At 40.2% G+C, this 144,179-nt stretch overlaps 2 protein-coding genes and 1 non-coding gene across 3 annotated transcripts; 1 reads left to right on the top strand and 2 right to left on the bottom strand.

Moving 5' to 3' along the window:
- Positions 1-12,978: 12,978 nt before the first annotated feature.
- SMIM28 (small integral membrane protein 28) lies at positions 12,979-21,324 on the bottom strand. The gene is made up of 2 exons (XM_069850979.1): positions 20,987-21,324; positions 12,979-14,450 (listed from the first exon to the last, which is right to left on the bottom strand). The coding sequence occupies exons 1-2, from the start codon at positions 21,095-21,097 to the stop codon at positions 14,052-14,054; spliced, it is 510 nt and encodes a 169-aa protein (XP_069707080.1). The 5' UTR covers positions 21,098-21,324; the 3' UTR covers positions 12,979-14,051.
- Positions 21,325-33,800: 12,476 nt separating this feature from the next.
- On the bottom strand, positions 33,801-125,761 carry ARFGEF3 (ARFGEF family member 3). Its single transcript, XM_069852001.1, has 36 exons — positions 125,639-125,761; positions 124,531-124,582; positions 109,263-109,344; positions 107,207-107,338; positions 93,150-93,218; positions 91,443-91,574; positions 88,980-89,102; positions 87,361-87,403; positions 86,266-86,344; positions 82,806-82,910; positions 79,997-80,321; positions 75,993-76,105; positions 74,293-75,203; positions 70,727-70,810; positions 69,354-69,520; positions 67,970-68,135; positions 66,447-66,554; positions 65,981-66,196; positions 65,617-65,727; positions 64,060-64,210; positions 63,202-63,516; positions 60,502-60,635; positions 58,809-58,954; positions 57,633-57,812; positions 57,111-57,255; positions 55,859-55,981; positions 53,649-53,752; positions 51,978-52,122; positions 50,656-50,784; positions 49,998-50,174; positions 49,310-49,424; positions 48,538-48,640; positions 47,771-47,902; positions 46,105-46,235; positions 41,099-42,329; positions 33,801-40,353 (listed from the first exon to the last, which is right to left on the bottom strand). The coding sequence occupies exons 1-36, from the start codon at positions 125,721-125,723 to the stop codon at positions 40,162-40,164; spliced, it is 6,756 nt and encodes a 2,251-aa protein (XP_069708102.1). The 5' UTR covers positions 125,724-125,761; the 3' UTR covers positions 33,801-40,161.
- Positions 124,819-124,923, top strand: LOC138718441 (U6 spliceosomal RNA). Its single transcript, XR_011337080.1, has one exon. It is a non-coding gene; the product is annotated as a U6 spliceosomal RNA (small nuclear RNA).
- Positions 125,762-144,179: the final 18,418 nt, after the last annotated feature.

Raw genomic sequence — 144,179 nt, 5'->3', positions numbered from 1 at the left:
TCTCCCTTTCAAAGCAGTGTGTAAATGCTAACTAGCCCTTATGTCACCATCCTGACAAAAATGCTTGGGCTTTTTTTTATTGTTTACTTATTGGAAAATCACCAAAGATTGCATCTAATTACAATATTGTAGAAAGTTATAGTTCTGGTGTCTGCAACTTCTGTAGTACTTTGCAGCATTTGGCAGAAACTGCCCGTAGGAGGGAGCTTAGCCAGCTTTCAGTCTTTTTTATAGGCTGTACTGGGAGCTCTTTGGAATGTCAGGGCTTACATGCAAACTATTTGTCAGTGCAGGTAAGCCAGATTAAACTCAAAAGTAGCATGGACTGAATTTCTTCTCTGGCCACAGGTAGCTGTGATAGACATCTAAAACCTGCATGTGGTGTAAAGTGAATTTGAATTGAGGCTCGGGTTTTGGCTAGTGTGTAGAAGGCAGTGTTTTGGTAGCCCTGACATTGCAGACCACCAAATCTGTCAGGCACGAACTGTCCTTAGTGAAGCCATGCTGGCTGTCACCCGTCACCACCTTATATTCCATGTGCCTCAACAGAGTTTCGAGGAGGATCTGCTCTGTGGTTTTGCAAGGCATAGGGGTGAGACTGAGCTTCATGCTCCCTGCCAACACTTCCTTGTTGATGAGAACAAGGTCCAGCATAGCACTTCTCCTTGTTGGGTCCTCTATCACTTGGAGAAGGAAGTTAGTTACATTAACAACATTAAATTGCATTCAGTTATTACTTTAATACATTCCTAAGGATCTGTGGCAGGTACAAGCTTTCAAATGTTTATCTACTTGGAAAGAGGAGAATTTATTATTTAAATGAAGGATGGTTTGCAAGGAGCAATGGCTTGGTGAGAGAAGGTTTGGAAGGTTACTGGAAATCGGTTAAAAGAATTAGGAAAGAAGGGGATTTGATGAAGACAGGGTTTCGAAGGAACCAAGGCTGGGTGCCAATTTATGCATAAAGCTTGGCCTGAAAGAAGGCACAGAATAATGGCAGAAAAGGTGAAGCGAGGAGGTCACTGAGAAAAAAAGTACAGTGAATGCACAGAACGACAGTGAGGTATGAGGCGAGTAGGCTAATGCAGATTCTTGAAGATAAAGAAGCTTCAGCAAGTACAGGAGAGAGAAAAAGGCAAAAGAAGAAAGGTGGAAAATATTTTAGTCTATGTATTTCTTCACAGTTCAAAGTGGGGTATAGAAGGCCGGAGTCAGTCAAACAAGGAAAAAAAACATTTCAGAAAAGGAAAAAGAGAAAAATGCTGTAAGCTTACAGAAGCAATAATAGGCTGAAGTGAAGAATGCTCTAGGACACGTCAGGGAACACTGGGCAAGTGGCTACAGGCTAGAGCACAACTCTTGAAGGATTCTGTACAGAAAACCTGCACCTGAAATGTGGAAAGAAAACCAGAAATTAAGTAAAGATTAAAGCTCAGGTTGATCCTGCCTAGTTTCTGTCAACATCCCTGTGTCCAGTGATTCCTACTGACTAACTTACAGTTCTCCAGCGGCACCTGCATGCTGGAAACTTGCAAAACCTTCAGTCATATCATGGAGTGAGAGAGGCCACTTGTGTGTGCAGCACAGGGATAATGTCTTCATCATATGGGAAGCAAATATACCTTGTCACATATTGTTTAGCTGCCACAAATTTCTGGAAAAGCCATTTATACCAGCAGTTACTGCCCCAACAAAGCCATCTCTATACTGCATTTATTTAAGTAGTTCAAAACACTGTATTTTTTTGCTTCTATGAGAGAAGATCAAAAGGATGGACTTCAGCAATAAAACGAAGTGTTAAAAAAATTGCAGTGATGATGAGGAATTGTTTGATGTATGTTATTTAAAAGAACTTCAGTACTCACAAAAAAGCACACAAAGTTACAGATTGTATTATATTAGCTATATAACATTTAAGGTACAATATCTTAACTTTCTGAGTTTTTCCCATTAAATTTTAGTTTCTGAATAACTTCCAGAAGTTATTTCTTTCATGGTTAAGACTAGAGAAGTCTTCTAACATAAAATGGATAGTTTTCTTGGTAGAAAGAGGTGTTATCAACTTTGAATCAGAGTAAAATGCAGAGATGTCTGGTAAAGAAGTGCCATGTCAAACATTGTTCTGAAAAACTGGGTAGTAGCCATGATAGTGCTTGCTCAGCAGAATGAGTACATTTTGTGTTTTAAATCTAGCTCTTTGCAGTTAGTTCTTTCATTTAATGTACAACCAGCCTTTTAAGAGCCAAATAGTTCTTCCAACAATGCTAGTGCAAAGTGTCATTGATTTTTAGTAGGAAATGTCTGTTTATAGGGGTCCAAATGTGTCTGTGTGTGCATGTGTTGGGGTATGGACAGCACAGGGAGAATGGCCAATCTCAATCTATGTTAGTTGATTCTGTTTGTAGTATGCACCAGCTTTCAGCATAAAAGCAGAAATTCTAGGTACTGAAGGAACAAAAAAGGTAAAAATATGTCAGGATGTGTAGGTTGCAGAAGTGTATCCACTACCTCTTGAAAAAGTAAAAATTTAAGTTCTGTGTTTAGATGGTAAAAACTAATTTGTGGGGAAAAAATACATAGATACAGATATGTAAATTACAAAAACAATTAGCTAAAATCTGGCAACAAACAAGAAATACAGGAAACAAAATGTCCTATCTGCCATCTGAAGAAGAATGCATCCACAGTGGAGTGTTTGAGAATTAATTCTCATGTTCTTTATGTACATCGTGGCAGTAAGATAATGCCTTCATTAGAAGTCGGTCAAATATATGTACTTTGTAACATCCTAAAGGCAGGAATGTCTGTGCCCATTTTTCTGCAGCCTGGTGTGAAAAGAGGATTAGTTAGTGTAGCTAGTGATTTAATTTGGAAAGAGTACGCTGATTTCTAGGTCAGTTTAAAACTGGTGAAAGAGCATTACAGTGACATTCGGTGCCCAGCACAGCATTACCAGTTGAGAAGCTGTTCTAGTGGAGTCTGAAAGATGGTCCAATCCTTCTCTCCTTAATCAGGAAGTTGTAATGGGCTGCCTGAAAAATGGTGATTCTTGTAAATTGCTGTGCCAACTGGGAGTTGCAGTGTAGTCAAGAGGATTAAAAAAACAGCAATTCCCAGATTTATATAATCAGTACAGCAATCACAAGCTAGGGAGTGATAATGATTTTAATATATTTACCTTTTTTATAGAGTCCTAATACAAAGCAAAAGTACATTTCAGCAAGTAGATCTTAAGACAACAAAAATGTGTGCACCAGGGAGCATTGTGGCTGGGAGCAGAGGTCATGCTGTTGCACGTAAGATAAAGTGGGGGTCTGAGGTAGCTTGTGTCTACCTGCAAGCCACAGGTAGACATGTAGTACCAAACCACCAGCAGTTCCAGATAAGGTGCATATTCCCATACACAGTGCACTTGATCTTCTAGAGCTACAGTCTGTTAGCCAGAATCAACCAAACTTAAATTCTAGAGAAGGGTCTCTGTGATGCGATAGACAGGAAAAAAGTGTACCTCGATGTAATAGCCAAGAGGGTAGCCCTTTATTTATTCCAACATGAAACAGTGATAAGACTATTTTTCACCATTTACTGATGCAGCTTTTTGCAGAATTCGTGGCACGTAGGGACATGAAAAGCAGTTTATATTCTCCGAGTTTAAAAAATTACCAGCACTACTTTGTTTCTAGACTGTTAAGCAACAACCCCAGGCAAACAAACTTGAGTGAAAATCAAAGCTTTTTCCTGAAGTGCATATCTGAAGCCCAGGACTGACTATGCAACACGTTGGTCATCTAATTCATGGAACGAGTTTCTTACATGATGTGACTTCTGTAGACCTGGGTTAGATTTTGGGAACAAAGAATATAAAAAATTATTTTTGTGCCACAAACCTGCTCTGTCTCAAGGGACCGCAAATGCCTGGGAAACTGTAGAGTCCTCTTAGAAGAGAAACTGTTAGTCCATGTTAGAAGTTATCTAAAATACTTGCTGAGAAAAGAGGAAAGAAAGTATCTTGACAATAAACTGAAGTTGTCTTTCTCAAAAGTAATTTTGGTTTTTGCTCCTTTTTGTTGAACTTTTCTTTCTTTGTGTGAGCCACATCTCATGTAATCTATTACTTTATGTGGATCGCCTTAGCTGTATTCCTTCAACAGGCATGTCCTCATCCTCCTTCAAACATTTTGCTGACATCAAGACTTATTTGTGATACTGGTATACCTTCTGAAAGGCCTGCCAAGAATGATAAAGATGAAAGGAGTCTAAGCTTGATTGTCCAATATGCATTAGCCTGTAGACCATGGACGTCCCAGGCAAAATGCCATCAGTGGCAGCAACTCCTGCTTCTGTCCCAGTCCACATACACGGGAGCCTCCAGCCTTGTTGGCTCTTCAGTTATTATAGACAGCCAAAACGTCTCAGTTTGCTAATCTGAGGATTCAGAGGAGCAGTTCTTGCAGATATGTTTCTCTCTCCTTTTTTAATACGATCTGCCAATACTCCCGACTCCACTACCTTTCCCCTCTCGTAGCATGTCTTCTTTCCTTAATCACAATCCCAGATACCTTCTTTTCATTCTTCTCCAGCAGAACTCGAGGGACTGACCCTGGCCTCCAACCTCTTGCTCATCATCCTGTTTCACACCCTTCTCCCACAAACTGGAAGCTCAGCCCTGTATCCTTAGCCACTCCACCTTGTCCTTGGACCCATAAAAGAACTGCAAACAGCTACAGATAGTGGTGACACTGCTTTAGCAATAACAGTATGGACAGGCGCACACAGTGTGCACGTCTATGTACAGAGAGAACTGCTTCTGCTGCCAGTGCCCAGCACCTAGTTGTAGTTTATGCTCACAGTGTGGGATCCTCTCCTATAGCCTGTTAGCCTGCACCTTGCAAGACTGTTGCCTACAGTCTATTTTACTGTGATGTCTTCACCTGCAAATGTTTGGATTTCTTAAACAATTGTGAAGAGAGGTGGTCCTGGGACAAAAGATATCTTTTTAATTAACAACCTGGTAAGATAAATGGCTGCACATCTTGACTTGCTCTTTATAGAATAATAGTTTGGGTTGGAAGGGACCTTAAAGATCATCTAGTTCCAAACACCCTGCCATGGGCAGGAACCCCCCTGCCATGGGAGGTTTTCCCAAGAACCTGATGCCCTGAGGGATGCTACCTGGAAAAGTAGCATCAAATAGAGCCTAATTGGGAACACAGAAAAAACCCAGAAAATCTCTATGTTTTTCCTGGTAGTCTTCAGTTGCACTTTTCAGCAGTCTGTAACTGAGACAATACAGGAATCTGGAATTCAGTTTTTTTCCTTCAAGTTTACAAAGCATGCAAGTTTTTTCCTCTCCTCCCTAGCTCCTGTTGGCACAATGTTTTTATTGTGATATATGAAGAACCAGCTTGGGACAATACGGAAGGTTGGCAAGGAGGATTTTAAACAAGCTCAAGTGATCTGCAGCTGGGGCGTAGAAAAATACATATATCACACTGAACCCTGTTTATCCTTGTGTGTTTGACAAGTAGAACATCCACGTTTAGATAACACAGGCCTATAATAAAAATAGGGGCACCTTATCAGACATGCTTGAAATTCCTGCCCTGCTACAGAGAAGATCCAAGCACATCAGTAAACTACGGCTGCGCAAATCCCTGATAAAAAGGCAAAACCAGCAGAGTCAGTAGCATGGGCTGAGCTCTGTGGTGCCTGTGTTCCTGCCTGTGTGCCTCTGTTTGTGTGCTCCTTCAAGGAACCCCCAGTTGGCGAGGTATCAAAAAAGAATTTACTCTCTGCATTTCATCCACAGTTTTGTTGTTGTTCCTGCATCCTGCCTGTGCAGCTCACACATTTTGAAGTAGTTAGCAGGTTCCAGCAACATAGCTGAGAATCAGACAGCATAAAGGATGACATTCAAGGTCCCCAGGACATCAAATGAAACAATCTACTGGTTGTACCTGGCTAACCGAGTGGTTGAATTCCCTGACAGGATGTGTGGGACACCTGATTCAAAGCATTATTGTAGGAATATGTTTATTCCTTCTTTTGTATATGTTTATTACATATACACCCTGCCCTACACCCTGCAAGCCCAAATAGACCCCTCCAGCTTTGTCACCCAGGGGAAATGGTCTCTTGAGAATGGAGTGGAATGTGGGATAATAATGGAAGACTGGCAAGGACGATTTTAAACATGCTTAAGTGACCTGGGGTCAGTAAACTGGGATTTAGAAAAATACATATATCATGCTAACTGTACGGCAAAACCAGCAAGTGATCCTCTAGCATGAACTGAGCTCTGTGGCACCGGCTTGTGCTTCTGCTGGCGTGCTACTGTTTGTCCTGATTGGTAAAGTAATGAAAATAAATTTAGTCTTTGCATTTCATCCATGGTTTTGTGGTTGTTTCTGCATCCTGCCTGCGCTGACTCACACCACCTAGTAGGAAAAAAGTGTGCTTATTGAACATAATACGTAATCTGATGTGATCTAATCTACATAAATTGTGGCCTTTGTAAGAAAAAAAAAAAGTTTTGTCAGGATTTCACATAAGAATCACCCAGTGAATGTGTGTTAAGAGGCTAATACTTTTGCTGTACTACAGGTTTATTCAGGTTTTGGCTACAGGTAATGCATAGTTTTGTTGGTGAAAATGAAAACTAAGTTCTCTAATGCAGGAAAGTAGGTACTAGTTTATTAGCTTTATTACTCTGGAGATTCCCTTTGGATTACAGGGACACAAACCATTTGGCAGTACTGCACAAATAAATCCACAGCTGGTGGATACAGTAATTTCTGCTCTTTCTTCAGCAAAGATATTCAACTCCAACAGATTAATTCCATCTCTCTGGTGCTTGAGTGGCATTAATGGGAGGCTGCAAAGCTGGACGCAGAATGGATGTTGCACTTGGCTCCCAGGGAACCATCTATACTGTCATCCCTTCAGAAAACCAGGTAAATCAAACCAGCTAAATGGCACATAGAAACTCCAGCATATCAGCAAAGAGCATGGAGTTCAAGAAGTATCTGTCTCAATGGCTTGTTCAAAGGCTGAATTTGCTTTTTAAATTCTGTACAGAGGCAGTAATATTGCAAATAAGTCTTATAAAACAACATTGTTCTGCCATAATCCTGTGGGCAACAAGGTTTTGAATGTCTGTTTTTCTATATCTTTATGTCTTATTAGATTCTCTGTGCATAGCACAATGCACACTGCAATAATAAGATCACCATATTTATGGAGTCTTGCTTCTATGTGGATTTTCTTAGTGTCGTACAAGAGATGACCTATATACTACAGTCTTTCCTGTAGTGAGGTCACTATTATGGTCACTTTCCTTGAAACCTGAGTTTCCATGAAGCTGAAAGAAACTATGTTTTTTTAATTATATAGTTTCATACAGATTTCACAGAAAGGCCATAACAGGGTGGAAAAGCCAGTAGGGGGAGAAGGAAGGACGCCAAGATAACCGGCTACCCAAAGAGGCTGTGGAGTTTCCTTCTCTGGAGATGTTCAAAACCTGCCTGAACACATTCCCATGCAACTTGTCATAGCTGAACTTGCTTCAGCAGTGGGGCTGAACTAGGTGAAATCCAGAGGTCCCTTCTAACGCCTAATGTTCTGTGATTCTGTGATATGCAACATAATCATATTACATTAGACTAGTTTCCTGAGGAAAACTTGATACCCAACACACCCTTTCTTCTCAGCTACATAGTAGGCTTCTAGCACTATGACCAACAGAGTAAGTCTGCAGGATCACTACTGGTCCTGAAAAGTGTTTTGTACTAAGCCTGTTAAGAATGGGGGCAGCTCTCCATGGAACTTTACAAACCTGACAAAAAGAGTGTCCCTGTGTCTAGAAGTAGGTAATTTGGCTCAGTTGTTATCTCCTCTCTAAAGACTGAAAAGAGTTAAATTAACTCACAGATGGGCACCAGAAAAACCACAGCTGCCTATGAGATTGAAAAGGCTAGGCTAGAGTGGCAGCAGTTAAGTAGTTCTCAGGGAAGTTAAGAGAATCACTAGCATCTAATTGAAACTAGCCAGACTAACTAAGAAAATAAAATTTTGGCTGCATAGTGATTTCTTAAGGGTTCCTTTAAATCCTGGGAAATCCTTGATTGCTATGCAGAAAACAAGGCACAGGTGAAACCTCATGAAGAATTGAAGTTAGTTTTGCTATTGGGCTTTGAAAATCTCAGTGAAGGTGAAAGTTGTATCTGACAATATCTGTAATGTTGGATTGGAGCTGAACTTTTCTTTCCTGTGGCTTGTCAGGCCTTACAAGTCTGTTACAATTATTTTGGTAAGTGCAGGGTGTTTAATTGCATTACAATGTTTGTTCCTGTTTTATTGACTGTGGCTCAGAACAGAAGTAATTCTTCTGTTGGAAGGAACCTTGTCTTCATAATACTGTGTCAGGAAAAGTTTGTTGTTCAGGGAGCTATATCTAAACTGAAATATAACCTTGTATATAGTATAGAAAATAGTCATGGAAATCCTCTCATAGGTTGTAATGAAGTAGGTTTAGGTCAAAAGTTCAGATTGTTCTAAATACTATAGGAATTGTCCTACTGTTTGTCACTACAACCTGTATTTAATTATCTTCTGAGTGGTGCAAGCAGTGTAGCAAGAGGATGCAATACTTAAAGAAAGGCTTTCAACAGTGAGAAGTTGGAAAGCAAATTCAGAGGGAGCAATGTGTTAAACACTTCCTCTAGTGAACAGGCCGTTGCTTTTAAGAAAAGCCTTCTCTTTTAGTTCTTGTCCTTGTGCTGTCTGCTGAAAGGACTGCTGCTGCTGCCTTACTAGCTTTTGTGCCCTTGATTCAACCAACAGCTAGATTCAGCGTGCCCTAATTGCCAGAGGTATGAGGCTGTGGATTAAAATTGGACAGCTGTAGGTGTTATCCTTGCTAATCACTGCAGTCTGTAAGTCTGATTGCCTGCCCTCTCCAAAGCCAGACCAGTGAATCTGCTTCTGTATTGCTGCAGTATTGTATTTAGTGAATTAGGATAATGAAAATCAGTGCTGGGAAATCCTTGTGGCTGTGAAGCAAACTTCATGATTCAGCAGGTATTTGGTGACTCTTTCTAAGAAGCTGTTGGGGTGTCCAAGCTCTCCCCTCGGTGCTGGGGAAAGCTCTCCTCTCCTCCTGCCTATGCTTTACTCCCCGTATGCTGTCTGTAATGCCTTATACCTCCTTGTGCTTTTTCCTCCTTAGAGCACTTGCTGACCGAGGGCATCCCTGCGGGTGGGGAAAGGGTAGGGGACACAGGAGCGTGATGGGGCTTGGAGGCCACCTGTCCCCCCTGTGTGGGAGTGTTTAGCAAGGGGAACTGAGGCAAAAGTTAGTTAAGTGCTAGCCTACTCAGAGCAAAATACCTGGTATTAAATATTTAAACCTATGCTGATTTACCAGGTACTTACTTAATATTTCAATACAGTGTTATTGAACTGTTACTTGGGTTTTGGGATGCAGATCTTGCTTGGTCCAGAAACCCTTGCTCCTGGGGGTCCCGGAGCTGTGGGATGGCTTTGGCAGTTTGTGTGGACTTGAAGTCTACAGGAAGACATGTCCGGACAACCTCAGTCAGTAGCCACTTTTGGAGGTGGGAGGTCTTGTACAGTCAAGGGCAGCTGATCGCCTGTCAGCCCACCATGCAGTCATCGTTTAGTAGGGGATGAGAAAGTTGACTAATTGTGGTGGGGGACTTGAAGACGGCAGCTGCAAGCCACCTGCAATGCCTCCTCCCACCCCTCTGTATTTGATCCTCTGTTCTGGCAGTGCCCATGGCTCGGTGGGATGGGGAGGAGCAGTGGCAGCACGGGTCCCTTGGCACCCCTGGTGCTGTGGGCACCGCTGCTCTCACTCCCCTTGGTGTGAGTCTGCTCAGGGAGTGCAGGGATAGGATGAGGGGTAACAATTTTAACCTGAGGGAGGGAAGGTTTAGATTAGTCATCAGGAAGATTTATTTTACTGTGAGGGTGGTGAGGCACTGGAAGAGGTTGCCTAGAGAAGTTATGGGTGCTCCATCCCTGGAAGTGCTCAAGGCCAGATTGGATGGGGCTTTGAGCAGCCTGATCCAGTGGGAGGTGTCCCTGCCCATGGCACGGGGGTTGGAACTGGAAGGGACCCTAAAGGTCCTCCAATCCAAACCATTCTATGATAACTCCTGTTCCTTGACAAAGGCGTATTTAAACCCTGGACACAGGCAGTGCTGCTTCGGCTTGCTCCCTAGCTTCTAAAAACTTATTGTTCAAACCCATGTTAACTGGAAATACACCAGTTGGAGTAGTTTGTATTGTTGGGTCCTGTATATGAAAATTGCTAACATCACAAAGGACTGGTATAGCATCGGGGACACAAGAGTGGGCAAGATATGTGAACTATTGTGAATTTCCTAAAGCTCAACAGCAACGTAATCCAGCCTCTGCTTCAGAGAGGCTGTTAGGTGTGGTGACGTCCCATTTCTCCAAACGAGCTGAGTCTTCAGGAAAGTGGGAATTTAATCTCAGTGGCTGCACTGTTAGACATGGTGGCAAGTTCTCTAGTAGAGAGAAGGCCTTTCTGTGCTCTCCTTTTCTGGAAACTGGGAAATGTGCACAGATTAATTTGTGCCAGGGAAGCAGATGGTTATTATAATGAAAGAGTGTTTCCAGCTTTTTGAAAATGGGTATAGTTGCTCTAAATAGAAGCCATTCTGGAAACAGTCTTTATCTTCTAACAAAGATAGAAAATTATATTTATTGGAAATCAATATACTCTGTGTAAATACTTTACAACAGTCCTAGGTAACACTGGAAATTGGGTAATAAATAAAACTGGACGAACCAAAATAATGAATGCCTCCGACAACTGTGTGGTTAGCTAGTTGGAGAGTGGAGGGAGGCCTTGGAAGGAGTCCAGATAGCTGCCAAAATATTTGTATTAACTTCATAGGTCTAAAAGGTGATGATAAGTTTCTGAGGTGATATTGGCTAAAAAGAGTGAGCTGTTCATGTGGAACTCTTGGATACAGCATCCAGGCAGACTTTGTGCTTGTAATATAGCTTGCTTGTCATCTGTAAAATCTTTATTATATATTATATTTAAAATAAGGTATGCATAAGCTAGGTAAAGAATAATAGATTAGAAAACAAGCCTTCTGACTTATAGGCTGACCTGCAATATCAAGCAGCAGTTCTTTCCTTGTAAGCTAATCTGTATCAGGTCATATTTTTAGGAAAAGAAAGTAGAATTTATTTAGTGCCTGGCTTACAAAGAGTCTACAATAACATCTAGAACTGTGTGTGAGTGGTTACAAGTGTGTTAACTTGCTAGTTTTGTAATAAAAATATGCTCTAAGCATCTAAAATAGGATTATTTTATTTTGTTTCCAATACAGTTCTTATGATACCACAGGCTGAGACTACTTGGCCTTTTGTTCTTATGGGTGGGAGTGGCAGGATCAGGGTTGCTGAAAAGGAGCACAGAAGCATGGGAGATGTGCAGGACCTCATGGTGGCACTAAGGCCTATTGATATGGACACCTAAGGACTATCTCAACAGTCTTGGGCTAGAGACACCATACTAGCTACTTATGTAGCACTGTGCTCCATCTCCAGTTGATGATTTCTGGTAATACTTTGGAAAAGAGCGATGGTGAAGGTCTCAGAGTTGTGCTAGACAGGAGTGTACATACCTTACTTCAACTGTCTCCATACTAATGTCCTCTGTTTGTTTTCATATTCCTGCTACAGCCAAACATTTTAAGCATTGCCATTGAAGGCAGGCAAAAAAGTTGTTGAGTATCTCCTTGTCTGTTGGTAAGAGGTCACCATTTTCATTCATCAGGGGGATATGCTTTCTTTAACTTTCCTTTTCTTGTTGACATACCTCTAGAAGCCCTTCTTGTTATTCTTTGCTTCCCTTGCCAAGTTCAGCCTCAGCTACGCCTTGGCCTTCCTGACCTCATCCCTACATAACCAGGCAGCATCCTGATACTTTTCCCAGGTTACCTGTCCCTGTTTGCACTGCCTGTGTAACTGTTTCAATGTCTGAAAAAATGCCAATTTTTCAGGCCCTACCCTGATAAGGATAAACAAGAAACTGTGCTGAAGAACAGTGTAACTCATTTTAGAACGCAGCATATCTTTTAAAGCAAACTGTACTCACTTCAATACAACGATGGCTGAATTTTCAAGCATACTTGTAAATTTTGGCAGAGGTGATTTATTTTTGAGTCTCAGACTTTTGCACATTGCTGATTAGGTAGTATATGTTGTCTGGGACTTCTGTATTTTTCCACCTTTCCTTGTAGCTGGCAATGACTGTATATACCAAATATTAAGGAGGTAAACAACATGCAAGGACACAGTCAAACATGGTACGTTCAAATGCATCGACAAATACCAGGAACTCATCCCAGACGTGGTCTGAAAACAGAAATGGTTGGTTGCATTGGGTTCTTCTGAAACATCTGCTGCTGTTAGTCTTACGCTTTGGTGAACAAAAGGGAATATTAGCAAAGGTGATGATCTCATAAGTGTAGTTCAAGAAAACAATCCCATTTCCAAATTACAAACGGCAGACTTTTTTTGGTTTTAGGGAACAATCTGAGTGGGATCACAGGTTTTGACTTGGACCACTTGGTTACTGTGGTAATGTCATTTGTGCCGCTGTTGACATAATATGAAACCTTATTAACTGCAGCTCAAAAGGGGCCTGTTTTTCATCTGCTGTACAGTGATGATCTACTCCTCCATTTTTAATAACTTTTTTTTAAAGACTGTGATATATTCATGAGGCAGGACTGGCTGATATTTATAACTCATGACAGTTGCTGGAATCACAAGGCACAAGCCAAGACAGCGTTTAGAAATTACATGGAGACTGCACACAGAAACATGTAGTAGTTGTTCCACAGGCAAGACACAGACAAATGTAATATCATGGATGAGCTAACACCTGCAAAGAAGCCGTCAGAATTTTTGAGGCTGTCAGAATCTGTAATAGCCACCCTCTTTAACAAGAGCATCTATCAACATAGTGAAAATTCTACCCTGTAAGAAAGAATTAAAAGATAACGTCTTATAAAAGTATTTATGTACAAGGCCTCCTGAGAGGCTGAACCGCCATCGCCAATGCGCCTGAATAGGATTTACTTTGCTGCAGTGATGAAGGGGAAGGGATTATAATGCAGTTTTGAAATACAGACCAGATTTTCGTGTGTGTGTGTGTGTATTTGTTTTTATTAAATTTCCCCTGATTCTTTTCCATGCTGCACCAAATTGGTAACAGGGTTTATTATTGTAGACTTGTAAATTGGAAAACAAGTCAAGCCAGTAGTCTGGAACAGTGGTACGCTGCAGAACTTGGCAAATAACCTACGTCAACAGTGCAAGTGTGCTCGTGTTGTGGTGCTGGAGTCTTCCTCACCCAAGATGATCAGGTCTTCTCTGGTTGTCCTTGTTTTTCATTGGTGAGAAAAGACAGCCTTTGTCCACAGCACGTGCCTGAACCTTTGGGGCAGCTGCTGGAAGTTCTGTAGAGGTTACATATTTATTTGTTTTCCTGAGAGCTGCTGGAATCATTTCAGAGCACTGAAGAGTGATGTGATGTTAACATACACAGGCTGAATAAATCAGCTTGTTACAAACTCAATTAAAAATAAACACATAAAAAAGAAAAAGTCAAACCACAATAGGTATGTACTAAAAGCCCTTTTTGTGACTGGTGAATCTATAGCATAATTCATGTTTCCTTATAGCTGGGGGACTGCAGAGGGACAGATTTCCACCTGCCCTTAAGTTTAATCCTTCATGACATGCTTTGTTAACTGGAATACCCACGTTACTGATCTGGGACTGATTTGGTGTCCGTGTCTGTATGCTTGCGGTAAATGGAAGAGGGGAAATCAAAGGATGAGGTGAAGGTGCTCATTCCCTGTTACTCCATGTTTCTTCTTTCATTAATTAATTTGGAATGTTGTTGCTAATTTTCAAGGCCATAGCAGTTCCACGTTTGTGCCTTGAGGGACTGCATGCTTCAGCTAAGGTGCTTCTGTTTATTTGGTGCTGCTGGACTGCAACATACTCTCTTCGTATGAAGGCACTGGGTCTGTAGAGAGCTCAATGTGAGCCTCATCTGAGGAAGTCTTCATGGTGGCCTCCTCGTAGGATGGAGGCAAACACACAGTGAGGAATGTAGCATCAGGGAGCAGAGTGGAGTAGTGGAAATTCTGTTCACTGCTCCAGGGGAGCACGGAAAGGAAATTGGACATGTCATGCTCGGGTAGGGCCTCAGGTAAATCGATGCTGAAGATCTGTCCCTGCGGAGTGGGGCGCTGGCAACGGCGGTACAGGAAGAGCAGCAGGAATGCCAGGAAGAGCATCATGGTGGCAGGCAATATGATGCACAGAAATGGTTCTATGTCATCTTTGGTTGAACTCGTCTGTTGTTTGCTCTGTAATTAAAGCAAATATGTAGTGCATCAGATTTCTGGAGATTGTTTAATTGGAGAGAAAATGCACATTATCGACCTCTCTCTGTTAACACCTAGCTGTTGCTTTTCCAAGTTATCTTCCATTTGCATTAGTGGCATTGGAGCAACGTGTTTTGCAGAGTCATGAATAGTCAAACTCTATTTGATGGTCCGTTAAAAAAAATATTTTGACAACTAGAGAGAAAAGAAATGGGGAAGTTGTGAAGAAGGTGATTTTCTTCAAAACCCTGCCTCTATGATCAGGGAAAACTCTAATAACCTAGAACTGTATAAGTTTTGGAATGAGATTTTATTACACTGGGATTATGCTGGTACCAGTCCTCTTTGTGAGGGATTTGTTAAGCTTTTAAACCTGAGAGAACACTGAATTGCAGAGGGCTGCTGATCCACCATCGTATTTCTATTTGGAAAACTCTACTGTTTACTTTACAGAACAAATATTACAGCAACTATCCCTTTTCTCAGGACCCGCTACCTACAATACCAGGCTGCCCTGACCTTACAGGCCATCCCCAAATAAAACACGATGTGTCAGGACAGCTTGGACTGGGGCTCTTCCTTGAGCTTGTTCTGCCAGCTACCCAAGAATCATTTTTCTCCATTTAAAAGTGTGGAAAAAGAACTTCTGGTGTGAGAGTAATTGCAGCCGTGACTGTTTGGTCAGGTTAATCTCTTGGAAAATGTGGCACAAAATGCCTCTTCCCTGCAGCTTTTTAATTGTGCTGCCCTGTTAACTGGAGTTACAAGCAATTTTGTTTTTCTTTAATAACATTTGTGCTCTTCTATTGTATTAACTTTCCTTTTAAAATTTAGATCATATTTCTAGTCTGACTTTAGCTCTAGCTTCTAATAATTGGTTCTCATTTAGAGTCTAATCTAGAATGGGGGGGAACCCAGCCCCTGAAATACTGTTTACTATCAAATCATTCTCTCTCTAAGTACTTGAAGGCTGTTTTTTCACGTCTCTATGGTGAGGCTAACCAGATAAATGGATCAAATTTCCTTTGTATTGAATAAAGACAGCTTTGAAAGCTAGGAGAACTCAAGTGGTTCTTTCCTCAAAACATCTGGAAGCAAGGATGTAAGCAGGCTATTTGCAGTAATGGCTTTGTGAAAAGGGCCAGTAGCTGCAATGCCCCTTGTTAGTCTACATAAACTTTCTCGGTATATTCTTCCAAGAATCACAGTCATTCTTCAGCTGCAAAATCACACTGTAACCTACAACCAGCTGATTATTATTTACCAGGCATTTTTTACCTCTCCAATTCTTCATCATATTATGAAATTCTTAGTATGTGGTCATGCCTAAAAAACAAAAAAATGAAGTAAATGGGTTTTGAATTCTAAGGAACAGAGGAATAGTTCAGGAGAGACTTATCCTTTTTGGTTTTGGTTTTGTGTTTTTTCTTTTTTCCATGATGTAATGTGGGTCTGAGGCCAAGGCCATTAAAATAGTTTTAAAATACATCAGAACTATCGTGGAGCAGCTATTAAGCTTTTGTTCTACAGCAGTCTTTAACCACAAAAATGCACACTAAAGAAATGTCTCATACTTCCTGATCATTTCTTATTAAAGTGTTTCTGGCAGTACAAGCTGTTGTCTTACCTGACCATTAAATGAGCTACAGGAAACAGCAGAGTTGAAAGAAACTGTTCAGCTATTATTCTAATGCAGGCACTAAATATCTTTAAAAAATGAGGGGAGTTTCTTAAAAATATTTTTAATGCTTTATTATTGTGTCTTATGATGGGCATATAACACTTCGCAGGAAAAATGAGAAAAAGCATTCTATATTATGTTTGTGCACTAGGTATATTGAGTCTCGCTGATACAATTACATTACCAATACTTTTATAATAGATATTTAGAAGAGCTGAGCTTGCATTTGACAGTATTATTCATGATCAGTGAAGAGTGCATTTTTGAGATCTAAGTGTAAGTTTTGCATTTAATTTGTAGGGAGTGGGCTTTCGGTCAGGTTGAAGTGATTTTCTTCAGATCTGTGAGTTGTACACTGCTATGGTTGTTCATGAGGATAGAAGGCGAGATCACCAGTGATTCCTGCAAGAGACTATTAAAAAATATAGAAAGCCCTAATTCTCTTACCTTTCAACTCATTGCAACTTCCTTTTGAATTTCACTGAAAGGGAGTTTATGTTTTAAATAATGGCCAAGGATGGTGTATCATTCATATGCTTCTGGAAGCGCAGACTAGTCTTATGGTTGGCTGATACATCCTGTTATAAGACATGGTCTCATACAACAACTGAATTTCTGAGAACTCACGGAATGCAAGGAAACAGAAGAGGGGTTGATGGGTTGGATACGGATTTTGAAGCACAAAATAAGAACGAGTTTTCCTGAAGTGAAGAGCTGTGAACTCATCAGGGGAGGGAAAAGCAGAGAAGAGTGTGCATCAGAATTGCACACCAGTGTGGATGGAGAGCCTTGGTTGGTGAGGAGGATGCACAAAATGCAAAGCTGTGGGGAGGAAAACCAAAAGGGAATGGAGAGTGAACATGGTAGGAGTGGATAGGACTGAGAAGAAAAATCTGAGGAGCAAACTTTGGGGCTCCTCTCTCACTGCACCAGACTCATTCTCTTGGCAAAAGAAGAAAAATGAAAGGGCTAGTGATGAACTGGGAAGCAGGGGAAGAACAGATTAAGCACGATAGAAGGAATTAACGAATGTTTTTGGGTATTGGGGCAATACTTTGCCCAAAAGCCTTGACTGGAACTCAGCAATCTTTGGTCCTGCAAAGAAATATTTGTCAATGGAAATACATAAAATGTGTTATAGTGGAGAGGCCAATTTGCATCTAATGTTAGGAAAATGGAAGAAGAGGAACTATTTATTTTAAGAAGTCTTCTAAGAGTAACATATAGCATTGCTTCTAAAGTTGCAAAATGAAGCTCTCAAAGCTGAATAAATGGCAGCATTTTGGAAATCTGTGAATCTTTAATCTGAACAACAATGCACATAATCCTTTAATTCTGTTATTGTGTACGAAGTGCCTGCTTTAGGGTTGTGATAGATAGATTAGGGAAGAAGACCACAGTAGGTCAGGGTAATGTGTTGCAGGCTGTGTAGTAACTGAGTTGGGAGACTAGAGGAAGAGAGAAGACTATGTGATAGTTAGGGATAGTGAATGCTCTTCTGGTGAGCTGTATTCCGGACTCTGTTACTGTATCTTTGGAGGGTGGGCAAGACAATTCAGCTGAGGTTCTTGTTGTTGGTTATTTGTTAGTTATACCTCACTTGTAGTGCCTAGGTTGGGATCCCTGGGTTTGGTTTACTGAAACTGTGCATCTGCGTTGCTGTCTCTGAAGGTGAAACAGCAGTGTGAATACTTTATGATACTAAGGGATCTGGGCAAAAATTACATGGGTAATTATGAAATGGTTTGTATCATCTTGCACCCCCTGAATTGGTCAGGTAGTTGGCCTAGATGATCATTGCAGGCCCCTTCCAACTGTTCTGTCCTGTTCTGTCCAAAATAACTACACAAGTGCCCAGTGACATTCAGTAATGTGTATAAAACAAGACAGAGGAAATTCGTTGTTTGAAGAAGATGCAATAAATAAAACCCTGGGCTGTATGCTCAGAAAGGTGGGGAGAATAGCACGTTGAATGGTTAGTAGTGAAGTGACTATAATGTGCTGTGCAGTTGTGAAAGAACAGTATGTCTTACTATGATCTGCAAAATAGTAACTTGTGAAGCAGGTAGGATTAAGGATTGGGTAATATGTTTTCCTGTGTGCTGACAGGTGACGTTTAGGACCTTTTTTCCTCAGTCTGTGTTTCAAAGCATACATAGCTTTTTAATCACTACTAATGTTAAACCTTAGCTATACTGTTTGGATTAAATAATCTGTAGGCTACTTTAGTGTATTATTTGGATTTAAACTGTTTTTAAAAAGTGAACTGTCTCACAGGTGCCCAGAACCTGAAGCATAAGTAACATGTTACATGATCATTTTGATACTGCCTCCAACCAAACATTTTACATGGTGTCACTTTATACTGAGATGAAGATAAAAAAGCTGATTAACTTCCTATAGGAGTATCCAGGAATGTATAAAAAGTATTGGGAGACAATTGAGCAAGATTAAACTCTGTTTTTCAGTTGTTGTTTTGTGCCCATTTCTGGAATTAGTTGCCAAGGGGCTACTGAAGAATGTTGTAGAGATCTTGGCATTAGGACTTGGAAAAAACCTTGCAGCCGTAAAAAAAACCCTGGATTACTAAAAAAAAAAATAATTTAAATAAAAGTAACGTAGACAAATATTAGTATTTGCTCTGAAGTTCTAAAATAAAACTACATTTCTACGCAGAACTAAAACTAACTTCTAAAACTGAAGCTCAGAATTAGAAAAGGAACCAGTCTGTATAGCTAGCAGAAATAACTTCCAAAATGGGGGGAAAAAAAATCTAGAATGAAATCGAATCTTAAGTAATTTAAATGAAAAGTGTAAGCAAATAAACCAACTACAGAACATATATAAAATAAAATCCTCTACTCTTTAACAACAAGAATTTCTAAACCAAGAATATGAAAGGCTTAAGTGAATTATTTGGTAGTGTTTTCTTGACTGATTTTGTTTTGATACTGACACTTCACTGGAGATCAATGTGCTCTGCCTCTGTCATCACAAGCAGCTACTACTGGGTTTGTAATCGACAAAAATAAAGCTCTGACTTCCAGCATGAAACAGGTTACAGACACACAAATACAGGGAAATTAACCTTTATAAAGAGAAAGGCAGAAAAGAGCATGGGGGTAAAAGGGATTATGTTTCTAGAAGATCCTCTCTTATCCCCAAACTGATTTTTAGTTTGGCTGTTGTAACCTCATGTTTGTTCTCTTCCTTTCATTTATATCTTTGTAGGGACTGAAGCAAAGGGTCAGTTTTCCAAAACACTGAGCACAGACTAGAAGTAGTAAAACCTTTCATTAGTAATCTGTCTGCTGACATTTTTTTTTAATGTGCTGAGCATGTACAGTTGCCAGCTTATGGATTACATGACCCATATCAGTTTAGATGAGATCTTACTCGTGCCTGTTGGTAAAGGAATGAAATACAGAGTTCAGCCCAGTTTTGTGGCATTTCCATGAAGAGTAATGGGATGGGTTTAGAACTGCACTCTTTGTCTAAATAAAAGAAGCCTAGTACCTGGCTTTGAGGGGAGTGACCTAACAAGGTGAAACATGAGTTTAAAGGAAGCATTTGTATAAGCATAGAAAAACAAAAATTCATTTGGCTTACTTAAATTCCCATTGAAGTGATTGATTGGTGCTAGGATTTATTATGTTGTTAATGATTTGCTAGGGTTCTTAGAACCGTACTAAAATTATTTTTATTGGTATAGCCCATATATATACTAATACCTTTTGAAAGTGAACCAGGAAGCCAATACTTCTGTAATGTTTAAAATGGATCTGGAACAAAGTCTGCTTTGAAGTCACTAGGCTGTGGTCCATGCATAGGTGCTTTTCCAAGCTCCATCCTACATCTTAAAGCTGATTCTTTATTGCTTGTAAAAAGCAAATATACATACCTCTGGTAAATAGAAAAGCATTTTGATGTGGTTTTGTATACATTAATTATGAAACATAATTTTAAAGTGAGTCTAGATTTACATTAATTATTAATTAATGAATTTTCAAATACTTACTAGAATGTGACTCTGGCAATGCTATTAGTTTCTCACTGCTGGACAGAACCAGTTTCAAGGTGTGAAAACATAGCCATTGCTATTCTTTTAACTCTGGTAACATTAATAATGATGTATACTTTGTTAAAATTGTAGAGGCATTTAAAAACTTTTTGTCCTGTTTTGACTACCTGTTCCTACCTCTTTTATTTTACAATAATACACATGATGTCTTGGCTAAGTAGTGTGACCTGTTCATTTGCTAATGCTACTTGACTTAGACTTTTACTGGGGACATATGTGCACCTTAAATTACTATTTCTGATCAGAGAAAACATTTCACTGTCTCCCAGACAAAGCCATAAAGGCAGGCTGTGTTTTCATCTCTGAGGGCTGCTTCCCTCCCCCCACTTGCCTGCATGTGATCCTCTCTAGGAGAAGTAATCAGCGCACAGCTTAGGGAACAAGAGTTTGTTGCTGACTGTAACTGACTCTTAACATCTGTGGAAAGGCTTCATGGGTCCAGATCCAAAGTGTAAACATATATTTTAAAAAAAAGTAAATCAAGAAATAGCAGAATGTATTATGCTTACAAGAAATAATTAAACTTCTTTTATTTGCTGTTTCAACAAGATTTTTCTTTCTAATGTTATTTCCCCACAAATGCATTTCAAACAATGGCAATAAGTAAATGCTCTGATTCTCTGTAACTGGGCATTACTGCTTTGATACACCTCAATACCCAGGTATTTACTCTGTGCTATACACTGAAGCGTTACACCGATGTACACATACAAGCAAAGTCAAAGGATACTTTGAGAGAGACAGAGGGATACAGACCTGAAGCTCCGTTTCCAGAAGTGGCCCACCCGGTTCATTGTTTAGCCAGTCGTAGTTTCCCCTGTCAGCATGTCCAAATTTTTTCCAGCTGCTGCCTAAGAGCCACCTCATGCTTTCATTTAACCTGGTCTTCTGTCTTTGTGCTTCCACCTTGCTTCACTGATTGCAACTGTGTCCCCGCCTCCCAGCCTTGACCCAGCTGGGCTGCTCTCAGCTTATGATTCCTCTTAAATGATATCCTGTTTATAGTAGAAAAGAAAAAAAGAAGTTAGACACCCCCCGCCTTGTCAGGAAGCCAAACAAATAGATCTCAGAGCCTCTCTCCACTTCCAACTCAATCTCTCTGGATTTGCTTCGGTGGCCTACATTACCAGCAAAGCTGGCATCAGGTATCAGGGAGCTGGGGCTGATAGTGCTCTGATTGGAGCGCTCCCTGCATTAGGATTATTAAAAGGGGAATTTACATGTGAATCTGAGCCCACATGGTCATGACTCTGTGTGGATAAATAACGTTCTATATTTAGGTGTCTAATAAACACTTTTTCCAACAAAATAAAACTAATGAAACTTGCACTTCTGTGTTGAGAGTGAAGGTTCCCCATCAGTTATGCAGCCTGAGGAGGAACCAGGCAGGGTTTTCCTCCCTGTTGCTGGAATATACAGCAAATAGTGAGGGTTGTTTCTGGGTAGAGAAGCAAGGACACAAGACTAAATTCTGTACTGAATTATTTAGCAGTGCTAGGATGTAGATGCTAATGATAAATCGAGAGAGAGAGACAGCTCTGCCAGGAAAGCTTTGGTCACGGAGAGCATATGATTGCTTTCAGTAATAACCAGTTGTCAGTTCAGTTTAATCAGGACTTGTTTACAGCTTTCTAGGATATGCATAGTTAAATGACAATTGTCTCCAGCAGAATGTCTTTGTGTTCTTTATCTAGGAAAAAAATAATTCAGTGTTGTATGTCAACACCTGAAGGGAGGAATATTCACTCTGAGTTGAAAATTGAATCAAAGTTTTACTGTCACTGAAAAGTAGAAAGAGTCCTTTTTTCTGTCTTTCTATGAGCCGAGGGAGAGGCTGTTGGTAACATCCCATTCAACTTTGGTAGTATTTAGCATAGTTTCTCAAGGTTCACCTGTTCAAGCAAAAGTTGTGTTTGGGACTGATGATTCAAAATTGAGGTTAGAATTGTGAACTTTTTCTTGCCTGGACTTCATTTTGTCAACTCTTCTTTTGAGCTCACTGCTCCCAGAAAACTGCAGGCCTAATTTGTTGCAGACTGAACTCTTGCAGTTCCAACAACAGCGGCTGGCAGTGCCAGCACCTGATGTTGCTAATGAGAGGACCAGCCTGTTTGAAGGCTGGTTGTGTCTCTGCAACTGCAGCATGCAGAAGGGGTTTACCCTGCAGGTGAACCTTGGTTGTGCATAAAATAAATAAATCTGTCCCATTTTGTTACTGAAGTTTCTAGCTGAGCAGCGTACAGGGAGCAATAACATCAAGTGAGGGGTTGGTCTTGATGCTGAAGCAGCCACGTTGTTAATTGGAAACTGGACTCTGCTCTTGCTTCTGCTGAGGATGTTCTGTGTGGAGCTATAAAGGTCATCTCAACAAAGCCTTTGCACACTTGTAAGAAGACTCCTGTTTTCCTGGGCTTGTCACCTTGGAAAGCATTTTCAGAGGTACTGCAGCCATAGTCTGGCAGAGTAATGCTGTGAATTATAACATCCCACGAGAAGCTGGGTTCTAAACATGACTAGCGAGGTCACACCAAGACCTTTGACTTGATGACTTGACACTTTGTAATGGAAGCAAGAAATGACAATCACCTTTCCCAAGTTGGTGCTGTGAAAATAAATTCTTTATTAAGTCTTGAGGCTGTGCAGCTTAAATCTCTCATCTCCTGTGCAAGCAGGAAACATTCATATACTGTCTTAATTAGGGTCTTAATACAACCCCTAAAATTATTAATGCTATTTTTAGAAACTTGCTGTAAATTTGCTTTGGGACTGTGTCATGAATAATGAGAAGTAAAAAATGATGTCTACTTACAATATAAACACCCTGATTGGCATCCTTGGAATATAGTTGGATGAATTCTAGCCAAAATGAGATTTGTGCTTTTAAGACTCACTGACCCAATTTACCAAGTGCTGCTTTAAATTCTTCACATCTCACAAATGGTAAAGAATGATTTAATTTTGTAGAGTCGAGGCCAAATGGGAATTTAGTGAAATGTGGTGGCCTTTGACATGCAGGTAATTAGAATATAGAATGATGATTGTCGCACTGGCTTTATAATTAGTGGACCCAACAGGAGGATTGTAGAGAGCAATGGAGATAATGTCTTTCTACTGTCAGTGGTCGGATCCTCATCTGACATACTGCCTGTGTAGAGAAGATCTGCTCTCGTGCAGAACTGAAACAGTAACACTCAAGACTGTAGCTGTGATGACAAATCTGTCACAGATTTCTACCAGCTCTGTGGAGCACACGTGACACTTACTTCTCCTTCTCAAAGAGTTCATAAATATCACACTAGCTTGGACAGGCTGTAGTGTGGAAGTTGGGAGGAGGAACATCGAACATCCTTGAATCCAAGCCCAATAGTCATATGTTGGGCTTGCTGCTTTGCAGCGTAGGGAGGTAGACCTTCGAAGGTCTTCAGACATGGACATCCCCATCAGATTTGTCCTTTGAAAAAGTTTAACAGTTGCCCTCTCAAATAATCTGGAGAAAATATATGGCATGGAATAGCATGACCAAATTGATTAAAGTTTGGTAAAGGTTTGTAAAACAATGACAATATGATGTTTTTAGTTATGTGGCAGTATTGTTAATATTGCTTCCAGTGTTCTATTATGGGAAGCAGGGAGAGGCTTTCTGAGGAAGGTGCTGCAGAAAATATGCACTTCCACTGTCCTCAGTAGGAAGCCCAAACCATCATAAATAATTCATGTCTCTGATTTGCTGAGATGTTCAAGGCTAGCAGTGTAATTCTAGGCTCTATTGCCACTAATATTGGTAGGGAACAGAACATACACAGTGACCTAAGTGTCCTCCAAATTTTTTGCTGCTTTCTCTCCCCAGTTTCTTTTACTGTTTTCCACAGATGATGGTCGACCTTCCCTGCTGAATGACTGTGCTCTTGTGTATGAACAATGTGAAATTATGAATTGTAGTGGATGATGTGTGACCCCTGTAAGTGGTACTGTGTTATCAGATGTAGAGTCACCAGATGAAGTGGAGGGAGATCCTGTCTTTTGCCTACAACCAGATGATAGGTGCTTCTGTGTGTGTTCTGTATCACTCAGGTAAATTCATAGTGGTTTGAGTGGTTTTTGGTAAAATTTTCACCATATTGGGATTTTGTCTTTGTTTTTTTGTTAAATGCCAATACATTTGTTTTTTAAAAATGAAAGAACTTTATGAAGAGCAATCTCCTCCCTCTATGAAACTAAACCTACTGTCACTTCAAAGGGTAGATACAAGATGTCATAGCACCGGTGAAAACCAGTATTTTGGAAAGCAGCATTTGTGGACAAGCTGCAAATACTCACAGCCTGTAGAAACAGAGTCATGGAAACCCAGTTACAAAACGTATGCATGTTGGTGGCATAGGAACAGCAGCGGCCATGGGAACAGGAGGAGATACTGCTGAGGTATTATCTGATGCTGCAGATGGTAGCTGCCCACGTTGTGTTGTGTAAGCACTTAGCCATCTTATCAATACCTTATAGAACTTTCTGGGCACTGGGGCACCAAACAACCTGCTGTATAAAAGCACTGTCCAAAACTGAGCTGTTACCAGCAGCCAGTGCCTGTTGGAGAGGATTAGTGGCTTTGTGGGATCGACAGCTTTCCCCAAGCTGTGCCACAGGGACTGAGATGCTCAGTGCCATGTCCTGAGGTTCTCTTGTGCAACAGGTGTCTGTGGCATCAGGAAGCCCTGTCTGTCATGCAGCCACTGGTTTCATGTGTTTTTTAGTTTTCAGCTGAGATATGCCCACTTACTTGTTCTGTCTTCCTGATGTTGTCAGATCCTCTTCTCTTTGTGCAAATGTTGCTGAAAATTGTGCTGCCATCCTGGGCTCTGGCTCTGCTATCACACTCAGTCAGAATTTCACCATTACCTCTGCCTAAAGGAGCAGATAATAAGCTGTACAGAATCACAGAATCACAGAATAACCAGGTTGGAAGAGACCCACCGGATCACCGAGTCCAACCGTTCCTACCAAACACTAAACCATATCCCTCAGCACCTCGTCCACCCGTGCCTTAAACACCTCCAGGGAAGGTGACTCAACCACCTCCCTGGGCAGCCTGTTCCAGTGCCCAATGACCCTTTCTGTAAAGAATTTTTTCCTAACGTCTAGCCTAAACCTCCCCTGTCGGAGCTTGAGGCCATTCCCTCTTGTCCTGTCCCCTGTCACTTGGGAGAAGAGGCCAGCACCCTCCTCTCTACAACGTCCTTTCAGGTAGTTGTAGAGAGCAATGAGGTCACCCCTCAGCCTCCTCTTCTCCAGGCTAAACAACCCCAGCTCTCTCAGCCGCTCCTCATAAGGCCTGTTCTCCAGCCCTTTCACCAGCTTTGTTGCTCTTCTCTGGACTCTCTCCAGAGCCTCAACATCCTTCTTGTGGTGAGGGGCCCAGAACTGAACACAGGATTCGAGGAGCGGTCTCACCAGTGCCGAGTACAGAGGGAGGATAACCTCCCTGGACCTGCTGGTCACGCCGTTTCTGATACAAGCCAAGATGCCATTGGCCTTCTTGGCCACCTGGGCACACTGCTGGCTCATATTCAGTCGGCTGTCAACCAACACCCCCAGGTCCCTCTCCTCCAGGCAGCTTTCTAGACAGACTTCTCCCAGTCTGTAGCACTGCATAGGGTTGTTGTGCCCCAAGTGCAGGACCCGGCATTTGGCCTTGTTAAACCTCATGCCATTGGACTCTGCCCAGCGGTCCAGCCTGTTCAGATCCCTTTGCAGAGCCTCCCGACCCTCCAGCAGATCGACACTTCCACCCAGCTTAGTGTCATCCGCAAACTTGCTAAGGGTGCATTCGATGCCTTCATCCAGGTCATTGATGAAGACATTGAACAGGGCTGGACCCAGCACTGAGCCCTGGGGAACCCCACTTGTCACTGGCCTCCAGCTGGATTTCACACCATTTACCACCACTCTCTGGGCCCGGCCATCCAACCAGTTTTCCACCCAGGAGAGTGTGCGCCTGTCCAGCCCAGAGGCTGACAGTTTCTCAAGCAGAACGCTGTGAGAAACTGTGTCAAAGGCTTTGCTGAAGTCCAGGAAGACCACATCCACAGCCTTTCCCTCATCCAGTAGCCGGGTCACTTTGTCATAGAAGGCGATCAGGTTAGTCTGGCAAGACCTGCCTTTTGTGAACCCAAGACCTGCCTTTTGTGAACCCAAACATACATACTGTTTTATCTGGTGTAGCTGAAGTGGCTAATGGTCCAGTTTCCCACTGTATTGTATTACTCCCATTGAATGTAATTGTAATCAAATGAGGAGACTTTTTTCTTTGGCAAACCTGACTCGGAAAGCATTTATCTGGCATAGAGAATACAGTGTAAAGACAGCCATGGTAGTTCAGTTGCTCTAGTATCAAATATCCAGTTGCTTGCATTTTTATGAAGGCTAATTTATCCTGGTGCTGTAACCTCCTGGTGACTCTGTGACCTCCTACTCGGGAGCCCATGGTGTGGCTTATTGGGTGCTTTGCCGTTTTTCTTGAAGAAAAAGCATTCTTGACTGATTCTGCTTCTCTGTGAGGTGCATTAAAGATTTTTTTGCAACTTATGCTGACTCAAGGCTGTTATTTTCATCAATAATTAAAACTGAATTTCATAACACATCATCGATGAAAACACTTAGGCGAAAGAACATAATTACAAAGGAAAAAAGAAATCATTTATGTACAGGCTATAGGAATAGAAAAGAGTCATTCAATTTATGTAATAAAACTTCCACTTTATCCCAGCTTTCCTAAACCTGTGGCTGAATTCAGTTTACTTTGGAGTGATTTGAGATTGCTAGTATTCTGCTTGGGAATCCTGAACTTGAACTGGTAACAGGACATGACTGGTAGGGTGGCCTGCAGCAGAGATAAGCGAGAGGAATCAGAGTAGGTATGCATAAGGAAGGTGGACGTCCTCTCTTTAGATCTTTCTCAGAGCTGTAATATCTTGCCTTCTACAACTATTTAGTTTAGCCTGATTTTCAAAGGCGTGTAAATGTACCCCTCTCCCTCTTCTTTCCCAGAACGCAGTAGTTAGCTGTTTGCAGTCGTATTTTCTGAGATAATATTCCTAAAGACTGGAATTACACATGCATTTAAGCACCTCCAGGTGAAGCAGAGTATTTCTGAAGAGCCAAGCTGGCCACACACACTTTTGGCTGCATATGCTTCTAGAAACATTGCCCTAAACTTAGTGAGAGATTAGGCAGTTTGCTATGTCCTAAGAAGGATATTCCAGAAAGAAAAAAGTGGTTTAGAAATGCATCTGGCAAAGGGAGCAAGAAAGTGGAAAGGCACTAACTAAGGGTACATATCTAATGCTGGTGGCATATCCAAGAAGGGAACAAACTCTCCACGGTAGCATGTATCCTGCAGATGGGAAGACAGGGAGGAGGGCAGCTGATAGGGGGGTGTCCGTGTGTGTATGACTGTGAACAAAGTCAGGCAAGTGTTGCTAGAAGGAGGAAAGCTTATTCTATGTTTTCCAAAAGCTTACTGGCAGTATATAAATATAAATGAAATCTCCTTAAGTAAAAAATAGTAATTCCTTAAATACACCAAAAAAAGCCATTAGTTGAGATTTCCCGTAGAAGATACTAGTTTGGTAGCAACATAAAATGTCTCCCCTTTTACTTTTCTTTTTAATTAAAGCTTTATATTATTCTAATACCAGCAATGTAATCTAATTTAAGTTAAACCATTAAAAACAGGACTGAACTATTGCTTTCTTGACTTTAAAAAAAAATGTTTTAATAGATCATCTATGTCTGGGAGATCTATACTCAATATATTGTCTAATGCAGCTGTAAAATTTGCTTGCATTTAACTATGGGCACCATTGTGAATTGTAATATTTGTAGCATCTGCAGTGATGCCTGTATCTCTTCTTTATAAGGCTTCAAGAAATAGAGCAGACGTGTCGCTCTTTAATATCCGTGGTAAAAAACCACATGCTTTTTTTTTGTATCCTTTAGCCACACTTTTTCTTTTGTGGTTTTGTTTTGTTTTTTCCCCCCCGTGCTATGTGCCACTATATGGAAATGAACTATTAAGGAGAAAATACAAATGTCTGGCTAAATTACAGCTGAGCTTTTTAAAGTAAAATTTTAAGACTTATCTGCATCTGACTGTGCACTTTTGTAGTTATGGAATTGTTCATTGTATTTGATGTTTCATACCCTGATTGTTGATGTTGTGTAATGCTGGGCAGGCCTTGGATATAGATATCACAAGTGATCTGCAGAGTCTTGTGCTGCATTTATTCAGTAAGTTGGGAGTTGGTGAAATAATGTATAATAGTGGAAAAATGTGGAAAAGTTCAATTTTCCATATTTCAACCTCTCTTGCTGCATGTTTGGAAGATTTAAAAAAAATCTCCAAACAACAACAACAAAACCCCTCCCCAGAGCAATGCATAATTTCTATTGCTCTCATCATTGCAGAAAAAAGATCACAAAAAGGAGACTTCATTGATGGATTCTTTTTTCTCCTAAGCATTCTTATTTGGGGTGTAGATTAAAAGATAGTTGTCCTATTTTGTATTTTTTTTTTCTTTTAAAAATGTGTTTGCTTTTTTACATAGGCCACCAGTTCCAAATGTCTTTCGTGAATACTAAGTTCTTGTTTTTCTCACAGCACCTACCCTTTGTGCTTCTTTTGTTTTGTTGTGGGTTTTTTTGGTGTTTTGTTTTGGTGGCTTTCTTTGTTGTTAGATGTATAATTCACACAAGTTGAATCTCATTTAAAAAAAAATTCTGCTGCTGCAATAATGTTTTAATGCATTTGGATTTTTTTTCCCTGTGCATTTTTAGGTGGTTCCGCCTTCCTTCAGTATTGTGAGAGGATTTAGTTAGTGCTTTGTACCAATTGTTAGTGACTGTTTTTGAAAAAACAGTATCTAATTCTCGCCACTGCGCGATCCTACTAAAACAACTTGGCCCAATCAAGTGCAGACAATGATGATGCAATTTTTTACTTTGCTTATAAGAACTAGATTTCAATCCATTTAGCAGTTCTTTGTTCAAAATGACACAATGTTCTGATGGAATATTGTGGATCCCTGTGCCAAATCCCTTGAAACTGCATCTAAATACAGCAGTCTCAGTGTCAGTAATCATTGCTAACACAGTAAATTTTATACAAAATCATGACCATATCTTCATATCCTGATTTGGTAAATGTTGTTTGCTGCCAAAATCTGTTGACTCTGGTCTCCAAAAGAATGAGTCGATATTGTTGCTTAGAACCAATGTAGTCAAAAGACCACTGTTGGAGAAGGAGTGGTTCTTCTAGGTACTAAAACTAGCTTGATTCTTCACCAGGTAGGAAAAAATAAATGTAAACTACTTTTTACATCTTTGTCATTGCTTTAAGGCCAAGTTTCAGCTCCAGAGCAGAACTACGGTGGGTATTAGCATACATATTTACAGGTTAATGTCTCTAATTACAGATTTATACAAGCCTTGATACCTTTCCTGTCATTAACAATGAATCTGTAAACCTTCGTTTGTCATTGTTAAAATGCTTGAAACATTTGGGGGCTTGAGGAAACAGAGCTTTTGAAATTCATTCCTGCCCTGAGACATATTCAGCAGTAACAATGAGTGACTCGAAAAGTATCTGCTTGAACTAAAATTATAAAAATTTAATATGTCAGCTTGTAAGGCTGGTTTTAGGATTGCAATTGCCTGTGTATGTGTGAAGAGAAGTGGTATGACAAACTGGAACAATGACAGGGTAATGGGGACCCTTCAGGCTCTGTAAAAGGAGGATAAAAGGTTTAGACACTGTTGGCTTCTTGAATGGCCTCTTGGAGAACTGCAAGAGAAACCATAAGGAGAAAGATTCAGTACGCTGAAGGTTAAGCTCAAGCAGCAGTGGTTAGCCAGTTATCACTGGCCTCTAGCATGGATCATGCAGGTTGCTTGCAGGTTACTCGTACTCATTACTGGTTAAGTGGCTTCCCTGAAGCTGCAGACTGCATCCCTATGAGAACTGGAACTGTAAATCGGGAATTGCTTGTTCAGTGTTGTGCTCTGTTGTCAACGAGAGGCCCTCTCATCTGGACAAGAGAGAAAAATATTCCTGTCTGTGGATTTCTGAATCAATATGAAACTCTGTGAGCTGAAGCATGCCTTATTTAACAGAGCATCAGCTGAGAGGCCAATTTTGTGCTGTTTTCATTTAGGTAAACTGGAACATCCCTTTGAAATAACACAGATCTCGTGTACTGTTGCAATTCTGAGTTCATGTCCTAAAGTGGAATCCCCTGTTGTGAGTCTGAAGATTTCCACTTCCAACTTTTAGGAAGATGCACAGCCTCCTGCAAACTGAAAATAAAGTTCACTATAGAAAAGAAACACATGAAGAAAATTCTGTACATAAAAGAGGCCCCAAATCTGCGGACATGATGAGAACTTTATTTTCTCAAGTGGCCTTGTTAATGGTTCAATTTGTCAGCAAAACTGCAGTCAAGCTTAGATTTAAGACTGTAATGTGTGCAGTCTGTTAGGCCCTAAAGCTAGAAAACTTGATTGTCATTTGAGAGAGTATTGAAAAAATACCTACTGCAGGAACTCCTTCCTGGATAATGAATGGGAAGAGGATGTCCTGTGGTGTGTTCCAGTTCAGCCTGCATGGATGCTGCTGTCCAAAATGTTGTTCCTATGTGAAGCTCCAGTGCTGCTCTCTGGGAGCAGAGTTGTATAATGGGGAAGGTTTGGATCCAGGCTGATTCTATGTGGATTTTCTTTTTAAAAAACAACTAGATTTTGCTTAGGGCAGTGATGCTCAAACACAATCAGCTGTGAACAGCACAGCTGAGGCAATTGTTCATGTGATTTCTTGCAATAAGATGGGGACCCTCTCATCCCATTTCCAGGTAGCTTCACTCTCTCAAGGTCAAATGACTTGGAGCGAATGCTTGGTGTGTTATGCAGGAGGAACTGTTTGTAGGGGCAACACTAGATCTGGCTGGTTAAGGCATTTGTGTTTTGATGTTACTCTTCAGGTGCTGTGGTTTTTTTTTGTTTTGTTTTTGGTTTGGGTTTTTTTTTCAAAATTTATTTGGCTCCAAACATTGCTGTTTGCCATATTCAGGATGATGCCTTCTTGAAAGGGATACTTGGCCAGCCAGCCTGGCTGGATTAGATAGCTCGGGCTCTAGAAGAAACACTAAAAGTGATGTAGTTTGGTACTTGTGCTCCGCTCTGAGTTCTTCTTTCTCATCCTGTTTTTCTTCAGCAATTACTGTAGATCTGTGCTGTTGTTTGGGATGGCACAGCTTACCCTGTGCCCACCCCCAACCCATGAGGAACACTTAATGGTTGTCATTCTTCTTGTCCTGTTCTCAGTATCTGAAAAAAAATCTCTGTCAGGCTGTTACATTGCATCTCCATTCCATCCCTTTTGCTGCTCTTGTTCCCCTGAAATGACAAAAGAGATTTGATTGAAAACTTATAACTAGATTTAAACCTGTGGGGTTTTTTCCTTTGTTTTTTCATGGTTGGCTTTGCAAACTAATAATATTTATTCTCTTGGGCTTGGAGCTGGTCACAAAAGCCTGCATTGAGATATTCAATTATTTAACTTCCCTTTAAAAGAAAAGGTAATGTATGCAAGAGAGAGGTATGATCTGCTCTGATGGCCACCCCTGCAGCTGGGACTTTAGAAAAACATTTTCATCAGGGTACTTGCTTTTGTGATGAAACCATTGCAATTCTACCCAGAGGCCAATTCCTGTGTTTTCTCAATGGAAGATTAATTGCTTTTGCTAGTAAGTGTTTCAAACCCACCAAGAGCCTTGTCACCTTCCTCTCCTTATATGAGTTACTGTGCTACATCTACAAAACCATTTTTCACTTTCTCGTTAGGCTTGACGTTCTTGTTTACTAGGCTTGAAGAGTTGTATCTTTCTGACCTCCTGTGCATACTTGCTTACAAGGACAGCTTTCAATACAGCATCTTTTCCAGTTTTATTTTAATCTGTTCCGGTCTCTGTAATCTCTGGCATAAAGGAGAACCTGATTTGAAGTACAAAGCACTCTTCCAGGAATGTATTGTAGCCTTCAAAGACATAGTAAATAATTGAAAAGTGCCACACAGAAGTATTTTGAATTATTTTAATCTTAAGTAATTTTGTTTGACTGTGGTGAGGAAAGAGGTTGATGAGAGAGACCTCCCTAGAGGCGGTCATGCTAACCACAGCAAAATTCTTCCACTTGGCCATATTTCCTTAGAGCTGGCAAGCCAGAAGTATTGTCTCTACCTTATGGATATAGATTTACCAGTAAATACACTGTAGATAAAGGTGCAATTCTCTTGTAAACAAAACAAAACAGAAAACCTCAAACCCCAGATTTACTACCATAGATACCTCTCAAGAGTCAGAAAGTTGCACATGCAACTTAATGCGTGGGGGCTTGGGGTTTTTTTCATTTTTTTTCTTCATTGTAAAACTAGGACCTAATTGACCCATGATTACACCTAACTTGTTTTGATTTATTTGAGATTCTGTTGGATTTCAAAACCTGGATCCTGAGTGCACTCTTCTAGGACATTATGTCAGGTGTTTGGATAAAGAGTTCAACTTGTGCTTGTTAATGGTGATATTAGATATTAAGAGGTTTATCCTGCTGCTAGCTTATTTCCTTGAAGCTCAGAAATTAGACATCACCCTGTTTCATGTGGCTCAGTGGACTGAGTCCAAGCCTGGTTCTACCTGTTATTTCTGCTTTTGTCACAGGTCCACTCAGTGGATAAAAAAAGGTTTGTCTGCCTGTCAAATGCAGTTCAAGAAACATCAGTCTTGGAGTTGAGTGTGCTTCCAGCAGGATTACTGGAAATACTGCCCCATCATTACCATGCTGGCACTTTCTGAATGTTGGGGTGTAAAAATGTGCCACTGGTCACCTCTGCAACCCTACCATGCATTAGTTGTTGCAATCAAAGCGCATTTCCCTTCTCTTTTAGTCTAATACCTGAAGTGTCTGCTAGTATTTCTAATTTTCATTTCTATTATCCCTTCCATAAACTCTTTACTGTTGCTTCCTCAGCCCTTGGAAAGTGGTACACTTTGGTGTGTGACTGGCATTTGCAGAATTCAACCCCTAAAGTTACCTTTTATGACAGTTTCAGAAATTATTTCTGTGACTGAAAGTAGGTGCCTTTTCTGCCATTTTAAAAATTCTTTTCAATTCCATCTCTAATGAAATCAAAGCCAAAAGTATTTTCATAACTTTAATGTTCAGATGCTTTGAAATTCTGCAGAGTGTCTATTTGTACTTTAGCTGTCTCTTCACCTTTCACCCTCCCTCTGCACCCTACCCAAGCTCAAACTCTATTTAGACGTGATGTAGGACTCGTTTTTTATAGCGTTTAGATTTCAGCTTCTACTGGAGAAAACCCCAGATCTTCAAAGTAGTGAAAATTACCCGGTCGTTTGTGAAAACTCCAGTCCCTGTGAATATGTACCAAATATTTTGGGCTGCCTCATTTCTGCTCCTTTGCTTAATCACTAATGTAAAATAACACCTTTGGACAAAACGGAAGCATGGATCATTTTGCATTTGCATCTTTATTCTACAACACAAGCAACATAAATAGTTTATAATTTTTGTTTTAAAATATTTCCATTTCAGAATTCAGTCAGAATAAAATATACACAAAATACAATTTTCAAGCCGGCTTACAGTGACTGCCTGACCACTGGACACCCAAGGACCAAACAAAGCTAGCAGTACAACAGGACGTGGCAGACACAGAGAGGTGTTTTTCTAAAGAAGAGCAGAAAGGTAGAGGGAGGAAATATGGATTCAGCTAGGTATGAACTCAGCAGAAGGTAAACCCAATGTAAGCACTCACTTGACAAGGCCATTTACAGTCTCTCTTAAAAAGTATTAGTGGCTCCTCCTGAATATACAGCTAGAGAGATGAAGTCCTGGGAATTAAGTTTTGTGGTAAAACGCTTTCTATGACAGCCAACATTATGGAAATAAAATTTGATTTTTTTTTTTAATTTTAATTTTCAAAGAGTAAAGGCTTAGATCTTTGGCAAAACAGAGTGTTCACTCCCTTTGGCTTAATTTCAGTGTTCAGTTCTTCCTGAAGGGCCCACAGAAGTATGTTTGCAGTCTCACAAATAATGACAAAGGGGAGGGGGAAAGAGAAAGTGGAGGGAACTGCAAAAAAAAAAAAAAAGCTGCTTGCTGCTGTCTTTGCATACTTGTCCATCTCTTGCTCCCATCTGCCTTGGCAAACACTGTGCAGTACAGGTCTCTGTCACCACTGAGCTCTGCCCTTCCTGCCTGTTCTCCCTTTGGTATTGAATCCTGCTTTCCTCTGCAGAGCTGGGGGCTCAGGAGCCACAGCCTACTTGTGGAGGTGATACCTGTCCCTAACTTGAACCTGTGTGCCCGTGCCTCTCTGCCAGCTCAGCTCTCTCATTTCAGCGTGCTTCTTGTGGAAGCCCGACACTTCACTGCAGTGCAGATGAACCAAATGCATGGATAGGAAACAAGGGCCTTGTGCTCCCTGGTATTTAGATGATGTTTATGGAAATTCATAACTTCCTCTTGAAAAGTGGGATGTTGGGGGTAAAAGGATTGAAACAGATCCCACTGCCATGTTTCTTAACAAAAAATGCCCTCCATAATCTCGGTTCCCTGATTCAACGTAGCAATGGAGAGCACATAATGCTCCAACTTGTGAATTTGACAAAAATTAAGAAAATTCAAGGGATCTGGTCCCACAGGCAAGTTCACTATTGCATTAATCCATGATCATACAATGTAGCTCCACCGATATCCACAGAATCAGGGCATTTTTTCTTTCCTCTGCTTTTCATTTTTAGCTTGGCGATCTCTGAGCACTAAGTAAAAAAGACAGATGCATACTTATGCCACGTGCTTTTGTATTTTTTGTTTTTAAATAGCTAGCACTCCATGTTTGGCCAAAGCTGTTTGTTTAGTACAGTACCATACAGTTAGTGTAACATATAAAGTATATGTCCTGAGGGGGAGTAGTGGAAACAACAGAAAGAGGAGCTATGACTTCTTCCTTGCAGCTGTACAACCTCCTAGAGTCCCAGGCAAGTTGCTGGTGAGGGCTGCTAAGAGACTCTAAGGACATATCCCTACGGAAGCTCTACTCAAACTAGAGAGATGCAGTGAAAACATATCTCTAGCTGCCAGATGCTGTTACCTACACTGCATAAAATCCCACAATTGTGCTTCTGTGCTACGATAGCTTGGTCCTTATGCTAGAAAAGATATTTTTTTTTTAAATTGTTGGTATTCTATTATCTCTTCAAACAACTGTGAAATGATCAGATACTGAAAAAAAACCAATCACATTTTTTGTCATATGCCATGATTATAACTGTACATGAGCCTTCCCAGAAATGACTATGCCAGAGTAATGAGTAAATAGCTTGCTTAAGTATAATCTTAGCACACACCCTCAAAAGCCAGGGCAAGGAAACAAAGTATTTAACTGCTCTGTTTTTTTTTCAAATTAAAAACAATTTATCACCAAGTAATGACATTTCTAGAATGGATTGTTAAAGGTGAAAATAGCCAACTACATGCCCAATTTCTGAATAAGGTTCTACGAAGATGAGCTAGGTAGAAATAAATTACTTCAGCTTGCTATGGTCACCCTCCTACATGTTAAAACTGGATCTGTGCAAAAGTGAAGGTTCTAGTTTTGAGACACTGGGATGCATGGGAATATGTGCTGGTTCTTGTGGATTTTTCAAGCAGGAGGTGTATAAAGGATAGCAGCAGAGAGGGTGACATCAGGAATTCTACAGGACTTCCCCCTTCCTGAGAAATTGTGAACCTGTATGTAGGGATTGAAGGATTCAAGGGCTGAGTCCTGAGTATTAAAGATATCCTGTTAATGTAACTCGCATTGATTTCAACACCTCAGGCACTTTAAGAGTGGGCCTAAGCTGTGGAGAGAGGTACAAAGTGCAGGCAGTGCACAGAGCTAGACCTCTCTACTTGCTAAATCGTTTGCCACATGGTTTCATACTGGTGCTGTGCTGAGCTCTGCAGTGGAGATACCAACACTGAGATGCTACTTTGTCAAGTGCATATGGAGATTATGTATGGTAACACAAGGTATTCAGAGGTGGGGGGTTCTGTCTTTGGCAGGTGAGGCTTTGTCAGTGAATTTTACAGTCAAGTTTAGGTTTTAGACAAAACCTGAAGCTAAAATTGAAAGGCAAAGGACCTTACAAATCACAGATGTAAAGTCTTCTTGGCCTTGACATTATCCAGCTACAGTCCAGATGACTTTTATCTGTGATGAGGCAAAAGCTGTGTTGCCTGTGCTTGGAGTTTCACAGGAAAGTTTTGCCCGGATCTATGTTAATACTTCCCTAATAATCCTTTTTAGATGCTATATTAAGCCTGTTACTCTCACATGAGTGTTTATCCCTAGGAGATTATTAAATCAATATCTTAGTCTCTTAAAGACATGAAAACATGTTAACTGAGATGTGGTGGTAATTCTATGGCTGCTGAATGCTCAGAAAAGTCTGCTGTGGGGATGTTACCAGAACAACTGCATTAACCATTGCTGATGAGACACAAATAGTCAGAGAGCGCGATAAACATACATACCACTAATGTGCATATCGCTCTGCAAATGTGCAGGATGCTCAGAGTATGACACTGACTGGAGCAACAGGAATCTACACATAAACACACCAATTGTCTCGTGTATATCTGCAGATATTCACACTACAGAATATTAAGTGCAAACATATGGAATGGCCTGAGAACATACCAGCTGGGGTCAAACCCTGTCTCTATGATAGAAGAAAAGTAGTACTTTCCTGATGAGTGTACTGCTTTTTATCAGCTTTGCGCCATGATGAACTATTCCATGTGCATAAAAGGTAGCTGGTGCTGGCCAACGGCATCTTTCTGCATTAGTGGTTGCCTACAAGATTTTAAAATGTAATGTTGTTGCCTTTGCTGTGGTGGCCTTAAGGCAACAGAGGTGCAGCTCTGGTACCTGAGAAGGATGCCAAACTGCCACATCTGGTGTTTGTTTTTTTGTTTGTTTCTTTTTTTTTTTATCAGTTCAGTTAAAAATTAACAGCCAGTCTTAAGCCCAAAGTATTTATGAAACAGACTGAACAGGACTATGAAGTAGTGACTTCACGCGTTTAGTGTTGTGCTTCTTTGGGGCTTGCTGATGTGTATAGCTAAACTACCAAAAAAAAGGAGTGGAGAATCTGGTAAACAAACCCCATTTTTTTAAAAAATTCATTTATTTGATGGAGATGCATCAGAAAGTTTCTGCAGCTCAGAATAATGGTTCCTGAAGCAGCTGCTCTCCTCACCTCCTTACCATTTTACATATAAAGGAAAGGAAGAGCTGCACATACTAAATTTTGCTTATGCGAAGCCTGCTGTTTCAAAGACTCCTCCACCCACACCCTTTTAAACTGCATTTCTGGAATTACTCCTAACCTCTTATGGAGGGGTGTTAATAAGCAGAGGCACTAGGGATGACAATGGGCACTTAGCACATAATTTGAAGGGCAAAGTTTAAAACAGGGCAAGTTTAAAATATCGCAACTTTACTCCTACTCATTTCCACTATGGTAGTTGTAGTGTTAGAAGTTGAAATGAAATTATATTTTGGGTCAAGACAGTGGGTAATCAAGTAACACTAGGCTATGCTGTGTTCATGGGTTTAAGTGTCACTCCTAGAACTTTTCTTTCTGTTTTACAGAGGATTTTTGTATTGCAACACATAACCATAGCATTTTCTAGATACAGGCCAAATTCTGAAGTCTTGAGTGATTCCACTAGTATTGCTCTCTATTTCTCCAGTTTAGTGGTTTGCTTTAATTTTATGTTAGAACAACAATATCTACATCCATTCAAAGCATGTATAATAACAGATAGGGGTGTTTTGCATATGGGTTATTAATTACATCTGATTTCTGTTATTGCCTAATTAATGTACTACTTGAAAAGCAGGAATGTATAGAAGCCCAACGAAAACTTTAACAAAACTATAACCACCCTATTACTTTACCTAAAGATGTGTAAGAAATACATGGCAAAAGAAATCAAACAATATACCAAGGGCTAATATTACCTGTCCCTAGGGATGTATTAAAACTGGGGGTGGGGGAGAATTGGCAGTTGATAAATTGTTAAATTACTCATTTATAAAGTCAAGGCAGGTGATAAAGTGTTGGTTTTAATTATGTTCTTGAACAATGGGATTCTGAAAGGGAAACAATGGGAGTGACACTACAGAAAGTTACTGGACAAATATTCCATGCACAAGTAAGTCTAGCAGGTGACCAATGGGAAGTGAGCAATGGAGGGAAAAAACAGGAGGATAAAGGCAGGCTCTTTGTAAGCACATCAGCTTGGGTGATGGCTGTTCAGTGCAGCCCTCTGGCTCCCTGTTTTTCTAGATTTAAGATGCTGAAAGCAGTTAGTTGTGCAAAATTGAGGCCTGATATAAAGAGATGTTACTTTGAGGATGCTTTGGAGCAGGGACTGAAGCTGTATATTTAGTTGGTGTGCACATTTTAAAAGCCTTGGAAAAACATCATTAAGGGGTTGCCCAAGATTAAAATCAGCTTATATTCAACAAATTATTCCAACTTCCAGTCATCAAATTATGCAGTATGGGAGTATGAGATGGAATGTCCTGGGGCTGTGACGTAACTTGTGCAGCAAGGTAACTCTTTGCTGTGTCTAATATGAACAGCTTCACATAGGTATTTGACAATACAATAGTCAACCCTTCCCCTTCCCCTTCTCCTTCTCCTTCCCCTTCATAATATCAGCAATTTGCAGTAGTCCCTATTGGAGTGCTGCACAGAGGGGGATGCACTTCCACGAGGATGTGTCCCCTTCTATTTACAACAGCAGACAAGAAATGGGAGAGAAAAAGGAAACGTGGAGTGATCAGCTAAGTTTAACAAAGGTGATAAGGGTATTTCTGCCTACAGCAGCTCTACATAAGCAAACACATACATTTCCAGTAGAAGTGCAAGTTAACTTTGCTGCACTGTTGTTTAAACTGGAACACTATCTCTATTCTGTTTAATTGAATGCTGGATATTGGCACATGCTGGTTTTTACTCTGTGGTGTGTCTTCCCCCTACCTTCCCATGAAACAGCAAAACAGAACTTCCCAGTTGCCCTTGGGGCAATTAGACTTGTGGAAAAATGATCAGCTGTAGACATAGCTGAAGAGGCAGCCAGGGGTAGAGAGGGCAGCTTGACAGTGCCACTTCTCTTCAAGCAATACTCTACAAGAGCAATGAACTGATGAATAGTCTGTGCTTGGTTCACCAGTTTTAGACTCATATAATTTAATTAGCTACCCCAAATGTGACCAGACTTCAACGGCTATTCTCAGAGCAAAATAAATTTCCATTTTCTCTAGTGACTGAGGCATACAGTTACTATGACACCCTTTTACTTGCCCTATAGCCCCACCTTTTTTCCTGACTTCTATTTATTTATTTTTTAAAGTTACATAGGTTTACTGGCCTGGTTTGATATCCAGGTGACAGTTGCGTTCACAGCTAATTGCAAGTGTGGAAGTTCTGCTGCAGTTTATTGTGGCTCCCACTGTTGCAAATTTGAATTAAAATGAAGGCTACTGAAATATATCACCTCTTCAGGTACCAGAGTGGTTTACTGGCAGTTTCTGGCCATTTCAGACTCCCTTGGACACATTCATGCTTTGCCTTCTTTGCTATGTGAGTGACGGATGCACAGGCTCAAGTGGATGGGGGATACACATCAACAACCTCATAACTCCTTAATTTATCACTGACAAACAGGCAATTATTGAACCCCAAATACTTTTTTTTTGCTGTACACTTTGGATGTCTTCTCCCCTTTGCAACAGAGCACAGCTAGGTTTAAACGATGATATCATAAACTCGGCCCACTCTTCCTAGCCATTCCCGTACTGCCTGGCGAACACGGATATCTGTCACGTGGCAGGTCAGCTGGCTGATACAGGGGAACACCGCTGGCTGCAGGGCTGTGAAAGTTTGGTCTGGCAGGGCCTGAATCTGGTTGAGAACCGTCAGCACCATGTTGGTCCATGCCTACAAACAAATTGGATCAAAAAAAAACAAAAACAAAGACTCTTCAGAAGACATTTCTAAATAGAAGAGACCATTAACAGAAGCAGAAAATAAGATATCTGGTTGTTGCATCCCCATGAAGAGGGCTGAGTAATGCTAGCATATTATTTTAATGTTCACTGTGTCTTTTGAATTCACATTCAGTACTTTAAGTCATTGTTTGACTTGTATTGCAGGTATGATGCTTACTCATCATCATCTTTTATTTCATCCCACAGTGAACAAACACTTTCAAGCCCAAAGCTTTCACTGATTTGTTCACTTGGATGTGCAAGCAACAAGTTTCTGTTTAGCAAAAGAGCCCACTATTTCTGCTATGTAATTAACAAAAAACCTTCCTAAGCAGAAAAGCATTATGACAAGCACCATCACATTTTCAAAAGCCCTTAAATAGGTAGAGCCCTCAGCAGTAAGCAATGAGTTCACTACAGGTTCTAGTTCTTAGGACTAAGAGTAGCTTTGGCCCCAGACACAGAAGAACTCTTGAAAGCTGTTCTGCTATATGCCTGATAACACTTCCCTGAAGTCTGATTTTCTTTTGACAGGACAGAAACAGGTTTTTCACAGTGCTGCTGCTGAAATACTCAGTCCTCATCATGATGACTTCTTGAATTATAATGACTATAATTTCCTCATTAAATTCATATGCCAACAGAACTTTAATTATTGCTGCTCTTATTATTATCATTCTACAAGTATGTCCTACCTGTATCTGGGCCTCAGCATCCCTAACAGATATATTCAGGGAGCTGACTGTAGATCCTGAGCGTGGTCTCTTCTCTTGTCTCAGGATCTCTGGACCAGCACTGAATGAATGCCTCATTTGACCTTGATCTATAAGATGTTGTGGCCGCTGGAGTATGGGCGAGTCTGGCCCTCTTGAACCCAGGAGGTCCCCTTTCTTTTCCACTTTGATCTCTTTGGTGAAGGATGTCATGGCCTGTTGCTGCTTTCTTTTCTTGTATTCTGTCATGAGCTTGGAGATAGTTTTGTCAGCGGCTATGGTGTAGATCTTGTTGCCAGCACTTTCCCACCATTCTTTTTTTCTGGTTTGTTCTTTTTTCTCTGGTTTAGGACTTAGGGGTGGGGGCAGCAGCAACATTTCTCCACTCCCACCTCGGGGTGTCAGGCTATCTCCCAACTGGTCCCTGATTTGACTCCGGTCATCTTCCGATGGTGTGTCCTTCCCAGATTGCCCTCCGGTCGATGGGGTGGAGGTTTCTGAGTGAAAGGATGGTAAAATGAAGAAAGGGTCACCTTTGAATACTGGAGGCTCCTCTACGTTATTCTCCAGGTCCAGATACATCTGGATATAGTTATTGCACAGTTCCATACAGAGCTTATGAAGTCGCTTGATTAGCCATCCCCAGTCTGCATTGCTGATGGGCTGTACACTCAGAGATGGTATTCGAGCCCTCCACTGCCTCTTCTCCTTCCCTCGTGGGGGACTGACCTGGGCAGTTTCTTCAAAAATGTCTTCATCTTCTGAAGAACATTGTTGTGATGAGTCTGTGCTTCTCTCATCATCTTCAAAGAGGATCTTCTTCACTTGGTCTGCAGTGATGTTCTCCTGGTTTGTCAGGATTGCACAAATCAAAGCATGGAAGTAGATGTTGAAGCTCATTGCTGACTGGCGATACAAGTTGGCAGCCCCACTAATGCCAGACACTTTTTTCAGCAAACACTTCAACCCAGGTCTGGTGTCAAACTCTCTGGCTGTTCTATAGGAGTCTAGTAGTAAGTCAAAGATGATAGCCAGATTTTGCATGGAAATGTACCTGAGAAAACCAGCCAACTTGTTTTCTGGTACTTGTATTGTCATTTTCTCCTCCAAGTTAGAAGGGCCTTTCACAAATTCTTCCAGTAAGATGTCATATAAATTCTGGAGCAGCACTTGGTGGGACAGTAAGCTCACCACTATTGTCCTGAAAGGAATACTTGGTAGACCAAGCAGGGGATGGGAAAAAAGTGAAATAGCATTAAAATGGTGTGTTCTGCTTTTACTAGAAGTAGAGGAATACTTCATATTTTAGAATCTAACACGACAGATACAAATGAAAGACCAAATTTTCAGAGCCTTGTTACACGTAAGGGTAGGAAGATAAAAGTTGTCTAGAATGGTCTAGAAAGTTACTAGAATGGTCTAGAAAGTTGTCTAGAAAGCTACTCTTTCAAATACTTTCATAGAAGGTAAAACACTTACATTGGTTAAGAAAAATAACTGTACACAGCAAGCACACTAATGGCACTTGCATACAGGTGGTATTAAACCAAAGCTCTATTATAGTTTTATTCTCTTATCCAGAGTTGTCTATAATGCTGAGGAATTAAATGTTCTTGGTTTTAATTTCATGATAGCTGCAAGTACTCTCAATACTTCAACCTGCCATAACTAAGGACTTTATTAACACACAAGTTATACGGCACATATGCCGTTGGTCCCTGACTATGATTTCTATTTTTGTTGCTGAATTTTGGCCAAGTTGAAATACCCTTAAATTTCTTCCACTGGCATTTCAGCAAATCTTAGCTTTGCCATGACAAATTAAGGGCAAAACTAGTTCACTTCTCAGCTTCCATTTCCACTAATGCTAGGACTACTTCTTAAAAATAAAACACAAAGAGCCAATAAACCCACCAGTAAAAAAAAAATACATCTACAGAAAAATCAGCAGTGTAATGGAGCATGCAAAGAAGCTTAAGTCATGCTGAAGGAACATTTCACTGTTGGCTCATAAGACGTCAACTTGAACACTGAGAACCTAGAATGGAAATATCTGTTTTGAACCCTTTTTCTCACATGCAATGCTGGGTGATTCTTAGCTGCGCTTCTGTCAGAGAAATGCTGTGAGTTTTTCTAGATCTCACTGATTTTTTTATTTCTGCAGGGAAACCAGGAATAGTAAATTCTCCAGCCAAAGTTTTCAGGTCATTCACTAGTAAATACCACCGAGAGGCTTACAGGCAAGGGAGGTTAGGAAGAAAAGGTGTCAGGATTGTTGTTTGGTACCTCAGTATCTCACAGATTTAAAATTATAAATTGTGAAACCTATTTTAAAGCATTTTCAGAAAAAGTCTTTGCATAAGATTACAGCAGCAATGTTTTAAATGGAGCTGATGCTCTGGTACACATAGTAACATTTGTTTTGATATAGGGAACTATGATGGGTCACATTTTAATTAGCATGGCTATCTAGTGAGTCAATTTGTCTGCAATACTTAAGTTTTAGGTCTAAGTTAAAAAAAATCTTCATGTAACATGTTCAGCTATAGACCTTTAATTTTTTTTTGTTGCAAAAATGATTCTACTTTTATTAAACAACTTTCATGTGTATTCAAATTACCAAAACAAAGTCTATGAGAAATCATATCAAACCTCAGTTTTGAGAATGCAACAGTTAAAATATAAGTTTTTGTGGATTTTTTTTACCTCTCAAAATTTTAAGTTATGTTAAATGACTTATCGAAAGCACACAAACAGTTTTGATTTTAAAAAAAACAAACAAAACCCCAAACCCAAAGAAAACGGAAAACCAAACTGCCTGAGACTTTTGAGGGACTGCCATAGGCTTGGCCACATAGAAGCTATAGGTCAGACAAAATTTGTTTCTTGTGGAAATTTACCTATGAGTTTACTTACCATAATACAGCTGTCAGTACCAATACGTCAGTAAAATGTAATAGTACCATTATCTGACAGTGCTAAAACTTTGATGATTAATACATACATTGGAGCTTTTTATGGGGACATAGCTTTCTGCTGTGAAAATCATTAGAAGCTCTGACTAAGAGAAGCTTTTAAGAGCATGCATAAAGTTAAATGAGTGCTTGCACTGATTTGAAGAGACTAATCCTATTCCAAAAGCAAGATCAGCATGGAGATCTGCTTTTCCTTGCAATAGCCAAGAAGTAAATCTTCAAGGACAGTTTAAAGCACTGTTTAATTCCAAAAGAACCTAGTTCAGAGCTACAGGTGAAAACACACAATGCCAAAGCTGGTTAAGGACAGTATTTCTTATTCTGTGCAAGTTCTGAAATATAGCATTACTTCTTAGGAAGAAGAAAAGCTTCCTTACCCCAGCTTCCTGTGAAATGATGCAGCATTGAGGAAACAAAAGCAAAAAGGGAGAAGAAAAACCCCACTAAGATTAAAGCAAAACTTCTGAAAGGCCAAAGTTACTAGCATGCAAGACTGGCATATTGCTGCATTGGTGTAGCAAATAATATGAAAAACAGTGGCACTGTCAACTTCTGAGCCCTGTTTTGGTGAAAAATGAGCATTGCTCTGGTTATATTTGCCTATCAGCGTATACACTTTTTGCAGTTGTTTAGACAAAGGGCAGTGCAAGAGCATTCAGAGTTTGTATTAACTGCAAGCTTATTTATTTACTTGTTTAAAGAAAAGCAAGACCCATACTACCCTTACAAATGCAGTCTGTTAGACTGCATGGCCTCACGTGCCAGGAAAAGAGAGTACTCCAGTCTTTTGCTTTGCATTTCTTATAACAAGAGTAGTGATCTGCAAACCTTTGCATAAAGAAGGTGTTTTCCCACCAAGAAGGAAGGGTTTAGAATGTGATCTCAGCTTTTCTTCATCTCTGCACCAGAGCCCTGTTCTCTGAAGGTAAGGCAACAGAGCACCTGGTCTTGGGGGAAACTTCTGTGTAAGAACAGAGAGATCTTGCATGACCTTTTTTCCTGTCCATCCAAAGAAGGATCATCACATTCTGGCTCCTTGTTGCAAACAATAGTTTAGTTTTGAATGAGGATGCCTGAAGCAGTATAGAAGCAGATTTGGTATCCAGTAAAAGCGAATTTCATGCCATGTACTATGTACCTTGCAACAAACCCTGAATGCAGAACTCTTAATTCTTGCCCCTACTGATGTTATAGCAGTTGTTTAAACAACTGAGTGTAAGCAAAAAGAAATATTATTTGACAAGACCAGGTTGTCATACAAACGCATTAGTTTCTGAGGTGGCAACATATAGAAGGATTTCCAGAAAAATAAAGTGCCAAGCAAAAACATTCCCTAGAATGACATGTTAACAGTTTTGTAGCTTTGGATGTAGTCTCTTCAATTTATACTACTCCAGTTGTTCCATTAACATTTTCTACCTTCTTAATTCAGCAATAATGAATTTAGAAGACCATTAATGAGGTAGACATTAATTTGTTAGATATCATTATAAACATAACAGCACTTCTAAAGCCTTTTTTCAAACTGATACTTTCAGCTTTCCTTCTTAAGGAAACGAATCTCAATATTGGAAAGATTTTTCTAGTATTTCCGAAGAGAATCCTTTTCTTAATTTCACCTGCACTTCCCCTACTTGAAGGCTTTGTGCAGCTTATGTTTCCTTCAGGTGTTAGTAACCTACCAACTTTTACAATCTATTAGAAGCACTTTCCTCATTTAGATTTCTAAGCGTCACATTATAGAGCCTGACACAGACTTGTCTGTAATTGTAACAGTTCTAACACGTGCCTGCTCACCAGTGTATGACCATGGGAACATTTGGAGAGCAGACAGTTGTAAACTATCATCTCCTGTGTCAGAAAACCTAATTTTTATTTGATAGGTGTATGTAATTTTTTTTATGAGGCTTGTGGAGAGGCATGTTTGCCAGGCTCTATTTGCATCTCTACCAGCGTGAAAACATTTTAATCTTGCTTTTAATGACACAGTATTTTCCTGAGAAATTATTTTACCTTCTCTGTGTATGCCCATTTGGTTTCTTATCTGGTGGTAGGTCAATGATGAGCACGCATGATTGGGCATGTTCAAACCCTTCCTTGTTGCTAGGGGTCTTTGGGGAGCACTGCGTCTCCAGCATGAAGACCTACAAAACAAGTTAAATAAAACAATCAGTTTAACACTTGCCCTGAGTTCTTTGTGAAAGACCTGTTATGATGAGGTACTTTAAACAGATGGAGAGAATGCATGTTATCCTACCAGGCCAACCTTCCGTGGAGCATGCTGCTTTGGTACAACAGCCTCAGTCATGGATTACCTCCAGACACAGGGGAAAGGACAGACATCATCTTCTTTGAACTTGTATAAGGCGTAATACTGAACACCAAAACAAGCTTTCTGCTGTCTGTCTGCTGCTATCAAAAAATATCATGTACAGTGGTCACACAGACCTGTTTGCATAGTCAGCTGGTCACACCTAGGAAGGTTGGTTGTTGAAAGGATTATTTTCAGTCATGAAGATACAATAGACACCTAACTTGCAATTCTTACAGTGGGAAATGAGGAAACAACTCTCGGTTGCTGTAGCCTTGTTTTGTATCTAAGTAGCTGTGTGAAATCCCCACTGAGAGGACTTGGACAATGCCACTGATAGCGTCTATAAATGCCACATTCCCAGCTTTCTTGAGTTCTGTGTATTTAAAACATTTTTTCTATTCAACAAAGTCTGCCACTGGCACATTATTTGTGATCACAAATCCTGGTCTGTGTGTCTCAGATTTTCAAGCAGCATCAGGGTATGATTAATCAAGTCAGAAATTGACACCAAACATCTGTTGGCTCTTATAATCCAGCTGCTTTCCCATACTGAAACTGTCATACAATATTTACAGTTTTTATAGTACCCTGTGGGTCATTAAGTTCAGGCTCTTGTATTTTAAAGAACTTGTTTTATGTAACAGCTTTCATAAAATGAACAACAATCATTGCAGTCAAAAGGACCCCAAGAAGGTTGTCTCCAAGTTTGCTCTGCGGATTAGGAGTTAGTGGTGAGTTTTAAATTATTTGCTAAATGTCAGTGTTATCCTCTAATTCTCAGTAACTGTTTTTCTTCTCTGCAATCTATACACGTGTATTTATAGACAGAAAATCCCTGCATTCCTCCTTAAGCTCTGCTTTGATAGGTTGAACAAATCCTGGTTTTCTAGTTTCATATCACAGTCTGTATTCTAGTGCATTTTTTGTCCTTCAAAATTATCATTCTTTAATAGAGTAATTCAAAATGCATATGACATTATAGATAGGAATGCATAGCACCACTACCATTTCCTGTTTTCTATCACAAACATTTCCACTGATGTATGCTAGGGTTGCCTTTTTTAAAGATACATTACTCAAGAGGCTCATTGTCAGTCCTCCTCAGGTACTCTTGCATCTTCCCTCACCCTAGGCATCCTAGCCATTCCTAATTCCTACTCACAGGGTGACATTTTTAATCTTTTTTTTTTTTCAGTTTTTATTACTTTCTCTCAATACTACTGTTAGACAAATAGAAGTTATTCTAGTGATGAGGAAATCTGTGGAAAGTGTTTGTGAGGAAGGTGGTGGTAAATATGTACTTCCATAAGGAAAAGCCCCAAGTTTAAAAGATTCTCTGATGTCCCCTGAAACATAAGTCAGTACCTGTTGTGCCATGGCTCTGATTCTCCAGTATTCAGCTTCAGCACTTGGTGAGAGGGAGGGGGCTGCCACTTTCACTTCACAGGCATCTCCACTAAAGCTTTCAGAACCACTGTGGAAATAGCCCAACAGGTTCTATAGAGAGACACAACATCAGATTTTCACTGTGCGTTAAATGAAGCCAGTGACTGTAGCACTGTCCAGCCTGTTCATGTGTAACACAAGATTGAGACTGATCCATCCCATTACCATCAGTCAGTCACCTGCTGCTTAGCATTTGATGTATTTGATGCAAAGCATTAAAGCTGCTTAGGTAGTCTGGCCTGAGATGACTTAACAGGATTTTTTTGTTACAAGAAAGATAGCAAGCTGAGTAATAACCTATATGGGGCATGCAGCTACAGGATCAAGCAAGCAAATCCGTCTTCTGTCTAGTTTTAGCTAATCTAGAGGAAGAAATAGAATAAAGGGTAAGTTTTCACCAACTAAACCCTTCTGATTTCGTACTGGCAGTGCAATTTAAAATAAGTCTGGACAGCTAGTAACTAGCATTGTCTGCACATTTAGAAAAACTGACTTTATTCTCCATTGTTGATCCAACTCCTTTCATTATGAGTGAATTGATAAATAACAAAAGCTACCATGTAATCCTTACGCTTCTTTTCTTAGCTCTGTACCCAACAACTTCTCTGAAAAAGAAAAAGCAAGCTGTCAAAAGTTAGTGAGTCCATAACTCATGAAATTACATTTTGACTGAAAAGGCAGTTTACCTTTACTGGTTCCAGAGTGGCAGAGAATGCATCCTGCAAGGCACAACATGCAAGCCTCCACATCTCTTCAGTAAAAACAGGCCCTGCTGTCACTAACACATACCTGCAAAGACACAGGAAAACGTTACCAAGTTCAAGAAGGAACTACACAATTCTTACTTGAAATGGGAGAAGGCTGAAAACAGAACAAAAGCCTATTTGATATCTAGCTAATGATATCCAACCTCTTCAGTTGTTACCCTTACCTATTTTTGTAAGTTCACTGTAGTTTTGACATTTTTTTTCCCCCACTTTACTTTTCCTCTTTAAGTAGTCATCTTGCCAGGACAAGAACCGCACATTCTGTAACTATATAATGAAGCACCTTTTTTGATTATGACTGCAGACCTGAAGACTAAGTAAGGTGTAATTACCTCTAAGGACCTGTGAATTCCAACAGAAAGGCCCTTGAATATTTTTCCTAATTATTCATTAATTCCTTGATTATTATTGCTAAATATCCCCCAATTATTGACTAACTGCATAAATGTAATGTACAAGTGCTTTTTGTGGGAACGTACACATAGCAAGGCCTAAAATCATGGGTTCTGAAGCAGACAGAAAACAGCAAGAAAAGGTCAGTAAGTCTAAAATTAATTATCCAAATAAGAAGAGATGGATATGCCATAGACTTCTTTTGAGATTTTAGCCAACTTTATCAGTCCACAAGTTCAAGAATGTAAAGACTTCTTATTTTTTTTTTAATATGCTAACAGAGTGAATAGACTGTTACCTGATACAGGAGCAGCCAACTCTGGAAATAATTTCTGTTGGTTCTGCTACACAGGCTACCAGCAACTTGAAAAGATCTTTCAGCATAGTATTGATCATATTTTCATAACCAATATCTATAAGGAAAGGAAAAGACACAGGCTGGTTTTAGATCATTACCTCTTCATTATATTTAGAGATGTACAGTGTTGCCACACTCACTGCTATTCAGAGACTTTGCAAAACCAAATCTTTTTATACAGTTATCACTCCCGCTCAATTTTGAAACATGCATAACAAAAAAAACTGAAATAAAACCAGTCCTTTTGATGTTAGCAATATAAAATGCCTTGGCTTAAATGGTACCAGAGAAATTCTGTTAGATCCTGTTTCTGAATATTCTAGTTCTTTATGATCAAAGTCTTAGTTTCTTCTTTTGGGAAGTATAATATAGACAGTGATGATTAAATTTTGAAGACAACCCTGCTTTAAGTGTAGGCTGGACTAAATAATTTCCATAGTTATTTTTTTCCCATAATTCTAACCCTATAAAAGAAAGGAAAAAAAACCCCACAAACAAACCAGAAATTTTCAGCTCTCTTTCTCTTATTTTATGCTTGAGCAAACAAAAAACAATTAAACTATGCCAAGCACCTGTTCAGCAGAATGACACTGGTCATTGTCAGCAGATGTGACATGCAACGACATACCTGAGTGTATGAAGTTTTGAATGTGCTCCACTACAAGTTCACAGGAAAGGCCAATGGCATGCTTGAAATTAGCTGATGCCACATCCCAGTACGAATGGTCACCATGGCTGCGATGGAGCCAAAGAGACATCGTGGGAAGAAGAAGATGTACAACTGCATAAATGCCAAATCCTGGCCCTTAAAATAAAAATGACAACAGTTGGGTTTTTTGCTTACAAAACCTATGTGAACAGTAAATTTGCTAAGTTGTTCCAAGCTTAAGGCCAGCAGTGGTGCTAAAGAAAGCAGGTTCTGAAACTTTTTTGGGTCAAGCAGTTTTGGATCTAGTTGTGAGATAGTATATGAACATTTAGCCAACTGTTTACCCAGTGTTCCTCAGCAGGCCTACTAGACTATAAAATTTTCTTTTTCCTTTTCTTGGACACAGACAAATGTTTTCTGTGCCTAAGACATCAAAGGAGTACTGCACCTCTTTATTGGTGCAATAAACGTAAGACTACACTGAACATCCTCTTACAAGATGCCTTTTGTCAACACAGAACAACGCACTAACTGGAACAACACATCTCTGTGTGGCTCTAACACGAGTAACACATTTCACAGAATTGGTTTAGGTCATGGCTCTACTAGCTTATATTTTATCAAGCCTTTTCATTACCAGGTGTCTTGGCAACGTCCCTCAGCAATTCAAAGAGCAGATCCAAAGTAGGAGGCTGGTGTTGGCGGGGACAGTTGGATATAGCAGTTGTTAATTCTTCCAGCAGAATAATCCAGACATTGATAAGGCCTACAAGTAAGGAAACAAAGATTAAAAGCCAGGAGTAACATGCATTTACTACAGGTAAAACTTGTCTTCAGAAAGCGATTGGCAAGTGGTGCTTCCCTGAATTGGGGAGACTCTTGGACAAGTTCAAAACCCAACTCAAAGCAGAGACTTCAGCAGCTTGGGTCTCCCACATCCCAGGTGAACATTCTAAAATTTCCAGAGAAAGAAAACCCCCCAAACATAGGAAGAAGGAAGAAGGAAGAAGGAAGAAAAAATTTTGTTTTTTTCAGAGAAAGCAAATAGAAAACAAACTAGGGCTTGTGGTTTGGCTTTTCTGAGAAAGTAGCTTTTCACTCCTTTACCCAGGGTAGGACTGGAACAGGACAATCCATGTGGTGGAAGATCCTAGATAAAAGTAGGTACTAAGAGTCATTCTGGTGAGGCATTGTAGTTAGCCTGCTTTCTGCCTGGTTGGAGCTGGCTTTTCAGAGGCAGCCAGCTAGGAACAGCTCAGTAATTCAAATATTCAAAAGTGGCATATACTGCTTTGAAGGGCCACAGTAAATCCAGAAGCAGTAAGGCTGCATTCCTCCACTGCTTGGTTCCACATTGATCTAGTTTAGCAAACACCTGATTAACCCACAACCCATATAAGCCACACAAATAATCAGGAGACAAAGGCTGCTTGTCTTTCTGGATGTCACAGTGCATTTTATGGATTTTAGAAATACACCATTTAGTCCAACAGACAAGAGGACATAAATTTGGAAACATACTTAAACAAGTGTTCTTTATCTTTCTAAACTCTGACTTAACACTTATTTTTTCTCTTAAAGGCAGGCATGCCAATACTAACCTTAAAAGGTGCTTACTCCTTTACTTCAGCTGTGGTCTAGAAAGTATTTCTGTGTTAGCTCTCAGTAATATACACTTGTTCTATTATGAATATCAGGATGATTACAATATTAATGAAAATATTATCTTATCCCAAGAAAGGGGTTGTATTTTTCTCATATATGAGCAGTGTCTTTTAACATAAAGAAGGTGATGTGACCTGAACTTCCAAGCATTGTGTGCACGTATGTGTGTGTAGACAGAGAGACAATAAACTGTGAATTTTTCCCCCTCCTTTGTGCTTTCAGCAGTTACCAATATTTACAGTGACATGAGAAGGAAGCAATTGATTAATTCCTTACTGCTTTCAATGCACATACCAGTGTCGTCATCAAAGTCAGAAAGGATGCACTCAATACCATCCTCGCTGCTGGCTGACTGTTCCTGTACTCTTCGGGGCAAGTTAACCAGCCGGCCACTGAGGAAGATGGGTTTCAAGGGCATTTTATAGATTTTGGCTAACAACTGTGGTAGGAGGAAGAGAGAGAATAGAAGATAAATACAGATGTTAAGGTTTGTAAATGCTATCACATACAACACAAAATCAAAGCTATGAAAGCAGCATAATGTCAGCATCTGTTCTGTTCATCCAGCCATATGTAAATTAAAAACACAGATGCCAGAAGTCTTTCACTAATTGACAGGTAAGGGGTCAGGATGATAAAGAGAGGGAGAAAAGCAATTTAAATAACGCATTTTTGGGAAAGGAATGTGCTTCCTCCTCATTTGTGAAAGACAAATGTTACTAGTTACTGATTGCATCTATGGCCTAAGAAGCTCCATTAGCTCTACACAGAATATTTTGGCGCTCTGAAGAATAAGTAAATACTAATAACAGGACCTGTACAAGGTTATTTCAAGGCTTCATTGCCCGAGTTTCCCATGACACAACAAATACAAACTTTGCAGAATTGTGGTATAGCTGGGATGCTACCGGTATTTTACAAGGCCTTTCTGAAGTAAACCATTTATTTGCAGTATACAGGTAGGACTTCTTTTTTGTCATTCTTGTTCTTCTACTGGCAAGTTAAAATGTATAACAAGATAAAAAATGCTGCTTATTTTCTCCTCTTAAAGAGGAGAAAATATTTCTTCCTCTTTGTGTCCTGGGGTTTGTAAGGATAGGGAGGAATGATGTGATGCACATAGTAAATATGTAGAACACACATTAGATATACATGCAGATATTCACTAAAAGTTTTGGGGTGAACGAGATAGCCACTACAGTTTGATATGTCTGCTGTTTATTATTCTGAGCTGCCTTATTATTTCCTTATCTCCTCAGTCTATGTACTGAATCCACCCATTATCTTTGAATTTAGATATTAAGTCCTTTCAGCTCTGGTAATATCTGTTGTTACGCATTTGTATTGTACCCAGAAAAAACATGGTCTGGGTCCAATAATAAGACCTGTAGGTACTACAGAAATACAAACAACATTATAAAATCAGACAAAAACTGTCCTAATAACCCTGGATAATAATCTATGCTGTGTGTAAGGAGATTATAGGACACATGCCAACATTCTAATTGTTAGAGATTTGCCCTGAGCTTCAGATATGTTTTCACAGCACAGATAAGCTGCTCCTGCATTTTAGAGGGTCTAACTTGTTGCTCTTCAGAAGATCTGAGACTTCTCAGCATTTTTTTTCTTCTCCTCCTTCATTCCCAACGTTATTTAAGGTAACTGTTTAAATAAGAATGAACATAGCTTTGAATATGTTACTACTAGGTTTTGAACATTCACAATTTCTCACATGCTCCTTGGGTCTGAATGTTTTAGCTCCTCAATCTTCCCACCATTAGCTAGCCTAGAAACTATGAGATTCCTTCAGATAACCACTCTCCATCTGGCAGTGCAGGTTATTACCATCAGGCTTACCACGGATTCTGTTGCATTCATGCAACCATCTAAACACTGATACCAAGCCTAGAGGTTAGAACCATTTCCTAGGCCAAGTTAGTACCAGTATAAGGTTATTCGTCATACCTGAGAACATCTCCTGAGGTAATCGAGTGCGGGAAGGCACAAGTCTGTGGATGCAGATCCTGATCCTGGCACACAGTCACCCATCTCCTTACAATCTACTTCCCCTGATGACAGGAAAGGCAGCATTGGGAAGGACAGAAGAAGAGAAACAAACATAGCATTATGTTTCCTTTTTCATTTAGATGCGCCCCAATATCTGAAGAGAGTCCAGAAAACATCTTTTGTTTGATCTTATTAGAAGTGACAATCAGGGGATTCTCATACAAACAATACATTAATATTGGTCACAGTTTATACATGGACTTTTATATGAACAAATACTCTTCAGTTATTGAATTACTTGCTCATATTCAACCTTTGCTCAATTAATATACTCATTTATTTCTAGTCATTTGCACCCCAGTGCCCTGGATAATTCTTCTACCACAAGTTCTTCCTTTTAGTTTATTTACTCCTGAAAAACACCATTTTATATTTTGTGCTACAATATTTCCTTCTGCTCTCTAATTCAAGTGTCAGGGTCTCACAGTTTCAACTGTATGAGGCTCTAGTGCCTCAGTATTACAGGTATTACTAATTCTGTGGCACCAGAAGACTCCTACTTTCAGGACAGCTTCACTAGGTGTACTAAATAAGCACATCAGTTCCAAGGCATCCTATTGCAGAGCTCCTGCTTGGATAACTCCATTCACTCCAGCATTTTATCTGTCTGCAGAGTCTTTTCCTTCCATCTCAGCCAATGTTCTGCCCACCCTAGAATACTTGGCTGGTAACCATTTTTCTAGTTTAACTGAACACTTTCCATTCAGTGCCAAATCTGAAGCTTTACTAAATGTCTATATACATTAACATTTGATTTCTTAAAAGCTATTCCTCTCATAAAAACCACAAGATAAATGCAAAATCCTTTTATTTAATCCTGCTTTATGCTCCTCTCACCACCCTTATTTACTTTTTGTATGCCTTTAGCTATCCCCTCCATAATGTATTTTATAAAATCTTGTCTACTATTGGGATCAACCAAGTCAGCAAGTGAAGCTTGAATCCTTCGGTTTAATGTTAAAATGCACATAAATAGTAGTATATTGACTACTGTACAGTACTAAAGTACCACATAATCCTACCAACTTGAATAGAAAAAAAATCTTGCTTTTTGACATGTGATTATAAAGGGGACAAACTTATCTCATGAAAGAAATCTAGAAATATAAGACTATAAATATAAGACAGGATTTTAAGTGCTCCAGAAGGAACATGAGTTCCTTTTATTTGTACTGGACATGCAGATTATTTTCTTTTTTGTAGTAATAGTCACAATTCCAGCCTGTATAAGATGACAGTAACATTAAAGACTAGATCTGCTGCAGTTAGGTGCTTCATTTAAATCAAAGGGAGTCACTTACAGACCTAATTATCTCTGTGAATTAATATATAAGTGCCCCATCTTGCTACTTCTAATAAGTTCTACAATTTACATAGGACAAAAATAATTGCCGCATTTCAATGAAAACCGTCAAATTCTAACATTTAAGGCAAGTCAGGGATCATGAACACGGGGGGGAGAATGACCCAACAACACTTGCTTTTGTTATGAAGTTTGGTGAAGCATCACAGGGTCATCTTGACTTGACACACCTGGTCTCAGCTGCCCCCAGTAACACAACAAAAAAACTAATCATGGGGACAGAGTGTTGTTAGTTGCAATGCTTGTGATCTTACTGAGGGTTCAGCGGGTTTTCATGATTGAATATGCCAAACTACTGCTGCTGAGGTGGGCAAGAGTAGAAAGGAGCCATGTAGCTTTGATGACTATATGTAAAATATACCCTGTTCCATTGCAGACAATCTATCTTGTCACTGCACAATTGCAGGCTATTTGTGCAATATTCTGGGGTTGGTTTTTGGGGTTTTTTTATTATTACTCTTATTTAAATGAATGTAAGCAAGTCCTGACACAAATTAAGACCAAATGAAGTTTAATAGTTAGATGAATCTTGGTCACTGTAACAGCTTGAAGAGCTAATAGCATTAAAAACATTTCTGAAATAATACCTCAGTCTTGATTTTACTTTTTTAAATGGACTCAGTTTCTTCACTGCCTCACTCCCCTCTACCATACTATGTCTTACATGACTGAATTCTCCTCTTCTGCAGGATTAAGTTTGACATATTATGACTTAATAGGATAGAAGGAAAATAAAAATATTTACCCAGTCCTTTGACAAACTTCATAAGGCACATAATATAACTGGTGGCGGCATTGGCAAAGACCTGGATGCTGTCTGTGTTTAGAAACGCTTCAAAGACATCAAACACTGGAGCCTGGCGTTTCCCTGAGGAAACAAGATGAGAACTCATCTCCACCCCCCATAAATGTGGTTTTCCAACAGTTTTTCAACAATTTAACTGAATCTGTATAATCTCTCCTATTCTGGGCAGACACAGAAATGATCTTAGAAGTAACGCCTTCTCTTGCTCCTGAGGCAATTGTGTAGCCCTTCATAGGGAGTAATGCAGACTCCCTCCATTGCCTTATCTATGAAAAATATCAGCTTATACTGCCCATATGGTAACAGCAGGTTTGAGCTGTTGAACTCAGCTCAGTGGCTAACACTTCTGCTTGCTGGATGTTCCTGGTTTTATTCTTGATAACTGCCAAGATGACAGCAGTCAGGCCAAAAACTATCGAGACTAAATGGTAACAAAAAGAGCCTTGCATTTCCTAAGTAGATTTATCAGTCTTCAAAAGCTCTATACACTTGTATTCTGCCACTGCTCATAACATATCTGAAAGAAAAAAATTTAGGTGGAAAACCATATCCCTTAGACATGACTTGTAACATTTAACAATACCTTCTAATGGAGCAAGAGAACAGATTAAAGTGATTTTCCCATATTACTCAGTTTCCATACAAGCAAACATCTCTGGGAGGGATGCAGAATCATTCTTACAGCAAACATGGTTTGTAATAGTGTTAGCAATTTGAAGCCTTCTGATTAACTGCCCAGATAAGCACTTGCCTAGATAATCACACTAAAGTACCCTGATGTATAAGAACAAGAGATTTCACATAGTAAGAAAGACAGTCCACATAAGACCTGGTGGTTGTATACAGTACGCTTTTCTTTCTCTAGCAGAGCAGTAGTAAGGACCCAGCCAAGCTCACTCCTGCACTACTGTTTTGCTCAAAATTATTCAAGAAGGTTTGAAGCATTTCTTTCTCACTTCACTCATCTGTCAGAGCCCAGAGGTCAAAGAGTCAGAGCAATACCTTTGGTTTTCCTCCCACCCCAACTAATAAACCAGATACTTCAGTACAGTCCTGAAGTACTGCAGAGAAGCCGCTAAGTGCTGCTGTTCAGGTAGAGCATTTAAGTATATTGAGTTAGCTATTGTGTCTCCAGGGAATATGACAGGGAAACAAAAGCACACACAAAACAATCAATGCAGTAAGACCTTACCCATTGAGTACTCTCCTACAAGGTACTCTTTAACCTCTGACTTGCTGCTGCTGTGCACTGTTTCCAGGGCACTGAATAGGGGTCTCCATCCTGACTGGATCTGGGTAGAACACATTTCCACCAACTCTCCTATAGAGGTGACCACCTGCAGACAGGGTAGGAGAGGGTATAAGAATAAAATCAAAACTCCCAGAATTGATAATAAAATAACCTTCAGATGGAATGTGGATGACTTTTAACACATTCCTAAATTTCACCATGTCAGTCTAGACTAATTTATTATTTTTTTTTTTAGATAATAGAAAAGTTTTATTAAATTGCTTTAAAGCTATGTGTACTGTCTCTATGCTCTACCACAACGTTAGCTTAGGTAAGCAGAGCCCTCCTGATTCCTTGAAGATCACTAAGGGGCACCATTTGAAGAGAATTTGGGAAACACTCTCAAGTGTGCCAAGTGTACTCTGGAGACCATCTTTCCTATGGCACGGTAGGCCAGACAAACCCTAATCAAGGCTGACTTGCCTGGTCTTGGACATCCTCATCACACAGCTCTAGCTGCATGATACGCTCAAAGGGGCGGAATAGCCCCTCATTAAAGTGAAAATGAGAAGGTTCATTCCAGCTTGTCAGCACTTCAGTGAGGATGTCATGGATGAAGGAAACAGCCTTCCGAGACACATGTCTCTCCTTATGACAGGCAGCCTGCAGGGAAAGGAGGAGTATTAGAGTTTATCCAAGCAAAAAAAATTTGCTTTCAGTGATACACTTTTAAGGGAGGTACGCAGTTCATGTTGCTGAACCCTAAAAAGTGGCCTTGCCACTGAAGTGTCTAGGGACCCCAGTGCAATGAAAATGGGAGAGGATCACTATTGAAACAGATGGCAGACTCTGAGCTGCTTAGAGTCCCACAGATGCATGAAGGTTTGCTGACAAGTAAAAAAGCATAGAGATAAAATCAATAAACTGAATAATAAAACCCAATAGAACAGAACTTGTATGAAATGTCTTGCTTCTACCATGTAACCATTTTTCCTTTCAAAAAGGCAGTTTCTGCTTATATTGACCATACCTATTTACGCATGACCAAATGTCACTTTTTATTTGGAAGTACCACATGGTTATTCATACAAATGACACTTATCAAAAACCTCTGAGAAGTCAAGACACCAGGTAAGACTGAAAGTTTGACTGAGGAAAGGTCATTTGTTACGACTGAAATTGATTATATGGCTGTTACTGACATGCCACTGATGAGGTGTCACAGGGAAGCAGAAGGAAAGGGAAAAATGTCACCATCTTCCCAAGCTGAGCTGATTTTATGTAGGGAAAGAAAGCCTGCACCTTTTTATGGGAAGACTTGCAAGGATGTAGACCTTGACTGGGAAAATAGGTAGATGGAGGAGTTACTTGTAACCTGTTAGGGTGGTTTCAGTATTTTCACCACAGACACATATGAACTATCATACTGCAAAAATCCAACACACTGTCCCTGGATCTGCCCATTTCAGTTATTTAAAAGCGCCCTCCTCAGTGGCAGCATTACAATATATGACACAGTATATACAATATCCAACAGAAGCGTAACCAGATTTGACAGTGTTGAGGGACGATACATGTGTTAAGAGCTAACAAGCATTCTCCAGCTCTTTCAGCTCTGCCATCTCTTGCACACATTCCCATTTTCTCCCCTACTCCTACCTCTACAAGGTGAGGTGCCACCAAGCTCCAGCAGCGCACAAGGTGCAGCAATGGGCGAGATTTACTCCTTACAATTCTGAGCATGGCATCACCAAGTCGGAACAAGTGAAGTGCACTTCTCCTGTCCTGGGTAGATTTTACTTCACCTACACGAAAGTATAAGAAAATAAATGGAAGATAAGCAACTGCAGATCCTCCATCTCTAGATGTCTAATTGGAATTTAAATCAGGTTAGAAATTATTAGTATTAAGCTGGGGTACCGGGGTGGGGGGGTGTGGTAAAGGAAAAATAAAACAAAACTAATGTAAAACACAGCCTATGGCTGTGTAGGTAAAAGAATAGGAGATGGACCCAAGCTGTAAGAGCAACTTATTAAACACACTTTATTTTTAATTTAAGTGATCTTTTTTGTAAAAAATATTTTAAAGACAAAAGCTTTGAGAAGTAGTACAGAAAAGTTAAACAAACAATTAAATAATTTATATTAAAACCCGAAACAGTAGTTGCAAAACCTATGGTGACATCTACAGGAAAAACCATAAAATGCAAGTTACTTAGTTTTGGTTTGTCCTTTTCTGTTTCTTATCAAGCAAAGAATGTAAAGCAAAGAATGTGAGAAAACTTTCCTGTTTCCCAGCCAGTAATACTCATAGTTTCCTACTGAAAGGGAATCATCTTCCATTGCTCTTACAATATTTGGAAGGATACTTCATTTCCCCATTTAAAAAACACTGGTGTTTTTATCTCTAACAAAAGATGTAATCAGGGGGCACAGCACTTCTTAATATGGAAAAAACCCCAATCAATTGCCCTATCCTAATTTTAATTTAATTATTACTAATTACTGTTGGTTGACTACTAAATATGTGACAAGAGGATCACTATTTATTAAAAATAAAGTGACAAATGTTGAGGCCTGGAGACAAGCAAATGTGAAAAATTAACAACTTGAAGTGTCACACGGAGAAAATGACAAGTAGCACCTCAGAGAGAAGGGAAATTGGTTGAATCGGAGACATATACTAGATAAAACCCTGTATCTGCCACAGGACAGAACAAAGCACTGTAAGGCTAATGTAACTTCTAAAGGCACAGTACAAATTTAAGTAAAATACCTTCCTTCAGATACAACCCTGCTCTATTTCAGACAGTGGTGGAAATGACAATTTAGAGGCTTTGTACTGTAAGGCACATCCTCCACTCTGACAGGGAAGAGCAAGTGGGACAAATCCCACTGCTTTATTTAACATTTTTCAGTTCTGTGCTTTGTTTGCTACCACCCATTTTTGGAGCACCTCTGAGGTTATCCCACAGTCAAAGGTCTGACCTAAATTCATTGTCATAGGTCTACACTTAGTAGGAGTTTCCCTACTGAACTACTTACAAATATTTGGTTAAATATCTGTGGATAATTAACAACCCCAAAGTCAAAGAGGCAAATGAATGTCCTCTGAAGTGTTGCACAGCAAGTGTGGATGTGGTTCCTGTCCATATAAAGAACTCAATCTTTTCTGAAGACTTTGAATTGCTCCTACAGTAAGACCTTAGAATAAATACCGTGTTTTATTTATACCTTGAAATTTCAATTGGAAAAATTAAAACTACAAGAATAGAAAGGAAGTGCTTTAAGCAATACAGTTGTATATGAAACACAGCAATCAAACAAAGTAAGGTAATCTTCAAGCGATTTACCTGGCATGGCTAGGGAGTAATCAACTGTATCTGTGACTGAATGGAAAAGCTGGGCCTGAGAAGCCTTCTTGAGCTGGTAAAGGAAGCCTGCCAGCGCCATCAAGTTTAACTTGTCAGTAGCATCTTCAAAGAGTCTGTGAATAAAAGAAAAAGGATCTAACTGAAAAATTCAAGAGATGCAGACTTAAATGTGGATGTCAGAGGAAAACCCTTATCTGTGTATGGCTGCTACCTGTTGCCTTTGGCAACACATTGGGTTATTGAGGACTTTTTATACATTTATATTTATACTATTTATACAGAAAGACTCTGATCCACAAGCTTTACTGATTGGAAGATGGAAAGTAGAGTGCTGTAAGACCAACGAGAACCCTTCCAAGATTTGACTGTGGTACTAAGCCAAAAAGTTACTTTCTCAAGAGACCAATGTTTCCCTGTTAGAGCATCTTAATACTACAGGCAGTTCATGAACCAGTAATCAACAAACAGTGAGAATGTGCCCAGTCCTCACAACATAGATTTTCATAGCTTCACTAACTTTATAGTTACACCAATTTGCTTTACTAGAAGTTACAGCCCCTTAGATGAAAAACAAATTAATTCACGTCTTAAACCTAAAGTTACTGCACTGAATTGTTATTTAGGACTACAAACAAGAGTTATTTTCAACTTTAATGAGATCTTCAGAGTTAAAATCTGTACCCTTAAAGCAGTAAACTTACCCTTTAAATGTTAGTATAGGAGGTGGATTTCACAGAGATCACAGTGAAATTTCACATGGGTGACATAAATATTATTTTCTGACATTGCTTTTCACATGAAACTTTCTATAGTCCTGGGATTGAGTCCTAATAATGTCTGCACTGAAGTAACAGTACAAAAATCAAATCTACATTGTTAAAATTACAGCACTGCTATTCTCCAATCCTCGGAACCAAGTTGTATTGTTAGCTTCCTGAATAAAAGACACTTTCCATGCAGAGCTAAAATCCTACAAGCAGTGTCAGAATGCACTATTTTTACCTTTGAATTTTAAAATTATACCCTCCTGTTGGTGGATATCTAGAATGTAAAATGCCAGCTGGAGAAAAAACAAGAGTATTAGAAACATGCAGACTCAGAATATTTTCACCTCTAACTTGGGTTGCCAAAGGAACAGGAGAAATAGGGAAAGGAACTGTGACAAATCAGTCTGCAGTACATAGCCTAGCCATTCTGTGACTATGCTTGGTGGCCCTTCCCTCTCTGGACACAGTGGGTGAGGCTGACAAGCTGTCTGTACAGTCCTGACAGAAGCAGCTACTTTCTAGGTGACAGGGGTCTTGTCACTCAGTCCCTTCCTGTCAGGACAAGATGCTCACTTATTTTGCCCTAAAGAATTCTGGCCTGGACAGGCGCACACTCTCCTGGGTGGAAAACTGGTTGGATGGCCGGGCCCAGAGAGTGGTGGGAAATGGTGTGAAATCCAGCTGGAGGCCAGTGACAAGTAGGGTTCCCCAGGGCTCAGTGCTGGGTCCAGCCCTGTTCAGTGTCTTTATCAATGACCTGGATGAAGGCATTGAGTGCACCCTTAGCAAGTTTGCAGACGACACTAAGCTGGGTGGAAGTGTCGATCTGCTGGAGGGTAGGGAGGCTCTGCAAAGGGATCTGAACAGGCTGGACCGCTCGGCTGAGTCCAATGGCATGGGGTTTAACAAGGCCAAGTGCCAGGTCCTGGAGGAGAGGGACCTGGGGGTGTTGGTTGACAGCCAACTGAACATGAGCCGGCAGTGTGCCCAGGTGGCCAAGAAGGCCAATGGCATCTTGGCTTGTATCAGAAACGGCATGACCAGCAGGTCCAGGGAGGTTATCCTCCCTCTGTACTCAGCACTGGTGAGACCGCTCCTCAAATACTGTGTTCAGTTCTGGGCCCCTCACCACAAGAAGGATGTTGAGGCTCTGGAACGAGTCCAGAGAAGAGCAACAAAGCTGGTGAAGGGGCTGGAGAACAGGCCTTATGAGGAACGGCTGAGAGAGCTGGGGCTGTTTAGCCTGGAGAAGAGGAGGCTGAGGGGAGACCTCATTGCTCTCTATAACTACCTGAAAGGAGGTTGTAGAGAGGAGGGTGCTGGCCTCTTCTCCCAAGTGACAGGGGACAGGACAAGAGGGAATGGCCTGAAGCTCCGCCAGGGGAGGTTTAGGCTGGACATTAGGAAAAAATTTTTCACAGAAAGGGTCATTGGGCACTGGAACAGGCTACCCAGGGAGGCGGTTGATTCACCTTCTCTGGAGGTGTTTAAGGCACGGGTGGATGAGGTGCTAAGGGGCATGGTTTAGTGTTTGATAGGAATGGTTGGACTCGATGATCCAGTGGGTCTCTTCCAACCTGGTTATTCGATGACTCTATGATTCTAATACAAAAGATTAATTTACACGCAAGCAATAAATTCACCACTCTCAGGATGTGGTTGATAAACTTGGCCTATTCACTGTTATGCCCATATGCACTCAACCCAGTACCCACAGGGTACTGATGAAAGATGCAGAAAACCAAGTATTTTAGGAACTGCTCGTTGTGCTGCACATGCAGCACTCTTGCAAAACTCAACTGAAACCAGTGGCTGCAATATAAAAGGATCAAGCCCCACTGCATCACAATAAAGATACATTTTGTTCTCTTTTGGGGATAGGGATTCTAGTTCCCGATAGTGCTGCTTTTACCTGTCAGCTTGCGTAGACAGAGTGAGAACAGCCTTGGCAGCACTGGTCCCACACAGCAGGCTGCCTCCACGGAAGTCAAAAGCTCTGCCCTTACTGCTCTCCTTGATGAGTTCCTGGATAGAAACTGGCTGAATGACGGGATTGCTGCTGAGAGTGGTCTCTTGCTCATCAATCAGTGCCTGGGGAGACTCCCCAGACTGCGAGTCTAGGTGCAGCCCTCCAGGTGCCTGCTGTGACTGGGTGATGGTAATGGAGGGCTGGGAAGCACCATCACTGAAGTGGGTGTGCTCCAACGTGCTGATGTACTCACAGACCCTGAGAACAAACAGGAGAAGCAACAGATGAATGAAAGCCCCAGAACAATAAGTCTTCCCACACTAATCACAAGGCTCACTGAAGAAATGCTTGCGTATGTACTCCAGAGGTGGACTAGAAGCACAGTGCAAGTACAGCTCTTGGCTGCCTCACAGCCCCATCACTGTGTGAACCCAGCTTATGTGAAACCCTGCTGCCAATTTGCAGGCATCAATTTATACATTTGAATCAGATACGATGCAGAGAATATTCTCCTCAATCCGTAAACATGTGCCTAGATGGCAAATAGTTTAGTGGAGGTGCCTGAAAAGCCCATTTAGGTTCCTGGGTCTGCCACAATCTTCTGGTAGCTTTAAAGTTCCTAAGCATTCACTTTGTCTTTTAGTGGTGGAAAATAGCACCATCTTTTCTCTTACAGATACTGGCTGTTAATTCACTGTTTATACAGAACGCTCCAGAACATGTAAAAATCATTTTACTCAGTATGCTACTTTTAGGCAACATGGTATAAATGCTGCCTCTTTTGGGAAAGCTGGTGAGTACCTGAATACATGAGGCCAACAGTCCTGATTATGGCTGCCCATCTCCAAGCCCACGTTAAGGACTGCATCCATACACAAAACATGAGCAGTGTGCAGGCAGACTCCCTGCACTTTCCCCATCTGCTCCAGTTTCTGCTCCACTTTCTGTTTCACTGCAGCATGAAAAATAAAAAAATACCAAAGCATTAGCTTCTCCAGCTTTTAAACAAACACTGGTTTGTATACAGGGTGATGCAAAGGCATACAGTCTAAAAGCTATAAAAGAATGTAGATTTTTAGACAAAAAAACCCAAAACAAATCAAAGAAACTCATTTCTTCCCAATAAACATAAGACAGTTTTAAAATTAAAATCACTTTTGATTGATCTTATATGCATGAAAAAAAAAGTATTGGATTGACATCCTCCACCCTCAAATTCACAGCTTGCTGCCCACAGAACAGATGCAGATTGCCAGTGACATTATATGTTTCTCTTCAGAGCTGGTTGGCTGGAGATTTATTTATTTTTACCAAAATCTCCTTTGCTATGGAAAAAAAAGTTTGTAGATTTCATGTCTATTTCCATACAAAAGTTTTACCAAAGAGTTTTTGTTAATGGATACTCTTGTCAAAGCAAAAATAATCCTAGTCTAAACTACAAGCATTTGGACCTTATTCCTTTTCCTGAGAATTTCTGAAAACTTGGTTTTCATGTTGCATTGGAATGGAAAGAAATTCTGAAACTTTGCAAGCTTTCATAAACCAGATCTGTTGGCCTCTGGCCACCACTTCTGCCTCCTCTTTCCTCCAGCATGGTGTGTCCAAGTTGCTTCAGTCATAAACAGTAGAGTGGTTAAAAGCTAATTTGTGCTCAGGACTATTCAGTTTTGTTTTCTGTACTGACACACCAAATTTAAGTGCCAAGCAGGGTCATTTCTGCAACACTGTGTTTGTTCTGTTATGGCCTTCTTGCCATTACAAATGAGATGTCATTAGACATATTTTATGTGCTTCTCCAAACAGCCATTGGAACCAATTGATCTTATTGGCTTCCACTGGGTTTGAAGTAGTGGTATAAAGATGCAAAACTTTTTACATGTTATACATATGTAATTTTTTTATTCCAGCTTCATTTAACATGAATTGGAAGCAGTTTTAAATATCTGATGACAAAAGACAACCAAGGACGTACACAGAAGACAGGGAGAGGGACGCAAACTCATTATATTTAATGAGTTTATATTACCACTCATTACTTTAAAAAAAAAGTTTATCTGATGCCCTATGGTTGTACTACTATCGCAAGACTTAAAAACTGCACATTTATAAAATGTTGTTGGCTTATCTCTTGTTCCACTGATTTCAGTTTCTCATAAAATATCACTAGTGTCATAACGTTAAGAACCTAGGGCATCAGGACATATACTTAAGCCTCTAGATATACATCCCATATGACTATAAGCAAGTGATGTACAGTAGTGGCATTCCCATCTGCCTTTCTAAATGCAGCAAAGTACTTTCCAGTTGCATCTTTGCAGGCAATATGAGATAAGGTAGATAATTTAATCACATAGTTACCTTGAGCTATAGTATCACTGGGCTCTTGGATTTCTTTTTCCTCTTTCTCTTCCTGGACACAGGAGGCAGCAGCCATTTGGGCAAGAGCAGATGCACAGTTAGCAGCAACTCCTGTAAAGCAGCCACACAATTACTGTTTAACCAGAATTTCCTCTCCAATCCCATGCAATTTCATGTTGTGTGAAGGTAAGTTGGCTGGATATGTCTATGCTGTAGGGCAGGTAAGCTCTACAGGGAGTTCCTACAATCCAGATTCCTATCCAAGACTGGAACAGGATGCTGCTTTTCTCTCTCCCAGATGCCTTCAAGGAAAGTTACCATCCTGTTCTACGAGTCTGCCACGACATCCCACGTGCAGTAGTACCTAGAGCACAGCTCAGACGGGCTGCCCTCCTCAGTCCATCCAGGCTCACACAGATGGAGTCTTTCTCCTTTTGGTTCTGCTCCTTGGCTCCTTCTGCTCCCAAGATGAAGGCCAGTCCCTTGGAGCTGCCTGCCATACGGCCAGTCAGTGGTGTGGACAAAGTGTCAATCAAGTTCTTCCAACAGCCAATTAAGAGGTATCGGGCAAAAGCAACTCCTGGAGTGAGAAATGCATTACTACTACTACCACTGGAAAATGACATTACAGCAGATTTATCACTAGTAGTAAAAACCCAAGTCATATTTGTCCTCTGCATCCTGGACTGCCAATTCACTGCCAATATACTGACATACTTCCTTCAACCCTTAGATTGTTGTTCTAAACCACAATTTGTCTGAATATGCTTATGGTGCATAACAACCCACTGCTGGTAGATACATTTGTGCTTATAATACAGTCTTAATACCTGCAACAACAGAATCATCTGTTTTCCGGTTTTGGGAAAGAGGAGACTGAGCTGAAGCAGATGCCATCAACTGGCCACCAATTGCACTGCTTCCCAAGCCATCGATGTCTGCCAGAACATTAAAAAAACAACAGATTACTATTCAACACAGACTATATAAAGAAAGCATCTACTGGCTCTTCGTTCAAGTAAGTACTAGCGCTCCTGACTTCTCAGGTATGCTTTTCAGTTTCCCTTTTCTGACAGCTGTCTGAAGCCTTGGCATAAACATAAACCATGACACCATATGCTTTGTCCAGTACAATAAATGTTTTCTTGAACAGGGGAAATACGCCACTCTCAAAAGCCATACACATTTACCCTCCCTAAAGCTACATGGTCTACAGAATTCTCAGCAAAGATTTCATGGTATTACTTACAGTTCGGAACTTCCCACACCCTTAAATCTCCAAATTTGTTAGCATAAATTTTCAAATCTTGCTAAATCCTGTCTCTAGATGTTCCCAGACCTCAAGATGCACTGGGATCCTATGTCCTAAATGCAATTTTTAGTAGACTTACATAGGTTCTATCTCAACAAAAGAATCACAACACAATAAAAGAACCAGCTTCTCACAGAGTTTAATGCTAGAGATGACAGGTTGATCTCCTTTTTAGCAGCCCCTGTCTGCCTGTCTCTTCGTGTAATTCATGGTTATTGTTTTCCCAAAGTGTGTGTTTCAACTTCCCAGCTCAATAGCTAAAAGCAACACTGAGCTCAATACAATTAGCAAAAATCTTTCAAAGCAGTGCCCTTTGATGCCCTAATGGCTCAGCTGAAGGCAGTGTTCTCCCTGCATGCATTTTTTTACTTACCTCTTTGTAATCATACAGTATACACATTCAAGCAGACAGTGCATTTTATATTAATACAATATCATAGACATCCTGCTGCCTTTCAGCTGATACCATTTGATTTTTTTCCTCAAAGGGAGATAAGGGTTGTTTTCAACCATTTGTTAGAGGTACTCCAGGTTTTCAGCTTCTCTCTAGTGTCATTTGGCATATCCCTGGCAGAGTACTAATCTGAACCAAGGGAGGCCCAGATTCTGGAAGGCTTCCAGATTCAGATGCCACTATTTATATTTTTACTGCACCACAGGCACACTAAAATGGCTTTGCTACAACATCAAGAAAACAGCAGCCTTAAGACTTACCATCAACAGGTACCAAGTCTACTAGAACTGAAGCTCAGAAAATTAAGAAATGCTTTGGTTCAGTGTACATGCCTACTCTCCTTGACTCTCAGCATAGTTGTTTTTTTTAAACCCGTGCTTCAAAAGCTTTCTGTCTGCTCGAAAACGAACGCTTTAATCCCTACCACAGTTAAGTCTGATTCCTTCTCTATTGGTAACTTAGCGAAACACCATGTGTTGCATGATGACATGCTGTTCTGTATAGAATGCAATGAAACAGCATGTTATTACAGCTTGTTTTAAACACATGTTTGGAAGTTAGTGTTGCCACCATAACATAGTACTGACCGGTTAACATGGTGATAAGAGGAAGGCTGTGCTCTTCAGGGCTTCCCCAGTATCCAGCTTCCCCCAGTATGTTCCTTTCCAGTACCTGGTGATACAGTTCTTCAACCCAGGCCTGGGAAAATACCATCAACACTCCACTGGACTGGACCTGCTTCATGAAATCCTTCTGCAAAGAACCATAAAAGCTGGATGTAAGACAACAGTAAGCCCTACAGCATGAATCTCAGCTCCTAGATCTATTCCTGAGTGTAAAAGAACTCAGGAGAAGAAATTAAATGATGCAAAAATATGAATTAACTGAGGATTGCAGTGTGTCTCTGTGGTAGAAAATGACATGAACAAGGAGCTTTCCCTTCTCTTATTGCAGTTCATGCAAGATGCAAATCATGCTGACAGTTCTTGCACAGCAACAACAGGACATGCTGATCTCTTGCTGTTTCCACAAGGTGGGGTTAGGAATCTCAGTTCCATCAAAAGGAAGTTGTGGCACCTAATGCTGCCTGTCAAGCAACAAGGCCCTTCTGCGTTGAACAGTCACCACAGACGAACTGGGGTCCAAATAGATACCTGAACTATTTTCAACAATACTTAGGTCATTTTTAGACTACTCCCTAGAGTTCCAAGTCACAGATTTTCTTTCACAGCTGCTGAAGAACACCCTAGAACTGATGATAATGTTAAAACCCACTTATTCCTGAAGTCTTCTAGAATTTAAGTGCTTGAGAAACTCAGCAATAATGGTCTACTTTGTCAGAATCTTTTTGGTTTTAATTTTTTCTTCCATATACCACTGATTTTTTTTGAGGAAGAAACAATATATGAAACAACATCTCTTGGGCGAGTTAGTTCAAAAATGTAGATTCATGTTTGATAGATCCTGCAGCCTTCAAAAAAATTTTTTAAAAGCTCAAGAAGCTAAGGAATCTGAGATGCCACAAAAATCATCTGTTCATATTATGAAAACCTAATTATTTTTCACTCTAATTCCTCATGTCTTCACCTACATAAATAAAAATCAAGTACTAAGCAAGAAGTTTGTCATTATACTCAAAAGAAGTTTCAAGATGAAGGTTATGTCCCTTGATAATGTGCACAAACAACACTTGGTGCAGCACATGATGCTAATCTGTTCATCAAAATCACTTCTACTTTAATGATAATAAAGTAAGAAGCATTCATTCGTCCCCGAATTACAGAGAAGCTGTATAATACAGATGAATGACATTTATCATGCAAGATTCATAAGCAACTTGGAGAACGCTTCATTTGCAATTATTATTTCTTCACTTAACAAGGAGCCTGAAAGCCTTGTGTAGGCTGTTTCATGTGAAAGGAAACAAGACATTTTCTTTCTTTAACAGTTTTCCCATATTCCCCAACTCACCAGCAACATGGGGGCTTGGGCAGGCTTCTTCCTGTAGTAATCAGAGTTGGCCAGTTTTAGGTTGAGCAGCAGAGTGTAATGTGAGACCATGTATAGACTGTCTGCATTCATCAGAGTCTGGAAGCCGAAACTTAGGTTTCCCTCAAATCCTGGTGAGTGCATCATACCTAACAAAAACACCATGTGAGCTTTCACATTTTACAGATTTTGCCTGGAAAAAAAAATAATCAGAAACTAACCCCAGCATTTCAGCAGCAACAGATCGCTAGAACAGTTAATGAATCATCAGTAGATATTAATTTCTACTAAATGTACTAAAATAGGGAATAGAAAAATAAGTAGTCCATCTAGAATGCAGTGCTGCATGGCAAACAGAACACTCCAGTCACAGTCCAGCAAATCAACATGCTTAATTTGAAATACACAAGGTGCACCAGCATTCATTCGGATGACTGCCAGGTACAAAGCAAAGGGCAGGGTGCATCTGCAATGCTAACTGGAAAGGTGAGTTTGGAGCTGGTGGAGGCAAAGCCTGCTTAAAGAACTGAGCATACGTTACAACAAATGGTGTTGATAAGGGTGACAGCCCATTTAACAACGCACACCCTCCCACTCCCAACTCTTTCTTGGCTAAGTGAATTGTTGGATGGGGACTGGAGTGCTCTGCACCTTGCAGGATCAGGCTGTAACCACCATTCTCTCCATGGCCTACAGATATGTGGACAAATATTGGGGCCAACCTGGCTGGAACTCATTACAAATCCAAGTCCTGTTTAGTTCATAGAAGACCTGGTTTCTAGATAGCTGAACACTTGCAGCTCTGTCACATCTGTAAGCCATCTGTAAGCACTCATTATTTCATACAATATTTGTATGAAAACAACACTTCACAACCATGCCTAGTGGCACAATCTTTTCTTCCCAGGTAAGATAGATGGCACACACATTTTTGCCTAAGTTAGTTGACCTACTGATAAAAAAAAAGCATATATCAAGTATAAGTAATACCTAATTGAATCCCAATGATCTGTGGTTTGATCCATGAAAAAAACCCAACATCAATCCCCCTCTACAAGACCCACAATATTTCATGGTTTTCACATCAGCTGTGAAATCCATTCATATAATGCCAATTAGGGGTGATTAGAGTAAGCTTTATCCTAGAGGGAGGTTTGAAATGAAACAAAAAAAACAGCTTCCAAGGTTACATACTGATGAAACAAAGCTGTGTAATTTGTTAACTGCTGCAGTGGTTTACTGTGAATATATTCCTCCCACCATAAAGCTCATGCCTCTTCTTAGACAAAATACAATAAACCATTAACATTAAAAAAAAAATCCACAAACAGAAAAGAAGCAAATGTTTTTCTTGCCTCGTGAGGGTTTGAAAGCTCTGTGCTGCTGCCTTCTCGGACTTTCCACTGTCGTCACTTTGGGGGCGTGGATAAGGTGAGTAACTGTTTGAGGGCGGATTTAGAAAGAGAGTAACTGTTCCAGGGTGGGTCTAAAAAATGAATAGCTGTTCAAGGGAGCAACCTTTGTGGAAGAGGAGTGATACGACTGGCCACACACCATATCCATGTGAGCTGGTGTGTGCGCTTGGGGTAGATTTCCTGTGGTGAACCTTAACAAAGAATCTTTACTTGGTACCAAAACTGCAATCATGTGCTTGAAAGTAGCCTGTGAGTAGCTCCAGTGACTCCTTCATCACTGAAGGCAAAGATGCGTTTTAACTTTAACTTTGTTATATGAAAGATCATGATATTGATGCAGCTAGAATATATTGATTTGATGCCATCTCTCTTTTAAATAAGTATCTTGGGGATGACTATAATCTGTTGGAGTAATAAAAACCTCAAGGCAAAGAGGTATGTAAAAGAAAACACCCCACCGCTTTGTTTTGCATTAAAATATTTAAAAGATTGTACAACCTCCTATACAAGACTACAATTAAAAAAGAAAGTGACATAACTGCACATAAAAACGGCTACTACATATTGGGTATGCATTTAAGCCCCCAAAAGTGTTTGGGAAAAATATGGTCCCTAATTTCTTCTAAAATATGGGAAAACAAACTGCATTTGAGAGATGCTCAGATCTCAAAAGCAGAAAATTAGCTAATGCGTAAACTTGGAATGATGCTTAACATAAAAACCTTGCTGCTAAAATGTATGGAATCAAAACTGAAAAGAGGTGCCAAAAATGTTCACTATGATTATTCATACAATAGCACACAATTTTTACAATCAATGCCTTGACACCGCAGTTCATGAGAACTGTTATGTATGAATTATGAGAATACTGTTCATCAATTTTAATTATAAAAACCTGCCACCTATAATAAACAGTGAAGTTAGCACATTGTCTTAACAGAGTTCATTTAAATTGGCCAGGTAAAAGGAAGTCTTAAAAAATGCAAAACTTAATGTTTTGTGCAAGTCAAGACAACCTTGAGAATTTTTAGATAATTCAGTATATTTTAAGATAGATGACACACTCCAGTGTCATTAAGGATTTTTTTGGCATTGGTTTTATCTATCAACAAGAGTGCTTTCTGAGAAAAGATGAAAATTGTTGATTAGGAAGGCTTTTAACCAACTGCCTTCCAAATCTTAATTTCACCATAACACTACTTAGCTAAGTTCACTTTTTCCATGCTTATACTTCCATGTCAGTGCCTCAAATTCCTACCTCCTTTCATTGCTTTTCAATCCTATGAAACATAATACTAAAGACATAGATTGTAGACAAGACTACTAAATTGTAGCTAATATATTTTTCCCCCAAAGGATAAGAAAAATTGAAAAATGAAACAAAGTAGTTGCATAAGGTCTCAGAAACACAAACCCACTATACCTGTACTGGCTGGTCTCAGAACTGCATCTCTCTTGAATCTTAACCAATACTCATATTTCCTAATGTATTCTTCAAGAATTATACATTAATATATGTTTTACATACAATGAATAGGACCAGTTCCTCTAACTTCATCACCTAATTTGTGCCTTGAATTACTGGTGCTCACAAAAGCATACTGAAGTAAGGACTCAAATGCTGCCTATAGAGGCAGTTCAGACTGGTGTCTCAGAAGCTCGTCAGGAGGAGTTCATACCCCTTGACACACGTTTCAACTTTACTAAATCTTTCCACAGGTCTTCAAACTCATGCCTCTCTCACCTACGCAGGAACACAAGTCCTCACCTCAGTAGGACTGATGGATTTTTGCTTAAGATCTGAGATACAAGTTAAAGGTCTGTTTCAGCCAGATTGAGTCTCATTCCATGATTTACACAGATCTTGTAAGAGCATAAAATTATGACTTTAACAGCCACAGCTCTATGAAAACACCAGGATACCTGTTCCAAGCTATATTAATACAGCAAGTTGCTACTGTATTTGTCCATGACTTCTTACTGAGTGGCATCTTCTAAGAATACTTCACCAAATCAGACTGGAAACATTGTATACATTTTTAACTACAGATTTAGCATTGGAGGTAGCTTTCTTAAGTGAAAGGTCTTCCTCAAGTCAACAATCTGAGTCCAAAACTAGATATCTTTTTAAGAGAGATGTACAAACCAGAAATAGAGACTTAATGCAGAAATTATGTTCTTCTATCTTTCTCACTTTATTAGTCATATTGAACGATAACAGCCACGTTTAGACTTAAAATCTAGAAGTCTGTTAGGTCTACCTCTTCCAATGCTTTAAAGTGTTCTAGAGGGATCTGACAGACAATAGAAAAGAACTGGTTTACTCCTGCATGAGGGAACAGGTGCACAAAGGTTTGAACTAGAGTTCTAGTCTTGGTCTTTTGGCACAACCTCAAGATCACTCTTTTTTCAGGAAAAAGAAATTTCTTGTGACAGAAAGGATGCTATTGAGCATCTCAGTTGGGAATGTAATTCATATTAGTGTCCCCTTTAAGATATCTCTGTTCTGTGATATTACATAGTCAATGTTTTTTAAGAATGTCATCTACCATTTTCCTGAGTGAGGGCTTATTTGGGCAGTGTTTAAACAGGGCATCAGAAATATCAGCTTATTCACCCAGCTTCATATCTAAATTATGCCGATAGAAGGCATCCCTTCTGACTCTATATGAGCTTAATTTGCGTGAGAGAGTACAAATGAATGAAGCAATGATTAGGAGAGGAGCAATAGGAAAGGCAATTCTGGTAAATTAAGCTAAAGAAAGAGAAAAATATATTTTAACAATTTTTATATTTTCACTTTGGCAATTGTCAGGAAAAAGGAAAACTTCTAAAAATATATATATTTATATACATTCTAAATATACTATCAACAGGACTAATCAGTTTTTGCATGGCTTTTTTGTTTGATTGACGTGAAGATATTTCATCTCTTAAAATAAGACCTTCACCTATTTTGCACTTGGTCTAGGCTTTTGAATTTTGCAATTCTTGTCATGATAGATAGCAGTATTAAGGAAAACAAAAGAATGATGAAAAAGAGAGTTGTTTCTCTTTCTTATCCTTTCAAGAGCTTATTGCTGTGGTATTTTTATCACCTTCCTTGTGAGGTCTGCATTACTAATAGTAATGCAGTTATGTACTAAGCTACTTAAATCTCTTTCAAACATGTGATGGTCCTCCCCACATATGCAAATCCTCTCAACAGATCTTCACAAACCTGTGAATAGGTATCTTGCTTCAGAAAATTTGATTTCTCTACTGACTGAGGACATAATCCAGAGCCTGTTAAGAGTCAATGGACTGACCTCCCTTTGAATTGATGCCTGCATATTCAACTTGCTTTGCCCTAAATTAAATGTGTTGCTGTGGAGGAATGTGCTTTGTAAAGCACAAACCTCCTTATTCTGCATATGGTCTCTGAAGACAAAATCCTAAAAGAGAACCCATGTGTAGTGCTATCACAGTGTGCATGCTGGTTAGGTAATAAATATTTGCTTGCAAACCTGAGCAGAAGGTTGAAGAGAAGCTCTGAAGTGCTCCATCCACTTCCTCTATGCTGGGAAGAGCTATAAGCCGAGGAAGAAGGGCTTCAAGTGACTGGACAAACAGCTGTGCACTGTGCTGGTCTGCTTCTTGAGTTTTCAGCAATTTCAGAGAGAGAGCAGCAGTACGTAAGGATCTGTGACCTGGACAATCTCGTGGTGTCTGCTCCTCGTCAGCCAGGGAGCAATTGTCAGAGCCTATGTCCGAGACATCTGACCTGCCCGAATCCTTCTCTGCTGCCATGGAATACTGATCACATGAATCAAACTCGGTCCTAGAAAGGTCTTGGTCGTCTACACTGAAGTTACTTTCACTGTATCTGGATCCATAGGACCGGGTCTTGCAATCAACTGACAAGAAGTTAGTTATATCCGGATAGACTATGGTGTGGCTTCTTTGAACGACATCTGGCTGGTCAATGGTTTCTGACTCTGGTTCTCTATAATTAATCTCTTTGCTTTCGTGTACAGCTGGAGATGGCAGTGAGTTTTTTTGACTTTCTGGATTATCCTCTGGCGTTGTCTGTCCCATATCCCCTTCCAAAGTGGTCTGACCAGTGTCTGTGGTAACGCTAATGCTAATATCAGGACTCTTCTCATTTCCTGATTCCCAGGCAGGATTTTCCGAGGACAAGATGCGCCTTTGCCACCTAAAGTCAGCTTCATTGATCTCCATAGAGTCTCTGCTTGTCTCGGTCCCATCCTTCAATTCTTCTGAACGTGAAAGCAGCAGCTGGATCTGCTCTTCACTAAGACCCCTCCCTTGGCTGAGTTCATCTAATGCTCCAAGCAGGGCATAGACGCAGGATACTGACGCATAACAAGCTTCAATACCACCTTTGATGCACGCTTCTGTCATCCCGTCCATGATACTACAATTACAACAGATTTTATTTAAGTGATGCAGTACATATAGCAAGCACATGTCACTATTATCCAAAACCACCCCTCCATAACCAGGAAAAAAAGAAGTGAAAGTATCACGCAGGACAACTTGTATTAGAACAAATTATTACGCCTCCCATGTGGACATGGCCGTTCTGTAAAGGGAGTGCCAATCAGGGAAATAGTTATCATGCATTTGTATCAGCATGCACAGCATGTTTTCCTTTACAGTAAAGCACTTAAACTAAAAAAAAAACCTCAACACCCAACTAAAGCTAAATTTAAAACCTTCTCTGTTCTGAAAATTATCTTAGCTACAAGGTATGATCTTTGTAAGAACCGAGCAATCTTCTTCCTCAATCTACACTCGACAATCCAGTAGGTCTTTTCCAACCTAGTGATTCTATGAGTCTATGATTCTACAATGTTTAAACTTTCAATTACCTCCTTTCACTTCATCTTGGAAATGTGCCTCTAAATAAGCACAATAGTTTCATTCCAAGGTTCAGGATGCAAACCCAAAGATTTCCATCTGTAAACCAAAACAGTTGGGTATTTTGACTAACTTCACAAGGCAGTTACTTACGCCTCTGAAAACAGGCCCAGATTGCCAACAAACCAGTAAGAGCTTTTACCTCTCTTCCATTTCTACAGCTTATTTAATCATGGAGGTACCCTGGCTCATATATAGGTATGCTTCTGAAGATATAACTATTTAAGTGTCCTGTGTATGTAGGTTTAAGAGAGAAGAGGCTAAAGAAGGAAACAAAGCATACAGCTTGAGAAGATCCAGATGGGACTTCCTTTTAGAAATAGACCTCTTCCTGGATTCTGACTCAGAAGAGCAGGGTCCTGCCAAATCACAAAGTCTCTGAGGACTGCCGAGTATCTGAAGGGAAAGGAAACAAGAAGTTACTAGAGAATTATCTAAGCATTATTTAAACACAATAAATGAGTCATAGTTCTGCCGAGCCCTGCAACCCAAGGTAGCAGTACTATAATTTCTCACAGCAAAGGAAAACAGCACACTCACGTTATACTTAAAGTTACCTTTCATCTTTTTAAAGGCAGAAAAGCAAATAGAGAAGAGCAGAATATCCAACAAGAATCACACATAGAATGTTCTCCAGTGCTTTATTTTTGACTAAGTATTTTTCAGCTAATACTGCTCAGAAGACAACCCTTATAACTAAATATACAACAAGCATCTTGGATTATATTATATACCAAACGGGGCCTTTCTCTTCAGTCATGCAGTTACAAAATGATAGTCATGCAAAGATAGGCAAAGTGATTCCTTCGGACTCGTCCTGCTAGGTGGCATCCTGTTAATGTCCACCAGGAAATACAAGAAGCCCATGTTAATAAGCAGAAAGAGGCAAGAGATATGTCCTGCAGGAAAAAACATTAGACTGAGCTTTTCCTAAGACTTCAGCTGTCATAGAATCATAGAATAACCAGGTTGGAAGAGATCCACCGGATCATCGAGTCCAACCATTCCTATCAAACACTAAACCATGCCCCTTAGCACCTCGTCCACCTGTGCCTTAAACACCTCCAGAGAAGGTGAATCAACCAGCTCCCTGGGTAGCCTGTTCCAGTGCCCAGTGACCCTTTCTGTGAAAAATTTTTTCCTAATGTCCAGCCTAAACCTCCCCTGGCGGAGCTTCAGGCCATTCCCTCTTGTCCTGTCCCCTGTCACTTGGGAGAAGAGGCCAGCACCCTCCTCTCTACAACCTCCTTTCAGGTAGTTATAGAGAGCAATGAGGTCTCCCCTCAGCCTCCTGTTCTCCAGGCTAAACAACCCCAGCTCTCTCAGCCGCTCCTCATAAGGCCTGTTCTCCAGCCCCTTCACTAGCTTCGTTGCTCTTCTCTGGACTCACTCCAGAGCCTCAACATCCTTCTTGTGGTGAGGGGCCCAGAACTGAACACAGTATTTGAGGAGCGGTCTCACCAGTGCTGAGTACAGAGGGAGAATAACCTCCCTGGACCTGCTGGTCACGCCGTTTCTGATACAAGCCAAGATGCCATTGGCCTTCTTGGCCACCTGGGCACACTGCTGGCTCATGTTCAGTCGGATGTCAACCAACACCCCAGGTCCCTCTCCTCCAGGACCTGGCACTTGCCCTTGTTAAACCCCATGCCATTGGACTCAGCCGAGCGGTCCAGCCTGTTCAGATCCCTTTGCAGAGCCTCCCTACCCTCCAGCAGATCGACACTTCCACCCAGCTTAGTGTCGTCTGCAAACTTGCTAAGGGTGCACTCGATGCCTTCATCCAGATCATTGATGAAGACATTGAACAGGGCTGGACCCAGCACTGAGCCCTGGGGAACCCCACTTGTCACTGGCCTCCAGCTGGATTTCACACCATTTCCCACCACTCTCTGGGCCCGGCCAGCCAACCAGTTTTCCATCCAGGAGAGTGTGCGCCTGTCCAGGCCAGAGGCTGACAGTTTCTCAAGCAGAATGCTGTGAGAAACTGTGTCAAAGGCTTTACTGAAGTCTAGAAAGACCACATCCACAGCCTTTCCCTCATCCAGCAGCCGAGTCACTTTGTCATTGAAGGCAATCAGGTTAGTTTGGCAAGACCTGCCTTTTGTGAACCCATGTTGACTGGGGCTGATCACCCGGTTCTCTTGCATTTGCTTCATGATAGCACTCAAGATCACTGCTCCATGACTTTCCCTGGCACTGAGGTCAGACTGACAGGCCTGGAGTTCCCTGGATCCTCCCTGCGACCCTTCTTGTAGATGGGCACAACATCAGCCAGCCTCCAGTCCAGTGGGACTTCCCCAGTCTTCCAGGACTGTTGGAAGATGATGGAAAGGGGTTTGGCCAGCACATCCGCCAGCTCCTTCAATACCCTAGGGTGAATCCTATCCGGCCCCATAGACTTGTGGGTGTCTAGTCAGGCTAGCAAGGCTCTGACCACCTCCTCTTGGATCATGGGAGCCTCATTTTGCTCCTCTAGCTCCTGGGTTTGTACACAGATGGAACGACTTTCTTTACAATTAAAGACTGAGGCAAAGAAGGCATTAAGTACCTCAGCCTTTTCCTCATCCCCTGTCACTGTTGTTCCTTCTGCGTCCAATAGGGACTTTATGGTCTCCCTAGTCCTCCTTTTATTATTTATATATTTATAGAAGGATTTTTTGTTATCTTTCACAGACTTTGCCAATCTGATTTCTAGTTGAGCCTTAGCCCTTCTGATTTTTTCTCTACACAATCTCACTTCCCTCCTGTAGTCCACCCAAGAGGCCTGTCCCCTCTTCCAGAGCCCATAAACGTTTCTCTTCTTCTTGATATCACTCAGGATCTCTCTGTTCAACCAAGATGGTTTTCTCCCCTGCCGGCTTTTTTTTCCGGAACATGGGGATGGCTTTCTCCTGAGCTGCTAGGACTTCCTTTTTGAAGAGCTCCCAGCCCTCTTGGGCTTCCTTGCCCTTAAGTAGTCTCCCATGAGACTTTGCCAACCAGCCTTCTGAAGAGTTCAAAGTCTGCCCTCTGGAAATTTAATGCTACTGTCCTGCCAACCACCCTCTTCACCTAGAACAGAAAACCCTATCATCTCATGGTCACTTAGTCCTAGGCGTCCACCTACTGCCACATCCCCCACAAGGCCTTCTCTGTTCACCAACAGCAGGTCCAGGAGGGCACCCTCCCTTGTTGGTTCATTCACCAGCTGTGCAAGGAAGTTGTCTTCCATGCACTCAAGGAACCTCCTGGACTGCTTCCTTTCTGCTCTATTGTACTTCCAGCAGATATCAGGAAGATTGAAGTCTCCCACAAGAATGAGAGGCATTGATCTAGAGATTAACCCCAGCTGTTTATAGAAGAGCTCATCAGCTGCTTCTCCTTGGCTGGGTGGTCTGTAAGAGACTTCCATCACAAAATCTACCTTCTTATGGGCTCCTCTGATTTTAATCCACAGGCACTCAATCTCCTCATCGCAACAATCCATCTCAATGGTGTCCAAGTCCTCCCTTACAAAGAGGGCTACCCCGCCTCCTCTCCTACCCTTCCTATCCCGCCTTGTTATTGTTTAAGATTAGAGGAAGGCAAGTGCCAGGGTGACTGCTAGTTCAAACAACAACCCAGTGGGTGGCTGCGAGGCATTAGGAGAGATCTTCAGACACAGAAAACCTTAGGTATGCACAAGGTGGAACAGAAATCCTCCAAGAGACTCCACTGTTGCTACAAATAGATAAGTTGCCTTGTGTTCTATGACATGAGAAGGAAGTCACACATGTGAAATGGAAGGGCCCGTGATTTCAGCTGCTGCTCAGTCTCCCAGTGCTCCAGTTTCTAGTGCTGTTTTCAAAATTTCATTTTCAAAAAGCTGGCACATAATCAATATCCACCTTAATGCTTTGAATACTACACTGCAAGAATGAATGTCTCCTTCTAGCAAGAGCAGAAAGCAGGGAAAGATGCCAAAGAAGTTGAAAACTGTATCAGCACACTGTGTCTTTCCCAAAAGAGCAATCATGACTCAGGGATAGGATCTGCTCCATGCAGTAACACAGCATGAACACCAATGAAGTTGCCATAGCAGCTTGCATTATGGAGACAAATATAGCTATTACAACTTTGCAAAACTAAAAATATTTGTCAGAACGGCTTTGATTCAACAGCTCTGCTCAGAAGGACTGATTTCAAGCACCTCTGTTGCTAAGGTATGGAATGGATTGGTACACATGTATCAGCAATATTTACTGTTATAATATTAAATATATTATATGCTTTACACGCCTGGATTTGCACATGTGATCATCTTACCTCTTTCATAATTTTTATGGCTTCTACTCGGTGCTGAGGTGGCGGGTAAAGCAATATCCGGTGATAGAGAGACTGAAGCACAGGCTTCATGGATTCCACTGACCCCACCAGTCGAACCAGTTCTGCTGCAATATAATAAATGGTCCGTGCAACGGGCCCACTAAGAGCAGGTGCTGTTGAGGAACAACCTGAACCCCGGCCATGATCAGAGACCCCTGAGGAAGGTGAATCAGCCTCAAGGCAGATGCTGCTGTGGGCAGAGGTGATAGTTTTGTCATGGATTGGATTCCCCAGGATTACTACTAGGGCTGGACACAGTTGCTTCCTGAGGAAAAGAGAAAAGCAGCAGATGGTAAATGGAAAAAATAATCTCACAGCAACAGATTGAGAATAACCCACAGTTAAATGAGATACATACTCTTGTTTTAATGATCAGTCAACAGCAGTGGTTAAATAGAATAACAAATTACGCCAGGCTTTTTTCACCTCCCAAGCATCAGCATACTAGTACATATGGAAATACCTTTAGGTGCTTTATAAACACAGTACTGATTTTGCAAGTTCATGTTGCTGCACAGTGCTGCCCTTCACAGAATAGCACGCCTGTCTCTTCCACTGGCAGCAACCTATCACAAGGTAGCAATTCTATTTTTGTACTGCCAAGTGTTTCTTCTTCCATCCAACTTGGGAGCTTTAAAAAAACCTGACCAAAAAACCCAAGTCTATGATAACTAGAAGGCCTGATATTCCATCACTGAGCTGCACATGCATGTTTTTAAGTAAACACCCTTAGTTGTGAGCCTCTGTTTTGCTGGCTTTTGAGAACATAATTGAAGCCCTCCACAGTAATTCAAAGGATGCACTGTAATTCCTCATATGCCATTATACATTAAAAAAAACTGTCTTCTCTTTAACCATTTTATTTCATGAACACTCAAGTTAAGTGATTCCACACAAGCAGCTCACTCTTCTGTGGAACCAGAGCCAAAACAAACTCAGCACTTTGTTCCATTAGCTGTTATTTGAACTTTGCGCACACTTACTTGACATTTTACTTCAGTCTGCAAGACCCTCAATTAAAAATCCAAGTGCTGCATAAGAATACAGTCCCAAATCGGATTATATCCCACATGACTCAGAAGTTCAAGGTGGTGCCTAGAGCAAGCACCCAATGACAAGTCAATTCAGCATAAAAAGTAACACATGCTTATAGGTAAGTACATCTTCTTTTCTCAAGGTTTTTATGCAGCCCAGAACTACCACTGCTTTTCTTAACGTGCTTGCTAAAACAGTTCAGCCTCCTGAAGTCAGACAAAGAAAAACAGCTTTTAATCACATATCAGAAAATGACTGAGCCTGCTTATTCCATTTCTTTCTCCAATCAGATGCATCTCAGAACATAATCAATTCACTGTTTAAGACACACGCCTGCCTCAAAGTTGGCTTAATCACAGGTTGCAATAGCAACATATTCCATGTCCAACTTACTCCCATTAAATGCTTCTGTATCAAACCATGGAGGACACTGTCAAAGAACACAGAGCTCAATCTCTGTCTGCTCCCTTCTTTACCTTCTACTGAGAATGGACTACAAAGCGTCAGCCAGAGAGAAAGTTGTGTGCATGCAGGCAACAGCTCCTTGAAGAACAAATACAATTTTCAGTCTGGTTCACAATTTCACTAGAGAGCTGATGGATTAGCGTGTACTTACACTATTATATATTAAAAAATATCTTTGCTGTTTAAACTATTTCATTCCTTCCCAATGGATCTTTTCTTTCCACATTCATCTTAAGTGTGTAGCTAGAGGACAGCAATGAAGTCAAGAACTCCTGTGCCTGATGGCTTCCCTTTATGATACACAGTTATAAATACAAACACCTGAAGATTTGCAGTGTAAGCTGCATCATTAAAACAATGTTAATTTAAAATAAAACAGGAAGTGTTTTAACCGAGATCATTTCGGTGACCTTGCTTATAGGATGGTCCCACAGTCAGTCACATCAGCATAAACAAAGGGTTGGGTGAAATTCAAGAGCAGAAACTTCTGAAATGCATTTGCCATGAAAAAGCGAATTCTGCTCTTAGATTAGAGCTCCCACAGGCCTCAGCACAGGAACCCCATGCAATACTGCCAAATGCTATCAACCCGAAGACCTCCCAGTCCAGCAGCCACTGATATTCCTGGGACAGTACATGCAGTTATGGGTGCCTCTACCTGTTGCATTCTTAGAACTAAGCCCAAGTCAAACACTTCTATTTCAAAAACTACAGGGTAAAAGCACAAAAAAATACATGCACCAATAACAGTCACATATATCTTCTGAACACAATCCCCTGCCAAGGTCACAGCATAGACATGGACTGCAAGGAACTGAATATTAGTTAGATCCTTGCATTACTACTATGACTCGATTATCCATATGCTATTATTAAATAAAAAGCTCCATTGCAAGCAAAGAGAAGGAAAAGGATTATTTCAGGTGCTCCGAGGTGATGGCACCAAACAATTTAGAGGCAGATGTGAACAGTAAAGTCATCAAGCCTTTCTGGTGAAGTGTATTAAAGTGTATTCTTGATAAAATGGAAGCACCATAAAGACCATTTAGCTACAGGGATTTAATGTGCTAGCTGAGCATGAAATCCAAACCAACCTTATATAAGGCACAGAATGAACTGATAGTAGGTTAACAGTGAGCTCTGCTCATGTCTGGGAATTTATTACAGGTTTGCTTGCATGGCTAGAAGGGAGAATATAATTTTATACTTACAAACTGAATTATTTCCATTAGTCTTCAGGTGTACTCACCATATTAGGTCAGTGAATCCTTTGTGCTGGTGCATGCTGGGAGAGGAGCTGTTTAACATGGAGAGGATGCACTCTAAGTAAAGAAGCTGAAGTTGTCGATTGTCACTGGCAAAGAAAAAAAATGCCATTCATGTCACAGTAAAATAAAGATTATTTCACTTTCTAAAATAACTACATTAGTTCACTTGAAAATTACACCACATTTTACAGTGGTGATTTATTTTGCTTCTTTCTTTGGATTTACAATGATGTGATCATTTTTACCACTCCATTTATTTTGTATCGAACACAGGCAGCCATCTACTATTTTTTGTAAATAACAAAGAAAACAGATTTAATTCATCAAACTTCAGAAAGAGGAATTAAAAAAAATCTAGGGGGGGAAAAAGAGGAAAATGAAAACAGAAATAATTATTCAAATTCAATTTAAAAACTTGAGGACGGAGAAACCTTTAAAGACAGGAAAGGGAGAAAACCAGAAAAGTTTGGACTATTCAAGAGTTTTTTCTTCAGGCAATCTGAAGAGCTTTTAGGCTGTTCCGGTTATTTTTTCTGTTGTCTTCATGACAATCACAATGGGCAAAAGTCAATGCCTACAGGCTGAAAGTTGCACGATGACACAGTTACCCTTTCAGGGCTTTGGCAGTTACTCCATCAAACATAAATACAAGGTGAGCTTCATGAGAAAGATTGTGAAATGTCCTGTGGACACCTGGAATTGTAATGTATGGTATTGCTTGTACCTACTGTCAGAACTAGTTGCAGGAGACAAGCAAGGCTGAAGCCTGCCTTAGGAAAGGAGCTCCCCATGTCAGATTCTGATTTGCATTCCTAAAAGGACTAGGATTTAATTATTCCTTTTTTGGTCCAAGATGAGAGATGAAGGAATGTGTTTTCTGATGATATGACAGTAGGTAAAAGAAGCTGAAAAGAATGGATTTATCCAAAACTAAGGAATGAGAAATGTCTGCTCTTCTGTCACTGCCTGAATTCCTTTTTATTCACACAGACGAATTTTCACCCAAGTAGAACAACACCTGTTTCACATGCTATGCAAAAACCAGTGAATCTTGAGGATTGGAGCTAGATTTCTAATTCTGTGCTGTGGAGGGTTTAGAGCTCCTGGCTGGTTATGTATTTTAGAGGAGACAGTATTTTCTTCACAGTAGTCCACACCTATCTTGAAAGATACGCACATTCCAGACACAATTGCTTCCTTTCCCAATGGCTTTTCTTCCAATTATGTCTTAATGCAGATCATTGAGATCTTGCAGTTGATGCTTGCATGGGCATGCACAGGGCATCCTCGCAATCCTGATCACTCTGGTGCCTCTTATTACTGAATTATTTTCCTGCAGGTCAGAAATGACTACTGCACTCCTGCAACTCTCAGCATAGCTGTTGTGTTCATATCACTGTTGCCACACATGCCAGAGTCACCAAAGTCACTAGTCATCCCAAGTAAATAATTCAACCCCCCCCCCAACTCTTCCTTGTCACTCATAGCTGTGCCTCCTCAAAACCAAGTTCTAGTGAACTTGAAATTTAGAATGAGGAATTAATGTAATCTTCAGATTACGAAATCAGAACAGAAATACTAAAACCTCCCTTCACTGACCTGAAGGTTAGAAGCTTATGTTGCCATCAATAATGTGTTTCGAAGAAGACACCAAAATTGTCCTTGAAAGAAATAAAGGCTTCTCATTCACGGAGTTAGTTCTTCAACAAGCCGTTCTAATTAAATTTATTTTCCTCATATTCAATCAGAACACTTCATTATGCTTTGCATGTAATTAGAGATCCTAACAGTCTAGGTACATAATTACAAGCATGAATTACATCATGGCTCAGTGAGTATTTTTAAGTCCTCTGAATTACTTGTACTTGACCTACAGCATGCCTCAGTCTGTCCTAATTCACTACAGTTTTACAGGGAGCTGAGATTGCAGATAATTTTTAAAAGATTTTCAGTGATTTTGAGAGATCACGTCATGTAGTTTAGTTTTAATACTTCATAACCAGTAATTCAAAGTCATTATCATTTGATGGACAATATTTATCAGATGATAGCTGTATATAGCTTCAGATGTCAGCAAAATTTGATACAATGATTTAATTTTTCATCTGTTTTGTCACTTGATATTGGTAGATACAACTTTTGAAGATCTCTTCTTACTGTCCTATAACTATGCATGCAACTGAAAAAAAAAATTAATGCTCCCTTAGAACATTCAGAAACATGTTTTTGTTTTCCCAAATGCTGACACTGATTAAATAATGCTCCATAAGGCAATCTTCCCACTCAAATCTTGCTGTAATTAGATATATTTATGGGAGGAAAGTCTATAGAAGAGCTGCACAAAAAGATGCCTATGCTGTCTTCGGCTCTGATACTTCCTAAGCTCTGGTATTTCCATTGTCACACCTCTGGACAATGGTAGAGTATATAAAAGGAAGTACAGATGCAAGCGTGTTTTGTATTTCTCCAATTTCCCTGAATTCATTACAAGCTACTTTCAGAGACATGCAATCCAACCAAACAGGTGGCATCACACTACATTTAAAATAGTTTCAGACTGGCTTTTTGCTACCACTCAGGTGATTTGCAACTGGCAGTGGAAGCAAGTTAAATCTTATTTTACTGGTAGAAACAATATTGTCAAGTAAGGACTTGCTTTTACTTAAAACTTTTGATGTATTTCCAGATTGCCACATTTCTAGGTTTTAAATAATTGCTGTATAGTCTTTGCATTGCTTTTGGACAGTGTGTCACCTCTCTATCACTTAAGGCTTTTCTTTGGCTCATTTCTTAACAGACCATGAGTCGAGCCATGCTAGAACACCACATGAAGTAATTTTTAACTCAAGAGTAATTTTTACTGTTACAGTACTGGCCAACAAGAGAGTCCAGTATTTTATCGCAGTGTCACATCCTCTTACTTTCCATAATAACTGGATTTTAAAAGTCAGGTTCATGCATTTCCAAGTAGGTAGTGTATGATATTCCTAAATTTAAGAAACGCTTCGGTAACGCAAATTATTTCAACTGGATAAATGCTGCCTTTCTAAGAAGATCATATTAATTCATTCTGCATATTGAATGTTTCTGTTAGGTTTTTCCATGTCCCTTGTAACTGTTTTTCTCTCTACAACGATTGCTTTAAAGCCAGAAAAGAAAATGTCTCCTTTGACAAGTAGGTGGCTGCTGTATAAGAGTTACTTACAGATGAGATTTACTAGAAGCTCTTTAAAGACGAAGAGTGCACAGAGAAGGTAAATTAGCTTCTCATCTCAAGTGATGAGTAAATTAATGCATTGTGAGCAATACTTCCTCTGATAAACACCTCATTTAAGTATAGTTTTGCTCCACAATCCCCAAACTATAGCAGAACAATCACATGCATCAGTGACATTCTCAATTTCCAGGTAATAAATTCAAATTATAAACTGAAAAACTCACTTTATGACAGCCTGGAGCTTCTCACAAAGCACAGTGAGGACAGATACAACATCATCACAAAGAGACTCAGTTGAAGTACCTCCAAAAAGGACAAAGATCAGAGGCATTACATGTGTGCAGCAGGATTACAACTTCAATTCACTGCATAGACTTTCAGAGTTGGTCAGAGCTTCTGAAAAATGAGCAGGGATGCCAAAATTCATAGAGAAGATGCAGCAGGAAAGTCCTAGACTGGAAAGTGATCTCCACACATTGAAAAAGCTGCAGTACTAAATCTAGAGAAAACATTGATTGCTTACATGCATTTACAAAAGATGAGCTGAAATCCAATTAAGATAATAATTATGTAAATAAATAATAATAAAAAGGACTGGCTCCAGTACTTCAACATAGCAGCTACAATGTCTGTATCGCTTCCTGTAGTTTGTCTCTGCTACATAGCTTCTGCTGTCTGATCAGGTCCTGATCTTAAAGGGGGACGCTTGTGCACTTCAAAGGTCAAGCCTCCTTCCACACAAGTTCTCCTGCCAAAATCCAGTGAGAAGGTCAAAAGCAGGGATTATTTTTACCTATCAGGGAAGATGGTGGAAGTTAACTCAGAATAGGATTAGAAAGAATTGTCTTATAAAATAATCATTTTGGCAAGTGTGAACACACCTTTGCAAGTGATGTGCTTTCAAAAGCTGCCGTTATACAAACTACTTCTCTGTCCTGAAATATACTAACATGGTCATTTCTGGATTCAACATCCCACTCTAAGAATAAGTTTGAATTTAGGAAGTAAAGCCACTTACTAGGAATTTCTCCAGAGCACTGCAATTCCTTAATTACAGAAGCTGGCATCTTGAAACAATGATTTATTACTACCTTGAGTGCAATGCTGTTATCATGGTCCAAATCAAGACACAACTCAAAATACCAGGAACTAACAGGGCTGTCTCAGTTCTTACCACAGGTAAGATCAAGCTATGGAGCAGGTAAGAAATAGTGGAGATGCAATTCCTGTGACATCAAACAGTACTGCGCTGGTGAAAGCAAAGTGAAGAATAAAAAACTCTGGTGTGGAAGGAATCACTAAAAAAGTGGTACAAATACCTTGAGTCTTGAATTTTTGCAAGGTGTCATGGTTTTCAATTGTCTGTTGAGGAAAGAGAAAGCTGGTGTCATCAGTGTAGGTGGCAGAAAAACACTGTAAAAGCAATGCTTCAACAGCAGAGATTTATTAACAAATCCACGTCCTCTATCTGGTTTGGGGTTTTGTTTGTTAGAGTTTCTTTAAGTGAAGCTTCTGCATAACATTTTCAAAAATTCCTTAAGATCTGTTTTAACAGTCATTTAGATTTAAGGAACTCACAAACCCTAGCTGAGCTCAATGAGATGTGAATCCTTAAGGGAGATCCTACACCTAAAATAACTCAGTAATAACTAGGCATGCAGGAGCATTGAAAATAACTGAGAGGAAAGCATTATCTAGATTTCACAAAGTACTTAGAACCCCAAATCAACTGGGTATTACAGAGTTCATCACATTGTCATCTTTAATGTTACAGTGCCAGCACAATTAATGGCAGTCAGGAAATGGAAATCACCTCTCACAGCATTTGGTTCAGCTGTGGTACACGATTCTTCTTATCGATGCACAAAGGGGTCAAACCAAATTCTCATCTCGAGCATTAACAACAAATTGCCAGGAACTAAATGCAGGTCACATATACTTTCACCTACTCCTCAGCCAAGAACGGAACTAATAAAATTCAACTCTCAGACTCAAACTGTAATGTCAAAACTACTGGCTTTGGTTGGTTTTTTGTCTTGTTTTAGTTTAGGGGTCTTTTTGGTAAATGTTTTGACTAGTAAAATGACCTACTTAGCACAGACAGAAGATAAGTTTAAGTAAACCAATTAATTCTGTTTGGCAGTTGCTGCTTAGGATAAAACTAATCTGGTCTAATAATCCAAAACAGAATTGAACATCTTAACCTAAAACAAATGTAAGGAAAATAATCTGTACAACTACAGTCCTTAAAATTTCCTAATAAACAGCAACTGACTTCTACAAATAATACTCTTTTTTTGATAATATGATAATAAACAAAGCAGTATGAATGAGCATAAGAAGCAAATGTAATACCACATGTGCCTAGAATATTTACAGTTTTGCTGACAATGTGCTGGGATTTCATCCCAACAGCTCTCATGGATTTTAATAATGCAACAAGTAGCATATTTTTTAGCTAAAAACCAAAGAATCTCATAAGCTTAAATTACCTTCCACCAAAAAAAGTGCAAGAAAAACTTCAATTACACTTTCCTTCTTCAAGAATTTTTTTTTGGTTTATGTAAATATTTGTCATGCAAAACCTTTTGGTGAAAGGATTTCAATGAACCTCAGGAAAACAAGCAAATAAAATAAAGAATGGAAAAGGGAAAGGCCAGTGCAGCCTGACATCAGAACAAAGTCTCTTTTGTTTAATGGAAGAAGAAAAAAAAATCAGCCAAGTAAAGCTGACAATGTCCGAGCTGCATTTCCAACAGACTGTTCTGAGGTAGGCACAAGAGTCAGAGCCCAAAAAAGCTTTTAAACAGAATTAATTGCGGAAGTGTCAAATAAAAGCCATAAGGCACAACAAGACAGTACAATACACTGCATCCAGAGAAACAAAATGGTACGCAGCCATGAACATGGAACCATTTGCTGATGCCAGAAGGCTCACCATATTTTCTTGCTTTTGTCGTAACTGTAAAGTCAAGTCACTCAACATTTGGCTGAGGGTTGCCCGCACAGCGGTGTTAATGCTCCGCTGGTGACAGCTAGATACATATGTCTCAATGCAAACCTGATGAGGAAACAAGATAGCAGTACATCGATAAGAACTGTAACTTACCAGTAACACATTTTAGGAGGATACCAAGGTCTCTCCCATACAGATAGTCAGCCTTCCTTTCTAGTCTGTATCGCTTTATTAACACATTAGAAGCTTTCAGCAATATGGAAAACTGATTAAGTCGCATCTATAAGCAGTGTGCAATTCATCAGTTAGTCTCACAGCTGCAGGAATGGTAAGGGAAAATTGGCTAAGTCTTCCCTTTCTGTCAAACCCAAGTGGTCTTGACATTTGCCTTGCTCTGTCGACAGTTCCCTAAATGCTGCTTTAATTGTTCATTTCTAGATACTTACTTGTGACTACTGCTCTGCAACTCTGTATCTGCAGCGTAAATACCTTCCCATTCTTAAGGGTTGTTGCTTCTGTTGTATACGTATTCGCCACTTCTACAATTATCATATAATGCAGCACATCTAAAAAACCTTTGAAGGCCCTTCCTAATGCAGAAAATATAATAGTGTTTTCCCATAAATGACACAAAATATTGCCTTTTAATGACTGTTAAACAACCCAAGAGCTCCTTGACTCAGAGATCTGACAGGGGCCAAAGTAGCAATGAAAGAACACAGATGGATCTTCCAGTTCTCAGCTCCATGCCCAGCTGCTTGCAGTTTTTACCATTGTGCTGTGAGCAGAGTTGTGCTTAGCTTTTGTCCCCAGATGATGTAAAATAAATGGCTGCCAAAGCACAACACAGCTAGGATCCTGAAGACAGCACACTGCAAAGCACAGCTTCTATCTAGGATTCATATTTTTCAACAGGCTGCCCAGGGAGGTGGTTGAGTCACCTTCCCTGGAGGTATTTAAGGTACGGGTGGACGAGGTGCTGAGGGGCATGGTTTAGTGTTTGATAGGAATGGCTGGACTCAATGATCTGGTGGGTCTCTTCCAACCTGGTTATTCTATGATTCTATGATTCTGTGGGGGATGCTGGTCAGTGTAAGCGCTGCCGTAACTGCAGTAATCTCTGCAGTTACTGAACAGTAACAGTCTGGATGGAGCCGAGTGGGTTTGCATCAGAGGTGAAACAATACAATCTTCTCAAACTACACACTTTTTGGTCCTTGTGTTTTTATTCTGCCATCATTTGGATATATAGGTAGTGAGATGAAACATGAAAACAGATTAAACTACCAGGGGGGAGGGGAATAAAGAGACTAATATATAGTATAAATGATATGTACAAGGAATATACATAAATGCATTTGGTGTACATTTTTGAATAAGAAGGATATTATGTGGTGTAAAACCATTTTTATTGTTTATTACAGTGATCTGATTACAAAAGCTAATCTGCATTGACTCAGGGACGTGGAAAAGACTCTTGATTGTTTCTAACTCCTACTGAAATGAAACCAAGCTATTCCATTGGCTAAGAAAGAAAAGGTTGTGGGGTTGAGGCGATAAAGTTTAAGACAAACACGTTGCTGGCCCATCTCTACATTTGTTAGTGGAAAACAAGATAAGTATGTTCCTAAGACACTTCTGACCTCCTCACTTTGGATATCTCCACACATCAGCATTTCAATAAAACCACAACCACAAGTAAACATGACTGAGTTTCTTGGGAACAAACTATATCTTAAGTGAGTGATTTAAGACATCACACATGAAAGCTACTTAATTATGTTTCTTGCCTTATTTTCCCTTATTTCCTGACTACACTGAGAGACAGGATTTCAAATCTTTTCAAGCGTATGTATCTCACTTGCTGTCTCAAGCTAGAAACGCTATGCAAATTACAAACTGAGGCTGATTATCCCCTCTGACAACACACTAGAACAGGTTACAGTTGTATGCATTTGCAGGGCATGAGGGTCTAAACTGACAGCATATCCTATCCATGTTGCCTTTTTCAGGATCCCAACTTCCTCCCAAATAATACCCACTGAAAACAAGGAATTTTATTTAACTTGAGATCCTCAGTCATTGATGAAGTTGGTCTTGTAAGTTAAAAAAAGGCCTGGACCAACTCTGACCAAAATTCAACTATCACCTGGACTCCAATGGACAAAAAAATCATAAAGCCTGTTAACCATGCATAGTCCTTTGCAGAGGCCAAATCATTTCAGTGCTGCTGAGATCATTCTGTTGAGCTGTAAGTTTTCTTCTAGAATACCTCAATTAATTGATGAAATACCATTCTTAGAGGTAGGCTGACTTTCTGGAAAGAGCATGGTTGGTATCTCCTTCTTCTCTCCCCTCCCCATGCCAGCTAATAAGCACCAGTACTATCAACTTGATCTCTAGTCTTATGGAAAGCCTGTGTTCTAAAATGGTTGGGCAAGGTACCTTTTGAAAAGCCACTGACGAAGAAGCACCAGTAAAAATGCGACAATTCAGGGCCCCAAGAAGATGTGCAATGGACATTTTGATCATTTCATGCATTCGGGGACTTCCAGCTCTATGGCATGCAAAACACAACTAAGAGCAAAACACAGAAGGGTTAGCCAATGAAACACAACAGTTAAACAAGACAAACATCCAAAAGATAGATAGGAGTAACAAATGCACAACTAAAATTAAGCAACAGCATGAACTAAACTATCTTGCATGGGTCTAGGCAAGCATGGGAAAGTGCACACAGCAAGAATTAGTCAGTTTTCAATACTATTAAATACTTAAGCCACAAATTATAGTACTCTCCAAGTTGGATGCTTCCTTAATTTGAAGCTGAAAATATTCACAATGATTTGGGATGCCATTATTTTGTACACACGAATTGAGAACGATCAGGTAGTGCAAAATGGCTAGACTGTAGCCTTGTTTGCCAGAGCCTCCGGAGAACTCCACTAGTAATGCAAGGCAGCACCTTTCCAATTCTGCAGTGGCTGAGCTTTGCTACAGAGGGCAAGCTAGGCAAACTAAGGGACTGACTTGGAAATAAATGTCCAAGAGCAGGGGCACTGGAGCAGAAACCTCCTCTCTGCCACCTTTCCCTTAGAGCAAATCAGAACAATAAATGCTGAGGCTAAGCAAATAATGAACTCAGATATAATTTTCTGTCTCCTACTGCTTATACATTGCAGAATTCAGATACAAAGGCATATGGAGTCCAGCTGTAAGTCTCTGCCTTACCTAAAACCTGGCCAGGAGAAACCTGAGGAAGCATGTACGCGCCCAGTGGGCCTTGCTAATTAGAAAGACTGGCAATATTTTTCTCATGGAGAGTGGGGAAAAAAACTGTACCTCCAAACACTCCAAATAGAAACATGTGTGCTCTGTATTACAGCTTGATCCAATTCCCTGAAGGAAACAAGAGCTTTGTTTGCTTTGCTGGCATACTTCATCAGCCTGCATCAGAGCTCCTGTTCACTTTAAAAGAAAAAGGACAAACTATAATTGTGCTAATTTGTACCAATATACTAGCAAAGGTTTTTAAGAGCCAGGCTAGTCTTTTGCAAATGAAAATGAAGTGCAGCTACCAAGAACAGCAGAGTTTTAGTCCAGTCTATAAAAGAAAACTGTCACTTATCAGGATGCTTTCAATGAATAATGGGCCTAGTGTTATCCAAATTTACAGAGAGAACAGAAAATATGATTGTAAACCCAACACTGCCAACAGTTCTCAATGTTCCTATGCATCTTCTTTAACCTGAACAAGGCTAACAAGGCACATTATGGCCTACACTGCTCTCTTGAGGAAAATTCATCAGTTCTAGACTTACATCAGCTAAGGAATCAGCACAGTGTTGTTATAAAGAACTCAAGGAAACGTTTCTATTGCAGAAGTCTAAACAAAGTAAATATGAAGAGCAAATATGTGCAATGCTGTAATATACAATTGTCAGACAATTCCCAAAAGTGCCTTCCCATGCAAGTCCATCAGCCATGTCCAACTTGCAGCCATTTCTTCACATTAGACATAAGATAATACCAGTCCTTAAGCTGGTAATTGTGATTTGGACTAGTTGAGTTTAAGGGTGTGTATGGAAGACACACTTTAGGTAGCAAAGGAACATTAAGTGACACAAGCAAAGGTACAACAGAGGCACTTACCTCAGCAATCTTCAACACTGAACTCCCATTCAGCTCAAATGTGGAGGTATATGTTATACAGAGCAAGACCTTGAATAAAAAGAGATGGAGGGAAGATAAAAAATTAAGTTTCATCTGTTATTGCCTCCCTTCCCCGTCTTATGTGCTTTTAGCCACAACTCCTATTTTTACAGCAGACATCAGAAGTGCCTTAGCACCACATGTGACTGAATAAAGGAGATGGCACAATTGAGTTGCTACCTCCTAAGAGGCTGCAACTGTCAGCCCCAAGGTACACTCCAGAAGTTTATTTATCACAGAAGGAAAGGCAATCCAGTGATCAATTCTAGCCTTGGACTATTTCAGCCATTCTTATTTCAACCACAAACTTTGCAGGATTTTTCTTCCATTCATTTCTATTAGTATACAAAAGAGGGAGGAAAAAATTGCATATATTATTTATTTATTTGTTATTATAGCATATGTTATATGATATATATAATATATAATTATTTATGATTATTACAGTTATTACTTAGGTGACACAGATCCATACGTATTATGTGCAACAAGCCATTAATTACTGCGTGACATAAAGAGGATTTCCCAGGCTTGGATATCTCCAGTAAGTGTATTACAGTCACTTGATAATGAGCAGCTAAAAAAAATTTTGATAATCTCCAGTTCATAAGGGAAAGGTTATACTGTCTTGAACTCAGCAGGAGGAGCAGAATTAAATGCCCCATCCAACACTTTACTTTGAAGAGAAGGAAGTGGGAATGTTATGTGATGTGATCTACCAGTGGGTAGTGTGGTGGGAGAGTGGAGAAATGTGGTGAGAGGTGCTCTTGTATAGTGCCTTTAGTGTCTGGTGATGTCCCTTGTCCCTCTTCCCTCCCCGTCTCCCATTCCAGTTCCTTCAGCTCCATGGAAGACTGAGAGAGTCTGAGCTACTCACTGTCCTCTCTCTTACAAAGCATGAAGTATCTCCAGTGCTGGAATTTATGCTTTGCTTGGTCTGAAACAGCATGAGGTTTTGGGGATAAGTGTACCAGGAAAATATCAATCACAATAACATTAATGTGTTGGTCCCTACAACTTCCTCAGTGCTTAAGAGCCACTGTTCTCTGCTTCACAAGGGAATTCAAGGCATAAGGCCAGCATTACTGACTGTTAGCCATTTTTAAATGTATTACATGCTTCTGAGTGGTACTAGGTTTTTATTTTAAGGGTAGGTTCTGTAACAGCTACTAATGCACAGCATCCTGGGATAACCTCCTTAGCCTAGAAAGCAAAACAAACAACTTTGCCACAGTGTGTCTGATCAGAGCTTGCAAATAAACAAACAAAAAACAGGGGGTGAAGGGATACATTTTTGGAAAGATTATTGTCCTTAGGTCCCTGTGAAAGTGTAATTTTTCTGTTCCTTTAATGTCTTGTGCAGTTTCCACATTACAGTGGAACAGTAGAAAACTGTAATATAACAACCTGAAGCAGCAAACTAGATCATCTCTTCGGTGCAAGCTGTATCATCTCGCTTGGCAGTGATGATCTCTAGGAACATCTCAGAGTCTTCATAAAGGGGAAAAAAAACCCAAACCCAAACCAAAACAAGCTGATCTGTGGGCTAAAAGAAGCAGGTAACTCCAGTACAGGACCTCTTAGCATGGCAGAGCCACGGAACACACATCATTACTACTGAATCTTTGCTTGGGAGAATACTCCTCTCTGCAGTTATTTTGCTCTAGGGAGTGGGGAAAAATCCATTACTGGAAAGCAGGTATTTAATAACTACAGGGGAATTTGAACTCTCTGTACAAGAGAATCCTTGAGCATTAGTTACGTGCTCTTACAGGTACAGACAGAAGAACCTGTTTGTTTATGGATGAGTGGGTCATTTTTCTGGAGAAAGTTTATGAAGCTGTCCCATTTTTATGGGACTCCAAGGTATTTTTTTGCTTGCTTCTTTGTTTTGTAAATAAAATACCAGCCAGAAGCTTGATCCTGTTCTTACGTAAAATGTTTCTACTATAAAATTACCCCAAGAAAATCATTGTTCTGGACTATATTATCTTTTTAGATATTTAGTATTTAGCTTTAGAGCAAAGTAAAGTTTCTGAACCAATTTTCTTCTTCATTGTTTCCCCTTGCTCTGAAATGGGCAAAATGGATATTCTCATCTTAAATGCTTCACACAGTCTACCTCAGTAGGAGGTATAACCTATAGAGGACTTATACTGAAATTTGACAGAGAAGGATATCTGTTTGTTATTACAAATTATTTAGAACACTGTACTTTGTATCTCTTGATATGAACTCAGCAAATTTCTGTGCAATCTGCTGCATTTGCTGGCACAAGGGCAGGAGCCAGTGAGAAGAAACAGTGATACCTTTTTATCCTGCTCACAGAATAAATCCAAAAGAACAGCTGAAAAATAAACAATCAATTATGAAAACCCTCAATAATCTCATTTGGTTAATACGCACATAAGTTAGAAGGGTTCTTATTTCCATCTGCTTCCCAGTTTACATCTGCAGAATTTAAAACTTCAAAACTGAACCATTTTGTCTGGCAGTAAGTGAGTTCTAAACTACTGGTCAGCCTCACATCCACTGGATGGGCACCGCCTTGTCAGCTATTAACTGTCCTGAAATTTTATTGACATTTCTAATAGATGTGAGAGCTCAGCAGCTGGCTAAAAAAATACATTTAGCATTTAAGGAAAAGCTGTGATTTGTACTCTCCACACACTGCTGTGTAAAATACAGGTGTAGTACGCAGTTCATAAACCCAGAGACAGAAAACTATTGCCTCCCGCTGACAAATCTCTTCTTACCGTGATAACAGCAAAGATGGACAGTCAGGCCCATGACTAATCTTATTCAACGGTTTGCGTGTCCTGATTTTCCCTACTTGTAAATCCTCATTCGCTTCATGTGATTTTCTGCTCTCTTGTACCATCTCGCCTTTATACAGTTTGCTAATACCCAGTGCTTTCCATAGATAAAAACCTGGAAGCCATATACTACAATACATGGAAGTACACAACAGCTCAGACATTCTTATAAGCCCTTGCTCTTAAAAATCTCTTTTTCCCCTCCCTCTTCTTTTTAGTTTTCTTTTTTAAAAAAAAAATTATCTTACCTTTGTAGACCTTAACTGTGAAAAATTAGCATGTATATGCCTAATCCTTTCTGTCACAAGTGCCAATAATCCACTTATAACAGGTGAATGATAGAAAAGTCAGATATAAAGCGCAGGAAGAGTGATGATCAAAACCTTGCTATGAAGCAATAGGGAATTTCAACAAGAAAAACTGCTAAGTTTTGACTGCTACTCTTTATAAAAAATGACACCTGGGAACCTACTAGCTAGAGAAAAGGCATATGATCTGATGTTACCAAATGACAGATGAATAACAAATCATCAGCCAGCACATCCCTGTCTTACTCCACTTGCTACCATTTTCCCTCGCCAGTAATTTGTGACATCTGAAAGATGGTCTCTGACCAATGCACAAGACTGCTCTCAGCTATAATTTCCATCAGCACCACTGCAGGGCTCATTTACAGTCTTGGCAATGTTCCAGACACTCAACTTGCCTGCCTTCCCGTTTACATGAACAAACAAAAAGACACAAGACTTCTCTTTTAGATTATTGGATGAAAAACAGGATTAAAACCTACCAAATGAAAATAAACTTAATCATTCAGAGCCACTAAAAACACTGAGTCTTCAAACAGTTTATCACATAGGCTGCTCAACTACTCATGACATTATCTCAAGCAGCCTTTATTTAAAGAAACTAAAGAAAAGAAAGACAGGTATTCTTGGGCAATAAAACCTTGGTTTTGCAGTCACTGGTAGTGGAAGGAGACATAGAATTACAAAGGAATTCCTAGTAACATATTCAGTACAAAAAAAAAAAATTGAAATTCATACTATCCTATGTGTTACTGCGATGAGATCTTAATTGGTATGGACTCCGAAACACATTTTTCCTTCTTTAAAAAACAAACAAACAAAACCCCCAAAACAGCAAACCAAACAAGCAAAACAAACTTACATGATGTGGAGACAGTTTCAAAAACATATGACCACTAGGATGTTTTAATTGGCTTGGATAATCTCACAAATGCCCAATTAGATCACATTTCCATAAATGGCTTATCCGTAATGAAATTATTCATTTTAAATACAGCTGAAGTTCTGATGGTCATGGAATAAGACATACAATTCCTGCTCCCAGGAGTCCCAGGGTACCAACTGTAGCATAAGACCGCAGGTACAGATAGTTTTCCCAATAAGTAGAAACAAACAAATACAAAACAAACAAAAAAAAGTGCTTCTGATGATATAATGAAGGTCAACTGACACAAAATGTACAGCATTTGAACTGCAGTGCAATGAAACCGTCATTACAATGTCTATTCCTAGCCAAGTTACCCATGTGCTTAGGGCATATTTGTGGTAAAAGATAATTCTCACATTGAGTCACATCAAATAAACAAAGTGTGTAAGAAAGCAAGTAGTATCACCCAAAATGGGGAACAGGGAAAAGGTACAAAACTTCAAAGCAACTGTAATCTGTCATCACTTGAGGACGTTTCAGCACTTCACTGTATTAAGTGCCAAGTCCAATATCCATATGCTACTGCTACCCTCTTTCTTTCCCAGAACTCTAAGTCACATTGGAAAAATCCTCTGAATATTTGTGTTTCTCCTAGTTGGCATGCATGCAGACACTTCAGTTCTTTGAGTGCTGAATTTTGCACCTACCTCTAATCCCTTTGTGGGATTCATAAAGGAAGCCTTTCTTGACTTACTTTCAGCCTTGTAAACTTGGAAGCAGCGTATGCTCAAATGATTCTCAAATCCTCCCCCCAGGAATAAAAAGCAGAAGAGAAGGCAGGAAACCCCTTTACCTCCTTCAGTTATTTGACACTTAAAGCAATCATCAGTATTTCTACTAAATATTTTAGAAACTAAGCGTCCTCCTGTTTGGCAAAACAACTAGTAGCCTGCTCAGGTTGCATTCTTTGGCCTTGAAGGAAAATGAGTGCAAGGTAAACAAAGTGCATTAATGAATTCATGTCCATTGTGTCATCATTTAACACTGTGCAAAAGAGCAGATTTCAACCATGGAGGGAAAGGAGGCAGTGTCTCCCATGAATCAGTAAACCCATAAAATGCCTCACTATCACAACAGCAAGTGGTGCTCAGCATTATGAATGCACCAGGGCTTCAAAGAAAAGGACTGTATCTGGTACAGAAGAACCTCATACATTATCACTGGTAACATTCAGAGTGCTTCCAGAAGACAATGCCCATTAGTTTATCAGACTACAACAGAACTACCACTGAACATTATTTATGGTAGTATGAAACCAAGTGAAATTTCTGCTTGTGTAATACAGTTGTAGAAGGGAAAGAAATTATTTAAAGCAATTGCTCAATAGATATTTGACATGTTTTCTTAACAGCTTTAATAGGGCCTTTATCTTTAGAATTATAACACTCAAAGGCAGAGAAAACTGGAAAAAAGGCTGACTAGCACTGCTAGGATGGCATTTCCCATTTGACAGGTTATATCTTACTTAGGTACACTGCATTACTTTATGAATTAGAAGATATATATCCAAGTAAAACAAAACTGAAAAAGAACAAATACTGAACTGGAAGATAACAATAAAAACTTTAGAGACTTCTTAAATAAAAAAGAAGTTACATGCATCCACCATCAAAATGATCAGAAATGATGGCAACACATAGGTGTAAGTAAAACCACAGCTGTTGAGGGGAAAAAAACGTCAAACATAGTATATCCCCTTGATGGAAAACTCTGACATTTATTCTTGACATAAGGGAGGTTTTCAGACAGAGGAAAGGGAAAACAACTCCCCTACCTTCAGCAAGGTGCCACTAAAACTACATCAGGAGAACTTCCTGTGCGGCAATGTATTTTATAACAGCTAATTAATTACTATTAAGACACCAGATTAACTGGCAAGAAAATGGCCTGAAGACAACCTGATAAGGGGCATCCCACAGGCTGTCTGGCCTACCAGAGGATTTCACCCCATCCTAAACTACCTCCTGACCTGCATCCAGGAAAGAGATAAAAAAAGCCAGATAAGGTGGTGCTGTGGTTGCAACACCAGCCACTATACCATCTGAAGCTTCCATATCTCTTTCCTCTCTCACAAGAGATACACGTGAGGAGCTCTAGGGAAGAGGACCCTCAGGATCTGTCTGGCAGTATCAGAACAGCCTATTGAGACACAAGTTCTCTCCTCAGCTGTCCCCAGGACCAAATGGTGTTAGAAGCTATGGTGGCAGCTGCCATCATCATGGGAAGCTTATAAAGCAGAGAAGGTCTAAGCCAGGTGCATGCCATCTGTGGCACATCTGGAATATGTGTATAATTGCATGTAAAAACTATTGCAAGCGATCCTTCTGTACCACTGTTATGTGGCCAACTTGGCTTGCAGAACTTGGCACTGTCACCTCCTGTAAGAAGTAACTTCTAGCAGCAGGGAAAAGCTTAAATGGCAATATAGAAGTTAAAGGATTTCCATATTTGGTTTTCTGATCATACAATGCCTTTCCAGTCCACTTTCTTAATGGTTAAGCAATCTCCAGGTCTTGGTTACTTATAAATAAGCACATGCATAGAATTACTTTAAAAAGTAACCATCAAAAAAAAAAAAAGGAGAAAAGTAAACCTAAGGGAGTCAGGATTTGTACTTGGCCTACATTACAATTTAACTTATGAAAAGGCTAAGCAGAAGAAGCACTAAGAACTCTAGCTCATGTTCCTGAGTAGGACTGATCTTCAAAAAGAGTCCTAATTGCATGACATTGTGCAAGTCTTTACAGACTCTCCTCTGACAGTACAAACTGCAAACACAGCTCTGAATTATGAGCTGGATAAAAAACAGTTATTGCCTGTGACGGCTCATATCAGGCACCACCTTTACAAGAACTATTAAAAATATACAGATGAAACTTTCTACAGATTTTCAGTATGTTATTATTTTCTCTTATAACTATAATTTTTAAACCATTTCTGGATAAAAGCATGCAAGTAAAGTTATATAATGTTTTTTATATTTTACTTTATTTGAAACATAGTCCTCCTCTGCTCAAAAAGAGACTGGATTGCAATTTAGATTGCAAATTATGTTGAAAAATATTTGCAACAAAGCAGCGCTTCAAATATATCTGTTATTCCAAAATTATTTATTAATTAAAATATGTAGATCAACACCAAGTATCAGCAATTGGGTTGCTGATTCTCATCCTGATAACGACAGTCTCTCTTCTCTGTCTTCATTTACCAGTTAAATTTTAATGTTGAACCAATCAATTCTTACTTCTAATGGGCAACAAAATCACTCTTTTTACTCCTACATAAAGCTATTATACATGCTTTGCCTCAAAAAGATATAATAGGGAGTATTGTACTTGAGTTATATCTTTAAATCCAAGTTGTTTCAACCCAGGTGTCTCCTCCATTTAATTTTACAGTTCAAGACAAAGCAAAACAGTTGCAAATGATATTCTATAAGCATAATCAAGTTGTATTAGAAATGAACATTCATAAATATTAACTTTAAAACAATGAAAAGACATATATATTTGTCAGAGTTTATTACAGAGATCAGCTCATTTAGCAGTGTCCAAGAAAAAAGTGTAGAATATAATCATCCATGGAGGCTGGGATTTCATACTTGTGTTCTACCAACATTTTCAATCAAACAGTTTAAAACTACGTTTCAAATACATAATGCAATTTGTTCTCTGCCATGGAGGGCCAAAGAAAAAAATAACTAGCCCTCATCAAACTTTCCACATCTTAGAAAAATTAAAACTTGGGTTTCCTGTTCAACAGTGACTGAGTTCCTGCCAAGTTTTCTGAAAAAGTTAACAATAAAGTTTTGTTCCGTTGCTCAAGCACAATCCAAATTAATCCAATATTTGCACTTGATCAGGACTAACTCCCCGAACCTGCAACAGAATGGTTGTGTAGAACATAAACTACATAACTATGATTGTTAAAAAGCTAAGAACAAACAAAATATTGTCCTCAAACTTTCTACTACTCCTTGCAGATCTTCAGTAGTGAACCCCTCCAGTGCTGACTAATTTGACACTATAACTGGGGCCACATTAATTTAATTAGTTATTACAGGAAAAAAAATAATAAAGACTAGTAGATGGCTCTTAGTACTCAAAGCATCATAGCAGCAAACTTCAAAATAACAGTTACAAATACCCGAGGTAAAAACAGGATTTCAGTGGCAGAGCCATGTGCTCCCATTCTGACTGTCCTTACACAAACTAAGTTTTACCCCAGAACTCTGATTCAGATTGCAGTTTTGAATATATCCAAACTGAAAACTGAAATCTCAAAAAGAGCTGTCCAGTGTTACTACTGGAGAGTTCCCAAATGCTGTATTAATGGATTATTGAAGACACAAAGAGAAAAGATTGCCTTATCACAGCAGATTTAGCACGGGTTCATTAAACCTTACTCATATATTAAAAAGACTTCCGGCTGACTCCTAAAAGCCCTCAGAAGAAACCCATAACAATTCTGCTCATCAGCAAGCAGTACACCTAATCCACTAGCAAATGCAAGCTGGACTCACAGGGCGTAAATTAATATTTCCTAAATGAAATAGCTGTTCCCCATGGACAGTAGGCAAATAATGGGAATTAGAAGAGTCTTCTCTCTCTCACACCACTGCAGAAAGAAAGAATTGTTTTGGTTCCAGAAAACCCTTAAGTCTAGTTCAAAAAACCGCCCCAAGCAGAGTAGCCACAAATACTGTGTGAAGTCTTCTCAGAAGTAGTAAGGAACAAAGCCTGGAAGTTTCACTGACAGAAACTTAATATATAATCAGAACATGTCCAGCATAACTTAACAGCGCTAATTAGAATTGTGAAATAAAGACCAAATATTTTAAAAGATGTCAAATCAGAAAATTGAGCTTCCTTCATAAAATGTAATTATTTTTATTCTTGCTTGAAAATTTCTTTCTTGCTAGCTGCAAATTCCTTGGGAGATCTGGGCACACTGAACTGATGTGCACTGCACTACATGAGACAGCTTTGTCTGTGACCGAAGAAAATATAAGGAGATAGGAGAAAGGGAAGTTTTAAACAATCAATCACGCTTTTCTTTTTAAAAATGGCTTGTTAACTGGCAGTACCCATTACATTACAGTATATACATTTTATCTGGAAGGCTTATTTCTGGGTGAGTATACTCATCTACTAACTTGCAATTATTCAGTAAACATTTTTTTGTTATTTGACAGTTGAAGAAAGAGAGAAAGAGAGGTACTGCATTATTAAGAACATTGTCAACTTAAAAATGAAAGGCACCATAACATTAGTGAGGAGAAAAAAAAATAAATAAGGTCTTGCTGGTTTGGATTCTTTCCATCCTACCCTCTTCCCTCATATTTGTTTTCCACCTGCTCCGATGCCACAGTTAGATTCAAAGCTGAATTCCAGTTCTTCCATGAGCTTTTCCTGGAAGAACTGGATTTTAGGGTCAGGGTTACAGATGAAAAATTATCAAAAAAAAACCCCCAAAGAGAGAAAGTAAAAAAATCACAGAATCGTTGAGGTTGAAAGAGATCTCAATCCAGAGGCTCAGCTGGTTTGACTATATCTGATAGTGCATTTGTCAATATCATGTGTGTTCCTGCAAGCAAAGGTCTAATTGCATGAAACAAGTACTTCACCCATTTTAAAAACATCTGAAGCCAGAATTCAAAAGCATCAAACCAGAAAATAAATTAGGACCTCCTAAACCCACGGTACTCATGTTCAGTCCAGAAAATGTCCCCTTTCTGTTGTAGATTATCTATTTGCTTGTTAGCCTAGTGTTGAAGGTCAACAAAGGTCCCTGCTCCTCAATATGAGATACACTCTAGCATTTCACTCAATTATAACATGGCCTCATGCCACACAACAAAATTCTTCTTATTTCTGGGCCAGCCACATTGCATGACTGTGTTTGTCTCAGGTAAGTGTTGAATTACCTCCTCCCCCCCTATTTTTTCTATACATCCTCAACTGCATAAATAGAGCAGTGGTGATTAGTGACAAACAGATTCCGTCCTTCCCAACACACACAAATATTACTAAGAAAATAAAAAAGTAAAAATACATAGACTAATCTTTTTGAATCTGCAATTGGGCTATTGGTGTATTACAAGAAGATTGACAACAAGGCACTGTATGATTGCGTGATCTTCCATTCCCTCAATACAGTCAGCTGAGCACAGTAAAAACACAAACTGATGTTACATATATTAGAGGGCTTTTCGGTGTGACAGCAAAGCCTCACGGCAACAGCAAAGGTGAATGTTAAAGCGGCTTTGTGTCAGATGCACTGCTCCCTCCGGTCACGCTTGCTGGATTATCTGGTTTCTCAGTATCTTTTATTATGATTTAAAGCAACTAAATAACCATAGTTTAGTTCCCAGTGTGAAAATACTACTAAATCTCTGTCAGAAACTGTATCAGAGGTAGAGAGTATACACAGACAGCACAATCATTGAGATATTCTAAAGAAATACTAGGCTCAGCACTTAAAGAACGTGGAAGTCTAAATGCAAAATATATACACCCCAGAAAGCTTGCTTCACTACGTAGGAAATCAAAAGCAGTTAATGCACCTGTGTTTGCTACAGGTGCCCATTCACATCACAGAGAAATCATAGCATTTTCCTCTTCCTCATTGAAAAGACCATTGCCTTCTTTTGGGCACAAAAGTGCTGTTGACATAAGAATTACTCAGTGCTTGGTAATAATAAGGTTGTCCTGAGAAAAGATAAACAAGGACTTTGGAGTATCACTCCTACTCTGGAAATTACAGAGGGGAATTTCCCTACATAATCACTTTATACAAAATATCTAACAGAAAGATGCAATCCACAGCTGGTATCCACAAGAACTAGAGATACTGGCAGTAGTGCCTAATCTTGAATTTAGTTTAATATTTGCTTATTACAAAAAGTAAAATTCCACTTTAAATCAAAGTTTTTATAAAGTATACAAGGTACCTCACCTAGCACAGAGGAGAGGTATTGTGAGAGGCAAAGGCTTTGAGTTTACCTTGACAGCTGCATATACCTGACAGTACAAATCTTCCCTGGCCACCCAGGGAGTAGTAGCACAGTCCTCAGCCCTGTCCCTTAAGCCTGAACGCTGTCAGCGTGCTATTTCGTGGTCTTCCAATCTGGGAATCTGTAGAGCATGCCCTGACTCTCCCCTTAAAACAAGGAGGATTTGGTACCTAGCCATAAATTAGGAAGTGCCATTGCGCTTCTGTAAAAGTAGCCCCAAGCGCTGGTTTTTTTCCATGCCAGAAGATGTTCAGCTAGCACTCCTCCCCATTTATTTACAGCAACAATTACAGTTACTCAGATCCTTTCCTGTTTAATGCTTCCCCTTTCCAACAATATCTGACAGGTTCCAAAAGCCTATCAAGCCAGGTAACTAACGGCACTTACACCTCTCTCCTATTTTCTTTGTTTAATTGTCAATTCCAGCTTCCAGTCACCTGAGTCTAAAAGGCTTTACAGAACCCTCTCTTCAGCTGTCCAAATGCCTTCACACTTCCATGTGCAATACAGGTGGATGACAAGAAACCATTAAAAAACTAGTATTTTAAACATTTGTTTTGGATAATATGTGAAGGGTGAATTTCTGCTTCTCTGCTGTATGCTTACTGGGAATAACAGGACATGTTTTGGGTAGGTTTTAAAAAAAACCCCAAAGAACACTAAGTAATTTAGGAGCTTATATACCAGCAGCTTACAGTGGAGTCTCTACTCCTGCACCTCTACTTTCACATCTGTTTCGCATGATTAAAAGCTTTTATGGAATCTTTGATGGTTGCATTCCTAATACCAGCAAGACTGGTGCAACTGTACAGCAAGTCACAAAGAACCAGGCCAGTATTACTGTTGATCCAGTTCCATGCAACCCTGCTCACACTCAGGAGCGTCTAATATCAGCACTGCATAAAGATTTATTTAATGTCCTCCGGATGGAGTAACACAGTCTAATGTACAATCATATACTGCCTTGAGAACACATGTGAGCAGATCCAGGAATATAAATGCATTGCTGAGACCAGCTGCTTGAAAAAACCCTGAAGGGATTTGGCCACTCCTCAGACCTTGGTTAACCACATTTTCAAGTACTGCAGTGGCATCTGTAACTTTCAGGTTACAATGTGAAAAAAAACCAAAACCAACCTCTATTTGATTTGACTTTTGGGCAAGGCTCAGATTTAATGCCTCTGAGTTTTAACTGCCCTAATTACAACATCTGTTGGCCCTCTGGTCTCTTGAAATATTTAAATCAAAACAGAAATTTTGCTTCATTCTCAGGATGTAGAAGTGTAGCCTGTTTTCTACCATACATGCATTTTGCTATGCTTTTAGCCAGAAAAGGATTCATACATTGAAATTTCACTCAGTAGAATGAAAACGATGTTCTCTTTCTCTTTTTCACTTAAATGCTTGAACTGGAACTGGCTTGAGTTTTACGTGGTTTGGTGATATGGATTTTTTTTTTTGATTCTCACCTGTCAGGACAATTTGAGAAGATATTCACTCATAATTGTAGCAAAATACAGTGCTCACAGTCTTCTCAGTGCAGGGACAATGTGTCCCAGGTCTATGTCATGGCTTTCAAAGAAACAATGTGTATGCAGATTCTGAATCTAAAGTACTCATGAAGGTAAAAGAGCAACTTGTAAAAAAATGCTGCATAGCGTGTATGACCTGCTGGTTCATGACAGACCTGCTGGTTCAGTAGTGCTATTTCTTAACTCTTCTTTTCCCACTACAGAGATAAAAGAGGCAGGAAAGAGGCATGCTGTGTTAGGGATGCAGATTTGGGTGTCTTCAGTTATGCTGGTACGTGGGCAGAAGTCTGCTCCAACAATACGGGTAACAGTCTACACAAATGCTCCTCCCTTTGCTAGGCTCACCCTTCTGCATATTCTGACAGCGAGTGCATATTGCACACAGGTAGTCATCTTCAGTGGCAAAGAGTACAGCCAGAGCACATCAGCTTCAGAGTGGATAACTTATATTCATTAGAACAATGATGTCACATGCAAGACAAATAAAATACCTAATCTATGCACTTAGAAGTAAAGGACAGTCAAGTAAGTAGATCTAAATACATCAATCAGAACTGGGTATAGTGAGCATGCAATAAGGACCACCAAATTTGTTCCAAAAGAGTTTTGACCAGACATGAGCTGTAGCACAACAAACGCTATGGTACTAACTATATACCGAAACATCTGAGAACTCTTATATGACTGTATTGCTTCACACAAATAATACAGGAACTGGAAGTCACTTTTTTATGGCAGTACTGGCAAGTCATACAACAACTCTGACAGGGGATAGAAATTTGACAGCACCTCCTCTCCAAAACAACTCCTCTCCTCCAAAGCACCTCCTCTCCTCCTAGCAACTGAGTTTCCTAACACACAAAGGAAACGTGTAAAGCATTTCTAGAAATGGAAGTTTCCACTGATTTACAAAACAATAATTTCCCTTATGCAGTAGCTCAGGGACATTTCAGTGCTGAAAGAAATCATGCTCCGTTATTAGCGCTTTTGAAAGAGAACATATAACTAAAACTAGGAAGCACCTGCACGCACACAATGCAGAATCACATACCTGCACAGCACGGTCTACCTCATGCGCACTAAAATTCAATACCAAACACAAACTTCCAAATCTATAAATCATTTATCTGTGAAATCCCATGGAGAGAATCAATTGTCCTGTCCCAGTTTGCTAAAATGGACCACCAGTGCACTGACTCTTAACATAACTATCTCCTATTCAACACAGGAAAACACGAACCAAGTAGAAATGAAAACAACTAATGTGTGTGCAGGAAGGAGGGAATAAAATACTGTTCCAGGGTGGAGATTTCCAAGGCAACAGCTAATTTGTTTGCTATCACCAGCATTCAGTCATGCAGTCTCCGTTGCAAGCACTGACGTGTGTGAAACACTAACCTTCATCACTTCAACCTGCAGGTCTTCATTGAGCGAAGGAGTCACTTTGACGGCATTTAGCATCTGATTAAGCAACTGTTTCTCATCTGAGTCTGTTTCCACGGATACAAACCTCTCATCAGACAGCAGCTTCTGCAGAGAGAAAATGGCAATGCACAAGTTGAGACAATACCGCCTCTGCCTAATTCTGATGTAAACTACTATACCTAAACCTATTAGTATTTGATATTACTGTGGCTAGGTTTTCCATGTACAAATTTAAAATCGATCCAATAATACAAAATACAGAAGTACAGCACAAACTAGATCTGTGCTATGATGAAGGGACAATTAACATCTTGTAAACAGCTGCCATTCTGGTATCATCTTTCCCCATTCCACTTCTGCAGTGTTCAGGAGAATGCAGGCATCAGTAATTGATGCAAGGGATCACAAACCACTCCAAGTAATACCCTTAACAAAACCTCTCAACAGTTTAAAAGTGGGGAGAGGGCAGAACTCTTACACTCCCCAAAACTCAAAAATCCCCCAATGATAAAAAAAGCCTCACTCAGGCTAGTGTCCTGGCCTCAAACTTGTCTTATCAGGCCCCTTGCCCAGCAGGAGACAGTCAGCTATCATCCTGCTCATTCTGATAGGACACAGACCACAAGCACTGTGGAGGTGGTACTTCCGATCACTGACAAGATATGTTATATGTCATTTGGATGTTGACTAATCATGGATGAGATCAAGTCCTCAGGAGGAAGAGTACTGTTAGCAAGTAGCTGATGCAAGGACCACAAACATATACAGTAGCGTGTTCAGTATGGATTGACTGAACTTCAGACTGAATATTTCAGACTGATCAGATTTCCTTTGCCTGGCAAAATCCAGTATCTGAGCCAGTATCTTCCAACATGGCAAGTGGCACTATTTCCTTGGAGTTCTACTACAAATGCCTCTGTCACCTAGTCTATAAGAACCCTTAGGGGTGCTTCTTATTAGTGGCAAGCATCCTGCAGTAAATATACCCACTCAAGTCTTTTCCCAGCTCCACTCTTCTTTGAAGCTCCCATGACAGAGCAAAACTACCTTGTCTTAGTTCCCAGGGACACAACCTTGCTCTCTCCCAGCATAGACTTTCAGCAGCCTGCTTCACTCTCTATGTTCTGCATCATTTTGTACTGATGCTCCTTCCTAACTTCAACTCAGTAGCACATTTCACTGGTTCATTTCTGCTTCTTATTTTCTACACTTGTAAAGGTTTTGGCTGTGAAAGAGTTATTTTTCTTCATAGGACCTCACAGGGTGCTCTGCTTTGGATCTGTGACACAAACAGTGTTGATAACACACCCACATTTTGGCTATTGCTGAACAGAGCTTACACAGCATCAAGGCTGCCAGTTTCTTATACTTGTCCCCCAGCAATGGGGCTGGGGGTGTACAAGAAGTTGGTAGGGGACACAGCTGGGACAGCTGACCCCAACTGACCAAAGGAATATCCCATACCATGTGACACCATGCTCAGCAACAAAAGCTGAGGAAAGGAGGAAGAAGGTGAGGGGATGAGGACATTGAGAGTTAAGGCACTTTTCTTCTGAAGTAACTGTAACATGTGATGGAGTCCTGCTTTCCCAGAGATGGCTAAATATCTGCCTGCCAATGGGAAGTAGCGAATTCCTTAATTCCTTTTGCTTGCACATGCAGCTTTGCTTTCCCTATTAAGATCTGTCTTGGCCCAAGAGCTTTTTCACCTTTACTCTTCCTACTCTCTCCCCAGTCCCAGTGAGAGGGAGTGAGTCTACCTACCCTCTCCTGGGTAGGGCTCTGCATGTCTCCATTTCAACATTGAAAATCAGGAACTCCCACCTATCTGCAGAAGATTTTTAGCTTCGGCAGAATTATAACCCTTTACTTGCATCCTAACTTCTGAACACCATTACAGAAATACAAACATTATTGTTAGGTCCACCTAATGACAGAAACTTTTTCTGTAGTATTTTTCAAAAGAAAAGCCTAGATTTCCTCGACATCCACTACCTACTCAGATCCCACCCCTGCTCAAAAGCCATACCTGCATCCCTGCTAGAGCCTGTTGGGCCAGCTTCATGCTTTTTGATTCCAGAGCCAGTTGGAGTGGAAGGAGACACTTCTCCCTGAGGAAAATTAAAAAAAATAAAAGTGAGAGGTAACAACAGAACTAAAATCAGTATTCAAAGGAATAATGTTCCAAAAGGGCTGTATCGCTTTCAGTAAGATAACACTTGCACAAAGTAATCAAGGAGAACTTCACAACTCTTTGAAGCACTTCTAATCTTTAAAGAGAGCTGGCATATTTTTTCACATACTATTAAGAATGGCCTTTTAATAGAAATTTCACTAAATATTTCCCAATAGTTAGCTGCCTGTGTGTCTACATGAAAGTGCAAAGCATAAGGAAGGGATTCACAGATCACTAGTGGCCCTTCAACTCATTGTGATAAGCATTACACTTCAGTCATTTACCTCCTGTTCGATATTCAGGTTGCTAGTACGCCCTGACATGTTAGCTCCCTCCAACAATAAATGGTGTAGACAAAAACAAACATACACTAGTAAGTTCAGCTAACATCTGAATTAGCATGTGCTATGAACTATGACTATGCTATATTTTCATTACAGAATAATACCATTTTTAAAAATTATTAAAGTAAATCACTAATAAGGATAGTACTTTAGATGCTTTTGAGTTTGTGATGAGATACTGAATTTTTTTTGGTGACCAAACCAAACAGTGTCTGGAGCCATGACTTCTCTCTTTACTCTTTATCAAAGAAGGTACACAGCATCTGAGGAACACATAGTAATCATAAGCCCTTTAACAAACCCTGCTGGCTGGCAAGGAACTAATTCCTGAACAGAGATACTCAGCCCACGTCTGACGCCAGTGTCCCTAAAGGCACCTCATTAGGTCACATCTCATAAGAGGCACTTATCTGTTCATACAGAGTCTATTTTTGCATTTGTATACACACAGTTGCTTATGGCAAACAATTCTGAGCCAGTCCTTAAGGGTCTGGGTTATCCAGATGTCTGCATTGCATCCCAAGGAGCCCTCTTGGAATTGTATTAATTTCCTCCCCATAGAGACAAATGTATGCAAGGTAAGAAAAGAACAGAAAACAACTAGTTGAGTATTTTCTTACACAACTGGAAACAAATAGCTTTGACTTGTTTAATCTGAAGTACTCTTCTTCGTCAAGTCTCAATGCATTCAAATACATACCTTAACCACCTGTCTTTCCAAAGTAGAGTCAAAGATGTTTGATTTCTAAAAATACCAAAATAAAGAGCTTTTCCTCTTTTATGACTGTGAGCTGCCTTTGACCAAAATTCACTTAGTTTCAACTGACCTAATGATAAGTATTTTGTTTGCCCAGAAGTATATAAAACAAGTATTAAATAACTCTCCTACAACTCTAAAGGTTTAACTTCTGACACAAACGAAACACATGCAATAGACTAGCACGCATACTCTGCTCCTCTCACAAATCCTCCCTTTCTAAGAAGCTAAGGAGAAACCCTAGGTTAAAGCAACAGTGATTAACAGAGTTTCAGACATTGTCAAAGTTATGTCTTGCCACTCAGCCCATAACCTACCAACCTCCCTCCAAAACTGGCAGTCTACAACTTGAACTTGCTTTTTAAAAAACTTAAATGGAGATTACCAAAGACTGGTTGTCTAAGCTTTGGGGAACCCAGCTTGTAACTCCTCCAGCATGTTCTGCTTGCAGAGAGGACTGACTAAATCAATTCTATTTTGGGTGTGTTCAGTTGGTATTCCTCCTCTCCACCTTTCTCCCCCCAAAAGCACAAATTACAAGCTACCCCAAGGGGACAAATCTGCTATTTGCTCTTTGTAAAGAAATCCCTTCATTTAAGGATAAAGTAAAGGCTTGAGAGTCACAAGCATAGCTCAGTTCTGTGCCTTCTGAGAATCTGCAGGGCTCTTCATATTTGTACCTTCTTCACAGGTTACAGGAATTTTTGAAAGGCTATTTGGCACAACACCAGAGGAAGTTTTTAAAAGAAACATTAATTCTGCAGATATCTAAAGAACTTGAAGCAGACTACATGTGTATCTTGAAATACGTTTCTAATTAAAAGGTAACCATTTGCTTTGTTTAGAATATTCTGAGAAATGGGCAGGCGCAGAGCCCAGTTTTCTCAGCAGTTCCTTTCTTGAACGTTTCTAGAGACAATTTAACTAGGAGGTCTCCTAAAACTTGCAACTTTAGCATCCAAACCAGCCTGAACTACTGAACATCTAGTAAATATTTCCTCAGAGAGTGTCATATCCAGATCGATAGAAACCACCAAAAGATCTGCTCCAGGGTTCAGACAGTGATCCTTTAGCCAGTACAGAGCTGGCTACCACCTATGTACCTATTGCCAGTTTTACCTGGACCTGGGAACATGTGTAGCACGCGGGTAAATTGTGATAGGACTTTATAGTTTAGAGAGGTGCCACAGCAGTACGAAGCACCTTTAAGTGCTAACTTTTATGTTGTGACTTTAATGTTCTTTCTTTTGTAAAAAAAGTTGTCATTGTCACCCTTCTGGTGAGAACTCACATTTGAAATTAATAGGTCAACAGATGCCAAAATAAGGAACCTTCACATTAACTGGTACTCAATCAGCAAGACATACAAAAGAAAAAGAAATTAAACAAATACATCAAGAAAGTGTATAGTACTAACTGCAGAGATACTAAAATCTGGCGATTACTTAGACCTGCACTTCAAGGCAGACCACATTGCTTTTAGACTTTCTACAGTTCACTGCAACTAAATGTTTAGGGCATTATCAATACACAACAAACTTACTCTCACATTAAAGAGCATGGAGACTGGGAGGAGAGGGGAAAAGGGAAGGCAGTTGTAAGTCACTGGAGTGGATCCAGTTCAGTTTCGCTGTAATGAAGACAGGTGGGAGCTCCTATGACTTATGTGTAGCTACCCTGTACATCAGCACGTTGCCTACCATCTGTCATCGCATATTGCAATGAGCAGAGAACAATGAGAGCTCTTTCTTGAGATATCTCCCAAAGTGAAGAGCAAAAAATGAAAAACAGGGGGATGGAGATTAGAACAGATTCAATTAGCTGAACTTCCCATCCTTGCTAAAAGTGTTTAACTGAAAACCTAATTAAGGTTGCTGCAGCCTGTGTTCCCACTGTATTCTCAGAGAAAATGAATTGCCATTGTACCACTTCCTTTTCTTGTTGCACAGTCAATTAAATCTTTAGCATTTCCATGCTACAGCTATAAAACACCTGCAGATACCTCAGTGTTTGATTAGCTTGAGCAGCTTCCACACTTCAGTTTGACCTGCCATTTAAATGCATCATCTGCTAGTTTGAGAATACAGAAGGATGTGGCAGATAATCCTCAAGCAGAATGGGAGAGGATGATGTAAATCAACATAGTTGCTCCCTCCTAAAGTCTAACACATAGGATCTGGGTTCCATAAGGCTGCAGAAGAGAAAATGCAGACCAGAATCTGGTCTCAAGAGGCCAGTGAAGAAAGGCATTGATGTTTCCTCTTCTACTTTACAGACCTTTCATAATTCTACCCTGCTCTGTGTGGGCCCACACAACGGGATCTGATTGTTTACTCCACTTTCTGCAGTTGTATACTGCCAAGTGACACTTCATTCAGGCTTTATAGTGCTACATGAGACATTTCATATATGCAAAATTTTCAGAATAAAAGTGCGTATCAATGCACTTTAAAACACATTTAAGAGTATTTTCCACTTACGTTACCATACAGAAACTAGTTTTACACTGGAACACCTATGTTTCCATACCGATGCATGCAGGTGTGGACATATATACACATACAGTTTTAAGCACAAATACCAACTTGAGATTGAGAAATGAGATGAGTCAAGTAAAACACAGAAAGGCATTGAAGAAAGGAAGAACCTTTGACTTGGAGCAGGGCAAGCTACCAAATGCTTCATGATAACCATATTGACAGATGAAACAAAGCAAAGAAAACAGAAGCTAGAGAGAAGAAAGAAACTGAGATGAAGTAAAGCAGGATTGATAGTGAAGAAAAAGGATATATTTGGGTATGCTATGCTAAAATCCACATTAACTGCATTGTTTGCATACGTCCACACAGCAGTGTTCTCAAAAGACAGCTCAGTTTAAAAAAAACAAATACCACCATCACACTACATATACCCCAATTCCTCCCTCAAAAACAAAAAAAAAAAAAAAAAAGAAGGGAGGAAAGCAGTGGGTGAAGAGAGAGAGAGAGAGAGGCACCAATAACAGATCCTGGCTGTAGTGTTCTTTCCCTGACAGCAAATGAGAAGACAGAGATCACCCTTTACCTGCGGATGTTGCCTAAGGTCACCTTTGCAAAGGATATGGTGAGAGTCACCAGAGAACAAGGGGCTGGAAGAATGATTTTACAGCACAGAAAGTAATTGCAGAGACATGAAACATCTTTCCTCATCATGGTGTTTCTGTTAAAAACTGGTATAACACATAAATACTGAACAAATCACTATAACATGAGGGCAGCCCCCTCCCTTCAAAACAAGGAGTGCCAACCACCCTCCTGTCCTGATCCAGAAGACCAATTAAAAAAACCCCAACTACATAAAAAGTATATATTTCAAGGTCTATGGAAACCAGTAGCCATTTGCGCTAACAGGCACTCGACTCCTATGTGTGGACATTGTTATGTGCAAAACAGAATAAGCAGAGAGTACCAAGTCCTGTTCCTACTGAGTCTACCTGGAGTTTTGTTACTGGACCTCCACCTATCTGAATTGAATCACAAGTGACCTGCCCAGGATCAAGTAAAAAGGTTAGAAACAGAACCAGGTGCATAAACCAGGAGTAGTATCTCCAGGAGCACAGATTGTCCTTCCTGAGGTACCCTACTTCTTGACTGTCAGCTTCGTAAACAGCAGAATGAGTCATGAGAATGTAAATAGCCTTTGTATGCAGCATGCTGGGTTACAAGAACCTTTGCAGTCATCAGACTTTGCCACGGTTCATCAGCCTACCTCCTTCCCTGCAGGTCTGTCACAAGAGATGCTATGCCAGGCCAGTCAAAACAGACTGCCAAAAAGGTCAGTGCAAGACAGATTACTATTGTGAGTAAGAGATCACAAAAATCTTTCTATCCTCACTGTAGTGGAAAAAGCCTTCAGTGCGAGGAGAATAATGACTCATTAATTTACTCTCCTGACGAAAATTGTAATGAAGATAGGAAATTGCCCAATCTTAACTCCTTGTTAGTGCCTGGAACACAGTCTCATGGCCTACCTTCACCTCCATGATGCTAATGTAGGTAAGGGGACACTATAAATGAAGGCTTTGTCACCACTGTAAGAGTTAGGCTCCTCATGGAAATGGTGACAACCATGTTAATTTTCAGAAACAGAATTAAAACTAGAGATTAAAAGTATGACATCTCTCTGCATTATCTTTCCCCTAAAAATTACATAGCAAAATTCATAACCTCAGGGCATTATCAGCATGTAATTTGCATTCCATAGCATAATTCACAGCCCAGTCACAGAACAGATAAGTATTTGATTCACAGCTGTTGCTGTTTTCCAATATGCTGTTGGGCAGGGTGACAGTCAGCCAGAGTTTGACATTTTTCAGAGTAACATGAACTAACCGACTAACTCCATTAGCCTCACTTACTCAAGCAGAAATGTTGGCTCACCATGACAAAATAAGCAGTAAAGATAAATTCTCGAAATTCTGGAGGTACTCCTAGCTGTTATCCTTAAATAAACCAAACAGAAGCAAATGCTGTCCCTACACAAAAGGGGATAATTTAATTTGTGCAAAACAAACTCCAGCAGTGTATATATGAACATACATACATTCAAAAGTAGAAAAGCCCATAACTCTTCTTTTCCTTTGCTAACTTAGAGACTGTTGATGGGCGACTCCACCAACAACTTCACAGTTCATAAAGGAAATACATAAAACGTGGAGGAGGAACAGGAAATGTATCCTTTTTCAAGCAACAGTTCGCCAAGAAGAAAGGTGATTTTAAGTCCTTGCTCACATTCTAGAGAAATGATTCATTTTATCTACATCAGAAATGTGACCACCCACTTATGAAGAATATTATAGTTGAGCTCAGACAGAAGTTTGGACCTCGTGCACAAACATATGACAACTTCTCATGCTTCCACAATGCAAGAAGTCAGATCAGACAACTACAACAGACCCATCCAGCACTAAAATGTTTACTGTGTTGATATAAATTCTGAAGTGCTTGAGCAGGGCCAGGAGCAACTCCTGTTACTCACAAGCATAGACACACTTGTGTGCATGTTTTCCTTGTCAAGAGATTTGCCTTTCACATAAGCAGGTGAGGTTCCATCTTTCTTAATAACATTATATAATTTCTGTCTGAAAGCCAGGTCGGGTTGAATGTGGCTCTGAGGAACCTGATCTAGCTGAAGATGTACCAGCCCATGGCAGAGCGGTTGGACTAGGTGACCCTTGAAGGACCCTTCCAACCCAAACTATTCTATGATTTTTATTTTTCTTCCTCATCGCTTGCACCTTCTTGCCTTCTTGTTATAAAAAAAAAAATCTCCAAACAGTACCAAAGTCTTCACTTTTATCCAGTTCCAATGGAAAGGTTTTATTTCATATGACTTGATGTTTAACACTCTTCCCCCAGCATCTGATTCTCTCTCATCTCAGCTGCTGGCATCAGCTCTCTCTTGGAGTTGCCTCTGTGTCTCCCTCCCAGCTCAGTATTTCCTTTTTCCATCCTCTTTGCTTTATGTATTTCCCTCTTCCCTTCACTCTTTTTGCTTTTCAAACCAAGACACAAAGTAATCACTTCACACAACACTGCAACAAACCTGACTCTGGAGGGAAGCATAGGAGTTGCTTATCAGAGGACACTTGATGACATCGGGAAAAGGAAGCGAGGAATAATGCCTAATGTAACTTCATATAGTTTATTAGCTAGAACTGCACGGTTTTTCCACCTAGAATACTGAATGAGATTGTATTTTAATATTTCTTGGTATTAAAAAAAGTGACATGGTGGCATTTCTAATTTTTGTTATTTACATACGTTCCAAGAGAAATGGATTTGCCATAACAGCAGAAGCACTGCTCTACTCACGGGAAAGGGAAACGAACAATGTAATTTTCCTCCAGCCTAATGCAGCCAAGACCACAGAATTCATACAATCATAATTAAACACCTCAGCACAGTCACTCAGCTGGAGAGCGCTTCTAAGGTCATTTGCTTCTATGCTATACTCGCTAATAACATCTCGATTTCAACACAAACACAAAGTTCCTAGATAGAAGCCTGACTGTTGTCAAGATGAAATCGAAACAAAACAGAACAAAATATAAGCACACAATGTACCTCTGCCTGAGAAGAGAGGAAGAGAGACAACAAAAGGTTCTATACAAAATTAAAGTGAACAAGTCCAAAATAACAATCAGGATGCTTCCAGCCTCTAAAGCTGTAGTGTGCTCTCTCTGTGCTACGACGTCATCATCTGCCTTAGAACATCCACCCCAGCAGATTTTTGCATTTTGCGCACAAGGTGTAACACCCACTTACTAACCCTGTTCTTAAGAAATTTGAGGACACACATAAACCTCACAAGGTCTTAATTATAAAGCAATCTGTATCCTTTAGGTGATTTTATTGATTAGCATTTGAAGCACAGCATGAAAATGAGGTGAGGAGCAGAATATTCAGCCTTAGTGTGTACCTCCTGGCCTGAGTTAGAGCACATGCTGGGCTTGTTCTGCCTACAATTTTGAAAGCTTATCAAGTTGTTCCATGAAACCTCTCTTCCCTGGATTTGGTATGCCTGGAAAAGAAGCTGAGAAATCGTTTTCATTTCAAAAATTCAGTACATTGAAAACAACAAATAAAACATCCTACAAGAACTGGACTTCCATCAGGAGAAGTTTTCAGTGCTGGGACAGGGTAGCATTGAGGCGACAGAAAAGACATGCAAAGGTACTACAATATAGACATCTTGCAAATTATCTTACTTTCTTCATTGCTTCTGGATGGCCTGAAGTTAATTACAAAACAGTTTGATGAAGAAATGGGAGGATGAGGTATATTCCTGGTCATTACATTTTGAAGGTTAATACAGCAATTTTCTATTCCATTCAACTTTCACAGTAGTGCAATGTTAAACCTTGACAGACCTAGGGGATGGTTATTAAAAATATCCTCACAAAATACATAATTCTATAGTCACTGCAGCTTAGTATATTCAATTTCTTAAGCAAACAAATATTCGAGGAAAGCACAGGTAGTGTACTCCCTGCAGTTTTGTTACTTTTCATGGAATGTAAACAAAAGAACTGTGAGAAAATAATTTTACCATTCCCACTCCTCCTTTTCTCAAAACAAAGAAAACACATGGCTTGCACAGCATCACGCGAAGACCAGAGCAGCATTAAGTCTCACTCAGCCTGAAACAGTTCTCTCCGTTTCAGTGCCACTTCTCTGTACTTGCACCCTATGAGCTCCTATGAAGAAGACCAACTTTAGCCCAGCCAAACCCAGTACACTCTGTTTTGATTTTTTTTTTGTTTGGTTGGTTTTTTACAAATCTGGAATGGACTTTCAGAGCAATTCATCAAATGAACAAAGACCCAAAGCAGTAATGAATATGAAGGTTCACTACTACAAAGAATGTCAGGAAGTACAGAAAGTTAGTTAGTTTCAGAAAGAGCAAGTGTTACCTTCTAAAAGACCCTCAAAACCAAAACAAAAATCCTCAAATGAGAACACCCTTCCAAGTCCTCCCCCAACCTACACAAATCCACAAGTAAGAGTAACAGAAGTAAGTTTTCAGAAACCATGCACCCACTCCCATGAAAATACCAATCCTTCTTTGATACCTTTAAGAGTCATAAACGAGCCGAAAGATTTTTGGGACTCCTAGATCTAGTCGCCTTCCAAGTAACACTTTTGGAATCTTGTCTTGGCAGTAAGAGTTCAGGTATGCGTGACAGAAACTGACCCCATACACCCTTTTCCTCTCCAACACTGCTACCTTTTGGTACCCCAGAATAGATGCAAAGTTTTGCTGAGATAAAAATACCTGCCCATCAGACAAGACATAGGGCCGGTTACATATCCCAGATTAAACACATAAATTGATCCAAATACTACATTAGACAGTGCCACACTGCCTTTCTAAATATAAATCTTCTCCCCTGACCCACTCCCCAACATTAGAACTAGGAATGTAACATTTTAAATCAAGACCAGAGCACATACACTATTCAAAACACCAAATGGGCTACATAACGTCCCTAAAAGTCTGAATCAAGCCTGCAAACTGCCAACACATGAAATGCAGCTCAGCAGTCCACACTGCCACTAGAATCTCTTCTTGGCCAGATTCTTGCTTGGGAACTCATCATCCACTTGCTAAATGTCAGATAACAACTGTGTAATGGTTGAGCAGCATGACTCATATATCCAGGAGTCAGGTTCAGGAGGAAAGCACAGGAGCACTTACTGCCAGGTGGCTGTGGCAGCAAAAGCAGGAAGCAAAGTGTTTTAAAACTAAGAAAGGGTAAAATATAGAGAGGTATGCTAAAAACACCGTCCCAAAAAAAAACCTCAGAGACAGTCATTCCTCCCTCTCCATTTCTTCTGGTCAGGGAATCTGATATTTATAGATATATAGAGATATGTCTATATACATCAGCTTCCCTATCCACTCTCTCCCAGCAGAAAGAAACTAACAGAAAAGCTGTACAAAATCAAGTCAATGGGAGAATAATGAAATTATGAAATCACAAATATTTCTTCACAATGGAGAAGCCAAAATGCGCCCCAAGCCTCAAGATTATTTAAGTGGATGAATTATCTGCAAAGCTAAGTGGATTGGAAGTCAACACAGCATTGGATGTTTGGCAATGATCACACCATTAGTCTGCTTTTATTATTTGTTGAGTACATGCAAACTAAAATGTGAGAGCATGTTGTTTTATTTAAGAATTTGTAAGCAGCATCTGCTTCTCAAGAAGTATGTCAGATGCAAAGCTAGAGATGCAAAAATAAAAGGCACAATAGAACTAACAAATCCCTAAGTTCCCATGATGAAAGAAAAAAAATGCAAGGAGGGTAGATATTTCAGAGTTCAGCTAAGTTTAAGGCTTACTTCTGCTCCTGACTGCTCTTCTTTGCACTGAGTTCCCAAGTTCACAAATTGCCCTCAAAAATGAGCATCAAGATGAATAGCACCGGGACACAAACAAGGGAGGCAGAACTAGACATAAGCTGGTTATTACAGAGGACTGCTCACTACTGACTTCTGACTTTCCAGCTCTAATCCCCAGAAATAGTGGCTATTTTTAAAAGGCCAATGTGAAATACCAGAGGGATGTAAGCTTTTGCAGTAATGATCATAAAGAACTGCTACCAACACAAACAGGACTTGGAAATACTTAACACCTCTGAAAGCCAAGACCTGTAGCTCTCCAATTAGGCACCCAGAATTGGTACCTTGAAAGCTTGAGCCTATACATCCACTTGATTTCAACTACTTTCTGCAACTTTTAGGCAGAGAGATAAGTAAGCATTTGGAAAGCCCTTCTGGTTCCTCTTTGAAGAAGGAATGCAAATTACACCAGTTACTATACTAGAATGCTTCACTCATCAACACGTCCCATGGGGATCACATTAAGTTCACAGGGAAAACTTTAAGCTGGTAGGAACAGCGCTTCATACTGTCAAGAGTCTTGCCTATGCATCTTCTGCACTCAGCCACATTTCTCTGAGAGTAAACAGACAACAGCCACATGAGTTCCACAGAACAGCTCAAACTCAAGTCTGTGGGGATGTTTCTGCTACATTGACAAAAAGGCAAAGCCCCTATTTTGCCATTTTTCTGGTTAAAAGAAAAGTAGTGACAGGATAGTAGAATGGCCTGGGAATTACAGGAAATGTCTTGGAACTATTAGAAGAGTTCTTCAGGATAATAATAAAAAAATCCTAATAAAGAATGGCAGGGATGTAGTAAGAAATTCTATATAAAAGATGCAAAGTTCCAGCAAGGACAGAAACACCAAAACACAACAGCTAAACTAACTACCAAGTGACAGCATTCGAAGAAACTCTAATATAACCAAGTTTTTTTTCAAAGCACTATGTGACTGGCAAGTGATGTCTAGTCTTTTATTTTGCTCTCTGATATGCATATAATCCTCTCGAGTATTAAACTGCTCTGATCAAACATTCTCTTTCAAAGCTCATTTTCTTGTGTCTGTTCAGTTACCTTTTATGGATCATATTACAGCCCCTAAAATCACAATGGATAAACTAGCCGGGAATTACTTAAGAAGATAGACTTGCTCAGTGTAGGCGGTTGGCCTTAGGGCAGAATTTATTGTCTTGACAATACTGGAGTGAATGTGACCAAACACAGTAGGAAACAACTGCTTGCTGGCAAACAACATTATGCTCTCCTAAGCTATTTTCCATGTGATCAATTCACCAATTAAAACACCAGCCCATCAATTGCTTCTATGTAATTCATTATTTATAAGTCATCCATTCAGCCTCCTCAGGCACTTAGTATATATCTAATCTTCACAACACCTGTTCATCGGAGACAAACATCATACTAGGCAGGCAAACCAGACCAGTTACCAATGGGTTACATGACTTCCCCTTCTTGAGAATTCACAGGACATCTGTGACAAAACCTTGAACTGCCTTAAGGTGATTTCCACCCTGGTCCACTTTAATCTTCTTTATTACTTCATAGCCCGGCTCAATAGTCTGATCACAAGTTATGTACTGAAAAAGCATATGCATATTCCTATCTCAAGGCAAAGCTGACAGGACTCCGTGGGGAAGTCCGTATTTGTTGGAAATTTATATTTCTTTAGGAAGTGAGACATTTAAAAAACACCCCTGACGAGAATTAATGTGCAAGGTCATTAACTAGGATTTGGATTAATAAGTCAAATTAATATCAAAGGAAGATGACCAGCAAGATAGTCTAATTTAGCTCCCTGAAGATATATACCCAACAGATACTTATCAAACTAATTGAAGAATGACATTCCAGGTTGAATGACCAGTCACTGCACTCCTTTGGGGCAAAAGTATGCCAGATGCTCCCAAATATAGTAGGCACACACTACCTAAGCAGTCACCAGGTAAGTGCTGGAAATAGCTCCCACACAAATGCTACAGCTGAACTCCATAAATAATTGCATGGACTTCAGGAAACTATCATGTGGCTTTCCTGGTGTTCAGTAATGGAAGCCCAACACAAGAGATGAACCTATGGATAGGTCAGGAGCAAGTTAGATCATAGAGGTAATCTATCCCAGTATTATGGTGGAGATGAAGTATGTAGCTGATAAAACACATGTAAAGCCCATTAGGATCACCGTCTTAAAAGAAAATATTGTGAAGAACCTCTACTCATCCAGAACTGTGGTTACAAAACCAGCAAATGGCCTTTTACTTTTTAAGGGGGGAAAAAAAAGGACTATGACATTTACATCTTCTTGTGAGCAGAGTTCATTCTTCAGTTCCAGAAAGAAAAGAAGGATTTAGATAAGGGTATGGCCATTCTGTTAAACAGCAGTAACACTAGCACAACTTCATAGTGGGAGCCAGATGCTGCTTCGTGACGAAACAGAAACAAGACTGATTGGGGTATTTAGTAGATTCACTGTTTCTGAAACCTGGACGCTATCTATCAACTGGATATGACAGGTCATGAATCTTTGTCCCTCCATTTTTACACAGTATAGACGTGCCCTAGATCATTAACTTCTTCAAATATATTGTAGAGAAGTGCTGATACACTTTCCTTGTATTTAGCATATTCTAAGGACACACCAAAATTTCCTGCTAAACAATCTGGAACATTTTCCCCACCATGCAGTACTCTAAACATTCATTCAGCTACTGCTCTTGGAAGAGACCTCACATATATTTTTCTCCTGAACTGTTCAGCACACTGCCTTTAACACTTTCAGTATGTTACCACCATGGATCTCAGATCAGAGTTGTGGATTACAGTCACTTGGTAGAAAGATGATCCATACCCTCACTGTGGACTATTCCAGACCATATCCCCAGGCTCTACTACTACACCCTAAAATATTACAGCAGAAAGAACGAAGGGCAGATTGAAAGTGGATGAGCAACCAGAGGCTGATCTGTGTTACAGTGCATGATGCAATCTGCACTGGCTTAAGATGAAAGCAGGAAAGGGGCACAGTCAAGATTCTCCAGCCTGCACCCACCTTGACTGTATTACTGGTCATTGCCACTGCTCTATATTTAAGGCTATTCTTTTACAGTGTTAGGAACCAGGCTGTCACAGTGCTGTTCTTTAACAAATACAAAGCAAAGATGAACTTTCATCTAATTTGCACATCATGCAGGCAAAAGCCAGCCCAAGATGTAGCCCAGTGTGCTGATCTGGCGCCTGGCTGTAGCCTGTTAGAAATGGATGAAGAGTAAGCTCAAAGCACTGGTGATACCAGAATGTCCCAGGCTGTCCAATGTTGTGTTGCAGAACCCTGCCAGGGACCCCACAATCAAAGCTTCTTTTCAAATTCTCTAGTGCATCCTTCATTTTGTAAAATATCCAATAATATTGAGTGCATTGTTACTGACAAGCCTAATATTAAGAGCTTATTTCAATATGGCCACACCTGTGAAGGTATTAGCTTTACTTAAAAAGATTAGGATTTACAATAGAAAAAACACACAACTAAACAAATACAACATTAAGAACATAGGAAGAAGAAAAGAAAAAAAAGTAAGCATGTCTGTAAAGAGGCTGCAGGCAAGTGAAAAGGAAGAAATGTGGTAATTGCTAAGTAACTAATTCATATGGAATGAGAATAGTACTTAAACACAGAGATACCATGTACTGTAAAGATAAAGATAAAGGTTGATAAATGAGAAGATACAGAGTGACAGTGCGAGTAAACATAATCTCATTCTAATGGAGCTACTGGGAATTACTTATCTAGCTGTTTCTCAGCTGCCCAGCCTGTGTTGGAAATGCATGTGTCTGGCACTGGTCATGTCAGACCTATCCTACATCCATTCCCCATTGATTTGAGGCACCTTGTGGACTACAGCTGACAGAATTTTTGAGCAGCAAAAGAAGTGCTCTATTCCTTCGCCATTTGGTGACTGCTCTGGAATAACTAGCTCTTCAATCCCTTATTTTCCTTGCACAAAGCTGCACCAACCATATCTGAAAGGAGCAGTGAGGAGTAACGAAGTGATAAAAATACTCTCAGGAGAGCAATATTGTGGTAAAAAAAGTGTCACCTCTGCCAGCAGCCAATAGCAGATATCTAGGAGGACCTCAGGACAGGCCAAATTTACAGCAACACTCCTACATACTCTGATATAAAATCAATCATCTCTGACTAAAGTGTTTCTGAATAAGAAGGGGTACCTTGCATCTGATAGACTTCAATCAACTTCTTCCATAGATTTGCTGAGGTGCTTTTTGAACCCATGCAGACTCCTAGCATCCATTACATTCTCTAACAAGGCAAGCCTAAACACTTCACATCTTAACTTGTATGGAACAAGTGTCCTCCTGTTTTGAACAGCACACTTACTAGTTTCTTTTGATGCTTCCCAGTGGTTCTGTCAGAGGAGACAGTGAATAATTCTGATTATTTGCTTTCTCCATTGCAATCAGAATTTCCAAAATGAGATCCTACATAGCTCCATAAATGAGGACAATGACACCTCCCCCATTTTATACGTGTACAAATGGAGAGTGGAAGAAGGGAGAAGGCTTATTCCAGATAATCTAGCAGGCTAAAGGAAGAAGTAGGCATAGAAACTGTATTGTTTTAGTTCCTACCCAGTGTCCTAGCTGTATGATAACATAACCTTTCAGTTTCTAGACTGTTTCTTTTCAATAAACAAATACTGATCTAGATTTAAAAGAAAACAAATACACGGAGAAGCATCATCTCTTATACTGAAAGCTGTAATTTAGAAGGAAAACTTTTTAGACCACAAGACAGCCCTCCTTTCCAACCAAGCACCACCATTATACATACTCATGATTAACATGATTCCTTACATTTTGTTCATGGATAGAGGCCAAGGGTTCATCAGCAAATTCTCCACTAACACCAACCTATGTGTATATATATACATTTCTACAAATGAAAGAAATCACATAGCTTCAGTTGTCTACTCTGTCTACCTCACTTGTAATTCAAATTTTTACTTCAACTATACCAATACACACAGCTCCATAGGATTCAACACTAAATTTTTCTTACCTTAGCTGATATGGAGGTATCTTGATAGCAGCATCAGGAGAATCCAAGGTTTCTGTACAACCAAAGGAAACAACAGAGCTTTTAAAAAAAAGTTTTTGAGTTCAATCACAGTAATACATCTGGCTACAATCTCTGAACCAGTGATCTTACAGTTTATACCTGCTCCAGCTGACAGAACAACAATCACTGCTGCTCCAAGTGTGCAAAGACTTGCATTATCTATCAGGACATCAGGTGCCCAAGGAGAAGGCACCGAGTACCATCTTTTTCTCAGTGAACTCCCTTTCAGTGCTTTGGCAGCACATATACTAAAACTAGAACAGTACAGAGAACTTAAGCACAGCTGCTGTGCAAGGATAACACGCAATTAATGAAGAAATCCACGGAACGTCTCAAGTTGAAAGGCCAATAATAAGACAGCAACAGGTATGAACTACCACAGATTGCTGTTACTATGTATAGACACATACAATTTTAAAGCAATTTTAAGTATCACAGTTATGCTGATGTAAGTTAAGGGTCTTACTGACTAGTGCTCTAGGTAGTTAGTGTTGAAAGCACTTCAAGTCACGGCCAGTCTGAAAATGGGTGGATGATGACATGTACCAAAGCTCATATTCCCTTGAAAGAAGAACTCATTTTATTGACCATCATTTCCGTTATAGAGTAAGGATAAAATAGATCATGAAATCCAGTAAAAAAAAAAAATATCGTCTTTTAAAACAGATGACGAAACACAAGCCAGCAATGAAAACAGCAGCGGAGGAGCTTTTTTTTTTTTTTCCACGATGATTTATCAAAACGCGGGGCTTTTAGAAAAAGTCCACCCCCTTCAACACAGAGAGAAGCCGCTTAGCGACCGGTCACCGCCCCCGCCCTGCAGGACCCGCGGGGCAGCCGGAGGCGCCGGGGATGCTCTCCGGGACGCCCGCCTGTGCCGCAGCCCCTGCCCGCAGCGCGGGGCTCCCGGTCCCCCCGAGGCGCTCCGGTCCGTCCCACCCCGGGCCGGAGGCTCAGCCGCCAGCGCGGAACAAGTTCGTCGCGGTGTCCCTTCCCTCGCTGTCCCCGCAGCCGCCCCGCAGCCGGGTCCCGCCGCGCTCCCACTCACCGATGGCGCAGGTGCAGCTCTCCTTGATGGCCCGGTGCTTGCTGCCCGACGCCTCCTTCTGCAGCTTTCGCAGGATTTCTTCCATCTTGCCCCCCACCCCGGGACGGCCGAGCAGCAGCGGGCTCGGAGGAGGCGGAGGGCGGTAGAACGGAGCCGGTGCCGCCGCGGGGAGGGTGCGCGCAGCCCCGCCGCCGCCGCCGAATCACGCCGAGCTCCGTAGCGGGGACACGTCACTTGTCGCCGCTGCAGAACCCCTCCTCCTCCTCCTCTTCCTCCTCCTCCTCTTCCCTCTCCCCCCGCTGCCCGGTGGCGCAGCCGGGCTGGGGCCGGCCCCGCCCGCCGCGGGCACGGCTCGGGGCCCGCAGCCTTCCCCCGGCCCGGCGGCGACCCCTTCCCGGCGCAGGAGGGGCGAGCGGCCGCGGGGAGCAGCGAGGAGCGGCGCCGGCGGCCCCCGCGGCTGCGGCTGCCCCCGGGGATGCAGGATGCGCGGTTGCCGTGGCGACCGGCGGCGGCCCCCGCTGCCCGCTCCCAGCCCGGAGAGGCTCGTGGGGCTTCGCAGGGCTGGGTCGTGGGGTCAAATAAGCGGCTGCGTGCTCTGCAGGACCTACGCCTTTCTTCTAGCAGGCGTGTGCTGAAGGACGCGACTTAGTGTCCTCGCTTGTGCCTCGAGAAGCAGGCGAACCCCGGTGTTCTCCCCACAACCAGCCCCGTGAGAGAGAACAGCCACTCTGCTGGGTCAGACCTTCCTCCTCGCACCCCAAATGCTTTCTACCTAGCAAAACCCCCACTTTCTTCGGTTTGTTTCCCTGCCCTATCTCTAGGTTATGCTACTTGCCCTATTTTTTTTTTTTCCCGACTGTTAATTGAGTGTTTTCATGTTGTTGCCTCGTTGCAGAATATCTCTCAAAAGAGACAAGAGGACAAACAGGCTAGGAAAACACAACAGATCAGAAGAGCAGTCCAGGTAGCAGCTGGCAGTATTAACAGTGATGTCTCCTACTGCTAATTGGAAAAACACCAATTGTGAATTACCAGACAGAATATTGGCACCTGGTAAATCAGCCATAGCATTTCCCATAGGATATTTGGCTTTCAAAGGCTGTCCCTTATCCAAATACTTATGAGGGATGATCCTGCTTGTGTTTGGAAGTGTAATGTATGCATAATCCATAGTTGCATCCTGAGGCTAGAGTATAAAATTCGTGTCTCAAGAAAAGGATTTAGAATCATGCCAGAAAGGTCTGAAGATGGATAGGGAATGTCTTGAGCTGCAACTAAAAATAAAATAATAATTTAAAAAGCTCCAACAGAAAGACCATTAAACTTCAGATTATAGGGCGTAAATCAACATCTAAGAAACTGGAAGCACTTTCCCAACGTTTCATATCTCTGACTGTGCTCTGCTACCTTCCTTGGAATGAAAAAACGGTAACAGTTAGTGGCCGAGGTTGTCAGTGAACCATGATACTGTAAGTCAAGGCTCAAATTGAAGCAATGATGAATTGTTGCCTGCTTATGTGCTTATTCTTTATTCTGTGATGTACTTAGTGGAAATGAGCATGGGGGTTGGTTTCATTTCTAGTCTTTTCAAATCTGTGATTATTTTTTTTCCCGGGTGAGAAAACAATAAGAAAGAGGGACTGTGATAGTCTTTCAGGTATTTTAAATGTATAAATTATTTACCAGAGATCATTTGGACCAGTGGAAGATTAAAGATAAGTATGTATCTATTAATAGTAAATCATTAATTGCTTACTTTTGGGAAGCCACTGATGAAACAGAATTAATTTTGAATTTTAAATTATTTTCTAGCTATATGCATCATCAACTCACTAGCTGATTTCTCTATGGTCTCTACAGGAAGCCCTTTGCAGCTGAAATCCTCACCAGAGCTACAGTGATTTCATAGATGCTAATGTTACTGAATCAAGATTTGCATTTATTTGAGTTTCGCTCACTGTCCAGTTTCTTCAAGCAAAATGCTTTCTGCTAACACTTTTTCCCAGTATTTATGCTAGGATATATCCACAGCTCTGAACACAGACAAGAAGTGTGTAAGGAAAGCCAAGCTACTCAAAATACCCCTAATGACAGAGCCATATTAGTACAATTCCCTGTCTAGGCTAGTAAGCAGAGTTAAGGAACAGCATATGCTTCCCTTCAGAAGTCTCGATGCTACTATGGCTCTGCTCTTCCCAGTAGCCAAGGAAGGCGATACAGTGCTAGTTTATATCTCTTCCCATAGCATGGGAACAGCAAATTTACATTGAGATTCTTGTGAAACTGAAGAAATCCATGACAGAAACTTTTCAGTTATTAACTGAGGCTTACAGTGTAGAGATCCAAAAGATCTAGTTGGTTCTCAAAGGAGCCCACTTTTTGTTGGTAGAACATATGAAAGCAAAAATTATGGAGGTCCTCAATAGCCTTTCAGAAAATTATCTGTGGAATTGCTTTGAACATTGGCAGCATGCTATGCAGCTGTATGTCAATTCAGAAGAAAACTATTTTGAAGGTGATTGTAGTTGATTTTCTTAATTTGTCAAATAAAAAGAGTTATAGGCACAGTCTCAGAGTTTTTTGTGTCAGACATATAGCCATATTGGCCATGCACATGCCTGCCCTGTCCCTGTAGTCTTTGAGATCCTAAGAAAGAACCAAATACATAGTGGAAAAGTATGAGACAAAGACATGTTAGACTGTGAGATAATCATATATATTTGCTGTTAGTTATCACTCGTTTATTACTTGTGCTTTGGCTGTTTTAAAAATATGCTTGGTCAGGATCTCATTGTACACTGCAGATGCTGGATAGTGTAGACCAAAGAGATAGGCTGTGTGCCTGTGAACTTCCAGTTTAATTACAAAGTACTAAGAAATGCCCTCTAATGACAGGAAAATCATGGTTCCATGGCTCAAAAAAATGATGTTTTCTCAGATTTTTCAAAATTACCCTTTTCCCAGAAGCATCCCCGTGAATGGACTGACCAGACTTGCAAAAGAAGCTTGGGCTCAGTTTTCCTCAGGAAGCTCTGTATGTGTGATTCCCGTTATGTAGGACAAATTGCTCAAAAATCTTGAAGTGAAGGGGGCTTTAACTAGGATATGGGCTCACCAGCACCCTTGTGACAACTCTACGCTTCCTGCATTCTCCCAGAAGTCTCAGATGAGCAAGACCCTTGTCAGGATTTGCTTTCAATTTTGGCTGTCTAGACTGTAGCCACATCATTAATGATAGGGTGACATCTGTCATTGTTTGCCTGATTACACAACGTGTTACCAGAGGCTAGCTGAGTGCCCAGTGAAGTCATTTCTGAGCAGGTGCTGCTTTCTGCACCCTCCACAGCATGACCTTGCTGAACAAAGGCAAAGCACAGCTATGACGGGTGCTACTGAGCACAGAGGTTACAGAGTTAAGAAGAACCCTCTGGAGCAGGAGCTGTGAATAAAGCTGGCATATATTTACTACAGACTGTTCAACATAACTTTACATTGCCTACTCTGTAAAGGACAGTTGAAGCAAATGTGAAGTCTTGAGATCCATGCCAGGACAGAAATAAGAGACAAGACTCTCTGGCCCTGCTGAGATATACTTTCTGCAATGACAGAGGAAAAGCAAAAATCCCCTTAACTGCCCTTAATCTACCATAATCTTCTCGTCTCCCTGCAGAATTGCAAAGGCTATTGAAGAGGGTATCAGGAATGCAGAATAGCTATTCTGGGTCAGCTCAAGGTCCTTTTTACCCAGTAGCTTAGTTCTGACAAAAGTTACTTGGGGATACTTAAAGAAAGGGTAGAAAGAGTATAGTGCCCTTTCCTCTGGTAAACTCTCCCTGTTTCTATTAATTTGCAGCCTAGACTTCCTGACACAGTGTTTTTATCTTTGCGTGTTTAGTAATACCTGACAGATTTTTCTGCTCTGAACATATGTTATTCCTTTTGAACCTAGTTATGCTTTTGACCTTCACAGCCATCCTGTAGTAGCAAGTTCCACAGCTGAGCTACACACAAACAAAACAAAATAAAATACTTTTTCATGCAGTTTTAACTTTTTTTTTCCCAGCTTTCGTACGATGAGAAACACTGCATATGCTTTCCCTATTCACATTCTCCCCAATATTCATGATTTCTTATGCACTGAGCATGTCCTCCTTCAGCTGTTTTTATTCCGATGTACAGTAGACTATTCTGTTTAATCTTCATATATGCTCTTTGGTCATATCGATTGCTCTTCTCTGTACCATTTTCAGTTCTGCTCTACCCTGAAATACAAGTGTTCGGAAAGAAGAGTGAATACACATGAAGAGGCAGCATGAAAATTTGAATTATAAAAGCTGTCATTCTTCCATCAGACTCTACTGAAAAGGCTCCAGGGCAAAGGAAATGAAAAGTAACTGTGGAGCTAAACATGATATCGTAAGAGTTTCAAGTTGGCCAGACAGTTAAACCTCAAACAACACATTTTGTCACACTTTCCCTTTGTAACCCAGAGGATTCTCATGGTCTTCATCTATGGAAAGAGAGCCTAAAAGTGAAACAGCAGTGCATTCAAAGGCTTGAATACTGAAATCAGGATTGCACCATATAGCCATCGTATAGTTGGAATTTGCAAAATGGGCAAAACCAAACTCTCTGAAGCTGTATCTAGGAAGAGACTGAACTTGTCATATACCTGTATGAAATGTAGGTCTCTCAAAGTTACAAATGCATTGTATATATTTGGGGCCATAAACTGCTTTAAAATCTGTTGTGGCCTTTAAATGAGAAAAAGATGTCTCTCATTATGAGGAAACAGGGCATCATGACATCTACAGCTGTCAGATGCATGTAATGCAGAGTGAAGAAAGGTCAGCAAGACCTAACTACATCTCTGTGAGCCAGAAAATGGATTGTGATTTGCATACCCCATTTGGTGTTAAGTATGTAAATAAATGGGTTGAAATACTAGAAACATTCCAGGAACAGCTAAGAGCAAGTTTTCAACCTAATGTGCTCTCTTTAAAAAAGATAAACAGATTTTCATGCCACTATTTCAGATTTTAATATATGACTCCCCTGTGACAGATCCCTAAATTTGTTAAGTACAGTGCAAAGCTAAGAGAAGCACAAAGGGCTAGATGAAATAGAAGTTTATTTAGTAGTGTGGATTTGCAGATTCTGTTTTGCCACAGATAGATAAGTCTCAAATTAATTTCCTGGTTTCAGGGGAATGTTGTCAGTTTTACAATGCAATAGTGGCAAAATTCAAGCTCACTTACAAAGATTAAGCATGAGAAAATGTTTCTCTTTTCTTCTCCATGCTGCCCTTGAAGTCTCTGAGGTGTAGTTTGACTCTGTTAGTCAATGGTGCTTGGTTTTGGCCAACTTTAAAGACCAGCTTAGAAGATATAAAAGATAAAATGTTCTGAATTAAGAGAACAAATTAGGTCTAGAACATAGTTTGGTTCCTATTTACTATGTTTTTTCCTGTACAATAGCAAGTAGGAACTTATTTCAAGGAATGTAAGCCCTGGGCTCCAAAAGCTCTTCAAAAGGACATAGCATGCTACTTCCCATATTCTCTTGTGCCTTAAGACACTACTTCATATCATAGAATCATAGAATCATAGAATCATAGAATCATAGAATAACGAGGTTGGAAGAGACCCACCGGATCATCGAGTCCAACCATTCCTATCATCACAAAGGTAGAGCCTGTGCAATCTTTCCAACATAAATTAGAAGACTAACCTATCTCTTACTTACACATCTCTCTCTGCCATGTGATAGAGCACTGGACTGAGCTCCTGGATTTGATGCTTAAATTGCAAATTAACAGTAAAGTCAACTTGTAAGTAGACTTGTGGTACAGTCAGTCACTTTCTTGGAGTTTTTTCTTGGGATATTCTTCAATATAGCATTTTTCTATAAGCTGACTCTTGAACTTGCATACTGAGTGATGTGGTTTTATATTTCACTACTAGTGTTAATCAATGTGAAATCAATGCCTAGATAGTTATTGGCATATACTTTCTGGAGATATAATCAGAGGGAATATAGCATTCAGCTTCCAACTTGCTAAGAGTAGACAGTAATTGCCTCTAAATCATGATGTGAATATCCAATGCTAAGTGGATATTGAACTACACAAAAGCTTTTATTACAGCAATAGGCACACAAGCACACAGCCTCGTAGGCTTGAGGGAGAGCACTGTTATCCAAATGTATGTTTTTTAAGGCTTTTGGAAATTGCTCTTAGACTAAATGGAAAATCTATCAGAAAGACACAGTTTTTTTTCCAACATGTATTTTGAAAAGGGATTTAAAAGAATGGCATTGCAAAGTTTTGTGTTTGGATTTCAGTAGCTTCAGTCTACAAATAAAAAATCTTGGGGGAAAGGGGATATAGTAACCAAGGCTACAGATTCATCTGGTTTCTCTCAGTTTGGATTACTTGCTATTTACGGTATACTGTAGAGTAAGCAGAAAGGAAAAAGATGAAAATGTTTGGGAGATTATTATGATGATGATCCTTTAAAGAACAATGACTGTTTATAGGGATACATTCTGAATGTGTTTAGTTGGCTTGATTTTAAACATGCCTAGCAGAAGCCTTGTTTTCAGTACTACTGTAAGCCTTCAAGATTTCAGCAGTACATGACTGGACCTATGCAACTCTTCCCTCACATTGTGTTGCCACAGTTGCAGCCAGCAGAACTGATTTTGAGTCTCGCTGATATGAAAAGAGAGGGGGAATTCTACCATATCCCTTTATTTTTCATTGTGCTTTTTCTCTGCTTTGACCTGTAAGAGCTTGGATTGCTGCACAAGCTGTACTGTTTTTCCGTTTTTTTGGGGGTTTTTTGTCTAGGCTTGTAAGGAACAGCGAGATAGTAATAATAAGAAGCCAGACCACTGGGCTGAAGATTGCTCTTTTATTAGAGGATAAGGTACCTGCCTTTCCAAGTACTTAATTTCTCAGAAAAATTTTGTGTATAAGGCAAATTTTACAAAAAGACATTAGATTTTAACACAACATTTAATCTGTGTAGAATTTAAACACCAATGATTGTTCAGACATGTATAATAATATTTTACATTTAGCTTGAATTAAAGGAGTTCTGAATTAATATTGCTATGATTTTCTGACAGCTAGTTTACAAGAGGTGATGAGTCTCTCCTCTTTTCTTTTTCATCTGTCTTGCTATTCTGTCTGGTACATTCTCATTTTTAGTTAGGATGTACACACAAAGCCGCAGTTAGTAAAAGAGCATTGAGATGCAGCATGTGCATTGTGATAAAGTGTAGATGCTCATCCGGCTTCATCACTCCTCGCAGCCCCAGCCTCCTTGTTCACTCTGCCCAGTTTTGCCCTAGCTTCTCTGAGCTTCATCATATTTCCTCTCCTTCAGCATGGTTCTTCAGGTATTCTCACTGCCTTCCAGTCCCACACTTCTTGCCAGGCCAGTTATAATTTGTCTTGTACAAGCATCAGCCTACCTTGCCCCTTGCCAACGTCTCCCCTCAGTCAGCCCTTCTATGTTTTTTATTATCTAGAAAAAAAATCGAAATCTATCCTTTTGTAGATTTTTTGAATCAGTTGATGGATTCGTTAATGTGGGACACAGTTCTGAATTAGGTTAGAGTAACTTGGACTGAGCTATGTGTTACTGCAGTACTCTCCGTTTATGTTTGGGTGGGCTGCTGTTAAGTTACACAATGACATTACAGTACAAGATAAGCAAGTCTGCTTGATCTCAGCTCCTGCATCACACACTAATGACCGCCTACTGCTATGCAGGTTTACAAATACAGGAAAACTTTTATTTAGTCCCTTACAGTGTAGAGTATTAGCATATAACTACAAAGAGACTCTTCAGAGATTTTAGCTGATAAAATCTAGTAACCTTACTGAACATGTGTAGACTGATTTTCTGAAGTCTGGAGAGATTTGAACAAGTTTCCAAGAACACAGAAAAAGCATAAGCCTGATACATAAGCCACTCTTATGTTTTTGTTTTAATTCTTCATGACGACAAACAGGGACAGTATATCTTCCCAAAGAAGATGTATTGGATTGCATTAACATTGTCAAAACATTATCTTATTTCTTTTGGCTAGAAATAGTGAAACTAATCTAATAGAAATGCAAAGCAATCACCATTGCTCCCATACAGATGGAAGATTTCAGCTCCAGTTAGTATTTGGCAAAGTGAATGAAAATGAGGTTGTGCTGTGGCAGTTGCCAGGTAACCTTAAGGTAGTCCCACCTGTAATGCTACCCAAGTCTATAAATTATATCTGTATATATTTTACAGATAAAATATTTATTCCATACAGTTACAGGCCATTAGTAATGTGAATATTGTTAATTTTATTTACTGTTGCTTTTCTGATCTGTGTGGAACATGAAAACATTATCTGCTTAAATACCAAGTGTCTAGCCTGCATATTTTCTTCATTCAGGAGTGAATTAGTCCAACAGTTACTCATGTCAAGAGTAAGATGAGCAGATTATCACAGACTTATTAAGAATAGTAATGCAAATATCAGAATAAGCGCATTTATTTGTGTTACCTAAGGTTATATAAATACAAAGTTTGTGAAAAATAAATAATTGTCTCTCTTTTAATTTTTTATTAAGTTCTCAGGTTCCATTTTTTCTGTTCAGACTTGTTTAAAATGTGGTAAACTACTTCACAGTTATTTGCCACTGAATGAAGACACACCTTCCTGCAGCAGGGGTCAGTCACTGTTGAAGGATTTCCCTTCAGCGGTGGAAGCAAATTCCTGTTGCTAACACAATCCTTCCCAATAACATAAGTTAATATACCTCACATCTTTCTTGCAAGTGCCAGATGCTTCAGTGTATGTGCGTGCACTCTACCCTCTGAGGAGGGCAGCAGCAATTCCTGTGTTCTCTGTTTCAAAGGTAGTTGCTGTAAATAAAGTATAGTCACTGGAGGTATCTGCAAGACTGAGCTGACACAGGTCCTTCAAAGTCACAGAAGATGGTCCAGTAGAGTTGCACTAGCAAAAGAGATAGGTTTATATTTCTTTATGCTGAAGCATATATATATACACACCCCAACAAGTCTCTAGTTTCATAATCCTAAGAGAAAATCAAATGTCTGGATGTTTATTAAATTTTGTTGACTTAATTAACTTAAAGAGAAATTGAAGGAATAGATATACTGCTTGTTAATCTTTTCATTAATGATTTTTCCCCATTATGCTCACTATGAATCCGGTTCTACAGGAATTTGCATTCCACAGATGAACACAACACATTAGATTATGATTTCATTTCTTAGGAGAAAACCCTTAAATGGGCATTACAGTGATTTATGTTATGTTGTATGGATGGTTCATATCTTTTGTCTTTGTGTTTAACAATGCAGCAAGAATGCTGTATAATAAGCCACATGTCAATATGAGGATTTATCACTGAGTGCAAAATGTAAGCTTCCCACGGGTCATGCATCTATTGATACCTTCGTGTGCTGAATATCATAACTTCCTCCCCCCCTTAATTATTTTCCCCATTAATCTGTTCACCTCAATGCTTTCTGATATTTTTTTCTCTAGCAAACTAGCTGCACAGATTTCCCAGATTCTCACATGGACAAATACCCACAATCTTCACACTCGTGTTTGTTTAACTTTTTCCTTGCTGAACATGGCACCAGGACATACTTTTCAATGAATGCCTTCCATGCTTTTTGGATATCTCACAGCCTTGCTGAGATGTTCTGTTACCTACAAAAGCCATTTATTGCCTCACACATTCCTCCAAATGGGCATTATTCCTTAAAAAATTCACACCCTGTTGTGCCTTACTGCCCGAGCTGCAAACAATATAAAAGATATTTAAGGACAGTCTTCAAATAAGGCCACACAATTTCATATAATCACAGTTGAACCTTCTTGCAGAGCCATGCTCACTTCAAGAAAACTCCAGCTCAGCAGGAAATTTACTGTGTCGTGTGCAAACTGTTTTCCTCATGATTTGTGTCTGCATCCTGAGAAAAAACATCTTCAGTGCAAGCTACATTGTTGGCAGAGCACATACAGGCAGTTAAATCACTTTTACCTCCTCGATGCTCTTGTGATTTGTTCTTTTTGTTTGGTTGGGTTTTGGTTTTTTTTACGTTTACAATCAGGGGCAGAGCAGATGGCAAAGGCTTAGCTTGATGTAACACGTCCATAAAATAAGCAAAGCTGTCAGTGAGCCTTCTCTCCAGCAGGCCTATTTTACTTTCAGGAAGATTTTTCTTCCACTGGAATGAACTTCAAAAAGATATGATTTTAGGAAGGAGTGAGTAGCCCTATGAGTTAATGGTTCTGCAGTTCTCTGTGAGCTCCCAGTAGAATTTCTCTCTTAGGGGAGGAAGGCAACACTCTGGGATTCCTTCCTCCACAAGGCAGCATGTTTTGATGAAACTTGTAGGAATTCCTCAGTCTTGATGCTTCTGCTCTTCATTCATGAAAGGTGTTTCAAGGAAGCAGGGAGCGGCAGGAAGGTGGAAAAGTCATAGAGATGTCAGCACTGCATGTGTTCATGGCTTGATAGAGCCAATCACATCAGTAAGTGTAGCCTCATTAAGTTGTTCTCACTTCAATCCCAAAACACTTAGATATTTTGCTCCCATGTGGTTTTAACGATTTCCTAAATATTTTCTGAAGTTGTAACTTCAGAAGCCCGTTAAAATGTAGTTTCTGCTGTTACTTCCACTGCCAGGAATGCTCAGCGTGTGCCAACATATACAGCCATCTACAGCTAGACAGTAAAGAGAGACTTTTCACCAAAACACTACTCAAACAGAAAACACAGGTGAAACAAACTTCAATTTTGCTGATTTCTTAGCTAAGGAAATGATGACACGGACTGCTTAAACTATTTGCCCAAGGTCACGCATCAAGTCTGAGGAAGGTCTATGTCCGAAGCAAAGCTGTGAACAGAGAAGTTCTCCTGCACCACCATTCAATGCATTAAGCAAAGTTCATCCTTCGTTTTCAGAGTACTACCATGTAGTAACATATTATTCAAAGTTGCTGACAAGTCTGAATAGTTCATTTTCTAACAAATGAAGCACGGCCATTTGGTAAAAGGTATAACTGGGCAGCAAAGATTATGACTGCCGGTGCCATGCATTGTATTAGGCATCTTGTCTTTAAATGCTCCCTTAGAGAAGCATGAACAAGAATACAAAGGAAGCTGAAAACTGACACCTGCCTATAATTTATAATACTCATTATATATATTTTGGGGACAGCCATCTCTTGGCAAGATATGTTCTTTTATTTATAGGCAGGGGCTGCTCATGATTTGCATGCTAATGCATTCACATCTGCAAAGCCTATAAATTACCCTCCAGCTCATTATGGCAATGCCATTGTCATACTTGCCAGTGGGTAATCTGATCCCAAATGTTTCAGATGTCTACAAAATAAAACCAGCCTGAGGGAAGAATTTCACTGTTGGGATATTAGCACATCAAAAAAATTTCCACCTCCCCAAATAAAAGAAAATAACATAAAATGACTGGAGGAGAGGAAACCAACTGTTTCAGAAAGACAAGCCCAAAAGCCTAACATTCAAGAAACTGCAAAGCTGTTGCTGTGTTTTGAAATGCTTATGCCACTTCATCCAAAAGAATGAATTTATAGCAGCTTTTTAATAGGGTTCCCTTAAAAGTATCTTCATAGTAGATTAAGTCATCTCGATGTGCATCCTGATTGTATCCTAACCTGTCATATATGAACAGCCTTGTTATTATTACTGTTTATATTCAGGTTGTGCGTAGCTATCTGAAGCAGACACTGAGATCCTTTTTTTTTGATGAGCCTTATAAAGGCCACCTCTGCTTTCAGGTAGTCAAGAGTTTACAATTATGTCATGAATTTGTCATGTCATTAAGCTGACAAAAAGATTAAATGCAATGTAGACAAAGCAGGCTCATAGAGCACCTGGATGTGTGGATGCCTCCTAGTTAATTCACTTTGTCAAAGTTAACTAGATGGTACAAAACCACTAGCCCCACAAGTAAACATCCAGTTTCTGAAATCTCTGCAGGCTCAGTTTTGCCATTGTGGGTAAGGTGAAGGATACTCTCCACCAGCCTTAGATAAACTCTGGCTGGCTCTTACAGCTTCCATTTGGTTACTTTTAACTGTTCTGAGACACATAGACATATCCATCCTTAAAAAAGAGAAAAGTGAAACCCTTGCAAATAAATCCCAAACTCTACCTATAACATTGGAAAGATCTCACACAGGGTGACAGAGTAGCTGTCCACAAGTTCACAGCCACTGCTCCAGCTTGCTTCTGCATTACTTTACTGCTGTATCCTCTCATCTTTTCATCTCTTCCTCCCAACCTCTCCACCTACTCTCCCCTGGCTGGAGAGTCCTCAGAAACCTTTCTTCACTGGCCAACTGCTATGGGTAAATGGCAATAAGTGAGAAGGCTTGAAACAGAAGGCTTGAAACAGGAGACTTCAGAATGGGAGGAGGTAAGTCACAGGTCATCGCACAAGTGTGATTTTGGATTCAGGATCTAGATGTACCTGCATGCTGGAGATGTAGCATTATCTTTATTAAATTTCTTTATTGAATTCTGGTTGATAATAATAGCTGGTTCTTTATTTACTTACCTGTAACACTCTTGTTTGTCAAAGTAGGTGGGAGAGGAACAGAAAAGCAGGGCTTTGCATGAGTCATAACCCAGAAAAAACTCTGCTGAGAATACAGCTCACATTGCTCTGCAGCATAGTCCAGGTGATAAGCATCAGTGTTGCTGTTGTCTCCATATTGCTGGTCTCATATTACCACAAACGACAAGATTCACTATGACGTATTCAAATTGGTCTGTAGGTAGGGACTTCTCCGTTTCATTTTGTTATACTTGTCTTTTTCATACTACCTACCATAAGAACGGTGAATTGCAGCATAAAGAAACTACTTGCTTAGAACAAGCATAGAAATATAGAAAAAAAAGGTGTTACTTCTAAATCCAAGGCTTTGATCTCAATTCAATTCAACTGTACTTTTGATCTTGCAAAGAATTGCATAAGTCTAGATCCAGATATGGGGCCCTGGGATGGTTTATGCATCTCTGCTGCTTATTCCAGTACATGACTGGGCATGTGCCCATGTGTGGGCCACAGTCCTGTCACGTTCTGCAACTAGCAGATAGCTAGCAGGTCTTTCTTTTAAATAAAGGACACTGTGGGACCTTCCTAGCTAAAGGCTGGGCACAGAGTGAGGGAACAGGCCATGATGTTCTCACTGAAATCTGCGGTTCAAGCACACATTTAAAAGCAGCCTTCCTGCCCATGTTAAGACCTGGGCTGTTGGTGCTGGGTCTGTGAAGAACTTCTCACAGATGGGCCCTGGAGCAGTCACTGCTGGATGAGGTCCACTGGCTGCATCCATGCTGCTCTGAAGGTGCCAGGCTGAGGACAGCAGTGAGCACTAACCTGGATACCTCTCTGCCACATATCTGCTTCACCCAGAATCCGAAAACCATTGAGGGCTGCTGAGGTGCCAGTCGTATGAGGTCCTGCATACCCCACAGAGAGCGAATGAGGTCTGGCTGTGCCTGGAGCTGTCCTTGTAGGCTGGATCTCTGCACAGACACCACATCCCACCCACCAGACTCCTCTGGCCCTACAGTATCCATGCCAACTGACTCTCAGTAGTTGCAAGAGATTCCAGTATTTTAGTAGTTTATCAATGGCTTCCATGTTTATTGTATTTATTCTTTTCCCAGCAGAATGGAGGATGTAATATACTGGATGTTGTTGTCTAGATACTGCACTGCAAAGTATAGAGTCAGTGCTTACACAAAGCTGACTTCCATCCCATTTCTACTTGTATTCACTTTCTAAATGCGGCATAATCTCCTTTACAATAATAAGTGTGGGGAAAAAAATCTTTGTAGTGTTTTTGTTCAGATCATCTGTGATAAAACTTAATTTTCACTTCCCTCTACCTATTGTGCTTTTCTTTAAATTTTTGCTAAACCTGAATTTTGGACTTAGTTCCTTCAAGCTTTGTACTACAGATATCCAAGGAATTATTTCTTCACAAATGGTACCAAAAAAACTCACGCGAAGGCTAGAAAGAGGCATGTTGTGAAGACAGTTTAAAAGCATACATTTTCCTCTGTGTGTATTTAACAGTTTCTGTCTTTGCCATATGTTCTTTTCCTCATCAATTTTCTTTTAGATTTGCCAATTTATTTGCTTCTGCAACAGAAGGGAAGTTGATCTTTGATTTGTTCTGCAAATATTCCTTATTGTCACAGGTTTTATTACCCCATCTGTTATTGAGTGATCAATTGAAGTCTCTTGTGGTCTCACTTTTTCAACTGATCACACTATACCACAGGTTATATTTCAGCGTAATTGCTACCTACTATATGATGTGTAAACTAGAAAGAGAGGAGCAGAAAGATGAGGATATTTTTCCCCTGCCTACCATTCTTCCCTTTCTGTGTAAGCACTTATCTGTAGTACTTACTTGTTATCAGTGACAATGTTTAAACTAAATCCCTCATCTCCACTTTTTTTTCTATGCGAATACGATGCTTCCATCTCAGTGTTTACTACTCTAAAGCATGTAAGTATTTACAGAACTTGCTCACCAACACTTGAAAGAAAGGGGTAGATACTGTCACACTTCATGAGCAATGCTTCCCTGCAGCACCCTTACCAAAATGGAAACTTCTCCCAAGCACAGTATTTTCCCATTTTCCATTCTCCATCCTAGCCTCCTCCTACTGCTCCCAAATACCTGGGTCATGCGTGGTTGTGTTAACCTTGTGTATGTGTATATTTTCAAAATTACTTTTTCTCCCACATTTGGGGTCATTTGCAGATACTATGTTCTGCAAAATCCTCTTTCATCTTCCTGAACTCAGGTCTGTCTATCACAGCAAGGTGTTCAAGGTCTGCTTCCAAGACCAGAGGTACAGTACTGTTTCACAAAGGGAATGCTAACTTTGTAGCTGTGATCAAGCTGATTTGAAGAAGGTGAGTCTTTTGCAGCAAGGCAAATAGATGGAATTTTCTCCTATCTGTCCAGTGCTATGTGAGAGAATACTCAGCATTATACCTAAATATTCATTACTAATGCTTTTCAAAATAATAGAGTAAAATGTGTCAATGCCAGGGAGGAACGCGAAGGCACAGCTCCTGCTGTAACAAGGCTTGGGAGATAGTGCGTAAGAAATAGCACCCGTGATCTGCCCCTGAAAGTAATGACTCAAAGTACTGATATTCATGCATGCTGCGTGAATCCAGTGTCATGTCGACATGCCCTGCTAATTTGGTGTTGTGATTCCTCATTTGATCGTGTACTTAAAGACCAGACTGTCTCATACAAATCAGGCCTCAGTGGACTGAACTATTGGGTGAGTCATCTATAAAAACTAAATAGGGTCTTTAATATGGAACTATGCAATAAAATGTACCCTGTCTGCTTCTGGATATGCACATGGAGATTAAATTTATCCCAAAATCTCATGAAGCCAATTCTGGGAACTAAGTAATCATTTTACAAGAGCTGCCTGTGCTGAGGCTGGAAAGAACAAAAAATGCCACTGACTTCTACAGTGCTGTGTGAATAGATTTGAATCATGCATGGCTTTACAGAGGAAAAGGAGGAACTGAGACAGGAAATACGGACTAATATGAGGAAATGCTAATATTGGTGGAAAGGAATGCTGCTGTAAATCTATCAAGCCAAATATCCTTTCCTCAAAATATTTGAATGAAAAACTCTTTCTAGATTCGAGTGTTTCATCAAAAATATTGAGTAAAACATGTATATTAAAAAATCTCAGTGCTAAGAATGAACAGCAGGACAGCAGATCCTTACTCTGTAAGTGAACACAAGCCGACAAATGGAAGGCAGTGCCAAACTCCCCCCTGGAAGGTATAAAGGCATTAGGCTCTACTTTATCCTGGGCTACATCTACTGTATCCTGGGCTGCTTCAAAAGAAGCTTTGCCAGTAGGTTGAGGGAGGTAATTCTGCCACCTCTACCCACTCTTGTGAGACCTCACCTGGAGTACTGTGTCCAGTTCCGGAATCCTCAACAGAAGAAGGATACAGAGCTGTTGGAACAGGTCCAGAGGAGGGCTTCAAAGATGATCAGAGGGCTGGAGCACCTCCCATATGAGGACAGGCTGAGAGAGTCGGGCTTATTCAGCCTGGAGAACAGAAGGCTCCAAGGACACCTTATAGGGACCTTCCAGCACCTGAAGGGGGCTACAGGAAAGCTGGAGAGGGGCTGTTCACAAAGGCTTGTGGTGATAGGACTAGGGGCAATGGGTATAAACTGGAGAGGGGCAGATTTAGACTAGACATAAGGAGGAATTTCTCCACTATGAGTGTGGTGAGGCACTGGCACAGGTTGCCCAGGGAAGCTGTGGCTGCCGCATCCCTGGAGGTGTTCAGGGCCAGGTTGGATGGGGCCGTGGGCAGCCTGGTCTGGTGGGAAGTATCCCTGCCCATGGCAGGGGGTTGGAGCTAGATGATCTTTAAGGCTCCTTCCAACTCAAACTATTCTATAGTTCTCTGATTTTATGCACATCTGTGAGGTGGGTGCTGGACACACAGGCTGGATAACTCTCCATCATCAGTGGGGATACTACCCGACGTTTATCTCCACTTCAGCCTCAGTCTAAAACAGCTGAGCGAGAGGGATTCCACTTTGGGTTCCTGTCCTGCAATTTCGGGGGAGTTAAACACCTAAACATCCCGCTAAACACCTAAACAGAGGCGGAAATGAGGACGGGGAACCGGGTGCCGGCGAGAGGGCGCGGCCGACCCTGCCGGAGCTGCCCGGGAGCCCCTGCGGCCTTTCGGGGGTGCCTCCTGCCCCCTGCCGGTCAACGATCGCCGCCGCAGCCCCCGAACAGAGAATCAAGGCGTCATGGAATGGTTTGGACTGGAAGGGATCTTAAATAACATCCAGCTCCAACCCCACTGCCGTGGGCACGGACACCTCCCATCAGGTCAGGTTGCTGAAAGCCTCATCCAGCCTGGCTTTGGACACCTCCAGGGATGGGGCAGGCACGGCTTCCCCGGGCAGCCTCTTCCAGTGCCTCACCGCCCTCAGAGTAAAAAATTCTTCCTAATATCTCATCAATATCTCACCTCTTTCAGCTTAAAGCCACTACCCCTCATCCTATCCCGGCACTCTCTGATAAAAAAACCCTCCCCAGCTTTCCTGTAGCCCCCTTTAAGTACTGGAAGGCTGCTAGAAGGTCTTCCTGGAGCCTTAGAGAAGCCTGGAGAAGAGGAGGCTGAGGGGAGACCTCATTGCTCTCTACAACTACCTGAAAGGAGGTTGTAGAGAGGAGGCTCATGGCCTCTTCTCCCAAGTGACAGGGGACAGGACAAGAGGGAATGGCCTCAAGCTCTACCAGGGGAGGTTTAGGCTGGACATTAGGAAAAAATTTTTCACAGAAAGGGTCATTGGGCACTGGAACAGGCTGCCCAGGGAGGTGGTTGAGTCACATTCCCTGGAGGTGTTTAAGGCACGGGTGGACGAGGTGCTGAGGGACATGGTTTAGTGTTTGATAGGAATGGTTGGACTCGATGATCCAGTGGGTCTCTTCCGACCTGGTTGTTCTATGATTCTCCAGGCTGAACCAACAACTCTCTCAGCCTTCGACACAGGGTAGGTGGAAGTGAGTACAGGTTCATCACACACTCCTTTAGAAACAGTGGGATCATAGGAGAAATCTCACTTAAGCTGAGTTTCAGATCTGAATCCCACACTCACAGTTGTGTGAAAAACTTCACAGGGTTACAATAATTGCATCTCCAATTTTGTAGCTGATATTGCACAAATATTATCTTTTTTCCAAAACACATCTTCTCTTATTTGATGTGAATACATAATTCAGAATAAACATAAGCATGCTGCTTTGCAAAAATTTGTAAGGCTTCCCTGGACCTCTGAGTAAATCAAAATTAATGTTAAAACTAAAAACTAGTAAAATAGAATGTTCATATGCTGCATCAAGTACCCATTACTGCGGGAATAGTTTCAGTGTTAACTAGGCAATTGTTAGCACTTTGTTACCGCTCCTTAACATCATGAACAAAGACACTCAGTTTGCAGCCTTAGAAAAGTATTTAAGAACATATCCAAAATTAATATGAAGGTCAAAGATGACGCAGTCCTTTAATTGTTGCTTTCCCTTTTTACATTTCAAAAATGCAAATGAGAGGATGAGGAAAAGGCGGAAAAGCTGCTGCAACAAGTCTATATACCTTAATTGTCCAAAGACTCTGGATATTGTGTGGGCATGATCTAAGTGAGACTGAGGGCTCTAGAGAGCTCTGGGATAAATCCCAGCCATCAAAGATTCTGCCATGTTCTTTAATAAAGGTGGTATTTCATCCAGTGCAGTTCCAGGACAATACAGAGGCCCATACATAATCGAAGTGTGGAAAACTGGAGTTGCTGAGCTAGTGAGTTCACATGCACCTTGATGACTATCTGTATGACAGTCATAGGCACAGTGTGCATAGAAGGAGGA

The sequence above is a fragment of the Phaenicophaeus curvirostris genome, chromosome 2, assembly GCF_032191515.1.
Source record: "Phaenicophaeus curvirostris isolate KB17595 chromosome 2, BPBGC_Pcur_1.0, whole genome shotgun sequence".
Taxonomy (NCBI): Eukaryota; Metazoa; Chordata; class Aves; order Cuculiformes; family Cuculidae; genus Phaenicophaeus; species Phaenicophaeus curvirostris.
Note: the sequence above shows the minus strand (reverse complement) of the source record. Positions and strands in the feature narration are given on the sequence as shown.

Excerpts from the sequence above, each read along its gene's own strand:
- SMIM28 (XM_069850979.1), bottom strand. The coding sequence starts at position 21,097 with ATGAGGTGGCTCTTAGGCAGCAGCTGGAAAAAATTTGGACATGCTGAC. Across the intron at positions 14,451-20,986 it reads TTCTGGAAACGGAGCTTCAG|AGCAAACAACAGACGAGTTC; the intron begins GTCTGTATCCCT and ends CTTTAATTACAG.
- ARFGEF3 (XM_069852001.1), bottom strand. The coding sequence starts at position 125,723 with ATGGAAGAAATCCTGCGAAAGCTGCAGAAGGAGGCGTCGGGCAGCAAG. Across the intron at positions 58,955-60,501 it reads TTACTCCCTAGCCATGCCAG|GTGAAGTAAAATCTACCCAG; the intron begins GTAAATCGCTTG and ends ACTTTCGTGTAG. Across the intron at positions 40,354-41,098 it reads ATGCTGAGGCCCAGATACAG|GCATGGACCAACATGGTGCT; the intron begins GTAGGACATACT and ends ATTTGTTTGTAG.